Source organism: Prenolepis imparis, unplaced genomic scaffold (assembly GCF_030444845.1).
Source record: "Prenolepis imparis isolate NDT839.2.m4 unplaced genomic scaffold, iyPreImpa1.0 SCAF_10, whole genome shotgun sequence".
NCBI lineage: Eukaryota > Metazoa > Arthropoda > Insecta > Hymenoptera > Formicidae > Prenolepis > Prenolepis imparis.
This window is the reverse complement of record NW_028141168.1, coordinates 11672150-11794045: the sequence shown is the minus strand read 5'-3', so window position 1 is coordinate 11794045 and position 121896 is coordinate 11672150. Positions and strand designations below refer to the sequence as shown.

The window sequence follows — 121896 nt, the reverse complement described above, 5'->3', positions numbered from 1 at the left end:
CGATAATAATTAATTATGTTAATTAACTCTTTCTCACGATTAGCAAAATAAAAATAAATAATAAGACGAAAGATCTGACAGATCGATATCGACAAAAAAAGAGCCAGCCGCCAATAAACGACGTACCGGTCGACGTTGGCCAAAATTTGCCGACTTATGTATGTTTGGCGAAGCGTTATGGTCTCGCGCGAATGAGAGACGATGAACTCGGACGAAGGTGGCGTGGGAGAGCGAGGGAAGAAGGGAGCAGTGCTCGCTTCTGCACTCCGTGGTCTCTGCTCGTCGTCACGCTGTTAGCGCCGAGTTAATCGGGGCCGGAAATGAAGTGAGGGATAGAGGAATATTAATAACTGAATCTAATCAATTCCATGAAACACACGGAGGCTCTGGCCACCCCGCACAGCTTGAAAGAGCGAAGCTCTTACGGCCCCCAGCTCGCCCATCCCCGCTCTACCTCTCCTTATACAACCTCCTCACTGGCGATCTAATCAAATGCATCGCATTAAGTTAATTTAGTGGTGCTGGTAGCGTAGCAAACCGTTCTTCTTCTTCTTTCCCCTCATTCCCTCTCTCTCTCTCGCTCGCTCTCCCTCTCATCTTGTTCTAACATCTTTTACCGACTATTCGACTATGAAACGGCTGGCTTCTTCTCGGATTAACGTAACGCGACAAACAGCGAAATTTCAATTGTATACGCGCATATATGAACACAGAGCGAACGTTTATTTTCGGCGCTTTGTGGAGGACCGATGCTTGGATGGGCGACAGATCTTGCTCCGCGCTTTTTCGTGACGCAAGTATAACGAATCGGTTCTCAGTTTTAAAAGAAACATAACTTTACATATCTAAACGTATCGAGTAAAATTTTATTTCGCAGAACACGACTTGAAATTCACTGAGAATCGTCTATCAGCTTTAAAGAGCTGAGATTATTAAGAAAGAACGCGTTTTCAGAATTACGTAATGTTTGAAACTCGAATGTAACACTTTCAAGAATAATCATTTGTTGTGAAGACGAGATTCGCGATTAACGCGATCGCGTAAAGATCTATTCTTGCGCCAAGAACAATTTTACGGGAGAAACTAGCTTATTCTTCTCTCGACGATGATTCCGATTTCTGATTTTATACGGCGACAAGGTTTCAATCGCGTCTCTCTCGCTCTTGCGCGTTGGTGGGGAAAATCGTTCGCGGTAATGTTTATTTTCGGCATCTCTCTCCGCGAGATGGGACTTTTCCGACAGTTATTGCTGCTGGTACTCTCTTGGCCGACTACGCACAAAAAGAAATGCGCGAGATGCGGAGATCGTTCATCTCCAAAGAGTTATCGGCACGCTCGAAACGACTCTTCCCATGCATCGGCTAGCGGGTGTGTAAACGCGCGTAAATCCCGCATGATGCCTGCAACGTTTCGCGCCGACTCTGCAGGATGTAGGCTCTAATTTTGGGGATAAACTCTCTGAGGAAAAAAAGCTTCCAAGGATCCGTGCGCCGCGCGCGAGACGATGGATACGGGATTAATCACTCCCATATTTCACGGAGGATTTGCGCACTGTTTATACGGTTAGGCTGTTATGCCAATTTACAGCGATGCCTGCGCGTAAAGCACGCGCGTCTTTGTATGAACACGGTATATATTTAAGACCCTTCCTTATTTTCTTCACGCTGAAAAAATTATTGACCATAATGGACGAATTTGTTTTTAAATTCCATATATATATCAGTTTTAAAATATTTATATTATCTCTTAAAAAAGAAACATACGCACAAGTTCCTTTGATTAATTTAATTTTTATATATCAAACTCTGACATATGTGACAGTGACTTTTTGTCACAAATGTCAGCAACATGAAATGTCGCCAACGGCGATAATTCTGAACTCTGAATATTTTATCATGTTCTTATACAAATGCGACATAATGTTTCGCGGGATTGTTAAACAATATCTCTCGGGATGATGTGAGATGAAATAGCGGTGCAGGCGATTTTCCAAGACCAGCTGTATCGATCATATAACGTAACACATAAATTCCTGTATTCGTTGCGCAGTCACGCGATCACATCGCATTCTCTCCGTAAATGACTCCGTTTCAATGTGCTAACCCCTACAATTTACTTAATTATAGATCCTTTATATAATTATGAGCTTTTTCGTGCGGTTGAAAAACTGTACGCAATAACTATTGCTACGTGACTAAATGCGCGTGGCAGAAGAAGCGTGTAGCTTACTAGAGCAGTGAAACAATGTGTAAAGCGAATCTCCGGCAAATCTATTTATCTGTTGCAGTAACCTATTTAGCGTTCGAATCACTCGGAGAATTTTTTCCGTAACAAATTACACCATCGCGTATGCTGTGCAAAAACCGACACGAGTTTGCACGAAGGCATTCTTTTTCCAAGTCTCTTCGATAATTTCGTAGCTTTACATTTGCAATCTATGCGTTTATGTGCGTGTGTAAGAAATTTCTTCAGTAGAAACATTTAAAAATTTTATTCGCTAATATTAGGAAACCTTTTTTTAATAAGATATATTATAAGATATCACATTTGTTCTATTTGTGAAAATGTTTATACGGTTGAGTTTTCTCGATAACGTGTTGATGCGGTCAGTCGGGAAACAATTTGATTCGCCTGTGAGAGGATATAGAAAAGCACTCTACTCACCAGCCTCTTTGACTCGCATTGTAAACGAGAAGCGAGCAATCGAAGTGACGTTTACGATTTCAATGTAAACGACGTCGACCCCTCCAGAAGCTTTCCCAGCTCGCTGAAGTCGCACATACAACCGGGACCGCGTTGCCGATTCATCTTCGTAGATCAAAAGGCACTTCGCGGAAATCGGCATCGGTGCCGTACGTGGAAATAGATTAATGGCGGTCGTGAATCATATACACATCGTATCGATTTGAAGTACACGCGTCTTGTTTCCGCGGATATCTCAACATCGTCTTTTTTTAACATAGAATTAAATTTTTGAAATTTTTTGGTAGACAATGGTGCGATTTAAACAATGCTTCGAAAAATGATCATCGTGTCGTGATATTAAAAATTGTGAGAATTAGATAAATCAGATATTTTCTTTCTTTTCCTCCTATATATTTATATATATAAAATATAATTTATAAAATATTATAATCTTGTACTTGAATTTTATATACATTGAAAAATTATTTTTATATTAAGACAATTGTAGAATGATATCGAAATAATCATGTTTCATCTTAATCGAGTGACTTTAAATGCTAGCCAAAAGCCTCAAATCCATTCGAAAAAGAATTCGCCTTTAGCGGGGAAGCACCAATGACCGCCGAAACTGTTTTTACGGGCCGTTTACCTCTGCGAGTGGGTATCATCGAACTCGCGACGCCAGAAAATCAGTCGAACGCGAAAGCGGGGTGCCAGTGCGAATCGAGAATGAAAGATAGAGAAGGAGACAGAGAAAGGGAGACACAAGCAGCATCGGGTGGACGTTGAGACCGAACTCGATACCATTCGCAAGTCTATATTAAGACAGTGGTATGCCGTGAAAATAATCCTGGTTAGTGCCGTGACTCGACGAGTACAAGGAGCGGGTGGAGACCAAAAGGGTGAACGGGAAGTGCGAGGAAGGGGGAGGACGAAAGAGAGAAGGGAGATGAGACCGGGTTCCCAGACACAAAGACGGTTCGTTTTGGCATAAGTCAAAACTTTTGGTATGCGTGCATACGGCGCGAACAGACTCGCACTGTCCTCTCTCGTGTTCCATAACTGTCCCCCTTGGTCCGCTCCCTCAGCCCCGTTCCTATCGCGTTGTCTCATTTGAACACGTATAACGCGGCACCGACTGTGCCGGTTTATTTCCGAGTCAATTAGGCTTGTTTATTTGTAACACCGCGGGATCCTCCCGAGTAATTACGCCGCCGTTAACTGTTAACGCCGCATCTTTCGCCGGACAGGTGGCCCGCCCGACTGATGAACCGATCATACCGTGAGTGACGCGTGTCGCGGCGAAATTGCACCACAGAGAAACGTATACCAGCTGCCTCTCTCTGTGAACATTCTGCAACTCTCGGTACCGACTCGAAGACTCGAGTGCTTGAACCAATATTGAGCGTCCACTATATAAGTAGCAATAAACTAAGCATAAATTATGCAAAGTATCTTTTTACGCATATAATTATTTATAATAACATTAGTAAAAATTATATTAGTATTTTAATTTGTAAAATTATCTCACTTTACTTCGATAAAAATTGGAAAATTAATAATTTGTATAGGAAGAAATTCGTGCATCATAAATATACGTAGAAATTTGATTAATTAAAAGTGTTGTGAAATATATAAGTATTTTCAAAATCATGCGATAAAAAGCTACAATATAGTACTCGAGATGCGCATGTCGTATATATATTACTCGGGAAAAGTGTAGAAACAAAACTTAATTGTTGACTGGAAGCGTTAACAAATCACTTTGATGGAGAAATCATTGTCTCTTATCTCTTCGCGAACGACCCCATTCACCTCGTTTCGCGTTAGCCCATCACCGTGCGGAATAAAGTACGCCGAGAATAAAGTACGCGGCGGCAATGAGGCCAGAGTCTCGCCAACTGCGAAAGAAACAAAAAGACACGAACTTGCCGGATTACTTCATCGAAATATATATACGAACAATAAATACGAACTTGTCGCCCACGCGCGTGGCGCGCTTCTTAAACGCGCTTTTAAATTCGCGCTAGCCTCATCCCTAACACCGTTACCTACGTCTCGGAAATCACCCCGCGAAAGATGGACGATCGTGAATTCCCGTGAACGAATCGAGGACGAATCCGCGCGAATAATCGGCGTCGCTTTTTCGCGCGAATTCAGCGAATGAAACATATCGTATCTCGAAAACTTGGCGAAAGTGAGATTGTTTGGCATCGTCGGGCTGCGAGAAATTTCTTTTCAAGAAAAAAAAAAAAAATAGACAAGCTGTTCCCGAGTCTTCCAACGCACAGTCGGAGCGATTGTTTGCTATTCAGTGAAAAATCGCACCGTGAAATCTATCCGGCTGGTTGCCGAGCGCATTAATTCTCATGGGAGAATCAAAGGGAGGTAGGCATTAATTGGTCGCATATTCCAGCATCGACCGAGCGAGACACCGCCTCGGGATTATCACCGTCTTGGCGAAGATCCTGAAGAAGGGAAAAACCGAGCGCGGTGACTGCGCGGCTATTCCTGGAGAAACAGCTTCGACTCGCAGCTCTTCTCGTTTCTTCGTTCTTTTCTCTTCTCTCGATTCGCTTCTTCCCGTCTGTCTCTCTGTCTCTCTTTTTCTCTCTACTTCTCTCTTTCTCTTTCTTCCGTTTCTTGCGCCTACCCTTATTTTCTGCACTACGGAAAGACGAATTGGTTCTCTAAATAAAATGACTCGGTTATTCATCGACGCATTTGTACGCATCAAGGTCGGCACCACTTTTCTTTACGGCAAGCGTTCGTGAATCTCTTTGTGAACATTTCGGTTGGTCTGCGGTCTCGGAACGCGGCGCTGCGGTTAATTGGTCGCCGGAAACTCGGACGTGCGACTCTATTTTCTTTTTGCGAGCATTTCGCCGCGCGATCATCGTTCATTCCGTCATACTCGCGGAGGCTGGAATTCGCGAAATGTTAAAGCGCCGCCAGCGAGATGCTCGAATTTGCGATCAGGTAGAATCTATCGGGTTGCGCTTGTTTGTTTAATTATAATTGTGAGAGATAAGAAAATTTGATATTGTATCACGATATTGGTTACGAATAAATGATCTATGGTTGTCATCTGGATTAATAGTCGGTTAGATTTTCGTATATTGAGAAATAGCATTCGATGTTTACCCGCCGACTATTGTTAGTTGGTAGCTGGTTAAAGTCCAGTCAAAACGAGAGCACTGTCGTTTCCACCAGATAGAAATCTCTCTCGTCACTTTCGAATTTGCTGTTGTACTGGATTGCCACCGGAGGATCTGCGAAGTAATTGCCCAGTGGGTTTCGCAGTGGTCGTAAACGTCCAAATAGATCAGACCTTTCTAGGTTCCTAGCGCGCGCGTTAACTGGTTTTCTCGAGCGAGCTTTATTCGCGAGATTCCTGTAGGAAGTGAGCTGTTAACGCAACGACCACAATAGACATAACATAGTGCGTGTGCTTAAAAGAATGTCGATAAAATTAAACGCGTGTGAGATATGTAATCGTCGCGGATTCAATTAGACACAGGCAGTGTTTTACCCTGAAAGCAGATTCGAACGAAAGATATCTTTATCCTGAATATAAATGATAATAGAATGTGGAATGATATAAATGTAATTTTCAATCTCTGTAATAGATCATTGATTTAAATAGATATAGCATAAAAATATGCACATATATAATATTCCTGCAATATATTTTTATTATTCCTTAGACTCTTATTGTCTTCAATCGCGCCCTCCAAATCTAACATTCTCGCCTTATGACAGATAAATTGATTACGTCTTCCTCTGTGAATCTCTCGAGATTGCCACGAACTGCCTAAGAATATCATCTTGCGTGATCCCCGATGTCGGGATCGTCGTATTCGTTGGAAGTCAACGGCATCGTCGCCGTCTCAACCGTAACCGAGCAATGCGTCTTCGGCGATAAATAAGAGCTTTCGCATAAACGGGGCGTCCTACGAGACGGACAGGAGGAGAAGGGTGAAGGTGGAAGAGGGGGATAAGGGCAGTTACGACGACACACTTAGCTGCCGCGAATAAAGCAAGCCGCGTCTCGTTGCACATTGCATCTCGTCGCGCATCGGCGCTGTCGATCCGCGAACCAGGAACGTCTCCGTCGCTCTCGACACCCACGACACAATGTTATCAGCGAGACCGAAGGTATCCGCCTCCTCCCGTAATTGGATATTGATCGAGCGAAGGAAACCTGCGCCGCGCTCGATCGACACGATTTCCTATGCACTGCGGTAGATTATTTAAATATAGTAAACCGTGATTTTACGTGTCGCTTGTTTGGCGCGTGTTCAACGTGACGATGTGAAAATTGTTTTGGCTTCATTCGTTAGATTAATCGATTTTGCACAGACGCGGTATAAATATATATAAATTTTTTATTCGGAGAAATTTGCCTCAAATCATATTGCACTTGACTAGGTGATGTATTTGCATCACATTCCGCAAGAGGATATAATTATATATATATATATATATATATATATATATATATATATATATTCTATATATATAGGGAAATATATATCAAGAATCAAAGTGGCAGAGAAAATTTAATGTATCGTTCCATAAATGAAATATCTTGATTTTACTTAAAAGAAAAGTGTGTATAATATGCAAATATGTATATGGTTCGCAGTGTATATTCCGTTCCTGAGGTTGAACGTCGGTGCAACCGAGATTGTTATTGTTCAGAATTAGTATACACTTAAGTCGGCGAACATTACGTCGCTGGTAAATCGACCGAAAAATAAATTACCGATTGTCTTGGCTGTAATCCCAGTGCTTTATGTCGCTCGAGTACTACAAGCGCGGTAGATTGCCTTAAAGTGATTCGAGTGTCTTTTTAACGTAACTAATCGTCTATCTTGGAACGCATTTGTAAAACGCGCATCCAAGAAACGCAAATTAGGAATCGATTATTTAATTAATTTAATGTCTCACTCATAAATAAAATATTACAATGTGCAGCATACATTATAATTCATATTCTATTTTTTAGTTCGACATTTTATCCAATCGAAATATCTCTCGAAAATTCACGCTGACGTAAATACGAAATCCATCCACCCTCGTCGTGATACGTTAACAAAAAAATGTACGCTCCAAGAGCGTGCAGCTGGTATTTATATTTCAACAACTTGCACACGCGGAATCAAACGATCACCCTCGTCGTAGTCCCACCACCTTCTGGGTGGCACATTCGCCGGATGACGGACGTGTCGTTACGAAAGACATGACATTAAGACCATCCCGACGGTGGCGGCTCGACGCCTCGGCAAACGACGTGTAAGAGTGCCTTCGTCTCCTCCTCGTCGATCTCTCCCCTGTTTCTCCCTGACTTTCTTTACCTCCGGATCGTTCCCCGTTTAACGGCACGCGGTGAACGTGTCCTCTTCGTAGACATAATATGACTGGGAACAACGGGGACAGACACGTCAACGTATAACGCATCGCGAAATATCCGATACATTGAAACATCGTCCGTGAGAGAGCTTGATTAAAGCGTCGCGTCTTTATAAAATAATATATGTCGACTGGCGGATTTGAAATCGAAATATTTCGGCCGAATTTTGTCGTGCCAAAAACTAAATTGTATCGATAACGATGCAAGAAACATAAAGAGCATACGGGACTGCGAGATTGAATTTCGACAAAGGTTTGATGTCTTACTCGAAAAGTCTAAAAGTAAAGCAGAACATCCATTATAATCTAAAAGTAGTTCGTTTAATCACAATGTGATAATATTTTCGTAAAACATTTTACAAACTAAAATTGTTATCTATGTAAAGCTCAAATAATTTAAGAATTTTGTCGATTTTAGAAAATTTGGCAGCACACACATGTATGCTATTTTTCATGGAGTTTTGAGCTGTGAAAAATTTAGTTTAACTCGCGGAGCATTATTTAAACAAATGAATTATAGGACAATCAGAAAAAAAGCATCAACATTTTATCGCGATAATGAGAAGTATCTCTCCACTCAGAGATAAGAAAATACATCGCCGGGACAAAGTAACGCTACCCTTGCGTCTGTGTACTGAAGGAAACAAGAGAATCATATCACGGAGACAGATGTAGCATATCAGTCGTATTAAATATTTTCATGTTTGCATACGTTGCGCTGCATTTATTATCTTTTAAATAGATACGGAGTAACGTATACGCGCGTATACGCACTGCAAGGCAGTGACAGAAATCGAGGCTGCAAGCTAGTGGCCACTGTTCTTCAGTTTGTTGTTTCAGCAGTCGGCTTCAGAGAGCGTAGCAAACATATCCGACAGAAGATGGAAGTAGCCCAGTTACATTCACATTGTCGCGAGAGAACTGTATAAACACGAGCCCGTGGCAAGAGCCTGGTAGTAGCGATTTATTCGCGTAAGCGCTAACTTTTTCTTGCAAAGATAACCCTTAGGGAAAAACTTTTTGCGCACTGTCATCGAGCGTTATACATCGCACGTGTTTCTTTCATAAATTCTTTATGAATACTTTATGACAGCACACATAAGACAATGATGACAATTGCCTCTCTCTCTCTCTCTTGAAATATAACATTTATATGATAATTAAAATAAATTAAAGCGTTTACTTTTTTTTATTCACGTATAATTTGGGATATATCTTAGCGCAAGGTCCAGATGCAATTCACAACTGTCAGCTGCAGCGTATCGCTCTCTTCATCATTGGCATCGCAAAAGCTCCATGCACCGCTCTGGTTAAGCGCAATGAACTCGCCATAAATTTGGCTGCACATTTACCGCGGAGAGGAAGTCGCCCGGTAATTCGAGAGAGTGAAATCCGAAAGATCGATTAATCTTAACGACATTGTCGCTTCAGGGAAAATCGCGCTATTAAATGCACAGGCTGACGCGTATACGTTTATGAATTCCGTCGCCGGCAATAGATGCATGCGCAGTCGCGCCGGCGACATTCTTGATGTTGCTAGATATTATTGGATCGAATGCATCATGTCAAACGATACGTGAAATAAGTTATAGGTTAGTGGCTGCATTGGCACTGTTTGTGACAGCCTATTCCTGGAATGCTCGGCTCTCTATTGATAGCGAGAGATACGAATCGGTCGCGAGAGCAATTTATATCAATTTTTTTCAATTTTCACCATACGATACATATATTGATCGTCGCAATCGATGCGTCATTCACTTACGTTTGGCTGTTGATACGTCAAATATTTCGCAATGAACAAAAACATACCTAATATAATCAACGCTGGGTCGCACTACGTCGCGATAATGCTTATATAATGAAATAGCGTCATTATATTTTAATAGTACAAATTTAAATTAATCCGCGTGTCTCTGGCATAAATTTGAATAATGCCGAATCTTTCGTGCCAATTTAATTCGCGTAAAGTATGAGCCAACAGTGTGTGACAGAAAGGCGAGAGACGTTCGACTCCCTCGAGTCGATTGACGTTTGCAGCTGTCACTAAATATTTGCATATACGTGCAGGACGGTTTACCGCGATACGGCGGGCGAGCCAGCATCATCGGATTCTTAATTAAACGATTGACAAGTCAAGAACTGCGTGTCGGTCAACTTAACGCAAACAGCCTCGGCACAGACGCTATTTTCGATTTTTGGGACGCAGGAGAAACAGCTCGTCGGTGCTGGTGTTACCCCTACTATGCTAGCGTGCGGTGGGCGTTACAGTGCATTAGTGATAAATTGGAACGGATCACACTCTCCTATCTTCGTATAGTAGTATCTTCCGGGTACCGTCCGCCAACTGGTATAACCGATTTCGCGTCTTTCAAAGATTGTCCTCGATCCAGAGATAATGCGTTTGTTTGCGAATCCAGATCGAATTCGCTGTGATTGTTTTTAATATTTCGATTTAAACTCATATTCTACTTTAAATATTTAATTAATTAATAACGAGACTCTTTAGAGCGTATACGTTTAATTTTATTTAAATATCTTTTACCAATACATATACAATATATAATATATATATCATTGCGTTCTCGAGTAGAGCTCTCTCTATTCAGAGTTCACGATCGCGTATTTTTACATCGTTTAATCTTCGGCATTCGTGTCTAATTCTCGCAGAATTCTGTTGAATGAAATTCTTTGTCTCTCGTTTGCGCTCCACTTCGCCGCCGTTTCCCTTACGCCTGCCATTGCGTCTTCTCTCTCGCTGGAGATGACTGAAAATAAACGTCCTCCGCTTATATCGGGAACATATATTATTCGGTTCTTTTACGGGACGCGCGGTCGTCGCCGCATGACTAATTGCAACAACAACAATGGATATATTTTACAACGGACGGGGTGGTCGGCACGAGCGGCTTGAAATACATTTATTGCCCCGCGAGACACAATCGAATCCTGTCGGATGAAGAGGAGAGGACCTCGCTGTTCTTCCTTATCTTTCACCGTAAATTAATCTCCCGCGTTTCACCCTCCGCCGGAGGGACGAGCTCTCGACCCGCCGCCACTTTCTCCCTCTCTCTCTCCGCTCTTTTCTGCTTACTAATATTCCTAAAACATTTCCCTACCGCTCAGCTTTCCGCGTCGATACTATTAAGACACATTTTGTTTTCGCACGTAAAAAATATATTCGCAAAAAAAATAAATAAATAAAGAAATAAATCTTACGGAATATATTTTGTGTCAATTTTATTCCTGCGAGTGTGTTGGATATAGCAACAGCTTCTTAGAAAATTCTACTTGCGACGATACTATACTTCCGCATTATTTCGCGTTACAGTATAGTCGGGAGTATTTCGTGTTTGCCGGCTCGTACAGATTTATACAAGTATATATCCTATTAACGATCGCTTCGTTCGCGTGTGTCAGGTAACGGCTCTATACGTAGCGTCTGCGTATGGTAGCATTGCGAAACACGATCTCGTGAGCCATGAGCGCGCGAACAAATGCAGCGTGTTAGCATAAATCTCGAAATCCATTTGGAAGTGCGAGCCTATTACCGCGCTACGGACAGACGAGGACGGGCGCGAACGTCCTCGTGTGGTCAGCGGCGACAGCGCGAGCTAATTAAACAAATGTTCCAGCAAATCAGCCTGCGAATCATAAGCTCGCCCTTTGAACTTGGAGTTGATCTCCCCCGGTAAACGCCCTCGGATGCAAGCATTACGAAAAATGACGCTGCTTGGCGAGATTCTTTGCGGCGAATAATTACGTGCAATAACATATAACGCATATAATTTATAAAGGATATATTATTTATTGTTTTCTATGTTTTTTTATATTTCCTCGAGTTCTCCAAGGATACATCGTCATTCGCGTTTCAGTCTTATATTATTAACTATTGCGAAACTCTTTGGTTTTCGATCCATTTGACGCGTCTGGCATACGCCGTATTTGCAAATAATAAACTTGTCGACTCGACAAAGACGCATCCGGAGGCATCCAGGGTCGCAATCAAAAGGGGGTTTCCTTGAGGCAGTCGTCTATCTCTAATGTCGAACATAATTTAGGCATTAAAATGCGAGGCGGAGGCGTTCTATTGACGCGGGGGCGTCCAGGAAAGTAACGCCACCCGATGCAATTATATTTTATGCCTCCCGTTATGTTTGCTTCCCTTTCTAGCCTCTCATTTTTCTCCTCATCTCCATTTCTCGCCCTTGATTTTCATTCCTTCGAGCCCAAAACCTCGTTTCTCTCTCTCTCGCTTTTCTTCTCTCTATCCAGCTCTATCTCTGTCTTTCGACGCCGGTGTAAGTATAGATTTATAACTACTTAAAGTTTTGCGATTTATTTCCCGCTTATCGTCTGTCCGGATATGTCTACGGGGGTTTACTTATCACTTAGCAGATGCAAATGTGAGAGAGAAAGAGATGGATGGCGGATGAAGCAGGAGGGGGAGAACAGGGAGCCATCCGAGTTTAAATTAAGCAGAAGCCCGCTTGTCAAGCAATCCCTATCGATCTACAATTACGATTGCGAGCGATTATGAAATACGGATATAGTTTATGTAGGATAATTGATTCATGTAAATTTTGCAGGATGCCCCTAATATCGTAATATATATATTTAGTAGGAATATATTTAGTATAAATACACATGTTTTTTCTTCCTTTAGCTTTTCAAAACTTGTATATCTAGAAATGATTCTAATGTAAATTTCCACACTACTTGCAATCGCATTTGTCAACAGACTTGAATTCTTGGAAAATAGCACGCTCTGTCACGTTAGAACGATAATTATATCTCTGCGAAAATTTCTGCTAAGCGAATAGGCCTGGCAAATTCATCGAAAGAAGGAGCATGTCGCATGCATGAACGCCCAACACATAGCGAGGAGATTTAGTGTCCAATATGTGCGTATGTGAATGTAAACATTAATTATCCCAATGCAAGACAGTTACATATTAGCTTAGAAACTAAGTTGCTATTTTGGCAGCAACGGGTTAACGCGCACGAGCTAACTTTGTGTCCAGATCAAATTAACCGTAGAAGAAGAGAAACTATTTTAGGTTACGCTATGTATTTTCTACTAATTCGCCGAACAGCTGATCGTGAAGTTACTATGTTTACTTTGTGTTATTTGATGTAACAAGGTGATGATATAAAGCTGGCGATACTAACCATACAAGCGTACAAACTTTTGCCTATGTATAACATATACATGCTGCAATTACTTTTTAAAATAAAATAAAAATTAACATAAACATTTTCAAAATGTAAGATATGATAAGTCTCGCACGCTCAGTTATTATCGTAGGCCACTGTGTTGTTGCATCGCTAACAATATCTTTTATTGTACCGCATTTTTAACACAAAGTAGTTCGCGAGTCATTGACTCTTAAGAAATTTCCACAAACAAAATATTGTTCGCAAGTATCGATTTAGGGTTCCAATGACTTCGATGTCGATTAAATTTATATTTTTTAATTAGAACGTCTCATTAGGCGATGGTACTTTAAATAGAAGGAGGTCAGACGTAGCTACTTCTAGACTAACTACGGATGTCACTGAACCGACCGAGAATTAATCTTCTCTTTACTGACAGAGATTCTGATAAAATGACGCTATATTTAAACCAAAGTTATTGTACGTCCGCAAAATTGATTTTAGATATCTGTCTATTTCAATAGAAAATGTACCACAATTTGTCATTGTACACGAATCATGCTTTTACAGAATTAATTGGCCAAAGATTACTATGTATATGTGCGTCTCACATGGCGTGATGATAAATAGATTGTAGTGAGTCACAGATTGTATAAATTGCCATTATTAAATAGGCATTATAAGAAATTTTTGAGATATTTAAAAAATTTCTTGTAACGTTTTTAAAGATGTAAGACGAAATGTGCATTGTCATCGCAAATATCCCTTAACTACGTTCGCTGCATGACTTCAAAGAGATCATAATGTGTCAAGAACTACTTTAGGGAGAGTCTGTATACATAATTTAAAAAAATATATATACATATATATAGAACATATTTGTGTTACATTATTTGCGTTTAATGTTGTCAGCTCGGCTGTAATATGTCTTGTTATAACTTTTGATATTAAATGATCAGACGGAAACGAGATCTACGGTATTTCAAATAGAAGTAGACGATATGAGACGACGAGAATTAGGAATGGAGAGCTGGGATCTACTTTTGGTTCGGGATGCGGAATCAGTACATCTTTCGACTCGCGTATCGCACTCGACGAGGACGGGACGAGGCGGGGTCCCGGCGGAGGTAGGAAAAGGCGGACGAGTAATAGCTACGGAATATTGCAATAATATGCAAAGTATATGAGGGATATATTAATTTCGTGAAAACGGTAGAAACGTAGATAGCTGCCGCCTCGGCACAGCACAGCACGGTTTCTGCGGGCTCCCATGCCCAAAAGAGGCGCTACACCGCCGGAGCCCGGGGGTGTCGGAGGGTAGGTGGTGGGCGAGACGAGGAACCGAGGATTTCACAGACAAATAAATACACGATATTTCACTGGATGGGAAATGAAAGTTTGCTTCGTACCTTGCTTACAAGCTAAACCGCGAAACTGAATTTTAATTCTGAAGGAGCCAGCCAGTCCCGGAGTGCGATTATTCACCACGTTTCGCTATATCCCAGTGACATGTTACTCGCATTTTACCGGGGGATACTTTTTTCTTTATTGATACGTTGTGTGTGATCTTTCTTGAGTTAATTGGATTGTTATATATTTTGCGTTATATTATGACATATTGCAAGTGAAATTAAATTAGAAGATAATTGTTTATTTTTTGTAAATGAAAACATGATGTAGAACGAAAATCGAAAATTATGTAAAACTAAAAGTAGAAGATCGATATTATTTAATTAATCTTTCTCTTGCGTAAATTGATTTGTAATATATTTATGTACTTTTATAAAAACTACCTATAACTAAATATAAATGATTTAGCAGCTGTAATAAAGTAATAAAATGAATAATATATGAATATTAAACAAAGCATATAAAACTCGAATGGATTTTATATAAGAAAGGTAGATATTTATAGATGTTGGCGATAGAAATCGATTACCATGTCTTTCTCAAATGGACTGTTTTATAAATAAATAAATAGATCGTATCGCGCGCGGAAGAAAAGTGCGCGGGCGATTGCATGGATGCTTGATTACAGATTATATTACGAAAACTGAATTTTAAGTTTAAAGAGTATATACCCCGCGGCCACGATTACCTGTTCTACCTTTCCTGCTATCATGGTACGTGTTTTTAACTCGTTGGCATGTTTTTTTTACTCATGCGCATGTCGATGAACAACAAGAATACCTTTCTAAAATACAGTTTATATATGATGAAGGTAGACATTGTATATAAAAAATGTAGGTGCAACATATATCCATCGAATTATATAATTATTTAATATTATACAAAAGTTTAAAATAAAAAAAAATACATTTCCATATTTCTAAGAATTCAAAAATTACCGCGAGTTCTTCTAGTTTCATAAATGAACATTTATGTATAAAATCACAATACTATTTGCAATAAAAAAATTATACTGAAAAATTAGCATTACATTGATTTCACTCTGAACAAATCGAAATATCGACAAAAGTGAAGGTAAGACAGGCGGCTCGACAGGACTCGGTAAGAATCCAAAGGACTCGGAAATCTCGAAGTCCGCAGCTGCGGGGTTAGGAGTTGGTCATAAGTTCAAGCCAAGAATTCGCACGGGAATGAGGAATTGAAGTAAGTTGTGGCTTTGCCGGCTCTGCTCCGCCGTCACCGGCGTCGCCGTCGTTCTCCGACGCAGCGGTTGGCTGTGCCGGATAAAAAGTTGAGAAAAGCAAGAGTTGAGATCAATACCTCCGACCGACCTTCCCATCGCGACTGCCTGTTCGCCGTAGGAGAAGGTGGTAGTCCCCAGACAAGGACCTCTCGGGGACTCACTTCGAGAGCACGGTGAGTTTCTCTCAGTTTACGTTTCCTTTCGCCAGATACCGAACTAAGAAACTCGCGCCCATACGAAACCCCCGGCATTCTTATTCCCAATCTTCGCGAGCGGGAAGTTTTTTCGAAGTTCGCCAGGACGAAGTTATTTTGTGGTTGTACGACCCGGTTGCGGAGATTTTGCATCGTGCTTGGAAATACTTCGGTTACAAGATTGTTAGTTATGAAAGCTTATTAGTAGGAGCACCAAGTGGGGCAGCGTGCTTCAGGAAGTGACGCAGTAGTGAGTTTGAGTTAATAAAATCGTATACTCGACGGTAATGACTCGGAATACTAACTTCCTATTCGGCGGATTTTATACATCGTTATTGTAGCTTATTAAACTTTGGCAATCCACCTAATATCGCTTTGCTGAAATTTTGGTAAAACAAATTCGTATTCTCTATCTTACATCGCTTCGTTAAAAAAAAAAACATAAATTTTTCTTCTTTGTTTCAGACAAATATAACCTTGTATACAATCGTAGATTTAAAAAATGTATCATAATCCAGCGAGCACTCCGACGAAAATTGCTCGCAATAAATATGCCTGATGTGTTTTCAAGTTCAAAGAAATTTACTTCAAGTTTCCGCGTGCATAACAGTTAGATCTATTTTTGTCGTAAACCATCCACTCTAAAATGGATCAAAGGTCCCTCGGATTCGCGTATTAGGGTTCTGAAAGAAAGACGCCTCTTTTCGTCGCTCCCCGCGCTCCCTTTTTCTCGCTCACTCCTCCGAGGCGTTATAACTCACTGCTAATCTAATCCGGTGCCGGCTCGCATGGCGATGCGGTGGTGGTGGTGGTGGTGGTGGCTCGGTACGTCAGACGATTTATAAAAGTGTACACTCGTGCGAAAATACAATGGGCGCTACCGTGCTACCCGAAGGAAGGAACAAGAAAGAAAAATATAGAGCAGCGAGAAAGACGAGAGAGAAAGAGAGCGTAGGGGAGAACTCTCATGCGCACATACGTATGTAGACCTCCTCCAACATCAGGACGGAGGGCTGTAACTCCCGTATATCTGCAACATAATCTCAGAAACCGTAGAGAGGTAAGCGGGCGGGAGGGCAGGCACCCACCGCTCTTCTCCTCCACCGACACCTCCGGACACCGGCACCTACCCCTCTCCTCACCCGCGAAAACTCCCATCCACTACCGACACCTCCAAACCAAGCCACGGAGTTGTAGCTGCTAACTTAGTTTGTGAACTGCAAAATCCTCCGCCACCCACGAGGGCATACAAATAATAATTCTTTGTTTCGCGCGCCACGGAGACGTGTAAATACCGGCGTGGCTCTCTCCGGCTTGTAGAGAGTCTGCCAGATCTGGCGGGAGGAAGAGAAAGAGAGAAAGAGTGAGAGAGAAAGAAGCGCGAGGGACCGAGAGGAAGCGGAAGGAGCGCAGTGCGAAGAAGCGAAAAGACCATTCCCGCGGTAACGCCTAAATCGCTCCAACAACTCATCCGCTGAAAGTTGCGACGAGCTTTGAAGATCTACGACGAGAGATGAGGGACCTCCTTCCGCGTCCTTTCCTACGGAAACGATTCTCCACTTTTCTATCCGCGGGATTGCTACAACCATTGTGGACGTTCTCACCCCTATCTCTTTGTTACAGCTTCTTACAATTAGATGTAAAAATTGCGTCAATTTTCTTTAGATTTCGAATTTATATCATTAAGAAACGTACGATTAAATTCCAGTATACAAAGCGCTATTTTTTATGAAAAAAATAACAGTATATATTAAAATTAATGTCAGTGATAAAATATAAGACAACCATGTTGTATGATAATGAAATGTTAATAGGATCATATAACTGATTCGAAATAATGCAGAATATACCATCTGGGCGTATCGCGGAACGAAGGCAGACGTAGTAATAAAGATGTAGTGCGAAAGGATATTGACCGCGGAAAAGGCGGAATAAGGTACAAGTCTAGCGATCGACGTCGAAAGTCCAACGCAGTCGTCCTGGACGGTCTGGCAATAACAGAGTAAACTCCAGGAGCCTGGGAGAGGAACGGAGCCAACCTAGGTAGGAGAGGTAGAGATGGAAGATGAGAGAGGAGAAGTGCTGGAAAACGAGAAGAAGGACGAGGAAAGAGAGATAGCGAGAGAAAGACAGAGATAGAGAAAAAGATAAAGGGAGAAAGAAGGAGGCGAGGCGAGTCGGTCGACGGAACAACAGGGAGAGCCGAGAAAATTGTAAAAGAACAAGCGAGAGGGAAAGCTCGTGCTCGAGCTCCGCGAAGAAAACGCTTCGGTTTATTTCAGTTCGATTTTTCCAGTGTCGCCGTCGCCCTGACGACAATTCGCAGGCGCGGCACAGTTCTCTTCTGTTCCTCTCTCTCTCTCTCTCTCTCTCACTCACCTTCTTGCTATACTACCTCCCACATTCTTTCTTTCCCTCTCTCTTCTACCGCTTATCTACTCCTTCTCTATTTCGCGTTCTCTCTTTCTATCTCTCTCTTCTTCTTCGTCGCCCTCTCTGGTCCGACTGAACGAACGAATGGGTTACGCCCAGATGCGCGCATCGAACCCTGGTCAATAGAGTTGTGTCTCCTCTTCGTGCTGGTCTGCCACTCCTCTTCAGATTCCTCTCCGTCTCGCTGCGGGCAGTCTACCCCGACGACATAGAGTCCGAAAAGGGGTGTAGCACTGCCGCGCCGGGTGCGGGGGTGCGGGTTGCGTGTAGGTGCGTTGGTCCATCGATACAGGAAAGGGTGGACCCCTCTGCTGCCGGCGCCAGGCGAGCAGGAGTTTACCCGGGGGGTGCTGCGTGGTGAGCGAGCATCCGAGCGATCCGTTTTAGGACCACCCCCCGCGCGATTGGAAATCTATTCCCACCCTCGAAGTCGAACCTCGACCTATCGGAGGGTTTGGTTCGGAGATATTGAGTCTGCGCTCTCTCCTCTCACCGTCGTACTTTGTTCGTACCGCGGTTACCATCGTGCCGCATCACGGCTCTCTCGCTCTTTTGTCATCTCTCTTTCTGCTTTATCGTTATTCCCTGGGCCTAATCATTCGTTTTTCCTCCTCTCTCCCCCCGTACAACCCCCGTTCCTTTTTAGCAGATAAAATTATTTGATTTCGTCATCATAATGACGCAATGTCTTAGTAAAGTCATCTCTGTGCATCATTTATAATGATCTTTGACAGAAAAAATAATAAAGAATAATAAATACATGAGATGGTATAAAAATTTTTGTAATTTTTGTAGCGTTTCCATTTATCGATTAATCTTTTATTTCATACAAAATAAAAAATTTTTTTAATGTAAATAATATTATTAAATTTGTAATATTAAGAAATTTTTAGCTCGTCCATGTACTTGTTGTAGTTGAATATAATCTCCGTGAAAATAGCAGCCGTGGTAATAAATGAATAAATGCCTCATCAGCTAGCATATTCTTCTCGGTCTAATGATAACGATACCGTCTCGTCGTTACGATCGTACAGAATTCACGAGCGATAATAATTCGATCATTTACTCGCGCCGCTTCTTTAAACCGCGCGACAGCTCATTATCACCATACGGTTAATAATTCGGTACTATCGGGGGAAGAATTTATTTTAACACACACACACACACACACACACGCGCGCGCGCGTCAGAGCGAGATGCGGGGTGAATAATTTCGGCCGTGTCGGTGCCGATTAATATCTCGCGCCATTAAAATGGTCTGTAACGCGGGTTTGTATATCACGACGTGGACCTGTCGTTAAGTGCGTTTATGTCTCTTTAGTGGCGCTTGCGTGAAATATTTTCGGTCGATGTCGTTGCACGTGCACACGCATAACCGGTACCGTGCACGTATACACCTCGTGCGCCATATTCGACGAGCCACACTCCCGGGACCGGCCATACCTCATTGCACCGGACAGTGGTCAGATATTTTCACAATAGGTTCCACGCCGGTGCTTTCATTGCAGGAAACTTCGCGGCTTGCTGGGGTGTTAAATGGCGGAGCGCCATTGAATACCGCTTCCACAATACGGTCACCACGCAGTATCGTATACGCGTTTCTACCTTCGGTCTCGGCGCTCCCATGATAGAGAAAGGTGAGCGCGATATTCTCGATGCGGTCGCATTAAAATTCATCACGTGACGTCGAAGAAACTTATATTTTGTTTGCAAGCGTTTGTTTTAACTTGGATCTTCGTATATTTGACATCAACGGTGCGCGAAAGAAACGGCGGCAAACGTAGAAAATTTTTATAATCTAGATAGGTAGAAAGACACACATGTTGATAGGTATCGTCTCGGGCGATTAACATGGCATAGATGCGATATATGATACGTGAGAGATAGATTGATAACACGGGACACTGAAATTGTGTAATTATTATTATGTGGTATAATATACACGAGGGGATAAATAATTTCATGCTGCCATGCTTAGTAGCTTGAATCTCAAGTTCTATCCTCCTTGCTTTCGTGATTATTAAATTACAAAGTCGACAAGTGGATTTTACTTTACATCGTTAACGCAAAACTGCAAACATAGATACACACAAATACTTCGGCTTATAGTTTATTAAAAAGAGTACTTAAGTATAATATTTACTGTATCTTCTTTTTCTACAAGATTCTCTGTCGAGAAGTTTTACCAAGGAATTATAAGAGAAAGTAGTCTAGAAGCCTGCAAGACAAGAAGAGTAGAATTGAGGTTGAAAAGCAGGCAAATATATATATAAAGATAATGTTGCATGCCCTTAAGTGGATATAGTCACTAAGTAGATGGCTCATATTATTTTACAGTTGTAACATATTAACGTGTTCTTTGATACCATAGAATGTTTTCTTTCCCTCTTTTTATATTTCAATGTAATATTAAAAGATGCTACGTTTGAGCAAGAAGATATCAGTGATTATGTACACGTTAATGATAAAATCATTCTTTATCTTAGCAAAAAAAGTCTCTCCAAATATCTTTGTACTAATTCAATATAATATTTCAATATAATATAAAAATGTTAAATTGAAAATAATTCTTTATGGATTCAAATTCGAAACAATGCTGCAAATATAGAATGATGCGTCCATTAAGCACACGCATAAGCGCATGTGTGTGTGTGTGTGTATGACAGTATTCGTAGCATCTTGATTATTTTTCATTTATTGCCAATTCTCGTTCAATGATAGTCGATGACTAGACCGATTTGATCGACGAAGCGATTTAGACGAGGAAAAGCTCCGAAAGTGAAATCTTCGTTCGAAATGAAGAGAAACGTCGTCCCGTCTACCGGCCATTTCTTCGACAATGCGTTCGCACCCAACCGAATGAGCAGGCAGCGACGCACGGCGCCGATAAAAAAGAAGAGAGTCTTCCCTCTCCGTCTCTTCCTCTCTATTCCGTTCCTTCCTCTATCGCGAGCGGAACCCGTTTGGGGGCGGTGGCGGTATGTCGAGGACCGTCGAAGGGGTGGCCAGGCGAGGTGGGTGGCGAGCGGGCAGAGTACGGCGGGGTGGAGGGCGACTGTGCGAGAGGGCGCGCAGCGGAGGGTGGAACAAGAGAGGGTATAGAAGCTATCGACGTTTTTACGTAACAAATCAGTCGTAACTGCCGCGCCGGTGCTGCGACCGTGCGCGGTGAACGACCAATGGGAGAGCCAGCCGATATTCGATACCCGATCACATCATAGGTTCCTGGCCGTCGCTTGAAACGCCGCGGTAGTCCAATAGCCAGATGGGGAAAAAGCGTCGTCGGAGAGAGCGAGAGAAAGAGAGGAGAGTGAGCGAAAAGGAGTAGGGATCGAGAGGATCAAAGTGGGAGAGTGAAACGGGAACGCGAGAGGGAGAGGAAAGAAGAGAGCCGAGAGGAAAAGAGGGTGCGCACATCTACGCCAATGTCGCGGCGATGCGCGCGGGGGTGAAAAGCTACCACGGTGCTACCGTAGGGTTGGATTGCGATTGCACCCCGACCAGCCAACCTCGTGGCAGGCAATTCGTTGGATTCGCCATTTTTTCTTTTCTCTTTTCTCGCTCCTTTTTTATTTCTCTCCGCCGCTCTCTCGCGCGATTCCCCCCCGAAAAAAGGCAGGGGGCAACGCAGACGGTCGACTGACTTATTGTTTCGCGAAACTGGAGATTAATCTTTCCCGACGCGGAAAACGGTTCGTATCGTATATCTCGGGAGGATGTATCAAAATTTTTCTATCTTGTCTGTTCTATAATTTCGATTGATTAATTTCGATCTTGTCGACTCTTGTGTTAATAACGTTGTTAAGGAAGACAATGTATGTCGTAACGGAATGTACGCCGACGTAATGCGCGCGCGATTTCTAAGAGAGCGACTTCGCGCCTTGAGATAAAGAGAAGTGTCATTTATAATTCATCCCGGCAGACGAAATTCTAAACGCCTCCAGCTGGTAAAGCGCATATACAAAGCGGAGGAAACTCGATCCTAATATCGCCAGTGATTCTGGATACGGAAAGGATGATAGCGCAGAATTCGCGACAAACGCGCGAGAGAAAAGGGGCGGATGGTTTCTCCGAGTCCATAGGGGTTACCGAGAACGCAGCGCGCGAAGGGAGAAGGGGGGAAGAGTAGATGATATGCAGAGGGCGGAGGATAGGGGTAGTTGGTGGAAGTAAAGGCGCGAGTGTAGAAGGAGCGTTTTAATCTACGGTCACGCGGAGAAGCGAGACGCTCGGGTCGGTCCTCACTCCCGCGCCCGGATTATAATCAACCCTTTTATCCTAGGCTTTCCATGTCGCTAATTTCCATAATTACACAGACGCTAAAATCACAATATCCTCTGCCGGCAGAAAGGAGTAACCTACGTGAGCTTCCTCCACCTCCTTCTCCTTCTCTTCCCATGAACGCCGGCAGCGTCACACGAGGAGAATGGTGGTTCATGCAGGGAAAAAGAGAGAGGGAGAGAGAGAAACAAGATGAGAGAAGTAGAGTAGTGGCGTAAGAGAGGGAGGAGAAAGAGAAAAATAGAAGAACAGAGAGAAAGAGGACGGGCGGGTGAAAGGTATGGCCAGAGGGAGAAGAGAAATGGGGAGGAAGCGGCTCGCTAGAGATAAAGGTACTCTTTAGCTAGGATGGCGCTCGCTCGCTCGTATGTTTATGCACTCGTATCCGCGTGGCCGGGCACATGGAAGTGTCTGGATAATCAGCCGAGTGACAAGCCATTGCAGCAGGTCTCCGGCTGGCAAGCCCCTGCCGGCGCGAGTATGCCTCTCGACTCGAATTTTGAATGCCAGCTAACTCGGGAAAGTGGGTTTAAAAGTCTCTCGATAAGTCCGTAGCATGGACTGCGTCGACGGAGAAGGTTGCGCCGCTCGTAGTTACTACCTCGTATTCTCGTTATGAATGCGGGGGCGACACGACGACTATTAGTACGCGCTGTTCCCCTAATTTTGAACGTGCTGATTTTCTGCCACGAGATTTTCCGTTGCGGAACTTTAAGTAACAACCGGTTCTCTCTGTATCGCGTAGCGAGACTATTATCGAGCTTGCCGCACGTCGGCTATCATCCGTTCCGACGTGATAACAGCTTTGAGAAGTTCACGGATAATGAGACGAGGTGAGCGCGAGAAGAAAAATCGTAAGGGAAAATCTCCTTGGACGACGACGGAACAAACGCCGAAAAGCCTTCTAGGCGGGTGATCCTTAAACCGTTTGTCGGACAAATGCTACTTTTGGTCACTTAAGTCCCGATGTTCCAGCGCGGAAGGACTCGCCGAGTGACTGGAGTTGACTTTTCTCACTTTAACCTCGCGACGCGATGCTTGGCTTCAGGAGAAGGTGGAGGGGGGAGGGGGTTGCTGGGGCTGTATCGAGCGGCCCTCCTACATACATCTATCTCCTCCGACTCACTCTCCTTCTTCCCTCTCCCGGCGTTCCTCTCTCGCCCGCCCGCTCCATCCTCTTTCCCTCTTTTCCCTCCGACATTCGTGGCCTTCCACCCCTTCCGCCTCTTTCTCTACCTCTTCTACCTTCTCCTCCTACGGCTTTTCCGCTCTCCCCTTTTCATCCCCGCGCAAGCTCTCGCCCATCCTTCGCGACTCACCTACCTAAACCCTCTCCTCTTTCCTCAATCTCTCCTCGCCCCCGTCCTTTTCTCAACCCCGACACCCTTCCGCCCTCTTTCTCGCCGCCTTCGTCTCGCGCCATCTCACTTCCGCTCTCTCTTTCTCTAGGCCTTTACCTCAAAATGCTCCCGCCGACAAACAAACCGCAGACACTTTACAGTTTTACGCAATCGTAAGTTTCTTCATTTGTTTGCTCGATCAACGTTGATTCAAATATTGTTGTATGCGTGTGGCGGCGAAGATGTATCAGCGTAAAAGTCCTTGTCATACGATAAATAATAGACAATAAAAAAAAAAGAAAAAGAATGCACGAGGAAATGAGAAGCACGAGTACTTTATGAAACTTGAAAGAAAATGTGCTAGCAGCATATTTATTTTTACACGTTTCTTTTCGCTTGTATCCTTTTTTTTTTTTTTTTTTTTTTTTTTATAAGTTTGGAGCAAACGAGAGGAAATATCGACGCGGGAGAAGATTCTCTGTATTTCGCTTAAGAAGAGAAAAAAAAGCAAATGTATCAAAAATATCGAGCCAGATGAAAGGCGAAAGCTAGAATTGTTTTCTCTTGATGCAAGCGAGGAGCGAGCAATGCAGGCGAGCAGCGACACTCTACAACTTTATGCACTTTCCTTTACTACTCGGCGGAGGGCTAGGTGAATGAGCGAGCGTAGTGGAGGGGGTTAGTCGACGCCAAAATTGCTTCCAGTGTCGAGTTGCTCGAGGAAACTTTGGATTTTGGGCGAGAGGAGGGTGAGGAAAGGTGAAAGCCGAGAGAAGGCGCCGGAGTACAAGGTCACGCGTTGAGTCAGATTATTAACTTTTACCCCCTAGGAGATTCTAAACGAATCTATGTATCTCGCGAAGACGAACCGATGGTACTTGTAAAAATATATAGAACGGATGCTCGTCGAAAAATTTAAATAAAATCAAAATTACATTCTCTAAATATAATAAGCTTACGATAAAAATTTAAATAAAATAAAATAAATGACGCTTCTCTCTTTAAGTAATCAATCTAACTGTGATAATTATATATAAATCTGGTTATCAATCTATTTTTTACACATTATAGTAATTTATCTAAATTCGATTCCTATGCTTCAGATTCACGTCGAACGAATAGAAGGGCTCAAAAGAGTGCCATTTCATTCCTCGAAATCCTATCTGTATCTCTACACACGCATTAATCGTTCTGTATGTGTAATTGTATATATATTCACACATACACATGTATTTACGCGTATAAGGACCGTCTTGGATGTACGATACGGGAGTCAGAGCACAGAGCCGTCGTGCGGATGGGGCGTCGAACGATGAGAGGGTCGTGGACGAAGGGTGAGCCGCGGCGGGAGGGAAATCGGGTGGAGTGCGGGAATGATGCAGGGTGAGGTGGGACGGGGAGGGGCGGGGGAGAGAAGAGAGAAGTAGGAGAGCAGTATCTTGGAGACTTCGCACTGTATCTTGAAATGAGTTTTGTTGGATCAATAAGTTCCACTATAAGAACACTCTCGCTCTGTCCCGGGGTGTATCGGGGTGTTGGTTCTATCCGTGTTTATCTGTGTCTGCAAATAGATACACGGCGTACATGGGTCCACCCCTTCCTCCCCTATCCTCCCCTTCGCGCGTCTCTCCCTTTTCTCTTCACTTCTCTCTTCTGTCTCACGCCTCTCCCGTCTCTCCCCCTATCTATGTACCCGCCGCCGCGCCACTCAACTATGTACGAATAGGATAGTCGCTACAAGCATTTCGAGATGAGTCGAACTCAATCTCGCGGCAGACACACGCCGCGTAGTCTTATCCAGAACGAATTCACCGTCTTCCGGTAATCACGTGAATATGGATACGCGGAGTTTCCGTAATTAACGGCGACGTCGCGCAAGACAGACGACACGACCTGGGGGAGCGACGGACGAGTCGAATCCACCCCCTCCCCTTCTCTTTCCCCTTCGATCTTAAAATTTAGGTTACAACGAAAGAACTGAAGGGTGATTAATCCTGCCGATCAAACGGCAGAACGATGGTACCGATGCAATTTTTAAATGCCACGTAAACAGGATGACGCTGACACAATCGCGTGATTGGCAGAGCTTTAAAAGCTCTCTCTCGGTCCCGTCATAATCCCCGGAAGTTTTCTTTTTTTTTTCTTTTCTTTTTGACAAGTACGATCGACTCAGCGTCTCTATATATGATTGAAATATCGTAGACTCAACTATTGCGGCTATTTTTCAAGCGTACGATTCTCGTTCGAAGCAACGCTACGTTAAGACTTTTCAGGCTTCGGAAACACGAACTGCGCGCGTTTCGCTGCACGCGATTGTTGTGATTTACTGCCATTTAAAACACAGTCTTATTTAGCATAGGAGTTATTGACACCAACACTGAGTCAGTTAATCGTATATGTAATCCTCTCCTGCTGTTTTTAAAGTAAGAAGATCAAACTTTTTTTTTTCTCTTTTATACATTCAAGTGTAAGAAAACACTGTAATACATGCAGCATCAAAAAACAAGGAAGTAATTGAATTTTAAAAATAAGAATTTTAAATAATAATAAAGTAAATTTAAGCAATGGAGAAACATAACTGAATGGAATAGTTTCAATAAAATTAGGTCAGCCTCATGTTCTTTCCGAAATAATCACAGTTTTGGAGTCAGCCTGTACCAATGCCAGGGTAGCATTACCGTATGTACCGATAGAATGCAATCTATACTCTGCGTCGCCGTTTACATAAGAGACCACTCTTCCTCTCTCTTTCTCTCTCTCTCACACACACTTTAGACGAAATACACAGTAAACAGGTACACGCATTCACGTATACATTGCAATCCGACCAGGCAGCGCAGCCAACCAAACGGGTGGGCTGCAGTGTCGCAGTGGAACTCGTAGATAGGGGTAACAATTGCTATCGGCCCGTAACAAATGCGCGGCAACCTGCGTTCGCAAGCTACGCCATCGGAATCTTCCCTCCCTTTTCCTTCCACCTTCCTTTCCGTTTATCCGCCCTGCCTCTTCCCGCACCCGCCGCGAGAGACGACTATGACGATCATTATATTTCCTGATTAAAATAACACTAATGCTCCTCCGGGTTTTGCGATTCGAGAGATCCCGACCTGGCTACGTTCTCGGTCGGTCCTTCTCGCATTCGTATCTCTCGCACCCACGCTACCGATCCGTTATCGTTTGCTCGGTATTTGCACAACGACGCTTCGAGCCGTGCGATTCTTGGCTTGGTGCCTGCGTCTTGACTTACGGCGCTCGTAAGAACCTCGTAAGTTAGACGTTTGAATTCGAGCGTGATTGACTCCGCGACAGGAACAAATAATTTAGGCGAATAATCATTTAATTGAAAAAAAATTAATATATTTCATATTATTTATATCTAATATTTTTCTGTGACTTTTAAACAGTACGAAAAAAAATCGCATAGAGAGAACTATATTTTTAGAGATTTAAAAAAGAATTATATAAGAGTTTTATTTCCTTTAAATTAATTTATATCCGAGCACATGCAAAACTGCAAAAACGAGCACACAGTAAAAACTTTTTGAAATTTGACCAAAGCGCGTCTCGTCGACTGGCTTTTATTTCACAACGTAGAATGCGACTGGACCCGAGACCGCTGAGTTCGTTCCGGCTGATTTAGGGTCCATCCCGCGTCTTGATCCTTCAACAATGAACCTGATCGCGGAGTCGCGACACGGACTCGTCCGCGTTCGTCCCTTTCTTGCGTAAATATCTAAATCTCCGGGGGCCCTTCCGCCGCGAGGAGAAGCCCCCTTTGTGCGCGAATCTCCAGCGATAATCAGACCTCTCTTGTGTCTCCCGTGTGCGTGGAGCAGCGGTACCGTTTTATGACGAGGCCCGGTAAATCATCTCGGGACCCTCATGGAAGTGTCTCAGGGACGTCGTAGGATTCGGTACGCTTGCCGTTCAACACGGCAAGAGTTTCTCTCTTCTTTCGCGCACTCTTTTTCTCTCCGATCTGCATCCGATAACGAGCTTAACTCGGCTCGAGTATGCGACTGACCGCGGCGGAGATGCATCACCGTGCCATTTTTATCTCCACCGTGGAGCAAATTTACAGACGACGACGACGAATGCGCGCCGTTCTCGGTAGCGTCTCTATTGGAAGCAAGATACTCGTGTTTCGTTGAATTACGCCATCGTGCCAAAAGATATATCAGTGACATCCCCTTAGGCTTTAACGGAGAAAAGTGTTATATTTATTCGTACATCTCGGCGTTAAATTTTTTTTGTTACTTTCTATCGAATATGTAGACACTCAATATTAAAAAAAGAAAAGATTTCCTAGTGCTGACGTATCAAGGACGTGTATTTTTTACGATTGTTCTAGATTGTGGAAGATGCGCAATCGAATTTCACTTTACTTTTGCCTCGCGGCGGTATAAAGTCGGACTTAACAGCTTGTGCGTAAATTTCCGACGCGGCGCGCATCGCGATGCAAAAATGTATATACATACATACGATACATACGAGAAAACGTGCGCGAGCGTATCTAAAAAGCGAAGCAACGTCCGAGAGATACTGTGCAGAGGGGAAGGGATACCAACGGGTACCAACACTCGCGCGCATCGCGGTCGCTTACCGATGCACGCATATACGGCTCATGTGCGTAATTAGAAGCTGCCGCGAACAATGAGGAGAGTGTAACTTTTATTTCGCTTATCCGCCGATCTACCCCACCTTCTTCGCGCGCTCCTGGATCCGCCGCGACTATACGAGAGCTTATATACGTACGAGAGTTCGGTACGGGGTTCAGGGGCGAGCGCAGAACCTCGGCGACGACGGTGATCGCGGTGAACGCAGGAAACTGTTTAACTGATTGTCGTTTCGAGATAAACTTCGCAGTCACTTTTCCGCACGCCATATACATATATACGTACTTCTCGCTTACTTACCTGTGTCACGGATGAAGGTGACATCGGTTGTATCTCTATAATACATATATGTACATACAAGTCTTCGCGGAGACGCTAATTGGAGACGTTTCTAAATTAAGAAAATTAAGGAAATTAAGGAAATTAAGGAAATCAATTAAATTATAAATCCATTTTGAAGCTCGCAGAGAGAATGTCGTTTCAGTATGTTACTAGATCGCCACAAGCTATAACTTTTACTGTCAGCAATTGTGTGAGCGGTTTTTTCCACGAAGGTGAGAGTGAGGGTGGAAAGATGAAGAGGGAAACAAGGCGGGATACCGATTACCCACCTGCCACGTATCCACGAAGTGAAGATGCGTGTTCGTACGACCATGCACGAGCGCGAGTTAACAAGGTTAAACACCTCAGCCGAGTTAACGGGAACATTAACACTCCACGACGATTACGATTAGAGACGTCTCGAGCGAATGAGCGAGGTACGAAGGACTTTGACGGCGGAGGGCGTTAAGGAGCGCCGAGGGGCAGAGAATCAGAGGGAGATTCTCTTGTCGGTGGAAAAGGCCGAAAGTAGAAGATTCAAAGTGGTAAAGGTGGACTTTAACTTCGGAGTCGTATTAAAAGTTCCTCGTGCCAACGGATCCTCGCAGATGCTCCGGTCTTACGTTTATTAAGTAACATCTCGCGTATTGTTGTTGTCGAAACACCATCGACCCTCTGCGAAAGTAATATATGTAAAATTCTTTGGCAACGCATAGCGTGAGAATTACAAGTATAGAAGTGACACGATCGTAAGTAGAGCAGAATTACATGATGGTGAGACAAAACTGTATATACGCTTAAATTTTGGTATTTGGTAATTTTTTTTTTTTTTATTGTGCAACAAAATATACAAACGTTGCATAGAGCGCAAACAAAAATTTCGCAAAAATCTCGTCTATCGCGCGAGCTGTTTACAAACTTCATACGCGAAGCCGTAAAAGTCGATGGTGCGACAAATGGGAGGGTCGCGATCCCGAAGCGTATTCGGTGCAGGGGGTCAATCAACGGAACGACAATTTCTCGAGCTATTTTCGAGCTCCCGGCGGAGCGGCCGGCCGTAGGAATATATCGATAGAACGCGCATTATCATATTATGGAACTCTCCATACAGTTTCAGCCGACCTCCCTTCCTTAATTTAAATTCTATTACACCCGATCTCTATTCCCTCTTTCCTATGAATATTCAAACTGGGCGAGACCCACCTCTCGCCCACCGCCTTTCCTACCATCATCTATCGGGTATCCAAAGAATTAAATTAATATACCGGGCGAAACAGCCCTCGCCACCTTCCTCACTCCGTATCACCCTCCTCCCATCATCTCGTCTAGTCGCACCAGCTCGTGCGGAGAAGCTAACGAAGGCAAGGAGAGGAGAAGGAGGGATGGTGGTGGATCGTGTCCCCTTAGAAAAGCTTGTCTCGACGGCCATTAACGTCGTTTTCACGTCGAAACGGGATAATTAGCTCGGAAAATCAGAGTTTGATCGATCAAACAAGATTTTTGCGAAAAAAACCCGCTTGCTTACTCGGCGAATATATGAATATATGAACGATATTTTTCACTCTCGCGAAATGTATATCTAATCTATTTTCTGATAAAGTATAATCCGTAATTGTTGCACGCACACAAGGTGATCTCAACCAGGTGGAATTCGCATTAGCGCGCATAGTCAATGTCAAAATCTTCCCATGGCGATGAAGTTCGCCGATAAATATTTAAGAAGGGAAATGACGGGTAGACAACAGCGTTCATCAAATCATTGGTACGCGCATCCCGATTAAAATAGAGTACGATTGCTATCTTCCTGGCGAATGCGTTCCGTTAGCGCTAGTTATTACTGCTACCCATTATAATCTTATACAATGTTCTCATCGCGAGTATTATATATGTTATAGTATGCTTGGTTGATTCGCTATAATTATTAGTCATTTAATGAAAAAGTTTGCGTGACTTCACCCGATTCTCGTACTGATAAAGTGTTTTCAACCATAAAGAGATGGCCACGGTAGACGTAATCAAAGTTTTTCATCTTTGTTGCAACATATAAAAAATGTTCAATAATTCTTTATAGAATAAATATAATAATTAATTCCATTATATTTTTTTTAAACACATCTATATTTATAATTTTATCGAAAAAATAAAATCTATAATCGAAACAAAGTATCGACTAATCTTCATTTGGAATATATTTTACGCCATTGCACCATATCGTATGCGCTATCATGACAGAGAGAACACTAGATATCTTTTGGTAGCGCGGAGAAAAAAAAAAAGATGCAGAGGAATACGCGTAATACACTCTGGGAAAAATTTTCTACGTGCGGTCGGTTCGGAAAAACTTGGATAGTCGCGGCGTTCCGTAACATGGCCGAGCTAAGTAGACCATGTCCCCGCGCGGCTCGTATATACCTCGCAGCCGTCAGGGAACTGCCGCTTAATGGCGAGATAGACTTGCTTATTATGTGATAAATATAGAAAACGTAATTATTGATAAGCGTTAATGAGCGTTCCCGTGCAGACACGGCGCGCATCCTTCGCAATCATGCACCCGCGCTTGCTCACGCACAACGATGAAGGAGACGAGGAGCGCACTCATGCGCGCATTGTTTTCGCGCGCGCGTGTGAGCTCTCTATCCTCTCCCTTTTTTCTCTTCCACCCTCCCTTTCCTCCGCCCTGGCCGCATTATAAATATAATTGTGCATATGTAGGCACATGTCTGATGTGTGTGGGGAGAATCGCAATATATCGAGGCAGCGTAGGATATCTCCTACGCGTGACCAGTAAGGGGTCGGAAAACTCTCGGTAAGATCACCGATAAATATAGCACGTCGAATGAGCACCATGCCCGCCGGTTAGATCTTACGATCTTGATCATGGCACGTCGTGCAAGACGCGCGGCGGCGAGGCGATTTTGCTTCGTTTTCTTATTATTTTCCTCCGCTGCCTTTTTCCTCGCGTTCATGTGTAAGTGTGTGTCTGCGTGGACCTCTTCCTTTTTCCTTCTACTTGGTCGCCGTGGCGCGCCGTGACTACATATGTTATGTGAATGTGTGTGTGTGTCTGCAGATGGGTGAACGATTGTGTGAGTACATATGCTCACCGAGTGGAACTCTCGCGGGATAATTTGCGAGAGATGATGCTTCGCGTGCGAGTCGACTCCAAGTCCAATCTACTGAGGATCTACTTGAAATCTTGGGCGATGATTCGCCTAGGCGCGATCTTGTTTGATCCTGAATTTGAACAATTTACCGATCCGCCAAGATAATATGTTTTGAACCAGTGAATACTGACGTTTAATAATTTCAAACGCTTGAAAATTCATTATATTACGATAAGCAAATTAAATATATTATACGAAAACACATATAAAGGAAATATGATAAAATTTATAATAATTTGACAAAATGTTGAAAATTTTAATCTCTTGAGAAATGTCGAAATAATAAATGGCAATATGATTTACAAATGATTTTTTATTTAATAATAACACAATTGAAATTTTACATTCAGCGCATTTATAAATAATTGACGCCCGAGATTTTACATTTCGTGGTTAAGGTATACGCTTGTATTATAATTACAATCTCCTGTCCTGTTAAAGCGTGAAAATTACGTTCATTAAATATTTCAATCTATCTCCGACAATACTTATTTTGCACAGCAATATACATGTGAAATACATCTTTTCGTATCTCGTGTCTAAGAATAATTTCAGAATCGCTGGCACTTTTTAATCAATGTTCCTAATTTAATTCGGTCTGTCACGTTTAATTCTTATTAATCATCCGATTTCACATTCAGGTTCGTCTCAAAGATTCGATTAAAAGTGACGTGAATACCAGTGACAGATATATCAGACGGGAATCTTTATGCTTCCGGAGCGAGTAATCAATCCTGAGACTCACTTGTGGCTTACCTTAGCGGAATTGGAAAATATAATAACCGGCGAAATAATTGCAATAATTACATTTCAAGTCAATGATCGCGCTCGGTGATGTTCAATGAGATTTTCACATCTGAACGATAAATATCCAACGTTAACGAAGAAACCGTTCGCGATGGATAAGAAATATATAGGTATGTGTCCGACGAGCTATTTAACGCGAAAATGGCGAGGTGGTGCGAGGAGGGAAGAAAGAGGAGGACAACCGGTAATCTAGATCGGCATGAATCTAACGGGCCATCCTGTCAGCGTGCAGAACGAAAAGAAGGGAGAGGCGAGAAGTATTAGATTCGTGGTACCGATAACACGTCTGTGTTGTCCCAGGACGAAGCCGACCTACAGGAATCCGAAAACACGCGCCGTCAGGTCCGTAACAAGATCCCGTTAAGACACTCGGTTTGTTGGTCCCGGGAGAGCGCAATCTTCGGAATCAAACGAAGACATAGATCATTCTAAAAATACGTTCCCACCACCAGAGCTCCTTCCTCGCCGCCGCCGCCTTCACCTTCTTCATCCTCCCAAGGCATCGTCGTCGGGATGGGTAATACAAAGCGTCAGGATGATAAGGCATTCGCATAACTCCTTTTGAATTATTTGAGTTATTTCACTATTAGATACGGTATGCGGCCCTTGCGAGCCACGACGACGACGCCGAAGCAAACATTTGTGCGCGACACGACGCGACGTTCTCGTCATCTCTTGTGTCTTTGTGGCTTTAGCGAGTCTCGAAATTGTGTTCTAATCCTCTTATAAAACGCCCTTTCGTTATTAATAATACGCATTAAAGAGAAAGTACTTTGCGCCCGCGTCGCGATGTTGACACGTGACGATTATCGTAATGATAATCTAATTGCTGACAACGATATATATATATATATATATATATATATATATAATTATATATTTATAACAAAAAGAATAATAAAGTTCTAACAATATATTGCAAAATATATATTAATATTTTTTTAAAAATAACTATTGTCATATTCCCATATGTCAAAGCTCCGATTTTCATCCAGCGATCGCGCATTTCGATTATTGTCTGAATCATAGGAGGCTGGCGTCGGCGGGAAAGCGGACGTCGCCCAGCTGATAATTGTAAGTGAGCGCTCAGCTCGAGCGACGCACGAGGTGTGACGACGGCGCGTCTCGGCGATTATCACGTCCGTCACGATTATGCGAACCGTCACGTCCCGACGCCGACGACGACGACGGCGGCGATCACGACGATGTTCGTCGGACGAGGGGGATCGAGCGGTCTTTCGTGTGCGTAGCTTTGTCGTCGTCGTCGTCGCCGTTGTCGTTGTCCTCAGCCATCATACGCCGGCACGCATGACGGATGCTTGATTTTTATAACTGTTTTTCATAAATAACACTCTACTCTTTCCGGCCTCTGTAAATTACGCTCGCAGGCGTGAACGGTGACTTCTCAACGCCTGAGAAGCTGTAATAATTTTTTTCGAATTTTCTCTTTCCTCCTGTTCCATGCTTAATATAATTATTAAAGATTGACAGATAAACAGACTCTGTTCATAAACAGAATATTTAACAATATTAAGAAAATATAAAAATTATAATCTGTCGTTTTTTTTTATCTTTCTTACAATTAGAGAAAGAGACGTGGTTTTTTATCCGGTTACCTCGTTCGAAGGTTCAATGTTGCAAGTTCTTTGGTCTCGGCGGCGTCTTCGTCTTGTCGTCGTCGCTCGCTTCTTAATCGAGGCGACAGTGCTCGGGACATTAACCGCTCACTGCCATGAAACTTCGTTCGACCGTGTTAACTATGGCCGCGCGATTGTTCGCGCCGCGCCGAGACGGCCGCGCGATGATTTCACCGGAAACCCGCGACGCGGTGCGTAAACAGCGTGCTGTCGACCAATAGTCAGCGCCAAACAATCGCTGATGGGTATCGAGATAATTGAAACTCGTGTACAAGAAGGCAACGGACGAGAAAAAGTTTTTAAAGAAATAATTCTTCTCACGCAAATTTTGCTCTTGAATTAAGTAGATGAATGTTGCCATTGTCGGAAATTTAATTTAATCATTTGCGAGACTTTTAAAGATTCGAAACATTTTACAGATCAGCAAACTCTGATACTACTTTTTTTCTAATTTTCTTATTGTATGAATATTTTTAAAAAATGTCGACTTCGAGTTTTATTTTATTCTATTACATTAATTGAATAATATACTTGCGCACGTACAAATCAAGATTTAATTATTGTTCTAAATTTTATGTTATGTTATGTTTAGGTAAAGTTATGATAAAATTGTGCAACGCGCAAAGTTAATTAATTTACATCCAGTTTGTAATTGTTACGTGATATGGCTGGGTGTGTAGCACATTTTAAAAAATATTTCAAGCCACATGCCTGATCGTCTCAGTTATATAAAATCTTAATTCGTTAATTGTGCAGACGTACAGGCTATAGTTACTACGCTAAAAATTGTCTTTCGCAGAGGATTGTATAGACTTTGCAAATTTAATCGATGTATATTTAAGGAACGTTGCTATTGAAAGCAGATCTAAAAAGAACAATCGATAAAATCCCGCCCCTATTTTTATTCTATTCCATTCCGCAGACACAGATATTCGAAAATAATTCGTCGATATTTCCTCGGATAAATTAATAAAATATATCCAACCGATCTCATTTCCCATCTTAACCAGGAGACACCGCGCGCATGTATATATGTGTACACAGAGTGCATCTTTTTCCTTTTAACTCGCGAACCCTCGACGAGCATTAAGCGCGATTACCGCCAGGTTATTATTATTCCGGCAGGTTAAAAGCGTCGCGGGTGTCGCTACGGCGTCATGACTGTCTTGGAAGTCGTTACCCGAGCTTTTCGTCGAGAAAAGTCGGTCGTAGATCGCCCGTCTAAGCCCAGACTCGTGTCGGCTGTACACACCAGAGACCGCCGTTATAACATATTATAGAAACATAATGTGACCGGGAACGGGATGTAACGCAAAAAGGAGAGGAGGGTGGATGTACAAGATCTGCAGCTTCGGCGGCTTTTGCATTTAAGTTTGGCTTCTGCTTATCTGTCATACGGGCACGTTGTGTACCTTTTAACTTGCATTCCTGACCGTTCTGCTCTCACGCGCGCATTAATAATAATATTCGCGTTGCCGTATCGTGCCATCATGTCTAGGCCAGGGGCACCGACCGAGAAGTTCACGTGTCGTCTGAATGAAAGGACGAAGAATATGTGTGACCTCGTGAGATCTCGCTAATATTTTAAATCGCGGTCGCAACGAGATTTCGTGTGTGTGGGAAACTTTTCATTCACGGCCAAATAAAAAAAAAATCTCTCTTGTAACCCATTTATCATATCAGTTACTTTAGAACGAAAATAATCAACGTCATCGCCGTGACTTTTCGGACAAGTTACCCGACCCCGGGAGAAATTAATGATTCTGTCGCAACACAAGAATGCGAGATAATAAAGTGACGTACCTAAAAATATATATCTTTCGAAGAGTACGCGTGTGATAAAAAAACCTAGTCGTTTATTCGTCGGAAATGGATTAGGAAAATTATATCTATAAAGAATTGATATCTGTGGAAAATCATCTTTAAAGCATGCCGCGCGTGTGCACACACAAGTGCCATTTCGTCGCGAGCGTGCATTAAAACCAAAGTCCCAGCAGCACTCGTCCGTTCATTGAATATCGCGACACACAGCGATGGCTGTTCAATTGCTCGTAGAGAAGTGCCGCGCATCCGGTGAAATTCCAGTGGCATTCTGTATCACGATTTCTGTGCGAGAGCGTGCATCTCTCTCTCCTGGATCTCCCCCAACCCCCATTTCTCTCACCCCGCTCTTCCCGCCGCTTTTCGTCTATTCGTCCTGTTTTCAGTCGCTTAGCGCGGAGATTTGATTTGTCGCGCCGCGTTCGTGGTTTTGAGCTACGATAATAGCGCGCCTTCCCTTTACACTTTACACCATGGTCCGTCGTCTCTTCGAGTTAAGCGGGCGAGTATCCGTCCGACAATACACAAGGATGTGTTACGCTCGAGTTCATTTCGCGCCGCAATTCCTAGCCAGACGTTCAAGGAAGGAGAGGAGTCCTTTCTCTTCCTTAGTCACTCACTTACGGAGAGCAACTGCTTCAATTTAAGTCTATGCGCGCGATAAAATTGCCACGGAATGAGAGAAAACGAAGGAAAATTTTTCCGCTTGGAGAATTACGGACATTCTATCTTGTAAGGTGCTTTGTAATTAAAAAGGATGTGTCTATTAAACTGTTGCGCTCCTTTCTTTTCTATCGAGAATAATTCATCTATGTTAATTACATTGAAAATGTGGTAATTAAGAAAACATTATATTTCTATATAAAAAGTGTATATTTTTGTAACATTTTAATTTATTATATTTTATCAAAAGAGTTCGACGAAGATGTACAAGACATACAGCGGTGACAATCGATACACAAAAAATGTACACGCGTATACTCGTTTTCAGCGGTCTCATACAATGTCGTCCTCGCGGCTACGACTCGGTTGGCTACGTGTCCGTCTTATTACAGGATCCGTGCTTTACGCGTGCGGGCCACGAGTCCTCGCGCTAACGAGGGATCGTGAAAGGGAGTAACGACACGGCCGGACGCGGTCGAGAGGTGTTGGTCTATGGGAGAATAAATTTGCTTACCGGTTTCACGAATTGCCGCCGCCATATTGCGCGGTGAAGAAGAATTGTCATCGTTGAGGTGTCTTTCTCGAAACCGTCCTCCGCGAGGAGAGGTTCTCACGAATCCACTTCTAGACCGCCTTTGCGGATCCGGCAGTTAATTATTTTCGTGTTCACCTGCGGGCCGGGTCGCGGCGGCTCTTTCCTCGTCTTGCTTAATATATTACGATTTATGAGGTAAGTCCACTCTTCTTGTGCTCATATAATAGGGACAATACTAAATTCAAGGCAACTGGCAGAAGAGGTGAGAGACCTTAAGGAAAGACGTCTTAATCTTTAAGCTTTTTTATTTATGTTGTTTCTTATGATACTTGAATTTAATATATCTCACGGTATACGTTTAGCATTCAAGATTATATACATATATGTATATATGTGTGTCAGATCCATTTATATATACGTAATTTCTATTTATCGCCTTGATTTCCATTAGGCGCGACTTTAAGTGTACGAAATGATCTCGTTGACGTGCGGAAGAAGAAGAAGATTATATCGCACGGGCAGAGATATAAGCGCACGGGCGCCATGTAGCTGTATAGCTGCCAAGTGTGTAATAAGATATCCGCGGATACTCGAAGTCCTCAATTGGCTAATTTACCGGCAGTTAGCGGCTATCCGACCGCTTAGGTCATCCCAACGTGGCGGGGCATTCGGCCTGAATAATTTATAACTGCCTGTTTACGAGAATTGAGAATAATGAATTTCAACGGCTCGCACTACGACGCATCATTGACGGACTACATTCGGTCAACGGGTCGACTGACTCGGATGTTCGTTATTAGATGATACGATATAACGCGCGACGACACATTCGCGAATATATATAGGTATAACATCCTTTTTCGAAGCCGTTCTCCGACCGGTAGTCGTGTAATAGCGCGTAACGCATTTCTCATTGAATCTCGTGCGTCGAGGACAAAATGCCTACTGTGCGGTGTCGATTCGACGGAAATTTATGGCAACGATAGATATTACGAGAACACGTTTTCCTGGAAGCTATGCAATTATATGCTGTGCGATTCCTCGATCTTGAATAAGATACATTGAAACCTCCTCTATTCGCATCGCGTTAGAGAATATATGTATGTATGAAAAGCATTAAAACTGCGAGCCAATCAGTTCCCTGCATCTCGTTTTATTTTCCGCCTACGGTCAAGTGTATAATTATAAAATTTTATAAGAATGTTCTTATAGCACAATTATGAACAATTATTGTTTCTTGTTATAATCACGTATTTATTCTTATCGATATATTTAATTGTGGGATAAATGATAATATTCATATTTGCAAAATCACTCGCGACTCTCTCAAGTCCAATGCCAGTCGGTCCACATCAGCCTCCGTTCGAGCTCGCTGATACGCGTCGGATACGCGATCACGCGCGCGTGGGTGTCCGGCATCGGTCCGCTTCCGGTAGGCGAGCGGAGCCTCGGTGGTGAAGAGCGGAGGTGGAGGAGAGGGTAATGAGAGCGAGGGGGAGAGACGGGGGATTAAGCCGGACAGACCGATGTAAGTGAGCAGTTAGAGAGATGGCGCCTAATAGATTGGTTTGTAGGTGGACGCATTATCTCTCGCACGCGGACAGCACCGACACACTAATATGCACGCTTGATTGCGCTCATATGGCATCGCCTCGTGTACGTGTATCACGGGCAATATGAACGGCCGAGGCCGAGGGCGGAAATTAGTAATGTAGCAATGAGCACCATGCTGACTAAAGCTCTCTCGACGAGTCGCAGCTTCGGATCGCACGGTAGGACGTTTGGCAGATATGGAAGTGCCGCTGCGTCTCTCGAAGAGCGAGACGGGGATTGCACCATGACCATCGTCTTGTTTGAGCGAGCTGCTAAAGAGAACGGCGGAGATTAAGGAGCTTGGCGGTCTCGTATCAACTGTATTGTCGCACCGCGTATTGTTTTAATTGTTTCAACTTTCAGTCGCGGCAGCTCTTTTTTACATTATATACCACGTCGTACGATCGCGTTAAGTTAATTTAATTATAGATTAATCTCTCTTTGCTTGAAATTATTACGAGTCGACTCGAAAGATGCGCTAGGGCTAGGGAATATGTATATTATTTAATTATGCGAGATGCGCGATATATCGCGATTTCACGAAAATCAATTTGTGATGGAATCGTTATAAAATTAACGAGATTTCGTGCGCGTGTGTTTCTGCGAAAATTCTTTTTCTTCTTCTCTAATATAAGAATGTAAAAAGCGAATCTAATCGACAGCTTCATAAAATTGAACCCATAAAATCATAAAATCAACCACTTGGTTGGGAACACAGCTCGCCAAGAAAATATTTACAATCCTTTTTGGCCGCTCTCGTTCCTGCAATCCACCGCCAAGTAGCAATGGGTTTGAGCGACAACAGAATTTCTCAGAGATATAGAGAAAAAACTCTCCGCTTTCAAATTAAATTTACAAGAAACACAGATGGGGAGATAAAGAGACACATTTCATTCTCTACGTCAAGAACGTAATTTAAAAATCATGGAATTCGCTTAATTGCCATGCTGAATATCTGCGCGTTGCAAAAATTAACTTGAAATTACTACTTCAATTTTATATTTTAGCTGAAGTTGTAAATGAAAAATACTGTCCATATTACTGTCCGTACTATTATTAGTAGATGTGATCTTTCGTTTATAACAGTTTGTTCTCGGTCGTGTCGCTAAATTTTTTTTTCGAGGGAATATTTTATCGTTTCGTCGCGTTGCTCGCGAAATCCAAATATTGAGAGACGGTCGGTGGTCAATGTCATCGGTTATCTAGGAGCTTTTACTACCAGCGCCAATACTCATTTTAGTGGCGGATCGATTCGAAGATATGCAAGCAATAAGCGTTTAATTGCACGGGATTCCTCATCGCAGCAGTCTCTTTAGAGCCCCAGCAGTCCTGTGGACTATAAAAGGCATCGGACCTATAAAATGCATCCTTGGCTGGACGGTCGTTTCTGCACCATTGTATGCATGCATATGCGTCTCTCTCTCGTGTCTTCTGTCGTTCTCTCTTTATTGTCTTATATCCATCTCCTTTGCCGGTCTCGCGTTATTCATCCTTTCGTTTCCTTTAATTGCTGCTGCTCTCGCACGTAAATCTCGTGGAGACAAAGATATAATTTTGCCCTATCAATACGATTTGCCTTATTATTTTTATAATATATAATTAATTTTACATTTTTTATAATAGCAACTTTTCTTCATAAGTTGAACAAATATCAAACAATAATTAAACAACGTTTACGATATTTACATTGCCATACAAGTGCCTGGCAAATGGCTGTAGAATAAAATTAATCTAAAGAAAGCAGATTTATTTATTACATTTTAAAGCAAGCGGTAATATTCAGTTTATTTTTTGTTTACAGAGTTTTTTTTCATGAGACACAACTAAACAAAATTAAGAGAAAATGTGGAGAGAAGCTGTACATTTGTAGGCGCCCAAATTAAATTGTTGAACATTTATGTAAATTAATTTAGGTCCCCTTCAAGAACGACATTCGCGATACTATTGTTCTCTCGTTGCTACTGTATACGCGTAGACATGTAGCAAAATAAAAGATTAGTATTTGTATACAACAGAGAAACATTTTATTAATAATAATATTCGCAAATGTGCTTTGCACTAATTTTTATAACAAGATATGTTTTTCTCGTAAAATATTGAAACTCATAATTAATAAGCAAGAATTTTACGAAAGAATAAAATTACAACGCAATTATATTGACTTATGCAACAGAATGCAATACTTGACATATCGCAATGATCAGTCTGTTAGTGTAAAATAACACATTGGAGCGATCATTAATAAAAACGACTCCCTTCGGTCCTTACCTTCTGCATCGTTGTGTTAAATGACAGAACACTTGAAACCAGTTATCCAATTAACCGCAACTAATTAAGTGACTCGATACATTGATTCCATTTCGTTTTCATGCGCGATATTTTAACAAGATCGCATAACGCCTCGGCGTTCCTCGTGGTCAGAGATATATAAATTTCGATGTATTTATTATCTCCCAGGGAAACTTAATAATCATGTGCGCGGGATCTACTCGGGCGTGACGCGATAACGAATACCGATTGTAATTACTTGGTCGGCCATACGACCGGGGAGAAAGATACATATTTGCTTAATCGGCCGGCACACCAGCGCGCCGGAAAGAAGTGGAACAGTAAGATATCCCATTAATTAAGACTCTCCAGATGGCTGAAATTACTTTGTCTCCGGCTTCTCGCTTCGCTCTCGCTGAACATCCCCTTCGATTCGACATCGTCGTCGAAAGAGCTTATACCTATTTTATCAGAACTTATTATCTAAAGATGCGGATTGGGACTCGCCTAGCTTCGCTATCAAACTCATAATAATACGAGCGTCGTTATATGTGTATATTATAATATAATTGATAATTATCAATTGTCATCCAATTATTATTAGAGATTTATCTGAAACCTGCTATATAGAAGATATACTTTGAGAATTCTATACATCTGCAGGGAGACACATTGAAACATTTTTATCAGGGATTATTTAAAAATGCAGATTTTATATTCAATTTGCTCCTTCGTTCTTGATTGAAGCAGACGGTTACGTAACGAAGTAATAACGAAAGCATCGTCAGTTCGTGGAAAGGCCGCAATTTTTCCGCGCGCACTTGAAGAAAATCAGATAAGCCTTCCATATAACTTTAGTAACGATTATTTCGTAGCTCGGGGAGTAACATCTCGCTAATACACAATTGTGCAAGCGCGCCGGCTGTTCGACGACAGAGACGGAAGGGGAAAGGGGGGAGAGTCATAAGAAGAGAAGGATATAAAATTAATAGTGATCTAGATTTCTAGATTGCGGGGAATGCGAGCAATTGCGAATCGTGGGAGTGTGGGCCTCGCGAAGGGAGAGGAGATATATGAAATTTAATACGTTCGACATGGTGACGAGAATGAGGGAATACGGGTGAGAGAGGGAGGGAGGGAGGATATTGCGAGAAGAGAGATGTGCGCGAGAAAGAGAAGGGGGCGAGGGAGTGAGAGCTGCAGAGACACATAACGAATGCCATTCCTGACCCGCATGGTTCCGCGCACATCGCATTATTGTTTGGCTTCAATTAAACTTCCATTTTATGTAATGCCCCAGCCGTCATTTACGTATCGCGATTCTCATAACCCGCGAGCGCATAACTTCCTCGTGCGAAGAAATTATACGAGGCGGCTGTGGTACGCCTAGCTCGTGTGAACTGTCGCGAAATCTGTCATTGGTTTCTAAATGCTGTGGATCGCCCCGTAACAGTTTGTAAATATACAACTATGATATATTCTCGGAGATATGCTATTAAAAAATTTTCTCTTCTTACTAATCGCATAATATTTGCACGATTCAAACGATAGACGGTCTCGGAACAATCTCGTTAGAATTTTTTCTCCAATTCCAAGTGGAGGAAAAAATTAAATCCTTGAAGCAAAACTTCCTTGTGTAACACTGTCTCTCCGCTCTCTAATATTAGATTAACACACACACATATATATATATATATTGTAAAAATATATATGAGATTTTTTTTCATTGATAATATCTCCCCATTAAACATTCATTCCGAGCGCTGTCGGTTGTTCCATAAACCTCATTAAAAATTAAACATAATTACAAGACCGAAAGCACCGCACCTGCCACACCGGTTCTGAATTCCATCATAAAACGTGGAGATTTTGAATCGCCACAGTACGGATCCGCTGAATAATCGCCGTTACTTTTAACTAGATCGAGAGAGACAAAGTATAAGAGAGGTGGAGAGAGAGAACATCGGGCTTCTCGTCGTCCTAATCTCGACAATTATCATCGCGTAGGTACACTGTGGCGGCAAACTTTTACGAGCGGTTTCGAGGCGAGAAGAAGAAGCCGTTCAGGTAAATGCACGTCGACAAACGTCGCCTTTCAACGTGTTGCTTGCGATGACCCGCCAACGACTTCCCACGGCTCCTCCGTTGGTTGCCGGGAGAGGAGGACCAGTCTTTGCCATTATATTCATTAGGCAACCTGCGTTCCGGTAACAGCAGATACCAACAACGTATCTGAAATTTGCCGACCATGATGGTCGTTTCTGGTTCATGGATTAGATTGTGCGATCTTCCGATTGTGAAAACGTCTTAATAGACGATTTAACGAATAAATTAATTGCTTGAAAATTAGAACCTTCGATATATCATTTATTGCGAAGCTTTCATTGATCGAGTAAATTGGTGTAGTAAATTGTAGTGCGCGGTAAATACATAGATTATAGATAATACGAAACATTGTGATTTTCTCGAGCTGGATATTTCTTTTACGACGACAGTTTCGAATTTCAAAAGCTCTTCACGGTCGGAGAGCATGGCGAGCAGATCGGTCACGAGTGGAGGTCGTTCTTCGTGACAGGCCAACTGGCGCAGATGAATTTACATGTACGGCGTAAACTGAGTGAGCTGTTTCTGTAGCACGTTCGAGGAAGTAGAGAAAGAGAGACAGATATGGAGACAGGAGAAGGAGATGGATGGAGGGAAAAAGAGAGAGAAAGACGGAGAGAGGATAGCGTATTAACGAGCTTAAACGAACGGAAACTAAGTGTCTCGGCTCGGAGTAAAATTAATTAATCGCAATCATCCAAAGTGCTATGACGATTGCACTCGCTGGCGTCTCGCCTAAATTCTTTGTTTTCCCGTATATTCGACGTAGCAGTTCATCTCCATACAATTATTATGGTACATCAAACTTGTAGAATTTATTAGTCAATTATCAATGACTTAATTGGAATTTTTCATTTATTGATCACTCACGAATTTAAGCGATTTTTATATGTTCTATTTGTAAATGTCATTTAATTTTACTCAAAGTAAATCTTTCTTCAAGTTTAATATTCATAAATTTTCTTCACTATTTTATATTAAGAAATTAAAAAATAAAAGAAAATATTGACACAAAATTTTGTATTATTGCATTAGAGACAAATCTGATTTTATCGTATTAACTGAAATCATTATTATTATTATTATTGAAAATTTAGACGCATTTTGAAATGTGATTTTAAAATGTCTGACAATGAGCTATTTTTTCGCGAGAATTTTACAAAATCAATTTCGAGATGTTACAATAAATATTTCTCCAGCATTTCGTGGTATCAAGCAACAGCATGTCGTCGGCTTTCGCAGCATCACAGAAACACCGACGTGCGTTAGATCCGCGCTGAGGAAAGAATGCGCGATGGCCGTCACGTTACAACCCCGAGCCCTGTCTTTGTCTCGCGAAGCCCAGTTGGCAACCAGTGGACATCGCTGGTGCACGCACCAGGTGTCTGTAATCGTTCACAAATTAACGTAGTTGGGGCAGTTTCTTCTTCTCTCGCGCGCGAATTTATCCGCTGTTGCCGTATAAAGGCAATATTACGGGTCTCGTGTCCTTAGTTCGTGCTGCGGACGTATTTCAATCATTTCGTCGGCCTTTAGAAAGGAGGTGGCGGATACTCATCTCCGGGAAAGGGAAAATACAGCATGTCGTACAAAAGTATTAAAAAATTTTTAATCTGTTAAAAGCAATATTTTTGGACTCTACAGTTATCTTATGTTTTAACAATGTGACCAAAGAAGGCAATGCAATTAAGTATTGATATTTATTTCATTCAACTGTGTCTGAATACAATTTTATACTTCTGAGAATTTTATAATTTAATTAAAATATTTAATATAAAAATATATTATAGGTATATAAAATTGCAACTCTATTATATTAAAAAGAAAAGATCATACTGATACGGCCATCTTTTCAGCAAACAGCTCGAAAAATACGTACTGCGATAATTATCGCGACAACCTCGTGGACCGGATCCGGTAGGTATATACTTTCTCCGCGCGAGGTGTTACAAACATATTTGGAAACAGAGAATCGCTCGTTTCCTTTATTTCAGCAATTATTTTCTTTCCCATCGCGCTGTTCATCGGAAGCCAAGGGCTACTGTAATCCTCCGTAGAGCCTCTCACCGAGAGATCTCGCGGCCCATTCATTGGCATCACGAAAGCGCGCGTCGTTGACGAACGGTTGTCAGCGGCGAACGTTGTTGTCGCGACCATTACCTGTCCCGCGAACGTTCTCACACTCTCATGTCAGCCGGGAGGGATCGTATGGATCCCGCGGATAAGATCTACACACACAAAAAAAAAAAAGAGAGATTCCGACCGTCATTGCTCTCTTTTCTCAACGAGTTGAGGCGCGCGCAGATATGTACGCGAAACGACGACAACCAACCGGCAGCTGGTCGCGTACACTTTCAAAATTCTCGCGATGCCTCTCCTTCAACGATACTCCTGATTTATGAATATTGCCCGCTCCCGTGAGCCGCTCTTTCTCGAAGTTGGAACACGTGTAATAAAACGCGACGGACGCGTGTGCGTCATCGCGGATACGCATTCGCAGATATTCAATGTGTGACGAGAGGAGGAGAAGAAGAAGAAATCGAGAGAGAAGAAGAAGAAAAAGAAAAAAAGAATGAAATTGGACTCCTGGAAGTTGTTCTCATTTGACCGTAGTCGTCAATTTCAAACGTCAGTCTTACGTGGTTGTTTCGTACAACGATATTAATTGCCGAGATGGTGACGTCTGTAAATTATCGTGTGCCGAGTAAATTGTACATAAGGATAGCGATTGAATATGATATAGCCACTATACCATTATAGAAGTGGATGTACAAGCGTACTTCCGGATTAAACCAGCGAACGTTGCGTCGAGATCATTAAGAAGATTATGCATGCATATGCATATATTTCAAAACCATTAATTTTTCCAAACGATATGTTTCACTCCTGCAATTTTTTTTTTATTTTTGCAATAATTTATAATCTGCTATGGTTTTCTCATAAATCTAGTAAAATTGAAAATAATTATCTTCTAGAGCAAAGCATAATTTGTAATAGAATACACTCGAAGCATCAGTGGTGAAGAATATATCTGACATATTTGTACTGTTATAAAGTTTCTGTTAAATTTATCGTAAAAGTCGTTGCAAAGTCTGAAACATGTTACCTTCAAGATTGATTCTATCCTCTTGTCCGAGTTTATCGTTTCGTAAAAGTATGCCATAAGCTAGGAGACTGTGGAAAATTAAGTAATTATCACGAGATAATTACGCACAGGCACAATATGAACTTCGGTTATAAATTACACGATCACGGAACGCTATAACGTTTACCAACTTAAATAAATTCCACGTAATCGCGATACAATTTATTATATTACTATAATATATTTCGAGTTATCCAATCAATAGCGCGCAAGTTGTAATATACGAGTCTTTTCAAACTTTTGCTACATGTATGCAAAGATAATAAATATACATCTATATGATGAATATGTAATACAGATTGATAATATAATATCTTTTTTCAAGCAAGAGATAAATCTCGCGCGCGCAGGTACAAGTTCAACATCACCGTTCGTCTTTTTAAAAAAATATGCTTAATCCAAGTTGCAAATGGCTCGCATCCCCTTCGTGCTTTTATTACCGGCATTATTTGCACGCCGCGATATAAATAATCGCGCGTATCCTCGCCGGGCGCTGTTTTACACGCTTAACTAATTACCTCGGCGAGACTATACATCTCCGATTATCTGTCCTCCGGAAGCCTCCAGGAGAACAAAGGCTAGTTACACCGCCTACCTTTACATTAAACTGCATCTGATCCACGCGAAATACTGATTACACCGAGGGTCGACACCGTCGGGTCGATTTCTCCGTATAAGCGAAGAGGATACTACACGTAAACGCGAGACGCTGCCGCGCGCGACTCGTAAATTTTCCTCCTCGCGTCTCTTTTCCGTTCCCACCTCGCTCCTCTCCCGACCGAGGTAGGATGGGCCCTTCGGTTGATTTAGCATTCAGCACTTAAATCAATTCGAACAAGTTCGGTACTTAAGAGCTCCCGAGTTTGTACAGAGAGAACGTTGCTCGCTCGTACCGCCTCTCCAAGTCAACCTAGGGAAGGACAGAGAGAGAGAGAGAGAAAAGGGACGAGAGGGTGGAAGAAGAGGAACGGGGGGGGCCGAAACGCGCGTGGGCGCAGATGGGCTCGCGGAATCTCGAGGCGTTCATTACAATTATCATAGCAACCCCACAACCGTAACACCATTGCAAACATTAAGATAGTGAACGATGCCTGCGAAGCTTCTCTCTTTCCTCTTACCCGGCGTGTCGGTATAAACATCGATTTCCTGCCTTCGCATAGATATAGATCCTGACTAATCTCGCCGCGAGCGAACTCGCCTCTTTAAATCTGTCGTTTAAATTTCAATAACTCTCTTTCGGTGGAGAGATCGAAATCAAAGGGGAGATGCAATTTTCATTGGATAACCCGCGAGAAATTTGTGCATGTGCACGCGATGCTCTCTAATAAACCTTACTTATCGATCTTCAACCTTGCGAAATGGTTTTCTTCAGTTCTCATTTTTTCTCATCTCGTTCTTTACTTTCTATACCGGTGGTTCTGAGTATCTCCGATAAATTATAACTGGAAATAACATAAGGGAAGAGGGGCGGAGAGGAGAGAGACAGTTGCGAACTTGAAGGCGCGGCGGGGCGAGGAGAGTAACCTTTTAGCGACTGGCGCGAGCAACCCTTTTCTTGTAATTCGACGAAATAAACGCCGAACGTTAGGCCAAAAGCAATAAAATAAATCAAGCAGCCTGCTCGGAAAGGAAAACATTACCGCTCGAAGCAAAGTCGTAGTAGCAAACGAGGGTCTTTCGGCTATCTAAAGGCCCTTCGAGGCCACGCCGCGTTTTACTGTCTCAACGTTGTCCACGTATGACCACGTTTATCTTTTTGGCCAGAATAGAGCCGAAGAAATAACGTCAATCTCTGCGAAAGAGCCATATGACGAGTTAACTGCAGCTTTAACTCAAATTCAGTTAGTCTCCGTGAAATATTAAGATGTATTTCAAAAACATCATAGAGTTTTAATTTTATCACCTGATACGTACAATGTTTCTTTCAATTGTTTTTAAATTAAAAAAGGTTTTTATATTCGCAATATTGCTTAAACACGAAGGAGATAAAATTTTATGTGTGCCCCTCTGCGATCGAATATAGCGTGTAATTTCTTTATTATAAATGTCATATTATACGTTTCTGGCGAAAACATAATTGAAAAGCTGATAAAATCTTTTCAAAATAACTTTTTTGAAATAACTATTTTAAGAAAAAGGTTGACACTACTAATTTGAAAGCGTATTGATAAAAGTATTGTTAAATCACTGTAACTAAGAAAAGATTCTACCGCTCGTTAAATTTTATTTTAACGAGAAAAAAACATGAATACTTTGATATTGCCTGAAAAAACGAGATTACCGAAAGAGGAGTTTTAAGAAGAATAGGATTAAGATGTTATATATAAAATTCCACATTCGTCACAGTCGTTGGTTGAATAATTACTTTATAGCAAGTCTGATGATGAACGATCTTGTGTAGCAGTATATAATATCTGTGCAGTAGTTAACGTGTCACAGTGCAAGCGGTCAGGCAATTATTAACGATCGTAAAATATTGATTAATTCTGCCGCCTAATTTTAATAGCTACCATCAATTATATCGTTCATCGGATGTTGGCCATCGTGCTGGAAGATTTACCCTTGATGATATTTTTGGCATTTTTATGTCATAACTTTGAAATTTTTTCGAATAAAGTCATCAATATATCCCTATATGATATATATTGAGATGCATCATTTGGGATTATTTTAATGCATCAAAAACAATCAACTTTTTTTTTTTATTAAACATTGTATAATTTAACTTAATAATCAAACCAATTTTAATATTATAATCCAAAATACGACAACTTGTATTTTGACGAGCAGTCTAATTAAAAGTTTGCTGAAAACGAATTGTATATTGACACCGATAAATCAGATGCATCAAATTAAAAGCATTCTCGCTTCATCTTTAAGCCAGCCATCACCCTTTCGAGAAAAGCATTACTCTCTTTTGACCGTGCATTCAGGTCGCGATACGAATCTATGTTAACGAGAAGAATCGGAAGAGCGCCGGGCTACTTCCTCCGCGAACCAAGTGCCAGGCACGAGGGAGAGATCGTGAATCGGGGTGAATCTTCGGTAGGATTTAAGGACGAGAGAAGAACGACGCCGCGCGACTGGGGTTGGCTGGAAGAGTTCGAAAGATACGACATCGGCACCGTCGACGAAGGGTCGGGTTTCAAGGGGATAAATACGGCCGTCTCTCGACGAAGAGAAACACAAACAGTAATTACGAATATCTCGGCGCGGAATCGAAAAGACATCGCGAATCTCTAACTGCTTTCAGCTATCCGACTTCTCGATGGAAAAGGGGGCGATTTCTTTCTCTCTTTCTCTCTCGCTTTTCGTTCAATCCTTCGCGACATCCGTTCTCCTCTCTCCGTTGGTTCTTATTGGCCCCATCGGGTTTTCCGTCTGCTAGGTATCAGAAGTAACTTCGAACCCCTTTTAGTCGTACTTTCGGATTAACCCTCTCCCTTTTCCTCACCTCATTTCGTGTCGAAAACTTATTAGTAATTACGGCGGATATCTGCTCGCAGGATTCGAAAGGGATGGTCCTCTGTGTGCACAGCTTCTTTCCCTTTATTTTTATTCTATCCATCTCGTTGACATTCATATTTTGCAATTTTCTTTTATTGTTTCTCTCGCTTTTGATTTTCTTCAATTTCTTATCTCTCACATTTGGATAATTTTTATTAAACATTGATAGGAAAAGTTAAACTCATTAACTTTGATGCATTGATCGAACACAAGATAATGTATAATTAAAAATTATTAATTAAGACACCGTTAAAATGTAGAAAGTTATATAAACATTTTTTATTACATATTTTTATTTTATTAGGAAAATCAATATATACCTATATCTATTTTATTTATACTACATATGCGCACATATATTTTTACTTTTCATATTTTTCACAAGTTGTTCATGTGATTTTACTGACTATCAACTGACCGCTAATTATCTCAACTGATCGCCCAATCCCTTGCTGACAATGATCGTCGACGTGCTTTTAATTCCGCGGTAACCCTTTTATATTGAAGACCCTTTCTAGTCAAGTACCCCTTTTTGGTTTCGTTTCCTCTCCATCTTCTTTTGCTACAATATACAGCTTTAGAGCATCGCCGACCCTTCTTATTGGTCTCGTTTTAAAAGGCTTGGCAATGTCAGTTTTTCCAAATGAATAATTTCTAACTAAAGGTAGTATCTTTCACATGTAATTTTCAAGCAAAACTTTTTGAATATATATATTTTTTATATATTATCCATTTCGTTATAGTTAACTATGAATGTAAAAAATGAATCAATTTAATCATCTAATTAAATTATCTCATTACAGCTATTCAATTATTTGTAATATGATAACACATTTGACAAATGATTCGGTATGTAAGAAGTTTATTCGGAATATCTACGTCAAATTAGTTCACATTATCTTACATCGGATTAGTTGGAATTAAGTGGCACTGTCCAAAATTTGCGAGAATCAAGGCAAGATATATCTCGAATAGTTTCATTGAAATCGTATCCTTGCAATTGGAGCGTCTTCGATCGAAATTGGGGTTTCTCCGACTTGTGGTGACTCGTCTAGTTGCTAGAAGAGGTCAAAGACGGGCGGAGGGGAGTTAACTTGCCATAAATTCGCGAATGGACCGCCCAGCCATCAAAGCGATCACCCGAGGCTTCCTTACCCTGAGTCCTTGCATACCGGCACCGATATTAAATGACAAAGGCCAAAGGCATACCTCGCTAGCAGCAAGGGTTGGAGGGGTAGCAAAATTCTCGCGTACGCTCGGCAACCCCCAAGCATCCACCGCCTGGGAAACCAGGAAAGCTCTATCTTCTCGTACCCCTCAGAGAGTCGTCCCCTTACGACAAGACCTCACCTATATCGGTATTTCGCGGGTAGAATGTTTTAAATACAAGCCTTACGTACTTGAAGTACCGGCGAGCGCTCCTCGTCGTTGGCCGCGAACCCTTCTCGATGAAGGGTAGAGATTTGAAGATGCCGATGACTTTGATGTCGGAGCGCGAACTTTGATGGTATGTCTTAAAAATTTAAGACAGCGTAATTATTTTCCATTTACTTTAATTTGCAATATCTATCAAGATACTTTTACAATTAAAAAAAAATTTTTTTTCGAGAGGAAATATTCTTTGTGCAGTATTAAAAAGCATTTACATCGAATCTTTCTTAACTTATATTTATTAATTACGTCAACGATGAGTACGAGGGTCGCAGTTTCGGGGAGGTTGAATATCAACACAGATACAAATAACGGCATTCGACTATTTGATGAGAAAATCAAGAATATTGGATTCCCCGGTGACGAGGGCGTCCTCTCAATATGGTAATACTTTGAGTATGTTCGACTATATATATCGCTACGACCATAAAGGCGCGTCAATCGACCGCGCATTTCCTGTGCTCGATTGCCTCTGAAAAGGAAGAAACGCGGGAGATCGCGCGAGAACGAGAAATGCTCCATTTCCCGTGGCGGTGATATGCTGGAAACTCAGTGAATATTTTGATATCCTTCCGGCATGCAAAGCAAAACTTATTGATCGTTCATCTGCAGTCTAACTAAGTAAAATATAGAATAAGTTATATCGTATACAAATATTATTAAAAATTATTGAATCGATGAAAGAAAAAAGAAATAAAAATCCAACATTTTGCAATCTTTTTTAAAAGCATATAATTAAAAAGTTAAAATCAATTTATACTCATCAGCGATTATGTGATTTTTCTTTCTTATAAATATTTTTTACGTCAAAATATGATGATAATATTACTCTTGGAATAAATTGCGGCATCTGAACGCTCCATTCACGATTGAGGTGATCAGATTTAAGGAGAACAACGTTATTGTGCGTCGAGTATAAGTCGTTGTTTGCGTAGGACCGTAAAGGCTATAAAAAAATTAACGAACTTATCAGTTCAGGGAAAAGCACCTGGCGGAACTCGACGCCCAGGGGGAGTGTGCTGATTACAGGTGGCCACAATAGAAACATTGTCTCCACCTGGTGCGCCAGCCAGCAGTCGGCCGATCCTTATGCGGCCGCCTTATCCTTCGACGGTGCAAACGAAACTCTGTAAACGGTGCAGTCGTGCGCGGGCAGTGCCGCAATAAAGTCAGAAAATAACAGGGAGCGGGGTGAGAATCGTCGAAAGAAGGCGCGAGTTTTACGAGCCTGGCATGTATTGTACACCTTTCTCTCTCTTTCTCTTTCTTTCTTTCTCTCGGCAGAGAGAGGAGCAAACAAAATTTTATGATACGCCCCATGTCACACGAGCCAAATCGGCATTTATTTAGGCGCTCATTGTTGCACCACTTTACACACACGCAGTCTGTCGGGAATGGCGATAAGAACGAGACGGCAGGTATCACGGCATCGCCGGAATCGGGTTCAGACGGTTTGATTATTTTCCGTGAAACGGTTTCCGCCCCGAATTGTAAACAGTGCACCGTGCATCTGATGTTTATCTGACCGAATCATAATAAAGTCAGTCGGAAATACCTTTCTCTCGCTCACATTTTCTTTATCTCAAAAATTTTTAATACAGAATACGCGATGCTCTCGTTTAAATTTATTTAATTTAAGGTTAAATAAGAATCCGTACATGTCTGAAAAAAATATTTATACTCTATAAAAGCGAATTGCGCTGATGCAAAGAGACACGTTCCACGAGTTTCAGTACAATCAATTAATACCTATAACAATTCGATGTACGTGTACTCTCCCGTTGTCGAGATTTTACTCTCAACGCGCCCTTTCGCTCGCTTTTTTCCATTGTTCTCTTTTTTTAAACACGGTAGGCGACAATCGAATTATCCTGCACTCGGGTAAAGGGAGAATACAATAAAATGACCTACACGCATCTACACGTGCACGCGGTGGTAGAAGGTGGAGGATCGTTCGCAGTAGAGAAACCGCTCGAGCCCCATCCCTTCACGGGCTATTGATTCCCAATTTCACCGATAATGGCCAGGGCGCGTCTCTCTCTCTCTCTCTTTCTTTCTTTTTTTTATTCCGATACACTTGTTGAACGCCGCCGAACGCGAGGGTTGAGGTTTGGAAGATAGAGAGCGAGTGGATTTTGCGCACCCGCCGGGACCTAACGCGCTTTTTTTTCTTCTTTTCTCTCTTTTTCGTCTCTCGTTCTCCCGTTCTCTCTTCTTTTGCTCTCTCCGCATCGCGGGGAGAATATGGTCCTCGTTCTACATTCGCGCATAGGAAACCGTCGACAACTGCGGAGGGGCCGTGTTTATGGTGTGTTTGGGGCAAAGCGGACATAAACGTGGCGGGTACGCGAATTGAACCGCGCGACAGGGGTGGGTCGCAACCTGTGAAGAATACCCACGATCTCTCTTCCCGTATCGGTCGAAGCAGTCGAAAAAAATATGATTAATTAAATATGAAAAACATCGCCATTATCGACAATATTGTTATAATCGTCCGAGGAAGTAAACTAGGAATTCCTGTGCGTAACCGCGTACAGGTTGCACCGCGTGGCACGTTGAATTCGCGATCAAGGCAGCGGCGTGCATCATCCGCGGTTTAATCTCTCTCTTCGTGAATTCAAAGACGGACGGACGAAGGTACGCACGCACGTACATATATACACGCACATCTACGTCCAATCCAAGTATGACAACGTAAATATCATGGATGCGGCAAGGCTTGTCAGTTATTACTTTCCTTCGAGTTTCCCACAGAAGTCACGATCTGTGGTCGCGGATCATAGCCCGGTCCGCGATACAAATACAGTCTCGCGCGCTGTACAATGAGCTGTACGCGCGCATAAATTGATGGTGGGAAACACCATGGTGCACGGCGTACGCGCGCACGCACGCACGCACACACGCGCGCAACATCACGTCACGTGTCCCCACGTGGGCATGGAGTCTGCATCGCATCGGCATAGAACCATTTACGCTACCGTGCAACCCGATGCATGCGGTGGCATGCGGTACGCGCATCGTTCTTTCGGTCCCATAACCGTATGTGGTTTGGCTATGGTCGTTACGGTTCAAGCGTTCTCCAATAACGCGTACGTTTCTGCGAGTATATATGTACGGCTACGTATGCGGTATGCCCGCAAGAATGTGTGCGTTACAACCGCTCTGTGATCATTGGTCGATGTTAATGAAGGGCTTCGTCAATGTGATGTTAATGAAGGGAAATTTTGTTCCGCTGCTATTAGACTAAGATTATTTTATTCTTCATTACGCACGCGATCATCCTTCGTATATTTTCTAGGAAAGACTTGTGGTGAAGAGTTTGTTTAATTTGTATTTACTTGAATAAATTATGAATTAAAAAATTGTATAATTTATTTCTCAAGAGAGATGGAACATTGAACAATCGTAAAAGACTCGTATGCTCAATTCAATTGGAATAACAATTCACGGTTGGTTTTCTCACCATTCTCTGTCATTCTTATAAACCTCTATTATTCTTCTCATCATCGTGAAAGTTTAGAAAATTCTCGCGACTACCGAGACGCGATACAGTGATCGAATTATCGCTAAAATCGAAACGAAATCTCGTTCTCTTATGCATCCGATTCGAACCAGAGATACGGAACGAGTTTTCTCTTCCTTGGCCGATCCGTCACACCGACCCCGTAAAAGACAGCCACAATGGCGTGTATGGCGATAAATTATAACGTTATGGTTTCTCTTGACATTTCTGTGGGTAACCCGACCTGGCCTAACCTCGATGTCCTTAGCTACGTACGCGCGTTCGCGTACGCTCCTCCCTTTGACGAGAGCATATCGGAGCGAAAGAGACAAGAGTGGCATCAGTGTACTCTCCAGCCGGTACTTACCTTCGCTCCCGAGGACGAAGCGAAGCCAACAATGCGAGCTACGTGCACGCAACTGTTCCTCCGCATCCGCTCTCATCGAATGTCTTTTTCTTTTCCCTACGGATATCGTACGTGGTTGACATGAAGAATGGAGAAAACAGAGAGTACGAGGGAGGAGACAGAGAACGCGCGAGCGGCACAACTTTTACAAAAGTGCGGGGAGAGAAAGAGGAAGAGACGAGTAGGAGGACCTTCGCGTCGGCGGCGTCGTCTGACAATACTCGGAGAAAAAAGAGAGAGAGAGAGAGAGAGAGGGAAAGAAATACCTACGAAACTCGCATATTAATAATTACTGTTATTCCGTAATGACCGATGTGGGGCATGGGAAGACTCGATAATCCTATGCATTAGTCGCCCCCGATGCGCCCATTATGCCACGGGTGTCTGCCCCGCTTCCCCGGGCTTTATTTATGGAATTAAAGCGTTGGAGGAGATGTATCTCTCTTCTCTCGCGTTTTCTACATTTTAACGGTGCTCCCTACGCGGATACACGCACTTCCGGTGACGGTGAGAAAGCGCGTCGCGATCGCGAGTCTCTCTTGATAGACAATCCCGCAAATGTCGCTGCCTAAATTACACGCTTTTAATCCGGAGAAGGCCGAGGTGGGAGTAAGTTCGTCACAATTACCGCGGTCGTTGATATAGGGAACTAGAGTAATAGTAGGAAACGATGACGAGAAAGAAACTTTTTAATATTACCGGGTATTAACTCGGCTTTTGCTTTGTTTCAGTGGCCCGAGGTATTTATCGGGGCAAGGAAGAAGACGATCTTTTTTTCACGAAGCTGGAGAGCGGCGGTAAGAGAGCTATGGTATGACTATCATATATCCGGTCTGGTGAACGCTTTAAGAGAAGTGTGTACTCTGCAAGATTATTGACGACGAATGCATTTACTAGCGCATTACTTTTCCGAGGATGACATACAGTTTAGTCAATTATCATTCGTTCTTATCCCCTTGCGATGGGGCAAAATAGTGCAAAGATTTGACGTTTCGATAAATTAAACGGGATTTATCATTTTATCCATCTATACATTACCATGGAAAATAGCTTAACGAAATGAAAAGTCGATAAGATTCGATCCCCGAAGATCGATCAACAGGAATCTTCCGACTTTGCCCCTTTGGATTTAAACCTCTCTAGTTCCTTCGAGGATCAACTTCTTGCAGCGGCTTCTTCTAGTGGTTGATCTCGCCAATTTGTTCGTCTGAACTTTTGGGCGAATTAACATCGAACCGCTGCAGAAAGACCGAGCCGAAGCCGTGAAACCTATTAAAGTTTCAGTAGCTCTGTGGTATCGTATTGCTTTCTTTTCACACAGATTTATCTATGCAGCACGTGATAAAATTAGGGTTTTCCACGGTTCTCCAAACTATTATTGTAACGCGAAAAGTAATCCTTTAGTTAATTCTTTTTAATCTTCTTCTTCTTAATTAAAAAGTAGTCATACGAAATAATCTAGAAAATTAAATTAACGGTATATATGCGACGAAAAAAAAATGTTACATATTTAAAACATTATATTTTGTTTTACGATCAAAACTGTCGTCATATATGAATGTCATAAAGTTTTTAACACTTTATAAAAATAAAAGCACATTATGTTAGGCGACGTATAAAACAAGATATGTAAATTGTAAACAAATGTAAAGAGCGCGAATATATATGTATATTTCCAAAGAAGTTCCAAAGAGAAGATTGCCAAAGATTTGTCAGATTAAATATTGAATCGATCGTATTATCAATTAATCATTAATATCGAGCGAAAGTAAAAATCATATCGCAATTGAACAGTATTAAAAAAAAAAAGCAATTTCTGTGGCTTTGCGCAAATTTTCAGAAGAGGTTACATCTTTTTTCGTTAGATCTTTTATTACGAAAAATATATGAACAAAGAACTATGTGACAATGCGTTACTTAGCGAGATTAATCCTAGTAGCTTCCTTCTGCCATTCCCCTCTCTCCCTCTCTTCATCTACTCTCTAGATGTCTAATCGCCTACCTTTTTCACGAACTTATCTCGTGTAGCGCATCGCGTCTGATTATTCGATGCGCAGACGAACCGAACCTTGAAATAATAAGCGTCTTTCCTGATTCCGGGTTGTGTCGCCGTGTTCACACGTGTACAAGCGACAACCGATGTGTGAACGCATTACGCTCGCCGAACGCGTGGCCAAGAGCGTAACAGTTTTCTATCCGACTTAACGACTGGTAGTAATTTTTGTGATTAATAACAAATACAGAAGCGAGATTTAATGTCCGTAAAACAAACGTAAATAAACTTTCAGTGCTAATTTTTGAAGTTAATGATATATTAATTCATAAATTAAAAAGTAGACAGACTTGTATAATCTCGTATAAAGTACCCAGCTTTTTATTGATATGATATACGATTATGTTTTTTTCTACATACATGTATATATATTTTTCATCTTGGCTTTCTTAAATTTATAAATATATAAAAATATTGTATAGAAAATATTTATATAATAAACACATGATTATAATGATATATTCTGGTCTAAGCTTTCTTCCAGACTGGCAATTAATATTTCAACGTCGAGTAACTGATTGAATTGCGGGAGAAAATGCGGAGGGAGCAATGTCGCTATACCTGCGCCAGTGGGTGATGCTTTTTCTAAGACTAGCAGGCCGTGGAATAAGTAAGTAATGGCCGCGATGGCTGGTATATGAGAATTAAGGGGGCGATGTAGCGGGTAGCGTCGGCGGCGGCGGTTTCCTTGAACGATGATAATCAGCGATTTCGTGACAGACACGGGGCCGTGGCCACGCTAACGAGCAATCGCAGGCCGACGTTCGCTCGGGCGACACTTCTAGGCGTGTAGATATGCCTTTAAGGACTTTACCTTCCTCCTCCCTTCCTCCGCGGTATATATGCCGCGGTCGGCTGGAATTACTTCGGTCTCTCTCTCGTCGCGCACCGGCGTGTGCGTCATGCAGAAATTATATCGCGCGCACATTGCTAAGTGCCGCTCTAAATTATAGTACGTTTAATCAGTTAAGAGAAGATACATTTTCTATTTCCAGGAAATCAAGGCTTTCGTAAAATTGTCACGACGTGACAAACTTATATCTTATTAACGCACACACATAGACATTTTTCGCGGCATTTCTCGAATATGCGTCATCTATTTGACGAAGTTATATTTAAAACGTCTAATTTACGCAATAGAGCGTTATTTGATAAAACTTTTTTTACGCGAAAGAGACAACTGATCCCCGGGGGAATTATTTCCAACGCCGAGTGTCTTTTAATAATCGCAGATTTCCACGATTATACATATATAAAAAGTATACAGTACATTAACCGTTTCGACATCCGACGTTTTATTAACGTCAAGCTATAAAAGAACGGTATCTTTAAAAATTCGCATCGTGGCTTCTCGAAATATTCATACGTATCCCATATTAGCCGTAATATCACGAAGAAACTTCTTTCGGCTTTACGACTTTCGACGGATAAGTACTCATTTCGGACGGGCGGTAATCAGCGCAGGTCGCTTAACTAAAGAGATTAAAATCGTATATATATACTTAAACCTATCGGCGATGGCAGAGAGAGAGTTAGTCGGTATATATCTCGCCTCTTTAATACGCGCGCGTGCACATATTGTGTGCGTTCGCTCTCCGAAAACATCTGCGAACACCCGCACGCACCGCACACGAGGGCAACCGCAGAACTTGCGTATCACCGGCCATTCGTGAAGACCGCGAGGCAGATAACGATATGACTTCGCCTCGGTATTCATCCATAAATTCACGAGACAGGGACCCGGCGCGCGCGGGATAACGTTCCGCCGATGGCTGTGTCGTTGCAGCCGGCAGAAGAAAAGGGATTAATGGCCGCCAAAAGAGCAGAGAAAGAAAAAGAAAGAGAAAAAAGCATAAAGGGAGAGAAAGGGAAGTCGGGTCGCCGAGGGGATGCCGTGGCTGATACGGACGATCGCTTCGTGCGCGAGCGGACTGATCACTCCGCCGTCGCACTTATAATTATTATTCGTATTTTAATGGCCGCGTGGAAAGACTGCAACGCCTTTGAAGCTGGCGGGTGAGACGACGGCTCCTCTCGAGAGCCTTCTCTCCCGATCTCCTTCTCAGCCTGCTTTTGCAAAGAGAGAGAGAAAGAGAGAGGGAGGGAGAGAGAGAGAGTGCGCAAACCCCCTCGTGCTTTTAAAAATATTGGGGATTTCAGATATCAAATGCCGCGTATACCATTGCGCCCTTGAATCAGCCGAAAGAGAGGGACGTGTGTTCTCTCACCGTCCCTTTCCTTCCCTCGTAGAGCGCCTCCGGCGGAGCCATTCAATCAGAGACCGAAGATAAGTCGCGGCTTTCGTTTTTAAATCTCCTCTACCGCGGGAAGCGGAGTGGTCGATGTCGATACACGACCGTTCCATTGTTTCAACTCTCTTCGGATATCTTTTTCGATAATGCTATAGTGTTCTTTCTCTCTCTCGTTTCATAAATTCTTTCTTTTATTAACTACTTCAATGGTACAAATTGTGTGATATTATTAATAATTATATTATCGTAACTCTATTTTTTTAAAAGACAACCTCGAGCCTTCGGTTTTTCAGAACTTGGTATGCAGAAAAGAATTAAAACAAAATACGCCGACACCTTTTTGACACCTTTCAGTTGTTTAGGTGTCGACGGTATAGTTGAACATTATATACATATATAAATGAAAATCTTTAGAAAGTTAATTCTGAATATTCGGCCGAGTTAAGATTGATGAGAAAGATCTATAATTTGCGAAGAAAGCGGCTGACGCGGATGTGAAATCCTCTCTGAAGAAAGAAGGCCGATGATAAAGCGAGACAAGTACAGAATGAGGCATCAATCAATTTATGCAACCCTTCGGCCGATTAAACCGAATCAGCGGGTCGAAGACATTTGGTTCTCAGTGCCCCCCCCCCCCCGTGTGCCTAGGTTAATATAAATTAATAGATAAATATACAATTAGAAGTAATCTATATTAATTAAGGGAAGGTCTTGCCTTCGTGGTGGCTCGACTTGCCTCCTTTGTGGCTGCATCGTGAATATCCGGCGATTCATTCATTAACCCTCACCTTCGACCTCGAGTCTCGGAGCCGCGGAGGCTCCAATCATACCTCGAACAATAACCGAACGAGAAATACCCCTAATGTGTTCTCGTTGTCTTGGCCTCGCTCGTCGGTTCGCGAATGTACCTTCATTTCTTCTTTATACATTTGTGCGTATATATAGGTACATAGGTGTGTGTTGTTCAATTTGTATCTAATACTATTATCTAGAAATGAAGGAAATACTCAATATATCTTACTTTACAAAAATTGTTCAATATATCCAAGACAAAGGATATATAAGAAAAAAGAAATTGGCGACGCGGCAAAATAATTCCAATATATATTGCGTCGTCCTAAGAATATAGTTAGAGTGTCCATCAAATTGGTAGTACGATACAATTTATCATCACTTATTACCAGCCATGCCGTTGCCAGTAATACATCACAACGACTCGGCGACGTTCGTCGCTGAGTCAGCAATAAATTTCTCGTCGCGAGCGCACGTTATCGCGAGGCAATTGCAAGATTTGCGCGGCTGGATTCGTCTCGGGCGTAGAATCCGTAAATCAGTGCCGACCTACACGCGGTCCATCCTGGCGGCACGACGGTGCCTCGCCTCGAGAGGAGAAGAGATTGCTTTACAAAAATTATCTTCTTTTCCTTCATCCCGGCGACGATGGCGCAATCGTAAAACGAGACAAAAGCGAAGGGTACTCGTCTGACACCCGTTCGTAATCCTAAGATTTAGACGTTACCCTCGTCCTACAGGATATAGCTATAAACAAAAACAAGGGATCGTTGTTCGGGGGGAGAGAATAGGTTACGTGGGGGAAAATGTGAGAGAGAGACAGAGAAAGGGAGGGGGAGGGGATCGTTATTAATACAAAGGGGCGATGCGGTACCCAAATCCCAATCTGAAATACGACGGAAATAATCCGGTTGAAATAAAACGAGGACCCGCGGACCACGTTAAGGTTAAGCTCGCTCAGCGCGCTCGGATGTATACTCGTTCGTTTTAACGCAGTTCCGAGCCGAGGACGGAAACACCGCGAAAGGCGGGAATCTCTCGGTTTCGGGGAAAAAAGCAAAAAATTATATACCTTGGATAAAGTAAGCAAAGTAATTAGTCGAGGAGGTAGTCCGCGATACGGACCACACCTGTGCGCGAAATCGGCTTGGTGTCGGATGTAATTCGTGGATGGAGGATAAGAGGGATAAAGGCCCGGTGTCGGAATTGCTCGGGCCCTATGAAAAATAAAGAGACATAGATTTGTTTGCGCGTGAATGTGTGTTAATAAATTAAATCTTTTTATTTTATTAATTTAATTAATCGTCGTTTGATTGTATACCTGAAAAGAATTATGAGTATCTCATTTTTAAATAAAAGTTGATAATTTCAAATTTATTTAATTTAAGTATATTATAATATTTTAATTGTACTTTAAAAAGTGCGAAATTTAATCTCGATTCAAGTTTGTTGCATTAAACAAAACGGAATATTTTGAGTATTGTCGCGTTGCTGATCGCGAAGCATTAAAAATGCAGACTGCAAGGAGGTCCGTCTTATTTAAAAGCACCTCTACGTGCTGAGGGTCGGAGAATCGTCTGATGTTGCACCGGCATTAAAAGCCGCGCGGTACCCGAGACAGGAGACTGAAATACGAGCCATGTGAGAATATCATTAGCAAATTGCTTAATTTACGGACCACCGCTGACGGTATTCGTGTGGATGCACTTTTGTCTCTCCGATGGTCTCATGACTTTGTTATTATTATCTCTTTCTATCTTCGCGGCGCTCATACACGCACGATTTCCGAAATAGCAGTCACGAAATGCGACGCGTCATTCTGTATAATCGCGATCGTTCGAATTCGCGAACCGTCAGTTGTCGCTCTTGAATTATAATGTAATCGATACACGTCGAAGTGATGTATTTCAAATTTCTCGTCATTATTAGAAAATGTGTGTTGCAAGCGATGCTTCATGTGTTGACGTCTTAGTATCAATGAAGATAAGCGTACCAATTAATATTATAATGAAGCCATTGTCCTTCATTATATATTATAATTAATATTAATAAGTGAAAGCTTCACCGGCTAGTATCTATTTATCTACATTAACTAATAAGCGAATATATTATAGAACAGATGCATTTATAAATCTTTCTTGATTAACCTTTTATGTGTGGCGTAGATACGATCGAAGGACTAAGGCGAGCATACGGCTTCAAATTAATAATAGAAAAGCCTAGACCTCTTCTTCATGAATGTTCAGTAGATTGTATCATCATTAATGATAAGTATGTGGATATAAGTTTTCTTAACAATTATCCCAAGAGTAAATGGATTTTTATATTCTAAAAGAGCGAATGTATAATATATATTTTTCGCGATGTAAACAGTTTATACATTGCTCGCATACTAACTATACATTGTATCAAAGACTACACAAATTAATATTGATTACCCTTTATAATCAAGAATTCTTGCACGATATAAAATATTGTATTTATAATATATATATTTTTTAACGCTTGTGATAAAGGAATGATATTTCGCACAAAACCCGATGAGAAAATAAAGAACGAGAGTCCCTCGTAATTCCTCATTAAAGCGTCGCTAATAATTTTTATAGAGCCTTCTCATGCCTCGGATACAATGTAGTCGAGCGGAGCGGAAAAGAAAGAAAACGATCCGTCGATTCCGACCCCCGCGACCGCGCTCTCTGCTCTCCTCCCCCGCGTACCCTTCTTTTCTCGCTCGTATATAATCCTCGGACGTTAAGTGGGGACCTCCACGGCGCCGTGGGCCCATCGCGTTTTATCACCGTGCTCATACCGTTTCAATACGCCATCAATAATAAGTCCCCTTTTGATACACCCGAGACGCGCGCGTTTACAGCCCGGTATCGCCCTTTGCGTTCGCGAAGAATGGAGTCAGATACGTTGGTTTTTTTTTACAGGCCGAGGCCGACATTGTTGCTCTCGCCGGTGAAAGATGACGGCAATTAAAGCCACGGCGAAATTTTCTTCGAATCGCGGTTCGACGCGATGTAGAGGAGCCCGGCATCGCGCGAACTCACACCCTCGTCTCTCCTTCTGCGTTCTCCTTTTTGTTATTGTCGTGTTCTCTAGGTGCCGCGACGCGAGTCTCGCGGCGACATTTATTCATGTCACGGTGGAGCAATGCCAACGGTCAGTCGAGAGGAGAAACATTGTAGATAAAATTAAAGCACAGCTTGTTGGAAATAACCACGAGGGGGGCGGTCTGATTTTATTGGGAAGTAATTCGACCGCCTTGGAACAAGGAATCTTGGCAGCGCGAACTTGCTACCGTGCCGCGTGATTAACTGAATGCAAGTGCAATTTCCGCGCAATAATTCGTATAGGGCAAATGTGACTTAGACTCAGCTAGGCTCTTCGTCTTTCATATTTACGTAATGGGAAACTCGCTGTTGAAAGGGCACTCAATAACACTTAACAATCCATTAAGAACTCTGATAAATCTTGCGTTCACAGGTATTCAAGATAATAAACTTTTCGAGTAGAGCCTGTATATGATATCTGTCAAATAAAATTATCGTCCGTATGGGATTGATAAAAATCACATTAATATTAAACACAACGTAATATGTATAAAATATTTCTTGCGTTACATTACAAGAATTTAATGCGATACTACAGAAATCTAAATTATAATTTATAATTTCTCCAGCGGCGTCTGAAAACATTAACCAATCGTGATTATCCTTCCCTCTCTCTTTGCGTATATATCTATACAATGTAATCAACGTAATTGCTTTTTATTGACATTTGTTAAAAACATTCGCATATACATAGTTTCTTCTATCGCTTACTACGAACGTCTATTAAAGCATTATGAACGCATGAAGTGTGCTCTACTCGACGCGTTTCAATTATTTTAGAGAACAATCACGATTGAATCGCTTTACCACGTGCGTAGCGTAATTAACTTAAACTAGGGAACACAGCGCGAAATGCGTTTGAATAATAATGGCCGCAGCTGGATCTGTAGTTTTTTTTATCGCTCCTTATTAATTGGTTCCTCCAGCATTGCCCCCTCCCTCCACCCCCCGACACGATGCGAGCCGAAGTGCTATATATCAGTTTGGATAATAGTTGATTCCATTACGGAAAGCTCTCTCTCGCGCATGTAAAGCCGAAGAATACGATTTTATTGTGGAGAAATATAATCGACTATCTCACCGTGCAATTAGCAGGAAGAAAAATCAACCGCATTAAGAATGCAACCGAGGGAGCGCTTCGCCTGCGTACCTTCCATTGTAATTTAGCTTCAGTAGTAACGCAACGTTACTTTCAATTAACTTTATACGTAACAGTAATCATTCGACCTGATCTGAATCAAATTGTAAAATTTTCCGTTAATTTGCCGTATCCATCGTCTATTTTGTGCGTGCGTATGTGAGTATGTAGTTCCTTACATAAAACAATAAATTATCACATTCGCGTGATATTTCGCATTCAAGTAACGCGAAAGTAAAGATAAAAAAGTTAAGAAAGAAATAATCTTGCGCACGTCAAAATCTTAATTCTACAATAATATATTCCGATTCGTTTTTATTTCTGAAAAAAATTGCCATATACAGAACCTATTTAAATCGCGTCATAAGTATATAGACTCGACTCGGAGAGTGCGTGCTTCGACGAATTTGTGTGCCGTTGTTCGTCGAGTAGAATTATTAGTGAAGAAACCGTGAAACGCGCTTCGGGTGATTTTCAATGCGCTCCGATCCGTTGCCTTCTTGCACAAATAGCAAAAGGCAAACAAACAAACAACGTTAAGTCTAATTTCAATGTCCACAACCGCGTGGAGCGGCGCGTGCATTTCCGAAGGATCATGAACGCCAGGGAGAAAGCGGGGCGTCCACGTCAGAATTGATTTCATCGCTTCTTACAGCGTGTATATATATACATAGTAATACGTATGTCCTTTTTCGCGGCTCTTCCGTCCCTTCCAATCTCTCTCTCTCTCTCTCTCTCTTTCTCGCGTTCACCTGCGCCCGGGCGTTAACTCCTACGAGAAGTCGCGAGGAGACGGTGCATCGGAAACGTCGTCGTGCAAATCCGAGTTCGGTGGCCCCGCGGGGACAGGAAAATCCAGCGAGCGGAAAAACCACCGAAGAAAAGACCGACCGGGCTGATAGCATCTTTTCGTGCTAATAATTATCGCATTAATTATAGCGCGCGCAATCTCGTCCACGCTATTCATGCACACGCACGTGCATGTATGCGCTATACACGCGCGCTGAAGCGCACACGGACAGCCAGCGCGATAAAAGGAACGGCCACGGTTAGGCATTAGCAAAGGCACACGGGTGAGACTGATTCGCGAGGCAGATCTGACAGCGAGGACACGCGTGAGACGCGTAACGAGTCCCGTCGAAGCTCTAGCTTCTTCGTTGCAGCTAATTGTAACGGCGTATATAAGACGCGCCGTCATTATGATGCCTATCGTTCCTAGAAGCAGTATGTAATTTTACGAAGATTTAGCGGCGAATTCTTCGGCGGTCATCGAATTCCCCCCCGGAGACGTTTCTTATGGGACTGCGTTCGCGCGTTTTTGATTTCGTGCCCAATTTCGATGATGTAAGTACTCGAATTTTCAGACTATTCCGAAAATTTGATCGCTCGTTTAATTAATGACGATCAAGACTAATTGAAAAGCTTCAAGAATAGTATTTGGGTCGTCGATGCGTAGGTACTGAATGAAATTGTTTTCACGAAACCATACGTCAAAACACATCGCGCTCCGAATTGAGAAGGAGACAGATTTTCCGTAATGCCACAATGGCATATCGTGGGACGTGTGCAGAACAAAGGACGCGCGCATTGGAACTCTCATCAGAATGTCGCACGTCGCGCATCGGTCACGCGTGCCAGCTAAGAATTTGCATCCAGAGTCAAACGAATGAGAAAAGCGTCGCGAGAGAACGAAGAGCAGAAGAGAGAGAGAAATAGAGCACAGAGAAAATAGCGCATGAGAATTTTGCGGGTGTGAAAGCATCGTGCCAAATTCCGTGCTAAAATCAGGGAGATCGTGTCGATCGTGATCATTTCTGCGTATTCTATATTCAGCTGTCCGCCACGATTTACGATTCGTATCCTGCTACAGTAAACATCGCGACGCGGTTGATAGCGCTCCTCAAGCATTTTCAAGCACAAATAAATGTTTTAGGTTTTTTTAAGAGAGACTCACCGATATGATGTACAGCAACGGAATTGTTGACCATATGTTGATCTGCAAAATACAAACATTTACAAATTTTAGAGCAATATTTAAAACAAATAATATCTAAAAAAAAATAATTATTAGGCTGACTAAATTATTCAATCTTTAAACAGGTATTTAAAAAAATATTAGAAAAAAATTATACAAATTAAAACGCTTTAATCAGCTGATTTCTGTCAAAAATTATTAATAAAGCGTTAACCTGCTAATTAAATTTTAATATAATAATATGTAAAAAAGATTAAAATAGTGACATGTTGTAAATATAATATGTTATAATACCTTATCCTCGATTAATATTTTTTGACAGAAATCAGCTGATAACTGTCAAAAATATTAACCGATTTTAAAGTATTATAATATATTATTTAAAACATATTATTATTAAAAAAATTAATTAGCAAATTAATGCTTTAATCAGCTGATTTCTGTCAAAAAATATTAATCGAGTTTAAACAAACTTTATATTGTTTTTTTAAAAATATCATTTTCTTGAATACAAAATCGAGGAATGGCGCGCTTGTGTTGTTCTAGTAATATAAATATAATTTAATATATTCTTTTAATCTTTTAATAAATTTTTTTAATTCTTTTCAGCGCGTTTTTAATTAATATTGTGCGATTGATGAAAACATTAATTACAATATGTTAACACACTTATATCCTTATAAAGTATCATTTATCAATTTTTGCTCGATAAAATTTATATAAAGATCGAGATATATTTCGTTCGAAAATCTTTTTGGACATCAATGTTATCATCATCATCGAGTGCAATCACTATGCAGTGTTTTCCCCGACTCTCACTAGTGAGAGAGATCACTCGCTGTTGATGTCGCCTACGTTCCTTTCGCCGCGTCACGCTGTAATTAAGCAGATCATTAACGTCATCGCGATCGGGGCGAAGGAGAACGCGGACGAATCGCAATCGCCTGCTGGCGCATACCGTTACGCGATGGTTGCGAGGCGATAGGGCACCTTGACTAATGCGACCGCGGCAAGTTGCACCTTGCAAATTGGCGGGAAGCATGCCTGCGCTCTCGACCCTCTATACGTGAAGAAAAACCTCGTATGCCATCGTGCGCGATTTAGAGACGCGCTTTTGTGCTCTCTTGCGTTTGTCCACCTTGCTCCGTGAAAGAGAGAGCATCGCGATGCGGCAGCGATTCGACCACACCTGTTCTCTCCTCTTTGACGAGCAGACTCGATAAAGTATATCTATATGTTCGGTATCTTCTAAAAATCTTCTAAGTAATCTTCAAAAAATTACGACTGGCTCCAGATAGTTCGAATCGATTGTCAAACTTGAGATATAAAAATAAAAATCGTGAAAAGACGAGCCGTGAGAAAAATAAAAAGAAAAAAAGATTCTAAATATAGAAGAAGCGCGAGATGTAAAAACACAGAGACAAAACTCGCGATTGTCATTACAGCACGAAATGAGTTACTGTAATATTAACGCAATACACGCCTACGCCATTACATCATCGCGTCACATTGGTATCAGCCCCGACACTGTAATTCAATTGCGCTGCATTTAATAAAAATTAAACGTATAGTTCGCCGGGACGTGAATTGTCATTAGTATGTCCCCGGAGCGCTGTCCCGCCGCGACGGAAAATTTCAATTTTCCGCTCGAGATAATAGATAATAACGCAAATATTTTTCCGTGTGACGGAGGTTCTCCGCCGGACAAAGGATTCTATACCTCTACCTCTCTTTTGCCCTTTCACCGTCGCTCCACCGCGCTTTGGCGACGACACCGACGAGAGCGACGAAGATGACAATGCGCGAGCTGAACGTAACGGCAAAGAGTCGGCGAAAGAGGGACGAAACGGAGACGCAGAAACGGGGAAAATGTATATATGTACGAGAAATACGGTGGATGAGTTTTATAGAGAAAGAGAAAGACACCTATACATACACACGGAGACCGACAGAGAGAGAGTGGAAGTGGAACAAAATGCTGATGGCAAAGGGCAATGCTGGAAACGAACGAACTGAACGAACGTCGGTCACAAGAGCCAGTAGCAGCGCACTCTCCTATAAATATGTATAGCCAATATCCGCTTACATTCGGCCATAGCACTCGGCGATATCGTCATGCAGATAGGTGAAGCATGCGGACTACGGGTTAGAGGTAGGTGGTGGCGGGTTGATAGACCTGCTCTCTTCGTGTACTATATACATATGTGCGGTTGTGTGTCGTGCCACGGTTCGACTTCGCGCGCGTGATGGTGAAATCCTTTGCCGGGGCGCGTCATATCGTAGGAAAATATCTAATCTGCATGTGTTTACGTTTGACGTGTCGATAGCGCCGGTGCGCGGCTCTTTCGGCTCTTACCGCGGCACAAATTCAATTACGGCGACGATGCAAAAAGGTAACGTCACGAAGATGGCGAGCGACCGCGCAACGTGTGTGTTTCGCTGCCCTAGACAGACTCGCCGGAAATCGAATTCGCGCGATGTGCGTTGAGACAAATTGCCGGTGGATCGAGTTACGCCCTTGTCAAACGAGCGAGAGTTGGGCTTTCCCGATTTCAGAATCAATTCGATTACGATGTCACCGCGTTCGGTTTCTGCAGTTTTATTTTCATATTGCACGCGCAATCCCTTAAATCCCTTTAAATCCCTTTATAGAATATAATACAGTAAAAAATCATATCGATACAAATATTGTAATTTGCACGATCCAGTATAATTCGATTGATTATTTGTAAATTAAAAAATCTGTTCCAGACAATAATGCTTCTTTGTTCCCGATCCTTCGTACGGATCGTACGTCATGTAAAATTCTGCATTAGCCGGGTGCTTTTCGGACTTATGGTCCCGCGTGAACGCACGCAACGCGAAAAAGGAAGAGGACCAACGCTCTAAACGCAGCTTTGAGGCCCAAAGGCGTCACCCATCGCGCTCATTTCGCTTCTTTCCTCGGTCTCGTGAGGCGCCTTCGCGTCGGCTCTCTCTCTCTCTCTCTCTCTCGTTGGTATTTTTCAATTAATTTTTTTTCCCCGTGCCTGGTCCCCTTCTTCCCCCGACGCCCGAGTCTTTTGGGGCACGCGTGCCGCGCCGGATATCGACAGGGTGTTGGTATATATATACTCGGGGGCTCTAGCCGCGCGCGGCTCTACCGAAGCGAAGTGGCCGCGGATCAATCAGAGGCGGCCTATAATTAACGAGTTACGGCCCCGACCGCCGCGCGTTTGCATTAAGACGCGGCTTTTTGTCACTCATCTCTCTCTCGAGGGACCGACCAGCCCTGGTTCGTAATTACCTTGCGGCGGCAGACGGTCAGTATCCGCTGACGGGGTTTGTGTATACGTAGGCGCGAGTCGGACCCGCCGTTTCTTCGCGCGAAAGAGCAACACGCGGATTCTCTTTAAGGGGGGCCTTTTCCCCCTGGTCTCTTCACCCTCTCTGTCGCACGGCTCTTACACTCCTCCGTGCACGCAGTCACTTCGATTGGCTCTATATACAGTGTGGGTTTTTCTCCGTTATGCCTTATACCGGTGTCCTTCGAGACGACACCGAAGCGAGAGCGCTTCGCTTTCGCGGCGTGAAGGGGGAACCGGGAGGGGGGCATAACAACGTCTAGAATCGTAATTAGTAGGCGTGAACACACGCCTACCAGACACCGCGACTTCTTCGTTCTTCTCCGTTTCGCTATCCGTCTGTCTTTTTTTTCCCTTTCCTCTTTTTCTCTCTTTTCCTCGCCATTTCACTTTTTTCCGTGAGCCGCGTGTCTCGTGAAAATTGTTTGCGATTTTGGGATTATCTCGTCTGTGTAAAATGTGACATGTAGTGGTTTTTGATCTATGGAAACTGATTGATCTGATTAAACTGATCTTTAATGCTCTTCAAAACCGAGAATTTTTTTTCAAATTTTTAACATTAAGAAAATATTTTCATATCAATATGGAAACATTTTTAATTATCAATGATAGCTTTATGACAATAAGCAAAGCATTATATCTTATTTTATTAAAATATTAAGAAATAATATTAAATATAAATAGTATCGATTTAGTATCAATATTAGATTATCATCACAAGAAAAGTGAAAGAAGAATGTAATGTCGAGGGTGATTGGCGTCTTCATTAAAATTTCAATTTCTATACGTGCGGATTTCTCCGAGGCGGATGTTTCCGTGATCTGATAGTATTGTGCGGATGCTATGAGCCACGCAATAACGTAGAATTATTTAGAAAGCAAGTATATCAGCGAAACTGTTTCGCTAATAAATCTTGGATAATTTAGACGCAGCATTCACATTTATAATTTTATAGATTTATCACATTAATAATGATTCATAGCAATCGTGCACACATAATAGTTATATGATCAATTGTAATCAGAATGTTATGTTACATTTACTGTTTTGATTAATTTATTTTTATTAACCATGTAATATGTGTAATTTGTAGTCTTTTTTTCATCAAATATTAAAATTTCAACAGTATTATATATGTATGTATTTATAATAAAATATATGTAATATATTTTAATATATTATGATTTTAATAATGTTGTTATTACATAAACACATGTTAAAAAATTTTAAGTTTTAGCTGTCTCTTTTTTTAAATAGAGTTTTTTAAGTGATTCCACGATACATATCTAACAATCTATTTCACCGAGTCGCAAGTAGATCCGATCGAGATATTAAGTTGTACCTTAGCGAGCAGGCGGCTTTCTGCTGAAGGCACTTTACAATTGCATGAACCGTTCGTCAGAGATCGCGATCAATTAATTTGACACTCAATTCGATATGCCAGTGGCAGATGCAACCGTTTTGTCAGCATACATACAAGTCGTCTCAGAAATTGACGCCAGAAGAACAACACACATAGCAGAAAATGAACTAAGAATACTTTGATAACAGTTGTTCTTCAATAAATTCTGAATCATCAAATTTATAATTAATTAATATAATTAACGTGAAGCACTTTGAGCATGTAAATATCAGAATAAAAATTAATGTATTAATACATTTTTTGTTTAAAATTGAGATATTTTTCAATGTTGAATATAGAGAAAAGGTCGTCACACAATTAAGTAATTAATTAAATTTTCATTTAGAAACAATTTTAATTTCAACATCAAAGAATCGAAGAGGAAATGTATTATTTCTGATTAAACCTGTATATACACGTGTGCGAGCTGGACGAGCGTATAAATGACTTCGTCGGCAAATTCGCGGTCGGCGAATTGTACGAAATAGCAAATCATCCTGGTAAAGAGCCGAGTAGTAGAAACTGTCAGAAGAAAAAAGCTAACTACAAAATAATAGAGGGACCGGAGAGAAGAGACCGCGGTAGTGGAGTTAGAATGAAGCAGAAGGGAAGGAAGCATTTCCGGCGGATACACGTCATTTTTGTCACATTCGCGATAATATCAAGAGCGTTATAAGGAATCGTTCGCGAGGGTACTGGGCTTCATCTTTATTGCGTATCGATAATGATCTGTAACCGTCGACTGACTCTCATCGCGAGTCGGACGCGTTTCAATGTCGAAAGAGACCGCAGGAAACTGAACCGCAAATTGTAGATTATTAACGGTGCTCATTAAAATATACTTTCGTATTTTATAGCGTAAAATAATAAAGTATTAAAATTACACTATGAAATATTGCATATATAAAACGTAGTCTTTAAAAAGAAAAATTTTTCAATAATGAAATAATACAAAAAGTCTCTAATAATATTTTATTTTAATTTATCTCTTTTATTGCATATTAATTTTTTTTAAAAAGACAAGATTTCTTCCTATTCAAAATTGAATAAAAAATTTCCAGGCAAGCTCATAAAATGAACTGATTTACTTGCCTCTTAACATGATATCGTTTACTTTGAAATGCATTGATCGTATAGTTTATAAACTTTTCTTGGTGTATGGTGTATCTCGACCGGAAAAAAATGAAAACCTTCGCGAATTTTAGGCGTGCAACGGTTGGAGATGCGTGCGAACATCAGACGCATGTCCGTACATAAATCATTCGAGTTCGCATATAACGCAGTAGCTGGTGCAATTGTTATGCTAACCACTTGCCAGTATCTGCTCTTATATAGCCTATGTTTCCTGCTCGACCACCTGTTACCCTCTCGAACCTCGACCCCGCCTTCGTAACATTCAGCTCATTCATACTGGTTTGGCACATATGCAACAATCCCTGACATAGCCGTTTATAGTGTTTTTCAGGTCTTTTTTTTCTGTTTTATACCTAGACTAGCTTACATCAAAGTTTTTTAAATAACATGCTACAGAATAAACGTAGAAATATTCATAGTAATCTAGGAAATGACAACTGATTCTACAAATCTTAATTGAACGATAGTTCTATAGAGTAAGTGTCGAAAATAATACATTTTCACAAGAGAATTCGAAGTTAAAAATTACTTTAAATGAGGAAATCTATCACTCGTCTTTGATATTATTCACAGATATCCGCAGTGAAAAATGTATATGTTGCACAGCCACAGGGGAAGAGTGCTGAAATATTTATTAATTATATTTACATCGTTACATATTTAATCGTGTATTACCCGATTCACACCTTACCCTTTGCCACAGCCGAATATACTTACAATATCATTTCCCACCATTACGTTCAGATAAGAATAATGGACCGTGTCAGGGAATTTCCTTGATAACTATCTTAATAACGATCCATTCTTTCATCAAAGCGCAAGTTAACGCGGGGACGAAAATATACAACTCCCATGGAATTTATAAGAAACGATTATTATCGATATCATGAATGCTATCAGATTGAGTTACTCAACGAAATATAAGGCGCGGGTCGCTCTAGTCGCCCTGAATTATACATCACAACGCGCGCAACGCGCGTCCGGGCATGAACAATAATGACTCGTGGCCTGCGCGCCTTGTCTTCGGTTAGCTCATCCACTCTGCAGACGGTCTCTTCGCTCACCCCTCTCTGCTCAGCTCAGGAAACTATGACTATAAAAGCAACTCGCGCAAGATACGCCGTCGAGATCACCGCGGAAACAAATGACGGCGGTGCGAGCCCTTTTAATTGCCGCACCTGCCCCTCTCTGCGCAGCCCCTGCGAAAACCTGTAGGTGATAATTTTTCTTCTACAGCTGGTCAATTCTCTTTTCGACCTCGTCATTCGCGCCTACTCGAAAGACCTCACCGATGAGCGATGAGTCGGCCAGATATTCGTCGGTCTATGTATCGCACTTCTAATATTTCGAATGTGAATAAATTATTTCAAATCATATGAGAAAATACATCAATATTGATGATATGAAGAAGTAAAATTCATTAACTGTTTAATTAATTATTATTTTCTTTTAATTTATCACGAATTATTTTATTTTCTCTATAAGAATCTTTACATATAATTGTAAAAAATAATATTGAAATCTATATGAATAAGAAAATTATAGAAATTTAATAATTAATATAATCCTCGTATCTTATTGAAAGAAATTGTAACTGAATTACATTATTGATTAGAGCAATATATGTAATAGAAAAAAATTTTATTAAAAAAAATTATTATTTCTTCTGTAATAAAAATTCTCACGTACAAAAGGCAGAAGTGTCGATAGGATATTTTTAGCATTCCATTAGCGCGGAAACCGTTGCAAATCGAATCGTGCGTGTGGAACATTTTGATGTATTATTCTCCTGGATTTTCTGTCTCCCTTACACGTGTACGGCTTTCCTTCCCAAGTGTATCGAACCGCGAAGCGGCAAGGAGGGGTGTCACGAAGACGTCCGCAACTAGCACGAAGAGAGTAATCATCGGGCAGATATTTATTTTCTATTATTTCGTGGGAATCGAGCAGCGTGCTCTTTGTTCTGGATTTAGAGAGTTCGTTTAGTCTCTCGTTGGCGCGATGAGGGGATTCGTATCTTTCACGGCTCGTTTCCATCAAAAGTGACCACGAGATGTACCTTTGATTTCTCAATTTTTGATAGCAGCAAGCCCGAATAAACTTAAATCATAATCTTTCAAGAAGAAGAAAATTAATTAAGCTGGTACGTATGGCAAGGATTTAGAGCAGGATAATTATCATCTACGTCAAATTTATTCAAGTGTTCGACCGCGAATAAAACAATGCCTCATCCATATCCGAATAATATGGCTTTGCCTTATTAATATTTATTTCAGTATATTAAATTTATTTTGTTTTAATATTATTTTAATTTATACATATGTACGCACACCAAACTATATTAAGATCGTTAGTTGTCGACGGGTTTGAATAGCATTTTGTAAATTTATCGGCCCGGTTCTGAATAATCCTGGGAAGATTTAGAGATGCGTGCGATTCGTTGCGTGGCGCGTTAGATGTTGCGTGATGCGCGGCCGATTGGTTCTATGGGAATCCGGCAGCATCGACGAGGCCCGTTTATTAACCTACTTAGATACCCGATTGTTGGTCGAATCTAAACGCAGATGGAGATATTCTCCTGTGTTATTGCCACTCTTGATTCGTTAGCGGATCGCGTGGGGTGGAAGATTGCTTCCTTGATGCTCGCCCGTATTAGAAAAGCGATACCCGAGTGTACGGATCGGCTAATTCTTCGAGGGAGCTCTATCGTGTACTCTACGCGTGCCAAGTGTGATGAGAAATAAATTGATTGCGTTATTCTTTCCGTGATTTGATAAATTAATCTCTCTTGCATACGCTGTAGCGTACTTTAATCAATGTAATATATCGTTAAAATTTTTCGATACTTGTTCTTGGTTTCGCAAACATTTATTACGATATATGTATATTGACGTTACATAGCTATTTATATACACTATATGCAAACATTAAACGTATATATATATATATGTTAGTTTCGCAACATAAATCACGTACTCCTCATGGATCGATGCGCGTTTCTACGAAATTACACCGAGAAGTCCGTAATTCTGACGCAAGCACATGCGGCCAAGTAGAATTCACAATGGGCGTAGATCGAGAACGTCGCTATTAAGGATAATAGAATATGCAACGAATCATTTTCTCACAGGTAGAGACGCTTGCCTCTTCCACCTTCCTTCCAAAGTGGAATTTCACAACTTATACTATCCAATAGAGTCCTTAACTGGCGCAATCTGTTTAGCGTTGTAATTGTTCTACACACACAACACACATACATAATTTCCAATTATTTATAATTTAGCTCTATTTTTTCCTCAAAATTTTCAGTTTGCCGCCTACACACTGCGGATATAACTCTTTTATAAATGCACCTTTTAAAGATCGTTTGGATTTATGTTGGGCACTGAAAGCTCTGCACGATATCGTTCTGTCACGAATAGCCACGCGACAGCGAAGTGTTGATAGCAGTACGTCAGCCGGCAAACACTGACATTTTTCGCAACACAGCAAAAGTTGTACCTATCTCGCTTTCTCAGCGTGTGTTAAAAACTATATTAAACTATCTTAAACGAGCGAACCATCGATCGAAGTAAATAGCGATTTAAACAATTTAAGATAAATGCGAATTAAAAAAAAATAGAGTATTAGAACGATAGATAACAATAACACTTTTTTTTATATACATGATGATAAATATATTTAATCTTCAAATCGTTATTTTATATTCAAAAAAATTATTAATTATTTATATCGATATTTATATCCGATTAATTATTAATAAAATAATTATTAACAAAAGGTTACATCACTTTGAGAGAAGGCAAAGATCTGTAAGAATCGCGATATGTATTCGCATTTGTTTTTTCTAGCATAATATAATATTAATTCATCAAGGCGAGCGCGATATTCGCAGCCGACCCGCAGCTACCGAGACTAGGATTTAATTACTTTTCATACTTCTCGTGCGGCGGACGAGGCATTGATGGTCTGTTCGTTTGGGGGCACGTGGAACGCGTTACGGGGGACAGGGGGTGCACTATGCATGCGCCGTGGCTTTTAAATAAACGGCTGTCTTCCCCTTTGACTTTACGATAATGGGTTTGTTTGCATTCCAATTTCAAGAAGTTTAACGACATCCTCCGAAGCGTGTCCCCCCTCTCGCCAAACTTGGTACCGAAGATTCGTAGATCGGGCTTCTCTCCCCCCACCCCCCTCCCCCTATTATTTCTACGAAGACTTGTGGGCGCGATCAGAAGGCCATAATAATTTGAAACGGCCGTGTGTAGATTTATTAAAGTTTTAGCAAATAAGAAATATGCAGATTTCTCGTACACGAAAGATATAACTAATGGTTCAGATAACTAAAGTTTTTATCGACGAAAATTTTAATAGCAAAGTCATTTGCACAGTTAATAAAATATTAATAGTTAATAAAACGAATAATAAAAAATATTATCTAAAAATAATGTGACACAAACCTATATTTAAAATTTAAATTATCTATACTTTGTTGCGTGCATGTATAGAAATAAATGCTATTATAAAAAGTAGACTCTCTGTGCAGAAATGAGAAAATATATGTGAATGTCCGAGAGTCTGTGTATGCGTTGTACATGTATCTCTGCATTAAAACGCGAGGATGAGCATCTAAAATCATCTTAGCATTTTAAACCAACTGTATTTCGCATAGAGCAATACTATTTCGCATCGTATTAATAACTTTATTAATGAGAGCATGACGTAAGAGCATGTTTGCACATTGTTACAAAAATGTGTAAATGCAATGGGAATCATTTTGCAGCCAAGGGCTAGCGGCGCGCCTGGCAGAAGTTCTCAAATGTAATAAGGTAACAATACCTGGTAGTTGGTTTTTGCGGAGAATTGATGTACCGGGAAAAAAAAAGTTACAGACGTGGGAAATTCCCGCGAAACTCGACAAGGCAACACATTCGCCAATCCCAAATTGGAGTGCGGAAAGTACCAGGCGGGAGAGCGTATGGAACATGTCGGTAGCCGCGCTTCTATCATAAACCCTCATTATCGTCATAATTATTATGCAAAGAATATAATGCGAGAAGCGGCAAGCTTCCAGAATGCTCTCGAGATCGGCCGTCCGACAGACTAATTTCAATGCGCGCGAATAAATTGCGAGAATAATTTTATAAAATAATTGAAATATAAGGGAAAGCGCACGCGAGGCACCGTATCTTCCGTATATTTCGAAAAGTACATCGCAAGTATACTACACTCTTATTATATCGATATATTTTTATGGATTTTCCGATAATTAGAAAATTGTTTTTTTTTTCGCAACGAATTATATCAGCTTATTTTTTAAATATTATAATATTTTAATAATAATCTAAATAATCTAAAATTGTTTTCTCTTTTCTCTTTTCTCTCTCTCTCTCATTTTTATATCCCCAAGTTATAGAATATTGGCCATCCTCTTGATATAAGGTATCGATATTATTACGTTGAATAGGAATGTATTACAATTCTTCTTGTACACGTTTACGCTTTGTTGTTCGCAAGCAAGACGGAGTTCAGGAAGACGTGTACAGACTGATCGATCGAAGACTATAGAGTTGCAGGGGGAAGAGACTTGGTATAGCTGCACCGCTCGGAAGAATCGCTCGGAAACGCGAGATATATTGACCGGACGCCGCTATCACGGAATCCGTGCATTAATAACGCAGCCGGTCTTTAACCCGTAAACTTTGAAACTCGGACGGGGGTGCGATTAAGAGGCTTCCATGGGGCCGTTTCGTGCTGGCCACCCTCGCCCCGCGCGAGAGCAGACTGATCCGCGGGGGAGACGAAACGGCGTAAGGGAGTTATGGACGCCGTGGATCGAAGACTTCGCGTGAGACGACGGAAGAACGATCGTTTCGACGATTGCGATTGTTTGCGTTGCACGAAGTCGCCAAGCCGACGAGACAATTAGAACGGTTTATAATATGGAAGATGGTATCGACGACGGTAATTATAGACGGGAATTATAACAAATGAATGCGCAGCGCGACCTGAAGCCCAAGTCGGCGAAGCGCATCGATGATGCAATGCAGAATACGGAAAAAAAGACATTTCATATAATTGCTCAGCTCTTACGAAATAGATAAATTTACACGAAAAGAAGCATAGAGTAAAATTGATCAATCCACGCGCAATAAAACACGTGGATAATAATATAAAAAATTTAATTTCTTCGACTAGCGTAAAATAAAAATTAAAAATATTAATGTGCTAAAATGTCCGCAATGTTGCGTGACAATTATCGTCTTGATCAATTTTTGTTATTAATTAATTTTTATCAAATAATATTATCAAATAATTTTCATTCTCACACACGACTATATTATAGGAATTTTGAAGATGAACATTTCTGGATATAGCAGAGAAACAATTATTTCATTGCATCACTCTTTTCTGAATATCGGTATACTCGGTACACATAACATACGATTAGATGCCGAGAGCGATGGTGCATTACGTCGAGCAACATTGTTATTAAGTATGCCTCGTGAGTGGTAGCAATGATAGCGGGGGCCCAAGGCTCGAAACAGTTTGGCTCTTATAAAGACGTCAAACTATAGCTAACGAAACTTTTGTAATATATCGTGGCTATTACAAGAAGAAACCTCCGTCAGTTAGTAGTATGACTACGATGACATGAGAGCAACTTATGGGGCCCGTGTTTTAGAACTTTGTTTATCAAAATAAATATCTGGATGCCATGCTCTCTCTCTTTATGCTTATTTGCTCGCGTTAGCGGTAATTTTACACGATCAGATGATATAATTATAAAATCGTACATTAGAAACAGAGTAATCAAAATCTCTAATTATTATAAAAATGATAATATGTACGAAAGAGACGTATTTTTTTACACAAAGATATCCTTGTTTTATAATTGAAATATTACTTGAAAAATATATCTAGCTATTCTCCACATTAAACTGGAGCAGTACAATTATCTCTCCATTCCGCATTATCTGCATACCCTATTTTCTTGTACCTCGGTGCATTTTTCTCGAGATATATTCAGAGAGCGGAATAGATTGGGATTGTCAACCAATTACTCGTCGCGTGTCTAGAGCCGGCTATCATCTACCATAGTCATCAGAAGCGCATAAAAGATCTTTCGACCGCTCTTCGTTGTCACTATCGTGCCTCTTCAGTGCGCGTAGTCGTTCGGCGCGGGTAATATTCAATTTCAGGCATCTCCCTCATTCTCTCTTTCTCTTTCTCTACGCGATGCTGGTGCAATTTGCCTGGCCGGCCGCGGGAAGAGGGAAAAACACGAGCAAGAAGAAGGCGCTAGGTGAGGCGAACCGAGTCGAGCCGTTCTCAAGAGCATCGTGCGCGATTTCTTTCCTCCACGCCGTCATCTTCGCCTCCGGCTATCCTTCTCCGCGCACCATCCACCTTCTTCATCCTTCTACTAGCTCGCAATTCGTGAAGGGGACTTTATTGCCGCGCCTTTCGTGCCCGCGTAAACTGCAATAATTGCGGGCGATAGTGCACACGGTCGTTATACGAAAAACGGTATTAGAAAGGACGCGAGAAAATGCAACGTGTCTCGGTTACATCGGGGGACCGAGACTCGGATGTACGTTTCAGCATCGAGATGATGCTGCGCGCGAACAGAAAGAGAGAGAACAATGGAACAGTCCGTTTTGTTAACGCCTAAAGACTCCGACAGCGCGATGGTTATCGATGCGGATGCATCGGTGCATAGGAGAATGTCTCGGCCCATGCCAGATGCGTTACGGTTAGCAGTAAGCTGTCAATTATTAAAATGAGCTAATTATTGTTTTCTCGACTAGTCCGAATCGAACCGTGACGGACAGCTGCAACTGTACGCTTTCGGGACCGAGGAACGAAAAGAGAGAGAGGGAGAGAGAAAATGTGCGTAGGGAGAAAGAGACGAGAGACTATCCTGCGTAAGACGCTCTCTATAGATGTGTTGCAGCGCGTGCTACATGTCTTGTATCATTATCCGGTAGCGTGCACCGGGTGTTTGACGCGAGTTTGGCACGCTGACGCGGCTAAATTCGGGATTTTCTGAGATTAATGACGAGCGCGCGACGACGACGTGATCGGTAAAAGTCGAGAATAATTAATTTTTTGCAACGTAGTCTTCGTAACGATCGAGACGTGATTTGCGACGTTCGCAGCTCGATTGAACGTTGCCGATAATATCGTTAATTTATGTGGCGATCTGATGTCCGATAATATCGCAGATGTCGAATATATGATGAAGGTGCACGGCTAATTATCTTTTTTCATTTATTGAATTTCCCTCGTTCTATCGCATAAAACCTCACATCATTGAAGAAAATATATACGTAAAGCGCATGTGAAAACTACCTGATAAATCTCAGCATTATGTGAACGTAGAATTTTCTATCGCGAAACGAAATAATCTGGCTTTTTCGACGAGGTGATCTAAACGAGGTAAGACATCGTAAGAGGCAATGAAATCATTCGACTAATGGAAGAAGAACGAAAGAGGAGAGAATTGGGCGGCCAAGGCGAGGATACGAAAGAGGAAAGGAGAGGAAGAGAAAAGGAAACGGAAGACGTTGGAAGAACCTTATTTCGCTCGTTCATCCGCAGGAGTGCAGATTCTTAATAGAATACTCGATGAATGTATTTCTCTTACGAGACTAAGACCGGTTAGCACAAAGTACTGTTGGAAGAGAAGGAAACAGCGAGAGGTAGTAGCTATACGACGACGAGAGAGAGAGAGAGAGAGAGAGAGAGAAAGAGAGGAGGGGGTAGGTCTCAACGCGATAATAAATCTGTGCTTAGCTCTGTGACAATGGGTCGAATGGAGGAAACAGAAAGAAGGGTTTAAGCCGCGTCCTACTTACGCCGCGAGGATACTCTCAAATGGATCGCGCCCGAAGAGCGGATTAATCCGTCAAGAAAACGGATTTCGCGAACATTCGGCACGAATAGTGCGAAGCAGCGGGTTTGATTCTCGCGTTCATATCTTCGCAAGAAATCGGCGAAATGGTCTTGATTCTCGTCTTGGTGATAGTAGCAGAGACGAAATTGAAATAATCAAATCTTCAAAGAGAAAAAAAGAAAGAGAAAAAAAGAAAGAGAAAAAGAGAAAGATACACTATAAATAATTGTATGTTGTTTTTTATAATTTTGCATATTAATTTTAATTTCGTTCAATATAAACAGTCATTCTAATGGCAAGTTTTCTATTGTATAGAAATTCGTTTCCTTCGAAAATGTATGAAAAAATTGCAAAATTTGAAAGAAACGATAGAAACATCGCAAAAGTTTTGATGTTACACAGACAATTCCCTCTCCGCATTCTCTATTTTTCCGCGCTACTAGATTTTACGATCAAATTTTTTGTTCGTGTTCGCGTATTCCGAGTTCCCGCAGAGCTTGACAGTCGGGAGTGTCACCGCGTGCATTCAGAAAATGTCGTCGGTTTGGTGTCACCCTTCCTGAGTCGCGCTCACCTCAGAGAGGATCACCTGCATTATACCAGCAGATAAGACAAGAACATGTAGAATGCAAGCGACTGTTGGCCGCGTCCTTGGCTAGGTCGAGCGTGCGGCCTCGAGTATGCGGCATTGATTGAGCCGCATGTGTGCCCTTGAATCTCGACTTTTCTTTAATGTCATTAAATCGCGCTAAGTATTTCCCCAACGAGACGCATACCATGTGTACGAGATCCGAAATATATGCGTTATAGATTTCTTTAAATTGTCTTTGAGTCTCTAAAAAAATATTTATTTGAATTATCCGCCTTGTTTTACGCAAAATTTTTTTAATTTATAAAGAATCATGTTAGATGCTGCTAAATAAATAGTTAAGTTAATTAAATTATCATATAAAATAATCTTTCTGACGGTTTGTCAGTTTGCACAGACTTGCAATCGTCCATTCAAATATTAATTGTCACAAATCGAAATTGCGGCAAATCGTAGAGGTATGTATTGATGTTCACCAAAGAACACCAGGAAAGAAACTATCTTGTGACCAGTCGAAACCGGTCGATGAGGTACGATGGGTATGTCTGAGAAATGCCGTCAGCCGGCCAGCTGATCCTGGGAACAACGCCCCGCGACGATTTCTTGCTGGAATTAGGGCCTCCTTGATTTAAGGCCGACCAACGCGTTTCTCACACGCATTCGCAAGGGCATCGGATTCGATTCTTCGATTTGGTCGACCCGAGGATTGCATTCATATTAATGATTCGACACCGTCGCGGCAAACCAAACGATCCGATCGGAGAATGTAAAGGATGATTTAAACGAAGATTAATATAAATTATAAAATATTAATAAAAATTAATATATATTATGTATATGTATATATATACATTCAAAGCAATTTTTTAAATACATACATATCCTATTTGTCTCTTTTAAAAAAATTTATACAACATATAGAATATTTAATCATTAAAAACATATAAGTACGAAGATTAAACGAATTTTGATTAATATAAAGTTGACTTAATAAATTAGACAAATAATAGTGAAATGATAAAAAAATTATGAAATATTATATTAATTATAATTATAACGTATGCGTTAAAAGTTACGAAATATATCTGCTATCTTTATTTTGACCGTCAGATAGTTGGTGAACTGATACCACAGTAGATATAACCAAGCGATACTGTGTGCTTTTTGAGAGGCGACCTGCCGAGCGGTTCCCAAGATCGTATGTCGATTGGTCGGGATTGTTTGCGAAATTCCTTCGATAGTATTCGATGAATCTATTGAGGCACGTCGCCTGCAAGTCCGAAGGACTCGGTATGCCGCTGTCGGTCGTTAAGCGGGTCGTCTTTGCTATTAAGAACCCGCGGATATATATAAAACCGTCTCGGGAATCCCTCGGACTTAACCATCACTTAGATGTCCGGCGCGAATGAGTCCTTCTTAATTGTTTACGCAATAATTAAGTAAACTTAAGTGCCCCCGATTCTGCAGATCGAGCAAAGGTGAGCAAGAAGTCTGGCCAATTCTTGAAGCGGTCAGATTTCAACCATCAAGTCTGATTATATTGAAAGCTTAAAGATAAACTTTAGTCAACTGTCTAAAAGCGAGTGTCTCGATAGAATTTTATTATATAAATTTTGCAACAAATTATACTTGTGCAAAATAAATAATTTACGCTAATTCTATAAGAGAATTAACCGATGATCTTGTTAAAAGTTAGTTTCATCGGAATATTTTAATTATACATAAAAATTATAAAAATACAAGTGTCAATTGAATCTGCACGTATACTTTGCAGAAAATACAATAAATAAAATAATGAGAACACGCCTGATGGCAGTCTTGATTATTACTTCTGAACGAATTCGAGCAAAAGGACCAATTTTCGTTTGCAACTTCACCGCGAAAGGCGAAACGTCATTTGCAGGTAATTACAATAGCGAGCTTATTCCTTGATAGGTGGCACGCACGCCTCATTCCTTGGCCACGTGGGACGCGGGCGGTAAAATCGGGTGGGTGAAGGGGAGTGTGTGGGCTACAATGTTCAAACAAATAGGAAGTTTGTTCGCCGGGAGTACAATAGATGGAAACCGAATGATATGTCTAACTAAATACGTTACCGTACGCGTATCAAAGGGAGAACCGAACCTTTATGATGGTTTCTGGCTGGCTCGCGTCTCCGCAGTCTACCGCTCGCCTCTCTGTGGTCACGTGTGTATGTACACACGTACACGCGCGGGCTTTATACGAGCCCGCGTCCTTATATACACAGGCGCACCGATGCTTTCCAGACGTTGCATCAATTGCAAAATTGAAATTTCAGCATCAACAATAATTACTATTGTCAACGCACCGACGCTACTTCCCGTTCGTTACCGGATCCGGAGTGGTTCTCATCGGTCCGTCTCAAAAGCTCGATATGACGATATATTCAATTATTAAATTTGCTTTGTCTTTTGACAATCATATTGATTTTATACTTGTTTTAAAAGTCCTCGGACGATAATATAATCTTGTACCATTAATCTCTCAAATTTTGTTTCTCTGACACTCTTAATATTTTGCTATAAAATTAATTTAACAAAAATAGGTAATTAAAATATTAATATATATATCGATTAATATTGACTTATCAATTATTCATTTACTATCTTGTGAAACTGTTGACAATGTAAAGTGGATACCTTACTGTGCGTATTATATAGTCCGCGGTATATATATAGTTTCTTATATTATTCAAATATATTTATATAAATCGGTAAATGCGCGTATATTGAGGATCACTGACGATGTCGAATGTCAGGGAGCGAAACTTTGCCTAAAGGCTTGGAAACATCGTGAAATAGGTAGGTGTTCACAACAAGTAGCGCCGCTTCCGATATGTTGTCGGTGTATATGTCGCGTGCATTTACCGTTTCCGGTTTAGCCACCGTGTCGACGTTCAGTATCGCCGACGCCTCCGCCTATACACTAATATGTCAAAGGCAGACAGGGCAATAAGGACAATTAACACAGCCTCTGTGACGCGGCACTTGTCATCTTCTGGATTCCATCGTTATTTGGAAAATAGCTTTCACCTTCTATTAACAGTATATTTAAAGACAACATAGCGACATGCAGCGTCATGGTCGATTGTTATCTTTTCAATCGCAAAAACATTCTTCTCTGGATTTATTAATAGCAGTTCTAATAACAGCTGCCTATTGCAGACACAATTGTTTCATAGAAACATTAATTTGCGATCCCGTAATAATATATTCTCGATATAAATAGTTGTAAATCAATTGAAATAAATTAGATAATGAAAAAGTAGCAGAAGCTTAATTTTTATTACGTATATTATTACTATTGATTAAGGCGAACTTTTCCGCGAAATTAACTACTTTGCCCAGCTTATATTTCACGTCCCGATCATTCTCTTCTCGTTTCCTAGTGCGTTCTTAATCTTCTTTTTTTTTCTTGCTCGTCGCAGGGGAATCGGATAATTTCAAGAGTTCGTCTGAACTACATCTCGACCATATGGTAACCCGTCAATGTTAAGTTTCATTGTCGGTCGTGTGCAATTTCGTGGTAGTGAACGCGCGGAGAAGAGTCGATAAGTTACTAAACTAATTAGCAAGATTGCCGACAAAGACGATCTCTCCTCGGTGGCTACGACAACCGCGTTCGTCGCCAAGCTTTTTACATCGTCTTCCCGATGCCGATGTTTCCCGTTCCATCCTCATCGGCCGATCGCCGCCTCTCTTCTATTCGATTTTGTCCTTTCTCTCTTGGCGTCATCCCGCGAGACTGTTTTTCTTTTTTCACATCCATTGGCTTCCTTTTGTCCCTAGCATGTGCGAAAGGCATGGTTTCCCACGGGACACTGTTCGAGAGTCACTCTTTTTATCACGTACACGTAATCGTGTTAAGATCGTGCGATACATTTATGGCCGAGAGCCATGCTGTTATCTTACAATAATTGCACAATTCGTTCTTGATGAAAAGTACGATGAAAAATGTGTTACATACGTTACTCAATTTTTTAAGCAGATTATTCTGTTTAATTTTTAATCTTTCGATATTTTATATACAAATTTGACAAATTCTCGATTGCGATAAATTCTTGACAAAAGAAATATGCAATGATACAGTGATCTGTCTATATATATTTTGTTACAACACAGCTTTCGAGTCTTACGACTGCTTTCGATATCCTCGTCGGTCGGCAGATGTCCGCCATCCGCAACGGAAGGGTTGCCAAGCCAATAAGGGGTTGCCAGAAGATGTATGCGCTAATAATCGAAGAAAAAAGTGTCCAATGAAAGAAATTTACGGCTGGCACTAATTAAGTAAAGGGGATCCGACCAGTCATCCCCCTTTTATCCAGTTGCACTCGCTGGTCGCCGCGCTGGACCGTCCCAGCGGAAGGATTAATTAATTCAGAATATATCAATTAAGAATAAGGTTTGCTTTTCTGCATGGCGACTCTCTCTCGCGCGCCGCGTCGTCCCTCGTCGTCCCTACGCCTGGGCCTCCTCTTCTATTGCAAATTGGACGTGAAAAATGACGCCTTGATTAATCTCGCGGATAATTTAAAAACGAAGGGGTTGTCGGCGCCGCGCGCGCGGCGCCTCTCCTCCACCCCCGTCGTGCCGTTGAGCTGGATAAAAATTCAAGACGCGAAATTGCCAATCAACGAAGGGTGTGGGTGGCTACAGAGGCGAAGGCGTCGACAGGGCGGTGGTGAACCGATTCGCAACGTACCCCGACGGGTAATAACGTTAAAAAATTATCCCTCGTCTGAATTTCATCGGTTCGCTTCGACGCGCACACCCTGGCACCGGGTTTCGCCGTTATTTCGCTTTTTCTTGATTTCTTTTGCCTGCGGTAATTCGCAGGAGCTAATAAAGCGAGAGACCGAAACGGCGAAATGAGAGGATGAAATAACTATAAATATTAACTACTGAAAGAGATTGAATGGAATACGATAGAAAACAGATTTGTCATTTAAAAAATATAATTAACAAATTAATCTTAAAATATACCACGCTAATTATTTGTTAATTTTGATTATTCTCAGTTATTAGTATTGCGACTAATCTCTTTTCGCCTAACATTTGATTTTGCAAGTAAGCATTTTTATTTTTTGTAATGGACTATATATCTTGAAAGAAATTCATATATTTTTAACGGGGAAAACTTACATGAATATATTCTAAATTGCAGAAATCCTCATCTCAGTTCTGTGGTAAACTAAATAAAAGTTAATTGAGTAAATGAAGATTTATTCGCAATGAAACGAAGTTGTCGTATAAAGTGCGAAAAGTAAGGTATGACTGTGTGGAAAGTATAAAATACGATTCTCCAAGGTATTTGGATGCCATCCGCCATTATTTAATAAGACACCGGACTGCCGAGTCGAGGGCGAAGAAGGGTTGAGCACGTCGGAGCGAAGTAATTAAAAAATGTACCGCGATAAAATAATATTGGCTACAAATTGCGCCGTGCTCAAGCGTGCCCTTTCGTCTTTTATATAAGATATAAAATTTTATTCGCTTTCTCTCCCTGTGTTTTAAGTTCATTCTTTCTTCCCTCCATCTAGACAGCGGTTCTCCACTAAAGCAGTATTTACTCGTCCATATCTTCATTTGCATTAAGAACAAATCTTAATCTGAAAATAACCGTCTTAACTAAGACACACTCTCATTGCTGAAGGGCCACCCACGTTAACGCTATTTTAATTTATTCCACGCAAATGAGAAAATTTATAATTATCCTCATAATTACGCTTATATTATGTATAATGCATTTAACATTAACATACAATAACAATTATATAAATTATAAAAGAATTTTAAAGTATAGATTAATTACTTATTAAACGATTAATATATCACGGAGCTTATTCTTAATTATTCGATCGTGCAATTTGATCGTTTGACTGTGCGTATATTTGATTCTATATAAATATTGTCAAAATATTTTACGCACTATGTATGTACATTTATTTTCAACGCTCGTAGAAAATGTTCAAAACCGACGTTATAATCACGTGTGTAAGTAACTAAATTGAATGAAATAAATTTGTAAGTGAATTGAGAGAGACATAAATCACGTATACGCGATAAAAAAGTCGATGATTGATCGACATATACTAGCTAAACGATTTCACACCTCGAGGTGCGATGTACGACACCTAAACAATTGAAAATTGTGAAAAAAAGTATCGGCTTATCTTTTTTAGTTTTTATTTTAGTATCGAGTTTCGTCAAAGCCACGCGAGCTCGAGCGTGTCTTTTAAAAAACTATTAGAGATAACGCGAGAAGGACGCAAAGAGGATAGAAAAAAGATGCGAGAAGAAAATCGGGAACGTCAAGACGCGAATGTTTCGCGAGTCAATGAATGAATCTCAACTCTTCTATTCGATCGAGAATCGAGCAAGTTTAATTATTGGTCAACTATTTATTAATTAAATTTATTATTAATTAATATTAATTAAATTTATTATACAATTATATGATAAATTGCGATGTTAGAAACGAGTTTTGCACTACGAATCGATTGCGTGTAAATGCGCGTTTATTACAATACGCATTAAACTTTGCAAATGCATCACCTTTTTTATTTCAATTGAATAATCAAAATTACTTCGAGAAATACAACTTTGCGCGTCGTATTTATATATAAAATATAAAAACCGCATTTTAAAGTATTATATGATTAAAACAGCTACTATTACTAATTGATTATCACATGCGATTGTTTAGATTACGAAAAATGCATTTCTCTCCCAAGAATATAATAGCCACACAATCAAAATTTAAACATATAGCGCTCATGAGATGCCCATGATACATTCCACGTAGATTATGTGTTTCATTGCATCGGAGCAACAGTATCGCGTCACTTATTATATACGATTGCGCACACACCTTGATAGCTACCTGCGACACCTAAAGATACAAGTATATATATATATATATATATATATATATATATATATATATATGTATATGCACACACAGCCGCAGGGCGTCCGCTCGTTTTCATCCCGGGAAGGCGACGGAAACGTTATGCAAATGGGTTTTTGCGGGGAGAACTTTCGTCGGCAGTAAAGAGAGATAGAGAGAAAGGTATATAGAGGATGAAGAGAGGACGGCTGAGAAGGGTAAAGAGAAATGACGGGAACGAGGGCTACTCAGCGGGGTTGAAGCGGGGCGAATCGGTCTCCTCCGCCTTCTCTCCCGCCGCGGGATCGGCCAAGAGCCCGGATCATTTTTACCGAAATTAAATCGAAAATTAGACTCGCATTAAAATGCGCTCTCGATAGGGCTTGCCCGAATCGCCGGTGGCTGAACGAGCGGAGTCGGAGCTCGTATCCAGGAGCGTGGAGAAGGAACGGCTGCGCGAGAGGATCCAACGAGGACGCGAGGATGTACACGGTATGAGAAACGGAGGAAGATAGATAGAGGTAGACAGAGGGAGCTTCGGGGGTTTAAACCGAAGGAATTCCTTGCTCATGCAAATCAGAGATTCGCGGGAGTCGGAGAAGAGAGGAGGGATTGTACGAGTTAATCAGGAGCCGCTCACGCGGAAGCTACAGGAGCGTAGCTGAGAACCGCTGTGAAGTAAGAGAAGATAAGGAGCATTAAAGATCCAAGACCAAGACATTCTTTGGATTTTCAATCGGGCTGATTCGCGAGAGAGACTCCCGGGATCGTTCCAAAAGTTTAATAAACTTGGAGCTCCGATGTATCTTAACAAATTCGGCATTTGATGACAAAGTTTCGAAATCGGAATTATATTTTATCTTGTATTTGGTTTATTTCCATCGCTACCAAATGTATCGATAAGCCGGTGAGATAAACGCTCAGGAAGAAGTAAGGTAAGATGCTGAGCACTTAAAGGCAGAAAAAAGGTAGAGGAGAAGGACAAAATGAAAAAAGTTCGCTCACGCACAATCGCGTATAAATCAGGGTGGTTAATAAGTAAAAGCAAAGGGTTAGGGCTAGGCTCCCATAGTGATGCTGGGTTTAATAGGGAGAAGGGATGGGGGATGCGCTTACGGGGGGTTGGATCTGCACCAGGTCCAATTTACGATTCATTTCGTCGAAACGGCCGCCACCGTCGGTGCGCCTTATATCGCCATTTTACCGATCTGAATAATTAATTTTAATAACGAATTTCTATCCACCTAACATTCCTCCCCCGCGAATCCCCTACTCCCTCGTCGAACTCGGTTACTAACCGCTCGCTTCGCTCGTTCTTCGTGGCCGAGAAGAGCGAATGAGGAAAATTTCTGCTTCGGACGTTTGACGTAAAGCCTCTATTGTCGGATACATTTTTAATCGGCGAGGGAAGCAACGAGCTTGGCTCACGATCCGCAGCTTTTCTGATACATTCTCGACCCGCGTCTTAAATCTACCCTGAAAATCAATTACGCGACTCTTTAAGGAGAGTTCCTCGGCGCGATACATAATGCTGCCTCTCACGAGACTTTTCTCTCTCTTTCTCTCTCTCTCTCTCTTCTCTTGCACATTTTTGAGGAATTTTTCTTTGTTGTTCGACCGCGAGCACAATTTTCTTGCCGCGGGCACGGCACTTCAAAGATATGCGATATAAACCTTGCTTATATGTATATATGTATAGCTTTTAATTTCTTCGCGATTACAGAAAATCATGTGACACTCTATCGGAAAAAATAATTACAGCAGCATACATAATGCTACTAATGTATATGGTATAAGCAAATATTTAAACCTATGTACTTTCATTTTTTTATTTCCTGAAGACTGCGATTTGATAAAGTCGAGACGCACACATGTGATTCGAGAAAATAATTATATATGAGAAATAAACAACGAGACACGTCGGGCATTAAGCCTATCGATTCAGTGTTACGAGCCATGTACTAGAGATCGAATCAGCGATTGAATATATTTATTCGAGGCTATCGACGCGCGTTGACGACCATTCCTACGCGCGATTAACGATCGCGGACGTTAAATCGCTGACTTTCGAAGAGACTCGCTATCTCGGTCATGTCAGCGGTGATACACGAGCCTGCAGCGGATAGTTAATTGTCGGAGAATTCTTCTTGTCAGTTATGGCATTCCGAAAGCCTTCGATACCGGGAGATCATTGCACTAAAGTTAAAGGCCAAACCGGCATTATTGCCGGTGTTATTATCAGCGCTTGCTTTTATAGTATGAAATTATATGGACGTGCGTGATTAAGCGATCATGATTGCGACTGCGTATCGATTTTCCGTATTTACTTTCATAGCAGTCTTATTTGCAAATTGAATCGAAAATTATCAATGAAATCTTTAAGTTAAAATAATAAAATTTACAAACTTTTTTCAACTTTTAAACAAAATTCTAATTATAGGCGATAATCTCTATTTTCTCCTGAAAATTCTCGACAATGTTTGGTCTACATGTGTGTCGAAAAGTTATAAAAAATACTCGCAAACAACGAAGGTATCGACCAACCTGATTGGTGTGTCGCCCATGCGAATCTTACGAGCATGCGGCAGTATTTGGCTATGGTGGTAAACGGTAGTGTTGGTGGAGACCAGTGATATACAACGCTATCACCCTCGTATTTACTGCAGTGTCAAACCAGGGCGACAACTTGGTTACAAATTAGTGCTTTGCACCGCGCGCACGGCCACGTCCCGCTCTTACACCGTGCGTCCGCTGTGTATGTATATGTATGTATGTATAATACACCGATGTACGTATATGCATGTACCATCGGCGGGTCCTGCGACCGGGTATACGAGTCTCGTATGTTTATGTTCTTGGCAGCTGCGCGGCAGAACCTTGCCAATATTGGTTCTCAATTTAATGATCAGCCAATTGCGCGCAACTTTTCCCGCGTATTCTCGCCAAGGAAACTCGTGAGTCTGTATAAAGTTGCCACTTGCCAGCGAAAAGTTTCCGAGGCATAGATTTGAAGATTTTGTACATTGTGTGTTGTGCTAATTTTCAAAATTAATCACACGGATCAATAAGTTATTGAATATAGCAGCTATTAATAAATACTCTTGATTTATTGTATGAAATATAATTAATATAGTGATAATACTGAGATTTCGCATTTGTATTTTGTAAAAAAAATTATAGGTAATCCTCTCTTTAGTGAAATATATTACGATAACATAAAATTATATTAAGTATAATATTAATATCATCATTGATTATATACTTTCCTTAATAGTATAGATATAATAAGGAACAAGTATGAGTATTAATTACGATTAAATTAATTACGATTTTATTCCATTTGTAGAACACACACATAAATAGAGAGAGAGAGACTCGAAAATAAACGTAAGCTGAATTCCGAAAAATTAATTCGACTCTAGAATTAAAAGCCATCGATGCAGTGAAATTTCACGCTGTATCACGGTTTCTCAGATCCTATTTTGGACTTCGAACCAAGATGTATGGCATCGATGGCTCGATAGAAGGGACTGAGAACCTCTTGCCTTGTGGAGGAGACGATATATCAGCCGCGGGTCAACAATGTGTAAGCGGTATCGTTCTCGAACCCCCAGGTCGAGCGACCTAAGTTCGCTCTCGGTGACACTTCTGGAGTTTCTGCTTCTTGGACGGTGCACACTCGAGATATATGTTATTGGCCGCGCGTGTGAATGCACGCTATGTACATACACGCACTGTATGTGGATACAAGAATCTATCTTGGACGTGCAGATTCGCTAACTGGAAAACTTTTAATTATTCCGAGATAGTCGTTATAAAGAATTAAAAAAAAAAAATATTCTCTTTTATGTATTTTCTTCTATATTATTTTATTAACTCTTTTCTAAAAATTTTGAAAAATAATAAGCTTTGTGTATTTGAGATGGGTTAAAAAAAAACAAGCTAATTTTATTCTTGTCGCAATTAATAGAAATAAAAAAATGCAAAATAAAATCACATATACGTTGTGTGATCTTAGGAGAAGTAATTAAAATACTGCAATATCCTATTCATAATTATGTATGCTTAATCGTCACTTAATTGCTTCCGTCTTTAATCATTCTGAAACTACATTCAGGGATTACATCATTAGAGCCGATGATTATATAAGGATATCGCGTGTTTCTGACTTATTCCTCGTTTTCTTAACTTTTGCACGTGTGACAGAAAAAAAAGTATGTCCCGAGGGGAGACCCGTGCTACGAAAATTTGCCTCGTCATTAGCGCGAGTTGATAAGTGTCGCGAAATGCGTCGCGCGCGACCACTTGATCCGCCGGCATTAAAAGTCAAATGCAACAGATCCATTCACCGGTCATAATTACGAGGAAACCCGGTTGCTGCGCGCATAAAAGCGTTCGTTATTAAAAAGTTTAAATGTCTATTAATTACTCGACGTTATGCCGGGCCGCGCCGAAGAACTGTATAAAATGCATTTAATTATCGCGCCGCGCTGAATGAGGGAAATCAATGGGTTTCCCTTTAGCGAAACGACGGCGAGTGCTTTTTTTTCTCCTCAAAACCTCAATTTGTTGCTGCCGCACGTTACTCCCCCGCTCGCCACACTGTGCGGTCTTCCCCGTTTACCCTTTCCAGTTACGCCCTCGTGAACCCATCCACCGGTCGTGCCGGTAATAAGGGCGACACCTGAATCCGTGATTACATCGCGGCAATGAAAAGTAATTTGTCGATTCATGGCACGATGGACCCGTTCGTTCGATACCGCTCCTGCAATTTCCCACTTTTCACGAATGAAAAGCTTTCCGCGCGCGGGTCTGTCCGTCTCGGAGAAATATCGTGTCCTTGTATTTCTTGCACTTAACATGCTGCTCGAGAACGATTCTGCTGTATACGTGTCAGACAAACATTTATAGAAAAATTATATTTGGCATTTCTGCGGCAAAAAGATACAGTAATGTATATATCAAGAAGATCTTGATATGTACAAGATAATAACATTGATAACGTCCTTATTTAATTGTAATAATTTCCATGTTAATTATGCTTTCGTGAAATGCATTATTTAATCAGTAGCTCTTTAGCATAATAAAGTTTTAATGTAAATTAATTGATATCAGATCCGCGCATTATGATTTCATCCGACAAACTTTGCAAATATCGCGAATCTCTTACTATCGAAATCTTTCCACGTTCGAGGATATTCGAAACTGATTCTAATAGTTAAAGATCGCTGATGCGGTCGGCGGAATTTATTCTCAGAATGGAGAAGAACGATGAGGATCTAGGTTGCTTATAGTCCTGTTCTGCCGGGATGTCAGTGAGCCCCAATCGCTACTACCTTATATTTCATGTCAAAGCCTTTCGCATTCCTGAACGCCACCTGATCCATGTGTATCCCCCTTCGAAGTCCGGCTTTCGAAGTCCATCGTCGAATTCGGGTTTCGATCGCGCGGCGCGAAGGGATAACGCGCCGTAGAAGAATCTTATTTCGAGAAATCGAGCCCGATCGTAAAGTGTCATAATTTTTTTCGACACCCGACTCGCGCGTACCCATATCTATACGACGATCAAATTACTTCCTCCAGCCGGGCGCGCAATGAATGCGCGAATATCGACGCGGAACAAGCAGGTGCATTAAATGTCAGATACACCTTAAGTGTAGGCCATGTGATAAAACGTAACTATAGAAATATAACCTGTTATATAAAGTCTATCTGCATTAAATACGTACATATGTAAAATTATTTTCCAATTTAATTAACTTTTTCTCATTAGTGTATCTTTTTTATGATACAAGTAATAATAATTATAGTAACATATTATTAGTATTCAATAATATCAAGATAATTTGACGAATTTCAGTTTGATTCCATTATTTGTCTAGTTAGTAAACACTTCTCGTGAGAAGATCGTGTTTTTTTGGAAGTCCAGTTGGTAGTATAACACGCTATTTCTATTCTCTTAAATGATTTAAAGACGGAGCGATATCGATTCTGTACGCAACAGAATATGATGTAGCGTATACGCTCGATCGTGATATCTTAGGTCGTGGATATTTTAAGCGGTACCGAGGGTATCGGTCGCCCTCCCGGTGCGAAGACGATTTAAGGTCTACTGGTTGGACCCAGCACACCCATGGTGGTCTATATCAAGACAGAGGATCCACTCGATACACAATCCCATTCTCGGTATCCAGCTTATACTGCATAACGCCTATTCTATCTTATTTTTTCGCGCTGATTCAAAGATATATTCGACGGAATCATTCACCTTTCTTCTCTCTCTCTCTCTCTTCTCTTCTGAATAAATATATACAACAATAAAATTTATAGAAAACTGTTACGTGCTGTCAATATTATCTTGATTCCAAAGCAGCACTTATAAATAATGAGATGCTATTTTTAATTTCAAGATTTTGCAAGGCATAATAATAATTAAAATATTAATTTGATCATCATTTATATAAGTATTCTATGAATAATAAATGCATTATTAAGGATATTAATACCGCAAAAAGTGACAATTATTCACTTTACATTCTATTGCTATAAATCACATGTTTCAGATAGTCAATGTAATCTATATTTTAAAAATAAAATAAAATAAACACACGCCCTTTCTCTCGGCGACGAGAAGATCTACAATGTATCACGATGCTGCACGATACACGATCTCGAAGCGGGCGATCAAAAGGTGAGGGGTGGCCCGGGGTAGAAGTTTCAGTGCATTTTGGTCACCAGCGATAAAGCATTTTTATGTCCTTTCCGGTCGTTTGATTTCGAGATTAGCCGGGAATTTTGGGCGAACCCGCATATCACCGTGATTTACGTCGAACCGGCGTTTCGACGCGAAGGACGCCGGTCACCGCGACCTGGTAAAGGTAGAATTCTCTTAAATTTCAAATTTATACGCGCCGTCTTGTCATAATCTTGATTCTGACGCCTGCTCGCGAAGCTATTCGCTTGTTCCCCATCCTACACTGACACAGGGTGGGCTTATTTGTCAAGAATGCTTTCGCGTCGCGTGAACTCGAAAAAAAACAAAAAAAAAACACGCCGAATAGAGGGAGGAAAAAGAAGCGTGACAGAAAATGATGTCACGAAGGATATGATAATACTCTAAGTCACGAGATGACGACAAATTGAGTCTTCACTGTCGAAACGAGGAGTCGAAGATTCAAATGAAAAGAAAATGACAATGTATTAATCGTGATTCTCACATCGAAAATTAAGCGTAAAATAAACAGAGAAGACATAATAAAGTTAAACACAGATATTGTTTACCTATATAGATTCCCCAAATTTATAAAATGTGCCGATAAAAAAAAGTACTCTCAATCAAATATTTTAAATGTAAAGAAGATTTCGCGACATTGAAGATCAAGGTACCGATCCTAAAATATATACATATTTCTTAAGATACTTATAAATTTTATCACACAAAAATGTCATATAGTTATATAGTATAATATATTATAGCTTTTCCAATAATACTTCAATTTATTGAATTTTCGAGATACTTGCTATTATAATTGTCTTCACAGCCTTTTAATAGAAACAGGAATCTCTCGCGTGTATTAAATATGAGCTGTGAAATATTATCAATGGTAGCGGCCAAAGGCCGATCGGATACAAATTATCCGCGCGCGTATCGTATCGTGTCCGCGAATAATCGTGACATCGTTACAGACGCAAGCAAAAAAGACGAAAGGAAGAAAATCGAAGAGGGAAGAAATAGAGGCGACCCACACTCGGACTTTGCGCGCGCGACAGGTACACAACACATATATATTCCATCCCGGGAACGAACCCTTCGAACTCCATCGGCGTATCGCCGCAACCCGAGAACTCGCTCGCGCTTACGAGGCCCACCATGGGCCCATAAATATCTCATTTTTATTTTGAATGGGAAAACGAACGATGGGTCGACGCCGCGCTTCCCTACCCCGCACTAAATCAGCGTTACTTTATTAAGTATTACCTTTAGTTAACAGATACTTAATCAAAAGGTGCACGCGGTACGCCACTAATTTGACTTTGGCCCCCATAAATATTCGGGGGACCGTTGAATGTACGGGCCTGCGCGTCCTGTACCGGCCAATCGGATCCGACCGATGTTTGTTGCGCTCGAAATACCGGACGTGCGGACCGACCGACCGACCGAACGACCGATGGACGGACGGACGACCAATGGCTTTGTACCGATAAAATACTCCTGTAATTAAATGCGAGCGGCGCGCATTCATCTAACTGCCTATACGCGTTCCTGCGACGTAACATTATCGATCACCGCTTTCGGAAATTTATAAAACATGGTCGACGTACGGGATGCGTTCGGATAGGAAAATGAACAGCCGATAAATCGAGAGTAGCATTAGGGATATACCATTTGTTATCTCGATCGTTCGGTCTAAAACATCTTCGATTATTGGCTTCGTTATTAAGCGCATTTTTTTTCGCGAAAGTATATTTATCGCGCATATAATAAATTATTTCTGGTTCAATCTTTACGAATACAAAATTGAATTTTTTTAAATATTAGATGTAACATGCTTAGATGTAACAACTCGATCGAGTGATCACATTTCGCTGTACGGTAGCTTCACTCTTTAGCGAACGCATACGATCTGCTGCGCTTCAGCGAGACTGAGCTGCGGCCGCAGTCTCCTCGTTTATTGTACATAGGGACGCGGAAATTGTGGCCAAAGCAAAGGCGGTCGACTCGCGGTTCGGTAAACACTAAACACTCGTTAGCGTATAGATTGAAACGCAATCTGTATTCGGTGCGGCTACCACGGAGGAAGATGCCGAGAAGCAGCGCAGACAAAGAGAGATACAGATAGAGATAGAGAGAAGGATAGGGAGAGAGCGAGAGAGAGAACCGAGACTAACTTCGCGGCGACGCGAGGGAGGAAGAAGGGCAACATTGGGGGTTGCCGGCGGAAGGGTTGGTTCCACAGCCCAAAGAGCCCGAGGCCCCCCACTAATTGATTTGTGCTCCAGCTTCAGTGCAGACCTCTCTCTAACTCTCCGCTCTATCTCCTGCCTTCCTCTCTTCTCTGCTACACTGGTATCGGGACACTGACATAGGTAAATCCACACGCGCTAAATACGCCGCCGCTTCTCGGCTACCACGACCGCCCTTTCCTTTCCGGTGGAGGAAACAGAGGTCACTCCTTCCGCATCAAAGCTTCAAAGGACTGTTATCTTACGGGCACCCGCCGTGGACGGCTGCGTGCAGAGGGTAGCTAATTTCGAGATACGCGCACACTTTCGATGGCACCCTTCGGCAATCATGCAGCAAGCTTTATAAGCCAGCACGAGTCTTTGATAGTTAGCACTTTGATATATTAATTATTAAGTTTGGTGGAATCAATATCAGAGCTAAATGTTGCGATACGAATATAAAAAGGATATTAAATTTAAAAAATTATATTTTATAAAAAAACGAAATATTATATTCACATATTTGCCCAACTTATTTCATGACACGACATAACAAAATGCGAAAGGGGACATTTCTATTTTATTTCGTAATGATATTCATTATTAATTGCGTGGTCGAGCGACGCCTTCGGGTTCATCGTTTAATGTAGAACGTAACGAGGCGCCGGTGGACTCTTTGTTCCACCTTCGGGCTGTCCACTCTGCTTTCGTTCTGGATTTTTTCAGTCTTAGGTAATATTCTGAGTAAGCGCCCTCCCCCGCGCTCCGCGTCCCTCTCGCTCTCATCTCTGTCCACGGGCTAACGCAAACGAGCTTTCGCGCAGCGTGTGATACCTCCACCTTTGCACGTAATGCGTATGCACACGTACGTGGAAATAGGTATTTTACATATGTTACTTTGACACCGAGTCTGGTTAAGACGTCTCACGTCGGCGATGATTACAGCGGCGCGCTGCGCGACGACAAGATAAACATGATTCTGTACGCGCGGATGGCTCTGTGAGATGCGACCTAACCGTCGTATTATCGTCATTTTCTCAGTGTTTCAGGTGATCGAGACAAAGTGACTAAAAAAACCTCGCAGCACGTCTCGCGCGTTTATCTGTGTGTTCTACAAATTTTTAATTTTATTTTCTATACTCTTGGAATTATTTTATACTCGAATACTTATACAAAATAATTTAACATTCAAAGCATTCTTGTAAAATACAAATATCTATTTCTATCTACTATTTTTATTCAATAATAAAAAAAAATTAATAAAAATTGTTTTCTCTGTTTATAGAATCATTTTTCAGTCAACGCAACTTATTTAACAATTTCTTTTATTATCAATTATCACGGATATCACATAGATAGTATATTGTGTTTACACGTACCTACTAGACGGATATCTAAGAGTCGCGTTTCGCGTCAACAAATGATAACGACGAAGACAAGCTCTGTCCCTGGATAATTGGATGAGCTCTTAAACACTGCAAATTACCCCCGCGGCGACTTACTTATTATATTACGAATCATGTAGGACGACGAGAACGGGGGCCGTGGAGGCAGAACGGAGGGACGCAACGTCCGACTACGGTGGCCGTTTATATTATAATTTCAAGCTACGATTACTTTGCCTTTTGTCTCTCGACAGGCGCACGTCGCGGTCAAAGCTCAAAAGCTTACTTATTATTTTCGGTCAAAGCCACACGCCCGCACCGCCTGGGCGACCTTTTTCAAGCTGTCGCCCCGAAGGTTGATGGGAAGGGTCCGTTTTCGCGACCGCAAAACTGCTCTCGTCGGCATTCGTCCAAGAACGAGATCGCGCAGTCGATAATCATTCTACTCAAGTAAAAAGAGAATCGATCGGAAAAATATTTATAACACGATCGCATTCGAACCAAGTGGACAAACGCAAATGGTTGCAAAGCGCAGCTTTGCTTATATCACAGATCGCTAATCTTAAGGTTAACCCACGGCAGAGGAGTTCCGCCTACGGAGTATTCAATTTGAGTGGAGCGAATTGCAGATTCTCACCGACTGCCCGCGGGCTTATTATCGCACTTTACCGGGTTGAAACATCGGGCGAAATTGCTTCTCTACCCTGGCCGATTCGCCGTGTACAACGATTCTAAAGCGGGCTTTGCAACAAGCTGATACGATCTACAATTGGATACTCGGGGGTAGCTCAAGCAACAAATATGACATCGCGACCACATAATATTCTTACATTATAACAAATATTTTATTCCATCCAGTAATTATATTCTTGTACTTTATAGAGATCTTTGCAATTTCAGATATGATTATTTGATAGATTACTGTTGATTATGCATCAAAATTAACAACCGTTTTATTTATAAATACGAACACGCAATATTAATAAAATATAAAAGTATGATAAAGAGAGAGGGAGAAATGTAGAAAATTAAGAAACTTAATTAAAGTCATCATTTATATAGATTTCTTCTTTTTAAATTCGAAGACGCGAACGAAAGCTAAAAGAGCAGGTCCAAACGCGACCGAGAGGCCGAAGACGATGAATCGCTATTAATTGATCGCTCGTGAGGTAACGACGAAACGATCGGTGGACCCCGTAGGGTGATAGGAGGCAACAGAGGCGAGGGATGTCAGGGAGGTAGGAAGAAGAGGGGAGGGGAGGGTTATTAAAAATGCCCTGAAATATCCGGCGGATTAAATCGTCTCATTTGCATAAGATACGGTCACCGTAAACGCGAATTTATGGATATGTGAACGTATAGATTCGAGACCGAACGGGATAACTGCTAATAAAGGCTCATCCTGGCAGCAAATAATGAGGGGGTCCCCTGGGTGGCGTGGCGCCACGATATCCGACTAAATATCTCTCGCATGAGCTTATACCGTACGCTACATTATTGCCGCGAGATACGTTGTAAACATTCTTTACTCGATTCGCGTTTCCCTTCTTCCTCCGCGCCGCCGCGCTTCATTTCCTCTTTAGCTCGATCTTTCCTTCGACTTATGATATTGCGCATCGAGATATTTTCAGCTTTTTCCATATGCAATAAAATAATGCAAGTTATGCCCGCGGTGCTCGTGATCAATAAACGTTAATTCATGCAGCCCGATATTACGATCGAATTTATGCATTGCGATTAATGGTGGTAATATATTTTGATGGCTCTTCTAACATGATATTCTTTTTGTGTGTGTTTTTAGTTTTTATCTATATAACATCAAAATTGTTGAGAAATCGTTTTCTACTTTTCCACCAAGAATAGAAAATGAAATAGATTTAGATAGACGTAACACTAATTGTAAGTCATAGCAAATTAAACTTATAAAATTCTTTTTCCTTTTAGATTTTAGACGGATTATTTTTGTAAGTTTATATTCATGTATAGTCATTATTGATCGAGTTAAACAAATTACTCCTTCATAGTTTTTTGCTGCTACGAATGACAAAAATATTGCATCCTTTAAAAGATATAATAAAATAAAAAATTAAAAGGATACAATAAAAATTTAAGAAAAAAATGCACTTAATATTTAATAACGCACTTAAAATTAAATGCTATTAGTATTCGATAACAAACTCGTTTTTGTGTGTGGATTGAGATATTAAAATATGATTGGAATAAGATGTTTGCCTTTTCCTCGAATGCCTAATGCAACATATGCGCGGATAAAGTAATGGATTAATATGTGTGAAGAGTGCTAACACAAATGCTAACACATATTACACACGCATCAAGTGCGTGAAGCCAACGGGAGATACCTGATATCAAGTGCAGTCACATCTTCCGTTAGTATAGCCGACTCGTAAAAGTATATTACGACATGCATGATCATAACGTTAAGCACGAATGACGCCGATAGTCAGTAATCCTACACTTAACGAAGTTTTCGCGATCGCAAGAAGTGACCGTAAATATCTGCTTGTTTGCTCAGATCATTAGAATTTCATCCTATTATCGTCGCGTCGAGAACATAGTATTTACAATACTTGGATATTTAAGAAGTCATTTATAAAATTTATAAAATTTATAATAATATAAAAAAAATCGTTATTTTTATAGTAATATCTTATTTTATTAACTGTAATAATAAACATGTAGGTAGATAATGCCATTAAAAAGTAACTCAATAAGCTTCTTACAATTATTTTCATGACATAATTTATTTGAATAAATTATTTAAATAAATTATTTGATTAAATTATATCATAAAAATAATTCTAAGAAGCTTATTGAGTTATTTTTTAATGGAATTATCTACCTACATATTTATTACTACAGTTGATAAATTAAGATATTACTATAAAAATAAAAATATTATTATTATTAGAGTACCTTACAACTAGCTGAGGTGGCGACAACTTTTCTGAAGTCTGCCCGACTCTCGGCAACAATCATAGATATTAACCGCAATATAAGTCGATATACAATGATTTAATAATCTCAATTTATTAATTTCAAGATAATGAATTTGTGATATATATTTATATATAATATGCCGATTAATTTGAGACTTCAATTCTCTTAATGTGTAATAAGTATAAAAAAAAAAAATGGTAAATTTAGACATCAAACAATTTATAAGAATAAAAATAAGAATAAAAAGAATTTTACCGATGCATCTATTATTCTTATTATTGCAAATTATATTATAATTATCAGAGAAAGAAGGTATATTCCTAATACTTTTATCTTATATATAATATATGTATTAAAATATTTGATATAATTATCACAAATACATTACCTTAAAATTTTTTTAAATAATTCAACACTCACCAATTTGATGTTCAACAGCGTAGTTGTAATATACATGTTGATCTGTAAAATATAAACATATAAATATTATATAAAGCAATTATTTTACTATTTACTTTCACTATTAAATATTTTAATTAAAATATTTTACAATAAAAGAATCTAGTTACGCATTACATAAATAATTATATCTACATATCTCTTAAATATAATACAATGTAGAAATTGTATTTTACACATATACAAATATTTATTATTATTAAATTAGTAAAAAAAATTATTATATTTATTATTAAATATTCCAAGTATTTCAAAATATAAAATCTAGGATATTTTATATTCATTATTATACAACAATGTAAAATTTGACATTATCGCGAAGATTAATAGATAATCTCACAAATAACAAATGAAAAGTTAAATAAATTATAAATGATATTTACCCTATCGTTGCTCCACCGTTGCCCGATGCCTCCCTGGGCCTCCGACCTCTCTCTCTCTCTCCTCATCGTTCCTTTATGGCACTCACTCGAAACACTCGCGTTACTTTTTTCGTTCGCGACGAGCAGCGACGCCGGGATTTTAGATATTAAACATTTTCGACGCGTTTCGGTAAAACGCGAGAATCGCGAGAGCTTATTCGCGCGCGAATAAAACCGATGCTCTGTTTTTGCGTCGCCGCTTTTTTCAAGGCTCACTTATCGGAAGGCCTCATCGAACGACGATGATGCGGCGACTACTTCACGACGTACTCCGAGTCGCCGATATTCCAAGAAACGGGCACTACATTTCAGTATGTTTTATATATCACAATTCAACGACGTAGAAATCGGATCGACAACGCAGAAAAACTCCGGAAAACGCGGAAATTCGCGTCGAAAGCACAACGATAATTCATTCCGCCCGTGTACATAGAAGACTCGCCCGCGTAATGTACTCGCCCGTGCGATCGCGATCACGATGTCGGTACACGATTTCGCGACACGATCGGCTTTGTACGATAATTAAGCACGTAAAAACACTAAATTCACATTTGTACTGTCGCGGGCCGGCGATAAGCGCGCAAACGTTGATCGCGAACAACCGAAAATGTACCTAACAACAGACAGGCTTGTGCCAGTTACGGGACGTGCAGCACGACAAGGTCGCAAAGTCGTAATGGCGGCGGTCGCGGCGTACGTGCCAACTCGGAGCTCGGCTCGGCTCGGCTCGGCTCGGCTCGACTCGGCTCGACTCGGCTCAGCTCGGCTCGGCTCAGCTGTTGTGTCTGAAACATATTAATTTAATTTTTATAACATATTATTTTTTAAATTAATTAGCAAATTGACTCAATCAAAATATTCAAATTATGTGTTTATATATGTGTCTGTCGAATATCTCATAAACAATGCAGTTTAGAAAATCAGCTGATTAAAGCGTTAATTTGTGTGCTAATTATGTTTTGAAATAATATGTTATAAAAATTAAAATAATAATGTTTTAAATAATGTTATAATACTTTAAACTCGATTAATATTTTTGACAGTTATCAGCTGATTTCTGTCAAAAAATATCAATCGAGAATAAGATATTATAACATATTATTTACAACATATTATAACATATTATTTACAACATACTATTTTAATTTTTTAACATATTATTATTTTAAAATTTAATTAGCGAATTAACGCTTTAATCAGCTAATTTCTGTAAAAAAATATTAATCGAGTTTAAACAAACTATATATATATTTTTTTTTAATATTCTTTTTAACATAAAATCGCTTGTGCTATTCTAATGTAATGTAAAAAGAGAGAAAAATGTATACAGTTACTTATTAATAATAAATTCGCTCTTGCGTGTGGTAATGTGATTACATTAAATTGACATTTTAATGTGTTCATAAAATAATTTTCTTTTCAGCATTGCAAATTGATGTTTTATATCTTGTGTTAATTTAAACTCAAAATACTTTCCGGTGAATGTCTGTCATGTTATTTCGTATGTCGAAAAAAGTTGATTATTGACCAACGGGAGGTATATATAGTTATAAAAAGTCCGAGACGATAAAAACCTAATGTAAATAAATTTATATTCATGAACGTAATTTAAATGAAAATAAAACCGATTCTCGCGAGGGAGAATTCGCTTAGCGAAGCGATGTGTCTTTCGGAATATTACTTTCGGGATAATAATACACGAATAAAGGCGGACAACCTGTGAAAATTGGCCCGGGACATAAACCGCGATTATATTGCGAGGAACACCCGCACCTACGTCCCGAAATCAAGAAATATTCCCGTAGGCCTCATCCAATCGCACCGCATCGTCGGTACCGCGTGAAAGTCGGTAAAAATAAATGTCGCCAGCCGCACGTATATACGCGATGTACGACAATAAATTAATCCGACACATCGCCGACCGCGTTTCTCAGCCGTAGTAACACCGAATCCGTTTGGCCTTTCTCTCCCCTTTGCACCACTTATTCCTGATTTATTGAAATTATATCTGGGCACGTGAAAAAAAAAGTTTCCGCGTACATTTTGTTCACGCCTCGCGTATATATTCCCTCTTTCTGTCCGCGGAAAAATCCACATGACTAATATTCTTTATATATCCACGTGACTATTATAACAACATTCGAAGATATTAATGTCTTCATCAGAGAGGAATTAATGTCTTTATTAGAGTAGATGTGTAAGTGTAAACTTTTTCTAGAGTAACTTGGATTTTATGTGTATTGTACACATGCAATCGCATGTGAACTGTTCAATAAACGGTGCAGTATTAAATGCAAAAGGTGATTAAAATGTAATTTATATACTATCCGACTTAACAGTATTATTGAAAATCTATTTGAATGTCTGTCGTTTCTTTTTTTATCGTTAATAATTTCTCAATAAAAAAAATTAAATAATTAATTAATGTCAAAGTATTACGAAGCTAAAATGTCAATGCAAAAAATTTTCAAGTCATGCTGTGTTTTTGACATAACAATATATATACAAAATTATAGAAATAATGATATATTTTATTTTTATCTGTTTTATCTAATTATCTATTCTCGCCATTAGAAAATCGTATAAAGAATCTTTCTAAAAAAAAATGAAGATACTTTGGAGCTATGTTTCTGATAACATCTCTTAGACGTCAAACTATAACGAAGAAAATTTCACCGATAGATCGGCGCGAACTATATAAATACATTAAGCACTTAGACGGCCACTTTGACCGCGTCGACGCTTCCGTTCAGCATCTGCCAGGCCCTTCCTGTTTCTCGTTTCCGCCGCATTGACGCTCTCCAGATCGAGATAATCGAAGCTTGTACAGACCGTCGCTTATTCGAACGAACGTATCTTCCACTGGGGGTGAATCGGGTGGTCGCTAGGAGGATACCGTTGTATCTTGGCGCTATTAGTGCGAACAATACCGGAACCAGTCTGGGACGTATCCTGTCCTTAACGCCTCATCCTCCCCCTTTCTCTCTCTCTCTCTCTCTCTCTCTCATACTCGCTCAGCATCATCTCTTTTTCCCTTTTTTCTTTATCCTCCCTCATTTCTGTCCCTCCTTGCGCCCTTCTCGCGCCACCAAAGAGCCTCGAGTGCCCGGAGCTTTTTCTCGCGGGCAATTTATCAAGGCTCTCCAATGTTTTTGTCATGTATCTATCAGAGTATAGCATATTATATATATATGTTATATATTATATATATTATTTTTTAAGCATATGTATTAATATGTATTAATTAATCCGCGCGGAGTCATCGCTCGATAGCCAGTAATCGCAGTCATTCTATTCTTATATAGTTCAATAAAAAAATCGTGGTTTGCATCTTGATCCGCCTTCACGTTTCACGTTTCACGGTTTATCAATAGCATGCCGACTTTCCTGACCTGAATAATCCGCGCGGAGTCACCGAGCATGACCAATAATCAAAGTCGCTCGATTCTCAAATCCAATAGAAAAGTCCAGATTTGCGAAACATCGCGTCTTATTGGAGTTCTCGAGTTTCTTTTCGTATCCTTTTCATACTCTCTTTTCGTCCTTCTTTCGTTATCTATAAGTTTTTTAAAGACGCGTTCGACGCGAGCGATGTCTAGCTGTCATCGAGTTTCTTATCGCGGTGATTTATGACTCGGTTTACTTACACACATTTGTTCCATTCATTTTATTTACCCATACACGCGATTATAACGTCGGTGTTTCGAGCATCGACGTTCGGATTTTCTATTCGCATCTTTTTCCTTCCCTCTATATGCATCCTTATTCTCGCGTTATCTCTAATTTTTTTAATTAAAGACACGTGCTCGAGCTCGAGCATTGCGCGGTTTTGACGAAACTCGATACTCACAATCAGATAAAAACTAAAAAAGATAAGCCGATACTTCTTTCACAATTTTCAATTGTTAGGTGTCGCACATCACACTTCAAGGTGTGAAATCGTTTAGCTAGCTAGTACATGTCCATCTGTCATCGAATTTCTTATTGCAGATTTATGTCTCAATTCACTTACTCGCACAATTTCTTTCATACATCTTACACACACCGCAATTATAACATCGGTGTACTTTCGAACATTGACATTTCGGATTTCTTTTCTATATATATATCTGGAATCTTTTCATTATGTACATTCCTAAATTATTTCTTGCGCTTATTGCACGATGTATCGCATCAATGTCATTATCTATAACTGGATAACTAATTTTTATCAAAATAAAAGAATGCAATAATTTCTAATGGTAATTATAAATAAGACACAATTTTCAAATATTAAAACCAATAATTAAATAAATCAATAAAAATCAATAATTAAAAAATATTTAAGTCTAAAAATTTGCAAAAATTTGAATCAGCTTTATAAAAATGCTTCTTAAGATAAATGATGTCAAGAAGAAGTATTCAATAAAAGTTGGTATTCTTAAGATTTCAGTACTGTTATTGATATGCGACACATCGGTGGGCGTCACCAACAGGGAGCAGCTTCCTCGAAGTAATTTATATATTTTCTTTCGTCCGATATTTGTCATCAAAGAGTGGCCATTAGTAGAAGAGCGGAGCAAAAGAAAGGCCTCTGGGAGACACAGCGGGAGGCATTAGACCGTAGCTTCCATTAGCTCGACTTGGTTTTTCTCTCGAAAGGAAATTAATGACCGATCTCTGCTCGAATCCTACCACCGATAGAACTGAGTCGACTGTATTCTCGCTATATTCCTTATAGTATCTGCTTCCGTATCTAAGTGCGATCCTATCATAATTAAAAATTAATTTACTTTCTCCCTCCCTATAATTTTTTTTACAATTTAATTATAGAATCTATTATACACAAAATAAAACGTAATTTCGCTGGACTTGACCGTCTATTAATTCAAGATAACCCGCGCATCTTCCGTCACTGGATGATCAATCACACCGCAGAAAGAGACGTCACGATACAAACATCATATCTAAGCGCTGCTGTTTGAAGCTATAGGGAGTCAGTCGGTCGTTCGCACTCGCAGTTGGGAACCACGTGAGTGGCACGTGACTAAGAGGATGTAGCAATTATATCTCCACTTCATCCTCTCCTCAACCTTTACTCTGTGCGCCACCTCCGCGACGATTAGAGCATTGCCTCCTCTTTCCCGGTCCGTTTCATCTTCCTTCAGCACCTTCCCCTCTTCCGCCATCCCTCCTTTATTTTCTCGGACACGGGCCGCCTTCGTAGCGCAATAATTAACGTAACTTCGTGATATCAAAAATGGCCCTTCCCCGAATCCAAAAACCGGCGGCTACTCATCAAAGGCGCGGCTGCAATAAATTCTTATTGCCCGAGATCGGGGTATTTACGATTCCTTGAACACTGGCGCGCTCTTTTTTTTATCGTTTTTTTTCTTCCATTTCCTATTGATCAAAGTATCCTTTCATTAGCACTTGAAGTGATATTCAATCGAACCCAACGGACTAGTATAAAGTCTTAACGTGTTAACTGATGGAGATATTGATCGAAGTTTCTTGAGATAAATTTAAAAAAAATCACAGAGACAAAAAAGATAAAAAAAATTAAAATTGATAGAGACACGATTTCCATCTCTTACGGCACAATCGTCGGAGATCATAGATGCACTCGCTATGCATATTTAACCGGATCCGTTCGGACAGCGTGGAAGAAATGAGATAAGAGAAAGAGAGGAATTATACGAGGCAGGTGTAGGTGGTCCCGCGACCATTCCCCCAGGAACATACATATTTGCGGACCGTTTGGGTCGCCGGATCGAGGCCCTGATCTCAGGAGCCTTACACTTATACGGTAGCCGAACGACCCCAGGAAATCTAATTGTCGGTCTTCGAGCAAATTGCAAAAATAAACACGTCCGCGAATGGCGGCAGTGAGCGGGGATAAAGGGGTAACGTTAGGTAGAAAAGGGATGAGGGCGGGAAGCGTTGAATCGAGGACCAACCAGTGGTCGCCGGAAGTTCCTCCTTTTTTCTATCTCCCTCTCTCTCGCCTTTCCTCTCGCGATCTCCGTTCGACTCTCTTCCACGGGGAATGGAAATACTAATTTTGCGGAATACAGTGGCCGGACTGCGGTGAGCGCCCACTGGAAGACGATGGTGTGGGTCGTGATTACCTGGGGATAATTATAGTCGACGTGCGCGCGGCTTATAGAAGGGGGGTAACGGGGCCCCCGGTGTGCACCACGTCCGATGTGCGTTTACGTGTGCGTGCGGGTATCACGTGCTTGATGGAGGTCCGAGGTAAAGTCATCTTTGTAAAAGCGTCACTTTTTGAGGTCTCCCTCGTCATCATCTCCGCCAATTCCTCCGAGCAACAATATACGATTTTTCTGTACATTTATCGTAATTTAATATAAATTATACGTAGAATACGAATGAAACATTATAAAAAAATATTATTATGTATCCATATTTATAGATTAAGTTATTATTATTATTAAAAAATTATTTTCAGGAAATATTTTTTGACATTAATGAAACGCGTCTGACGAAACTTTTTCCGCACAAGAAGCGCCGAAAGGCAGCTATTGATAAAAGGCAGAAAAGGGAGTGCGAAGCAGCGAGAAAGACGAAGAGAACGACGAAAGGGGTCATGAACTTGCGCACTTCGAGCGGTTGAATTCGTGTCTTTGTCTCTTCGATGAAGGGCGCCGCGGTAGATATCTCTTGTGGTATATATGTGCGCGGTTTGAGGTGGAGGCACTAAATCAAGGCCCCGCATGCTTTGGATGGCGTCTAACAAATGAGCCAATGACAACCAGCCCAGCCTGGCTCTGCTTTCTCACTCTCTCTTTCTCTTATGTTCTCTCAGCTTCCCTGTACCCTGTACCCGCTTGCTCTCCCACCCTCTCTTCCTCTCTCTTTCTCTTTGCGTTCTCTCTTGCGTTCTCTCTTGCTTCTGCATGAACAAAACGATAATATATTCGAGCGTGCGAGAGAGCACAGACGGGATTCGGACGGATCGAGCGGATACTATATATGCTGTTGCGGAGCCCACGTGGTGGAAGGATGATCGAGGCTGAAGGAAGCGAAATAAGATGAAGGAGGACGGCAAAGGATCGCGGCCGGTGCTGATGGTGGCGGGGCGGGAGGGATGAAGCCTTTTACACGTCACCGAGAACTAATACCCCGACTCACGCTAATGACGGCCAATAATTTAAAATATGAATTTGTATAAATCACCGGTAATCGTTAATTTCTCGGAATGTTAGATCGGCCCGGTCCATCACGCACAGCGGCGCGGGACGACGGCGCGGCGGTCGCTGCGTCTTTGAGGTCCTCACGGAGGTCATTTATGCCGGGGCCTCAGATTAATTGGATTAATTAGGCATTACTGTGCCCCAGGGCACGTCGGTGCATTAGTCGGGAACAGAGAGCCGAGTCCAACGAGAGGTACTGACGAAGGTCTCCCCGCGACCTTCGATGGGGGGATCATCCAGGAGAATTCGCGGGATCTTTGATTTAGATCGACCTGCTCGGGCGACCTTCTCGATTCTTGGAAGCTATTTGTCTTCGTCGTTCAATGAGCCTCGTGTCCGCAGTTTTTTGCGAGATTTCATCAACCTATTTTCTCTAGCAAATAAGGGAACCTGTAGAGTTGTGAAAAATTTCGACGCGGCCAATGATTTCGCGCAGATTTTACAAATCATTATAGCTATCGTCTAGCTACATTGATAAAGAAACGTAACATAACGTGCGACACGATATAAAAGATTGTGACAAAAGATTAAAAAAAAAAAAAAATTAAATTAAACGGGAAAAAATCAGAATACGAAATTGAAAGTTTGCCTTGACCTCGCGCTTGATCTCGACGCGTTTGTCCGTATCGCCAACGCGATACAAACGTACGACACAAACGATCATCGAATCGTCGGAAGGAGAAGAGCGCGAGCAGAGACCTTTTTCTGTTGCATGGTCAAAAGTCATTACCGAGCAACGAAATTTGACATGGTTTTTACTCTTGTTGCGCGAGAGCGCGCGTGAGCGTTCGCCTATAATTATTTCCACATCTATCACTCCGGTCCGGCAATGGCCGGCGCGACTGCGGCTCGAAGATTGAAGATCGGCTCGCTCGAAAAAAATGAGACGCGAAACCGGGGCCTCTTTCGAGCAATAGCACTGCCGGTGGGGAAAGAAGAAGAAGAAGGGACCCTTCGTCTATATGTGCCGCGTCGTCGACTGAATGCCAGTCGGTTTCCTCTTGTTCGACGACGGCGACGCACGAAAGGCTTCGATGACGTATGGTTCGTAGAAAGAGGAGAAATAAAGAGGGCGAAGAGGAGAGAGACGGAGGAACGTACCTGAGATTGTCCTCGGGTTAGGAGAAAAAATGTCATTGTACCGGGAAGAGGAACGAACAGTCATTTGGTACGAGCGGCTTGACGCTGTCTGATTCTCTGTGTTCACCACTGATCCATTGATGAACACTCGAGAGGGCCATTAACGATTTGGCCTCGAGCGTATCTCGTGACGTTTAAGTATTTCCGTGCAAAGGAAGATATATATATTCCTTTATAAATTTATATATATATATATTTACATATTTTTTTATGAAAGATGTCGTCGACAACTGAATGTAACTCGGAACTTTTTGAGGATCGCGATCGGGACAAAAACGGTGGAAAAAACGCTTTTATTCCTCGATATAAACACGACCGCGTCGGCGGAGGAGTCCGCTGAACCACTTCGCGTTTCCGCGGAATTCGCACGAGTACACACCTATCTATAGCCGGACTCTCTGATGTATTTCTGAGGCTTGGCGACTGGCCACCATTATGCACATGATAATTAGAATGCGTTGGCGCGTGTCTCTATATATCCGCGCGTGCTGCACGCGTGCTGTGAGTTAGAATACCGGCCTCATCGCTTACCGGCTGCTCTTTCACTGGACCAGCCGCACTGCTCTTTCAACGAGTTACTCGCTATACTTGTATCATCCTCGCCGCGAGGTTTCTTTCTGCGGCTTGTGACTACGGATGCGCTTCTGCACCAGTGCGCGTCCGAGCTTCGAATAAATTAGTCGAGTCACCTCCGCGCATCAGAAACGAAGTCATAACCATCTAGATGGATCGCACCAGGAAGAGCGCGAATGAAATTCGTCGACGAGATTCACGATCAAAGACTCTGGTAAAGTCTAGAATCTGTCGCGTCTTACATCACATCGAAAACAATTGCAGCTTTGTACCGGCGTAACGTGGATAGAAATCTCGTGGTATCGTTAAAGCGTCGAGTGTCAACGTGAGATGCGAGATCTATCTTTAACATCAGAGAACGTAAACCGTCTTGCGATACGCATTTTGTGAAAAATGCCAACGCAATTTTTTTATAATATTTAAGAGCCTATGAAAGTGAAGGAAAAGTCAGTTTGCATTCCATGTTATTCATTTCAAAATTTGATTAATACTCAGCTTATTAAAATACATGGATTTTCTGTTTAAAATAATATTTAAATAATCTATATTTTACTTATTATAATAATTTATATTCATATTTATATTTTATAAAAATATTTTGTTACATTCGTTTACAATCTCGATTGTTACACTTATACCTTCTCACTTTCCTTCAGTTAATTATAATGAATCATCTTCGATTCTCTGATACCAAGATCGACACAGGAAATCGTTGAAACTCAGTCTGATTACTCGAATAAACGGGCTTACTGTTTGCCGGTGGCAGATGTACAATCGACTAAGTACAATCCCGGGGGGAGGGAAGGGATAATTCCCGCGTCAAGTTTTAATATCGAGTTTCGGTATCGAATGCCGCTGAGAAGCGGCCGGAGATAAAAGAGGAGAACGATGTTCCTACCGGTAGAAAGACTCGGTTCCTCGAGGCTCGGAATCATCCGCGCAGACAACGAGTACGGCGATATCTTGTTTCTTTAATAAATGGAAACGGAACGTAATCGTATTATTTGTTTCTACCTTTAAGAATACTACCCTCGTCCTAATACCCGGCCCGAAGTGAAGAAAGACGAAACGCCTGAGAGGGAGAAATGAGAGAGATGCAGGAAGATGGGCAAAGATCTACCGAAGCGGATGAAAGAGTAGAGGAGGGAAGAGAGAACGGAAGGAATATTTAAGAAGGTATTAAACTTCCCTTCTATCTTTCTCTCCGTTTTCACTTTCTGCCATATGGATAAGAAAGTATTAACGTTGTATTCATCACCGTTCTCTATAGATAAATTTTCAAACATGAAAAATACCTTATCGTCCCGATTTCATTTTGATGTATCAACATCTTACGGTCGTATCGATCGATGACTTAAATCGCTTTTTGCATATAAATTATTATTTAAGTATACGATATCTATTATATATCAGATTAATTTTTTGTATTGAATATTATATCATTATATTATACTTGATACTTAAATTAAGCTGTACAATCAACGTCGCATAGATTAATTATCGGCGAATTAATTCTGAGGTGCATCATCTTATACAATTAGTCAATTTCATCGAACGTATTTCGTAACTATAGTTTGCGGGAAGAAATCAATAGAAATCCAAAGCGAGAAGTTCTCTCGTTGCCGCGTAAAACGTGTAGTCGGGACTAATCGCGCAATCGCTCCCGCTGAGCGATATTCTTATTGAGAATAGTAGGTGCAAAACGTCCCGAGATCGCTGAATGGGATACCACGGTGCGCCAGAGTCAGGTGTCAGGTGTCAGGCCCGAAGAGAAACGCATTAACAGGTGTTGCGCTCGGGGTAATAGCCGATATATCATCGGCGGGGCCCACCTAAACGAACTCGCATAGAGAGGGAGGGAGGAAAAGGCATATGCCAGCAAACGATATTTTAAGGAACCTCAAAGATTGACCGCGTGAGAGATACGCAGGATGTGATTGGATGCGCGTGACTAGTTGGTTGATAGGCTTCAACTGACTTTGTGAACGATGTATGAACGATGAACGTCCAGGTAAGACTTTATAACGAGCGTATTAAATCGCTCAACGCTATGTTAATGTCTTAAAGATGAGAAACGATTAATCGATAAATGCATGAAAATTTTGAAGCTTTCTGAAAAGAGAAAAATCGATATACGATTGACAGAAAAAATAAGATGCGGGATATGCAATTAAATGAAAGAAATGCAGATAGATCTTCATTAAATTATGAATTCATCAAACGCTTACAGAATGCATTGCTAGACAATAATTTAAATATGAATAAAAAATCGTGTATTAATACGTGATTGTTTGCGGAGTGTAGACGATTAACGAATCGCGAGTTTATTTTCAGTACTTTGTACAGGCTCGCGTAAGAATTGAAATAAACTCCACTGCCGCGCCGAGCATCTGTTATCCTTAATTATTGCGAGCAGCATTACCAGGAAAGATGCTATAAAACGAGTGTCGCACCATATATAACGTCGCTACCGCGGCTGAACCGATCTGTAACACTGTGGCAACGGGCGATGTTTTATCCGGATCATGAGCAAGTAACTTCTACATTACGTAGATACTTACCGAGGGACCGTACTCACCGATGGTGGTGACTAAAGACTAGGGGATCAGGTTCAGTTAACGATTACAAATCGGGGGTGCCCGATCGGTGCCTATTCCCGGATTAATACAGCGATAAATAATCGAAAGCTGATTACCAGAAGCAGCGCGCCGCTTTATATTCAACGTTGTCAACGTGAAATGTAAAGAGCCAACGGTTGCTCTCGAGAAGTAAAGAAAAATCGCAAAAAGAGAAAACTGACAAGCAGAAGAAAAAATGATAGAGAATCAAGAAGGCAGGACGAGAAAGAGAATCGACAATTCGTAAATGTATCCACATACATCTGTGCTACAGAGATAATTTGAACAAATTCTAATATAAAAATAAATCTATTATTATTTTTTTCTTGTCACTTCAAGACGCAATGTAATTCTTTAAAAAATCACGGTTGAATTTTTATATTTATTAGATTTGATATAATTCGAGCTTATATTTCGAGTTTAAAATCTTAATGAGGATTATAAAATCAAACAATCCTACTGAAAGAAAACAATGAGACAAAGACAGGTAATATCAGATAGATAAAGAAAATAAGAGAAAAACATGATGAAGAGACAGGAGAAACGGGGAGAAAAGTATAAACATGGGATCGGTGCGACGATTTCTTAACGTCCGGTGTATCCTTACATCCGCGATGCATCGCGCGAGGTGGTTTTAAGTTATACCAGGAGGAACGTAAAACCCGTAAACGTGCCCGCGGCCAACATATTACGCGCATTAATTCGCCGTGCTTGACGTGGAAGGCGATTCGTAATACGCGAGTGGGAACCGGGGGCCGAGAGACACGTCAACTGGGGAGGCGAGGATCGCGAGCAAGGGATGCGAGAGGTGGAAAGAGGTGACAGAAACGAGGAAGAAGGCACCCGAGTACGATCCTAGTTTATAACGAGATCGGTAGGACTACGTCCCCGATACGTATATACGCGCGGCGTTGAATTTCTCGGTAATTATAAACTTAGATTCCAGTAAATATTCCCGTCAACTCTGGATGATGGCAATTTACGAGATTAATCGAGCAGCATGCGAGGACGGGAAAGAGAAGAGGTGCAACAGATCACGAGACACAAAGAAAGAGAAGCCGAGGAGAGGGCGGAGGCAGTGTTTGCAAAAAATATTTAGGGAAAGACTATCCGCGGTTAAACATTATTTGATGCATGTGACATGTGACTATAAGTACGAGGTACAACTTTGAAAAAATGTTAATGAAAAGATTAACCGATTTAAACACGTTATTATAATTAACACATATTATTGAAAAATTTATTTTTCAATAAAAGATCAGAAATTTTTTTTTTTTTTTTTTTTTGAGGAATGTTGCTGAGAGAAACAATATAATCTTATAAATATAAATATAAGAAAGAGACACCCATTTTATAGATAATAAAATTAATTATTATAAAGGAATATATCGCTAAATGATGTATTTGTTTCTTTATCGTCGGCTGTTCCATGAAAGAAGAGGTGAATAGAGAAAAATACAATAATTCTCTCGTTGCAATAAGTTATGCAACAAGTATGATCACTATTTGTTATATAAGAATGCACGGTAACAGAAAATAAATAATATTTTTTATTAGAATTAAAAGGAGTGCACACGCATACGGATAATGGTTTGAAAGTGGAAAGGTGTTGTATACAAGCTCATAGATCAACATTCCTGGCTTTCGATGTTCACGGTTTCACACGTGCACATTGACCGAGATCTTTAACCCGATAGCAGTCTGTACGATATTTTGCATTATCGCGTTTTATCCGTGCGCCGATATTAACTCGTGTCATGTAAAACGTAATATAATACTTTTTTAAATATTTGATGCACTGCAGATAATATAAGAGACTCAAGTATAGAAGAGCTGTGTCAGATATTTTTTTCACATATTCTTGTTCATTTTCATATATGATATACTGTATAATTTGTAATTTGCCTTCCTGCCGCATCCTCCATAAAATAATTCATCGCGTGTCAAGAACCGAGCAAATCGAACTTCTTTTTAGAGAAGAAGCCAATGGATTCTGAAGCTTAGCATCGGATACATTATTGAGAGATATTATAGGAATAGACTTAAGTGCTTATCGTAAATGTTAAATATTACTTGGGATTAATTTTCAGTGCCAAGAGATAATGATGCTTTTTCAAAACACATATAAATCAATTTCTTTAATATTACCATAAGATTCGCGTAAAATTAGTATTAAATGTCTATGTGCAAAGTCTTATGCGAGCGCATCTTATTTTCCACGTTCTATTTTAAACCTACATATACACGATGCATACTCAAGAGGATTCTAGCTGTGAATGTTATAGCTATTACTATTTATTAATAATGGCTAACTTTTATTAAAGTTTAAAAAATGTTTCTATTCAAATGTTTCAAATATCGTTTTTCTCTGACGTAGTTATTTTTAAATACATTTTGATAATTAATCGCTCATTGAAAAAAAAATATATAACTAAAATTTTATATTATTACAAAAAAATAATTATGTATGCATCATATGTATAATATATTTCTTAATATATTTTTTCTCCTCATTTTTTGTAACTTGGTCATTGTCGACATTTTTACGGTTAAGAGACATTACGCGTACATTATAAATGATATTGTTGAATTCGTATTTGTTCGACCGAGTAGACAAAAAGTACAGGGCCACTTAATTCGAACAAAGACGCCCTGTGACAGTCGGTCGAACCGACGTTATGGTGCCGCTTCAACAAATGTTAGTGGAGCATAGACGATTGTAATACCGTGGAATTAATCTATGCCCGCGATGGTAATAATAAGGAAATGTTTCAATCCCGATGATGTATGGTGCAGCGTTGCCGGTGCGTTCACAGTAGGAAAAGGGTCTTCGTCGCTTCACGCGGTGACGGTTGTCGTTGAGGAACGATCAATCTCGTCAACGAGTCAAGCATTGAGATCAGGGATCCTTCTGTGATGAGACGAATTCAGTGGGGACAGCCGGTGATAATCGTTTGCTACAATGAGATGAATTCTCGGCGCAAGATTAAATGCTCAACATTTTTGTAGCGTTCAGAGAGCAACGGTATGTAGAGTGTTATTTTGATAAATAAAGACTGTATCGGCTTATCAATCATGTCCGCGATATATATACGTTCATCTTCATCAATTTGTAAAAATAAAATTTTATCCGCGTCTCCCCAAGAGAAATCTTTCTCTTACAAGATGATGTAGAAAGATGTAGTGTGCTGTATATTACGAGCATATGTATATTATTAATATCGCTCTGTATACTCATGTGTAAAATGTAATATTATATTTGTGATATAACTTGTCGAATATTTAGAGATTTATTTTTAATCGAGATTTACACCTTATTTAATGCCAGTTTTTCATCATATTACGAAAACAAGCGTTTCTCTCGCGGATATCTCGCAGCCAAAGATCTCGATCTCCGTGAGCGGGACGCGGTGTGTCGGATCGCAAACAAACGCGACCACGGGACTCCGCAAACTAATCCTAATCTCGCGCTACCGACAAATCGCTCGCCATAAATCCAAGACCAAGAAACCGAGCGCCAAGACGTTCCTCCGTAATCGAAGATAAACCGCGGCGCTCCCCATCCCCAGCACCACCATCACCCCACGAGCGAAAAGCAACTATCGTACGGTTATCAAAGTCGAAGCAGGACGTCGGAGCTACGGGGGGTGTACATTGTAAACAGGGAAAGGATACCGGGTAGCGAGAGAGATGATGTGTCCCGTTAACTTATCCAGATAACTCAGAAATGCTGTCGAGCGTGTTGCACGTGAGCACCACGTTCGCGCGTCTACGTTGATGATAAAAGATTTCAAGCGGACGAACGACGTTTAGGCATTTAAATTACGAGGCCATGTACATTGCACGCGAAAGTAAAACTCTATGTTTCCTAACTTCTTTCATTTCTGCGACTGTAATGGCAGAACCGAAGGCGATAACTCGCGTAAGATATCGGCCATCGGTTTGCGGTTTTATTGAGGCGAGATTAAACTTAATTATATGTCATTTCGCTAATAATTGCGACTATTCAAATAACAGTTTCTATTAAAATACGAGTTATGTGCGCGATATTTTATGCGTGTAATTTAGCGTTCCTTTACAAGCTCTCTGCTTCCATAAATTATATCGAGAATGTTTCTCTGCCAAATTGCCCGATGCACTTGTAATGTAAATGTAAAATAGATATATTGACATGTAAATACATACAACGATTGGTAGCGTCCACGTATCGATCTGTGTGCAGGCATGCAGATTATCCTTCGTACAGGACTTTGGTAGTTTGCACCCTTCTGCCGCGTAATATTAATATCTCTAATCATTCACCAACCCCTTCGCACCCTTATCAAAGGATGCCATAGACGTCGCTTGATACGTGTTATTCAGATTTATCCCATTTGCCTTTGGGACCATATTTATCCGTAGGACAAACCAAGTACACAGTCCGATAAAGCGTTCGTTTCGCGGAAAGGATTAATGTTAAGCCGCAAATGGAGGGTAGACCGTTTTTTGTCTTATTGTTATATAGCTTCTCTGTGGTATACGACAAAATACACCTATCTATTATAACGAACATAAATCTTCGAAATAACAGACGAGGTTTTTAGAGATTGGCGGAAGAAATCAATTTTTTTTTTCAAAAGATAAAGAAAAAAAATGTGTTCTTATTAATATTATTTTTTATCATAGTAATGCTCTCTCTTTATAATTTAATACTCACGTTAATACTCATTCTCCTGTAATAAAATTCCCTTAAAAAGTCGACGTAAAGAAAACAACGAGATTTCAAAGGAAATATGCATTCTCCTCATATTTTTCGAGACACAGGCTTGTTTCGTGGCGTCCTATTTTTTTCTCACAGGAAAAAAATATAGAGGGACGAGATTAATCCCAAAGTGCAGATACCGTGCATATTACAGGACGTTTCCACGCACGTATGGATCCGCACGGCTGACTAAAGGGCGTTGGTCAACATGATATCACGTTGAGCCATGAACGCCAACTCTTTAATTTTTAACGGACTCAGCATTTTCTCTCCCGCTTACGTAGCTCGCGAGAAAGGGGTGGGATCATCCCCCGTGAAGGCGCGACTGGATATCAAAGTCGCTATTTATAAAGAGCCGGCGAGCGCATACACGCGCGCCACACACGTATCCTCGATAATACGCATTTCCATATATACATAAACACACACACATGTATATATACACGACACATACACACGAACACGTAGACGCGGAGGAGACGCGCGAAAGAGGACACGCGGAGAGACCGGTCGGCCGTATTTGCATATAGAGAGCGTTAGCTAAGGGAAATAGAAGCCGAATACGTGACAGCCTTGCTCTGGAAGGCGATTCTTCGCCGAGAGACGGACACTTCCTATCAGCGAGTTCATTAATAACCAGACGAAGCTGGCCAAAGGTGAGGAGGGTAGCTAAATGGCCGAACGTTTCTCCATAAACTCACTCACCCTTTCCCCCTCTTCTCTCTTTCTGTCTTCCTCTTTCCCCGTACTTCTACTATCCCTCTACTCGGCCCTTTTAATGTGCCATAAATGATCCTTCGTCTTCACAGTGCAGACCTTATCTAGCCGACACACACGGGGAAAACTCCGTGAGTCATTAATGCAGCGCGATAACAGTTGAAAAGAAAGCGCGCTGATAAATCGCGAAGAAATACGCACGCTTTTTCATAAATTATAATGATTACAGGACAATGCTCGGCTCTCTATTTGCCTCCATCTTCGCTTCCTAGCGTTCGAGTTGCGTCGTCGTTAACGATGAATCGCTCGAATAAGCAATTTATTAAATTCATTCCGAAAATAAAAACATGAAATAAATGAGATAATCAATATTCCCGTGTAGAAATGACAATGGAAATACAATCAAATTATTCGGCGGAAGTACGACGGTATATGAATGATATTGGGGCGATGGCAGCAGCTGGGTGGCGCAGAGCACACCTGTCGACCTGTACAAACAGAAACAACAGGTAACAGATAACCGCTCTTTCTCCTTTTCTCTGTTCTCACCGACCCCAATATGTTGCTCGATGTGTGCTAGCTATTACGTATCGTTTACACATACGCGTCCGATATGTTTCTCTCATCGTTGGTTGCATAATATTTATTATTGGTGAAGAAATAATTTATGACAATTAAATTGAAGAAAATTAGGTTGAAAAATTCTCAAAGATTGCCAAGTAAGATTAATATCACGAAAAAGAGAATCACATTACGATAGAAACTCTGCAAAGTTAATACAGCCACGCGCAATTATAGAGATAACGAATGTATATTAATAAGAAAAAAAATTCTGTCGTCAATTGTTGTAATATGCAAAGTCGTCGCGGCGTAAAAGTAGCATGTGATGAATCAGAACGCACAAAAGGGGCAGCTAGGTCCAGCCAATCAGACGTGGACCGTCTTCGCTGAGGGGTGTCTCTTTTAGACATACAAACGGGTGGTTCTGTTAGAGTCGCCATAAGTCACAATTAGGTCACGGGTGGGCAGAGGGTGCGCCGAGTCTCTCTAGAGATGTAGGTGTACGTCGCGGGTTGCGCTACGAATATCGGGCGTCTCACGAAACTGAAACCTGGTTCGTAAAGAAAGAAATGCTTCCATACACGCGTACATACATGCACGCACGCACACACGGTGGATGCCAAACGAGAGAGAGAGCCCTGGCATCCTGGCCTATACTGATTTAACGCCGGTCTAATTCGAGCGCCCGCGACACCCACACGCAAGCTACGTCTGCGTCTATAACGCATAAATAATTACCACTTAGCTCCTTTGTCGTTACGTTGCCACGTTCGTCTCGTCCCTCCCCCTCCCCTCCCTTCTTTGGCCCAAATCGCCCCTTTGTCAGCGCGAATCGTTTACGACCATAAGATTTATCGTCGTGGAATATCGCGGCTGTCGCACCGACACCGTGCCGGAATTATCATT

General features: G+C 41.0%; 1 long non-coding RNA gene across 1 annotated transcript; it reads right to left on the bottom strand.

Moving 5' to 3' along the window:
* Positions 1-10799: 10799 nt before the first annotated feature.
* LOC145942283 (uncharacterized) lies at positions 10800-103712 on the bottom strand. The gene is made up of 4 exons (XR_014426344.1): positions 103406-103712; positions 102984-103025; positions 66980-67021; positions 10800-10865 (listed from the first exon to the last, which is right to left on the bottom strand). It is a non-coding gene; the product is annotated as an uncharacterized LOC145942283 (long non-coding RNA).
* Between the last annotated feature and the right edge of the window lie 18184 nt (positions 103713-121896).